Below are 144,179 nucleotides of genomic sequence, written 5' to 3' on the forward strand. Positions count from 1 at the left end.
TAAAATGCAAAATGAAGAATAGTTGGGTCAGCAAATGCTATACAAAGGATCAATTCAATAAACAAAAGAAAACACAAATAGGAAAGAACAAATTTTCCAGAGAAAGTCACATTTAATAACGATGTTAATTAGTTATTTTCTGTCGTATATACATGATGTACGTATGTCTGATTTTAATGCCCCCGTAATCGAAGATTCCGGTTTTTTTTTAATTAGGAGTGCAAGGAAACACTACTGATAGAAAATTAAAATTCTTAATTCTTTTGACGTTAAAAATGTCACATAAATTCAAAAATAATTTGGGACATTTATTATTTTGACTCACATATTTGACAAATTTTAAAAGTATACATATTTAGGTCATGAAAGGTAATTCTCAGTATATTCTAGGTAAAATTACATTAAAATTGAATTGAATTGAAAAAAAAAACTTTCAAAAAAGCCTCTTAGTCAATTCAACATCAATATTTAAATATCATTGTTTTAAAAAAATTTCTGAATGACTCAACAACTTTCGTGGCTCGGTGAATGATCTTTAGGGATATAATAAAATTTCTTAACCATAGGATAGTACATTAACAGATTATTTTATTCAAGTAAACACAAATAGTTTCAGATTAAAGTCACATACTTAGTATAAAATAAATTTTATAGTTAAATACGTTCATTACTATTATTTTCAAGTATAGTTATTTATTTATTTATTACGAAATGATGTGCATGCTTGAGCATGCATGGATACTACGCCACAAAAAAAAAATTAATGAGAATGCAAATCTTAAATTCTCTATAACTAAAAGGCTTTAGAGGGGAACTATAATTCAGAGTTGTATACTTTGTTCGACTACAAGAAATATTCCCTTTTATTCCATCTTTCCCACAAGTGATTGTGCTTTACCTATAGAATGTTGTACATGTACTCGTATTACCTGTGCTTAATGTATTTACAATAATATATAATGTATACTATTGAAGTCAATAGACTTCATTTATATCAGTTTTTTAATCTGTAGAGCTACATATCAGTAACTGCACTCCCTTGGATCTTGTATCTCTTCATTCAATGACGTTTTTATCGCATTACAAAATTACACATATCAATAGGGACTTAAAACTTGACACAACCATTAAAATGAAAATTGAAGAAAAGTATCAAATAATATCTGGATATAACGAATTCAAAAAATGCATCAATATTATCATGTTAATAAAAGACAAGAGTCCGACTCAAATTGTGTTTTATTTCTTATAGTTGTAAATAAAAGAAGCTTCTCTAATACAAGTTTTTTTATACATCGAGGAACTTATTGCCAAAATAGAAAAAAATAAAGATTTATGTAACATGGCAAGATTATGTTGAATACCTGACATTCTGTCTCTTATATATTTATTAATATAAATCTCAAGTACTGGGTAACAATATTGTTTTATATGATTACATGGATAACTTTGGCTCCTGGTCTGGCTTGGATTTCACTGTGATTTGAAGATCTCTTCATTAACAGACTATTTACAGAAAAACCTGTACAAGTATCACTCAAAAAAATCATCTCATCATTTTACAAAATAAAATCATTCCAATGAAACAAATACAGACATGATTCAAACCAAACAACAGAGTAGCACTAGTTAATTATAGTCACTTATAAAATGTGTTGTAAAGATCACTATTGGTATTTAAATATTTAGTCAAGGTCTGTTTGTATTATGATTACGAGTAAAACAGAGTAAAAACAATTGTAAAAGAACGACAATGTCAAAATAATGCACTAAACTGTTGATCTGCCAAGCGACAGTGGCAGTCCATAAAAAACAAAATGTGAAGACATTAGACCAGTTGTCTGCCCTTTACCAAGCCATTGCTCAAGAGTGCAATGAACTCAAAAGCACTCCATTATATAAATTAAATAGCACTACCAAATGAGAAATAAAATGTGCCACAAGGACACACGAAATGCCAGACAACAACTTATGCAAGTACAAAAGATCAGTTCTTTATGTGACCCAAAGACTTAAAAGCTAGGATGTTTTACTTGGTGAAATGTATCTGTGACATGGGAGGAACACAAATAATCAAATGGATTGATGTAATTCACTGTTAATCATGGACTATGACCTAAATTGATACATAAAACATAGAAAATATGTTTATAAAAACAAACGAAATATCAGAAATGCAGGTGTCAGAAGTGAGCGGAAAAATGATTCACACATGAAGGTCTAATAAGCAGATAGGAAACAGGCTACCTTTATAATACTTAACAACAAGTGTAAAAACATAAACACAAACAACACTCAACAAGAAAGTTAAAAAAAATCTCTTTTTTTTCTTAAAAAAAAATATCATATTTTGTAGCAGAAAAAAAAGAAATTAAAATAGCTCTGCCTGGAGTTTGTAGAAAGCATTTGTTCAAATAAGTTTGTAAAATATATGTTATGTATACACAATATATACAAATAATAAATTATACAGGCATAATCTAACAGATGCTCTTAGAATACACTCAATCTTAGTCATCAATACTTAGTACTTGTACATAAAGATACTTGGAAAATACAATCTCATGTGACACTGCTCAGAGTGGATTAAAAGATAATCCCAGGTTGGAGATCAGTATAAATTATTCTTTTAATAAAAAGAAATTTAACATCTTGCATTATGCATATAATATACACACATATATATATATGTGTAAACTTCATAAAGAAGTAATTTTAAAAAAAACCAGCGGTCCATTTTTGTATGTATATTATTGAAGTTTAAAATCGGACAATTGTACTTAGTTCCAAGTCACTGAAACAATCAGCCTGACAGCATATTCCTGTACATATATACATGTATATACCGTACGATATTCTCATCAATACCGTACAATATTCTTTTTATACACATAGTATGTAAGCATATGTTTTAAATACAATTTATATTATACCTTTTAAATAGATATCACATGCCAAATTAAAAGCACTATGACAGATGAAAAAAATCTATACATAAAAAAAATATCAGAAACCAATCATTTCAAAAGCCTTAAAATATAAACTAACAAAGCAAAAAGAAGACTTTCTGTACAAATTAAATCATAAGCTTATTAAGCTTAAAACAAATCTACAAGAATATTGACACTTGATCTGCAGTTTTTGTAGTTCAATGCTTTAAACTACTTAGCTTCAAATTAGGCAGATTAAATACTGTATTTGTCCTATTTAGCAGGACAATTAGATAATTAGAAAGGGGGGGGGGGTGCTTATTATTCTGTTTGTTATATAACTTAGGTTATCATACAAGATGTGAAGTTTTAAACAAATGGAAACATATTTTTGTAAAAGAATCCCCATCTAACATTTATATGTATTTTAAAAAGTAATATGCCCCAACATTCTAAAAATAAAACCCTACACATCATGTACATAACAAAATTGATAAGGCATACTGATAAACAAAATTTCATTGTAAATAAAATATGGGAAATAATCACCTTCAATTTTGACATGCCTGAACAATGTCAGTCCAGGAACAAATTCATTAAATATTATCAATACATTGGAGGAAAATGTCAATGTTGGTGGACTGGAAACACCATGTAGAATCATGAAATGTAATGCAATGCTGGAAATATTAAAATTTTTTAGCAAAAGTTAAGACCTATTTAACGGGGCTCTTATGCTTAGTGGATTGGAAAAGATCACAGAGGGTGCTTTTTGGGGCTGGGTAGCTTATTAGGACTAATACGGTAAAGTAAAACTGCCTTTTTCAAAAAAAACAATGACAATAGGTAAATCCTTCTTAATTCTCACGATTTTTTAAGTAACAGTTACACATATATACAATGTGTATTGTAAGCATTTTATGTGATTCAATGATACATTGCATAATCAGAAGTCTCTGAAAAGACTGCAGCTCTACTGGTTTGTACTAAAGTAAAATATGGCAACACCAATAAACAGTTTGGCTCTCTGTATGACAAATCAAATCGAAATTGGGTCAATCTGAAAGAATTTCACAGGAAATGCCAGGGTTCGAAATTCACTATGTACAACTCGCAAAACGCAAGATAGAATTCCCAAATTGCGAGTTAAAAATTAGGTAACTCGTAAAAACTTGCGAGTTGATTTTTTTTGCATTGAAACTGTAGCAAAATTTTATATTATGACAGAACACAATGCTTTTGATTTAAAGCAGTAATTTAAATAAAAGTCACACTGTAGTTGATTTTTGTGTATTGTACAGTAGTTACTTTTTCCTTAAGTTACATGTATTTAATTTATATAAATTTAACTTTATATGAAAATTGCGAGTACCGGTAGTCTTATAAAATTGCGAGTTCACTTTCTTGGTACTCGCAATTATTTGCGAGTTGTAATTTTAGGGAGTTTCTAACCCTGAATGCTATTATTGATAACCATGGATAACTGTTTCATTGATTTTACAGACATTTGTATTGAAATCGAAACCAATACACAAGTATACATCTTGGTGTAGTCTATTTGTGTACGAAGATTTACTGAAAGGTGATCAAAACTATAGGGATAGTAACATTTAAAAAATATTACAGGTTTTGGAAAATTGCTTACAGAAAGACAGACAATGGACAACTTACTAATGCATAAACTCTCCTCGTCTCTGACCAGTAGAGCTAAAAATCATTAAAGTACATTACAATACACTGTATTACACACTGCTTGATCATTGTCAAGATGTATTGCATTGGAATTGTGAAAAAAAAAAAATAAAAAGATATAGAACACAGTACCCTTACAAGTTTATCACAATTTCATGACTTCACATAAACTTTACCTCAATTCTCATTCAACAACCATGTCAGCTACCCTGATTTCCAGATATTACATCTGTTACAGTTGTGCCTTGTCTTTTTTGGATTATATAACAGTTGTGCTCAATATTGTTAAGTGACTACACCTGTTACAATTGTGCTTGATTTCTTGAGACTACATCTGTTACAGTTGTGCCTTATTATTCTGGGACTAAATATAACAGTTGTGCCCAACTGTTAAGAAACTACATACTGGTATGTTACACTTGTACTTTATTTTTTGGGAATACATGTTACAGTTGAGTCTGAATTTGTGGGACTACATCTGTTACAGTTGTGCCTTATTATTTTGGGACTACATATTACAGTTGTGCCTAATTCTGAGACTTCATCTGTTACAATTGTGCCCCTTTTTTTTTTTGGGGGGGGGGGGGGGGGGTATGTTACAGTTGAGTCTGATATTATGAGACTACATCTATTACAGTTGTACCTTATTATTTTGGGACTACACATTGCACCTGTGCCTGATATTCTGAGACTACATCTGTTACAGTTACGCTTTATTTTTTATTTGGGGGGGGGGGGGGGGGTACATGTTACAGTTGAGTCTGATTATTTGGGACAATACCTGTTAAGGTTGTACTGCTGAACACTGTGTGGTTTTTAGAAGTATAATGATAGACCATATTTTCATTCGTGTGGTCAAATGACTCATCGTCACCACTGGTAAATTGTCTGACTGCAGATATGATAACTATACATACCAAAAGCAATATAAATAGCAATGTTATGATAAACATTAGGCGTGCTCGATTTTTCGGTTTCTCCGAATCTAAGGTCATGTTGCTGTGCAATGCTGGCACAACTTCATCCTGCTTGTCAATGAAAATGGTAATATCTGTTGGCTTGAACTTGTTAAAGGACACATTCTTCTGCAGTTTTCCCTCCAAAGAATTGTCTGATCTATTACTGGATAGTTCAGCAGATATTAACCTGGCGTCCTCTTCTTTGTATTTGTGAGTATAGGGTGACATTTTGGCACTTGTATCGTCCACTTCTTGATTTTGTTTTTGACACAACACCAAATAACTATGGCTGTCAAAATTATCCACTCTTCATGTTGGCATTTTCCTCCATTGGACTTTCATCATGACTTGTACAGAGTCATTTCAATCTGTAACAGAAGAGAACATTTCATTTTTATTACAAATCAGTTAAAACACAGACAAATCTTTATGCATCAAGATCTACCCTTGTAAGAACTTAGTCTTCACTGTAGTCAAAGTATCTGATAAAATAATCTGTGTCAGAGTACACACGTACAGGTACTAGTGTGTACTTAAAACTCGTGTACTCACCACTGATAAATATACACATCATTTTATCATTCACTATGCAGAGGGAAAAAAATGAATATACTTATAGTGTTCTTAATTATTTAATATGACTGCAACTATCACAAGATATCACCAAGATATCATGGATATATCACTGAGATATCAATAACTGACCAATATCTTTGTCAGATATTTGGGTTAAAAAATCAAAACAAAATTCCAAGAGTCCCCTGGCACAATCCTGTTACAACCTGATTGGAATACTCAGCATACAAATTAAATGACACAACTGTCATAGCTAGGGAGACTTCATTTACACGACTGTTGAATCTGTGACACATCAAACATACTCATTAAATCCTCATTGTATCCAATTTTTCCACTGAGAATTGAACCACAATTGATCTTTAAAACCAAAAATTTGTGAAGAAGTTATTTGAAAACTGCAGTGCACACTGAACTACTGAAAAATTCAACATGTTCAGATGTTCTTCTTACACAGACTTAAGTGCTGAAGTGAACTGCAGCCCAGCATAATTACTACACCAGCTTACGTATTGATTCCAGTGCATTGTATTAATGAGAATTCAATGATTCATTATTCTTTGGCAAGAAAACAATACATACTGCATCAGGACTGCATCAGGAAGATGACAGTAAGTCTATACATAATCGGATGATGTATATATATACCAATATATGTGTGTGTTCAATTTGAGTGTAAAAAAATACAAGATGTGTTTGTAAAACAATGATGCCCCTGTATGGCAGCTAATGGCAAAGTTGGAGTTTTTTAAAATGCAAGTCAAACACCTAAGGTCAAGGAAAACAAATCAAAATTGTTAGTACCTAAAGGAAGGTCTTGTCACAAGGAATACACATGTGAAATATGAAAGCCCTAGCACCAACTTTCAAAAGTTATTGCCAGGGTTAAAGTTTTCAATAGTAGGTCAAACTCCAAGGTCAAAGGGTAAAAAATTGTTGAAACCAAAGGGAAGGACATGTCACTAGGAATACACCTGTGAAATATGAAAGCTCTTTCATCAACTGTTGAAAAGTTATGGTCAAGGTTAAAGTGTTTCAAAAGTAGGTCAAACTCAAAGGTCAAGGTAAACAGATCAAAATTGTTGGTACCCAAGGAAAAGTCTTTTTACAAAGAATACACCTGCGAACTGAAATATGAAAGCCCTAATATGAACCATTCTAAAGTTATTGTCAATGTTTTCAAATAAATCAAAATCCAATGTCAAGGTCAAATAGTCAATGTTGGTCCCAAAGGAAGGTCTCGACACAAGGAATACACGTGTAAAATAAAAAAGCCCTAGTACCAACCATTCTAAAGTTACGGCCAAGGTTGAATTTTTTTTGAAAGTAGGTCAAACTCAAAGGTCAAGGTCAAAGGGTAAAAATTGTTGGAACCCATTGGAAGGTCCTGTCACAAGAAATACACACGTAGAATATGAAAGTCCTAGTACCAACCATTTAAATGTTATGGCCAAGGTTAAAGTTTTTGTAAAGTGGGTCAAACTCAAAGGTCAAGGTCAAGAGGTCAAATATTTGTACCCAAATCATACAGCATCCAAGCATCAAAATGTCATGGCCTAAAGAACATTTAACTTCTCAATCAGGTGAAAGTTAACTTATACAAACAACTGTGGCATGACAGAATCATGATTATATATATATATATATATATATATATATATATATATATATATATATATATATATATATATATATATATATATATATATATATATATATATATCTTGATCACAATCACCTACATACCAAATATTATATAAATACACATCCATCCATCTTGGTCACAATCACTTGTATAACCTTCTGATACTCCTCCAATAAAATTGACTTGTCTTTCAGAATTTTCAATTTCTGAGGTCTTCAAAATTTGATGCTTCTCTAAAGTCTGTGATCTTTACCTTGCCTCTATGATGTTTGATGAGGGTCACCTCCAATCATAATTAACCCTTATGTATATATGATCTTAGGAAGTTACTTCATTATAAAATTATGAACAAGATTTTTATGTTTCAAACCCAATGACCATGACCTTGCCAAAGTGATCATGATGCAGGGTTGTTACATCCCCTCTGGTCACAGGCTTGAGTTATGGCTAAGGAAAGAGTTTTATATCTTTAGAATCCATGACAATGACCTTGTTCAAATTACCCAGGTTAGGGTCAGGACATACCCTTGAGACACAAGCAACCTCTATCTCAGGTATATCCGTATAAGCTTCTACCATTTCTCCATTTCAAAGTTGTGACGAATATAAATATATTTTTTGATGACCTTGTCCTGGTTAAAAATGACCTTAGTACAGAGGCACACCTCTGGACACAAGCTAACTTTGCATTAGATATGAGCCTCTAAATTTTTTCACTACAAAGTTACCTCCAGTTCAGAATTTCACTCCTCGTTTTCTTGAAGAAAAAGAAGTTATGTGAACTGAAATCTTTAAAAGGTCATAACATTTTCAACTTTGACAAATCAATCTGAAAAATACCAGGTGCTCTACCACAAGATAAAATGGTATAAATTAATTCTATAAGTTTGAAAAAAAATAGTTTCAGAGGTCATCTCCATACAAAATTGTCCACGAACAGAGGGACATGCCGATTCCAGTATAACTTCCAACTTATTTGCTGAGGGTTAAAAATCCAAGTTTCTCTGAGTCATTATTTTTAAAGCATTGTCGTGGAGTGGAATCCTGTTTAAAAAATTCTCCAATGTTAAATCTCACATCAAAAAATATTACCAAATCCTTTTCAAAAAATATTACCAAATCCTTTTAAATGTTCCATTCACTTTTGTTCTCGCTTCCTAGTACACTATATCTACACAAAACAATTTGTAACTCTGTTGATCTGTAATTGCTTAGGTTTTGTCGATAGTAACCAGTAAAATCTGGGGGTTTATATGCCTTCAAAATAAGACTACATGACGTCAGTGGGCATGGCCAACATTAAACTAGAACATTTGTTTAGAAGGAAATAAAAAGACCAGAACAGACTAGGGACTATAAAAAAGGAAAGTTTTAAAATGTCAACTATGGGAACATATCTACCGGTATTTTCTTTATTTGCATTGCCCATGTTTCATGACATCATTTAAACCAAAAAAAAACAAAACAAAACAAAAAACAATTAACCCCCCCCCCCCCCCCATTCACCTTAAATAATAATAAATAAATAAATTTAAAAAGAAAAAATTAAAAAAAAAAAAAATTATAATGAGCTTTTTATATATTACCTAACACCCCCCCCCCCCCCCCCCAACTTAATTGCCAGCATACATACAGATGCATGCACATTTTAAATTCAAAGAAAATAAAATAGCAAATGCATGTTTTTATAATTGATGTCTAGTATAACTTTACATTTTCTACTCTAATATACATTTGCCACTCTACATTATTTAAGATAAAAATAATATAGAAAATAAAACCATGAAAACAGCTGTACAATTTTATTTTTTTATTTTTTTTTTTTTACTGATAATGTAACATTTCTCCACAGGGGTCACTCATTTTTAAATTTGTCCATGTAAAAGTTTTGTTTATCTGTTTTATTTCAACACGACATAATAGCCCCAATAAATTTGGAATTTTATCTCACATTTATCATGTGAAATTTTTTTTAAAAAATTGTAATATTCATATGTAGGTAGATGATGACCATAAATATGCAAACATTCTAATTTAATCTATTAATTATCATAATTTCACATATTTTCTTTATATTCCCAACATGCATAAGTTTACATTTATTATAAATTGCTTTCAGGTTCCAAAGCTATAAAGACTTGTTTGTAAATTCTTTATCTACTACACATGTATGAAATAAATATGATATGCTTTACACTTGATCCCACAAAAAGATAACAGAGTTCCTTTCAAATAAAAGTCTGGTTTATACATGCACTATTATAGCTAAATATGACACATACTTGAGATCAATGATTAACGTCCAAGTACACTGGATTAAGAAAGCAAAAAAAAAAATTTAAACTTAAATAACTGTGAGGTCAATGAACGGTCAATAAACCTTGTGTTTACAGGTGCAGAAATTAAAATAACTCCCGTTTTTCCAAGGACAGTCTGCTAGTTTAACCAGTTTCATTCAGTTCAGCCAAGTTCACTTTTAATAGACAATACCATGACAAAAAGGTATAAAGTAATATTTATTATGGAAAAATATTAAATCATATACAAATATTACCAAATTAAACAAAATTCAGAGCATTATATTTAGTACACATTTCTTTCAAGTAATGATTTTTAATTTTTATTGTGTAATGCTGATTCCTTCACAGTTTAAACAATCTTTTTATAATTGTTTATTAATTTGCATTTATTTATCCTGTTTATTATTAAATTATCATGAAACAAATATTCTACAGCTAGCTTTTAGGATTAGATCAGATTAAATAAATAAACTTCCGACATTCTTATAAGAATGCCTTTGCTGCTCTTCCAGAAAATTGAATTCCACGATCTTTGAACCTTTTTATTGGACCTCCTCCCTTGATGTGTCATAAGTTGATTCGCACAGAAAGATTAATTTGCACTTCTAACATAAGGTTGCCTTAAGGGCATAGGCTACTAAAAAAAAAGTTCTAGAAAATTATCAAAAAGTTTGTACAGGCTTGTTTATTGCCAAAACACACATATATTTTAAATCACAAAGTTTTCTTTTCAAACTACATATATCTGTATTTTTACATTTTCCAAAAATCTATGCTTTTATATCTTAATTAATTAAAATTATCTACAGTATAAAATTTTAATATCATTATTTTTTCTTGCAGTCTTAACCAAATATTTTAAGGATTTTTAGTGAGTTTACATTTTCTGAATTATCAGGCAGTTTAAGATTTGGGAAAAAAAATCTCCTAGACAAACTGCAATTAAAATGAAACGAACTGAAAACCTCTAGCAGTAGTATGGTATGAGTCACCACAGATGAAAGGAAAATTCATGAATGAACCGCTCCCAAATTAGTACCGACCACGTGTTGAACAAAAAAATGGGCGGGATAAATATAGCACACGTCTAGCCCCCCCCCCCCCTTTCCTCTACATCGTGGAAAAATTCTTGCTCAATGTCTTTTTATTAAATAAATGCAGTAGATTTATTTAAATTAACCAATGCTTAATAACACAGCTTCCTGCAAGTATTTTTGAATTACCGTTGTACACAATGAAGATGAATACTATAAGTAAACATGTTTCTGACATGATGATGCAACACTGAAAAAAATCAGCTGTTTACATGGTTTATGATTGCTAATATTTATAAATAGATTTGCTGAAAGATAACATAAACTTCATTCCTTTTCAGCATCTATTTACGGGATGAGCTTCTGTTCAATGACCTACAGTCTAACTGGCAAAAATGAACACAAATTCTTACCATACGTTTAGTTACTTCAGCTGAACTGATCTGGTTAAAACTGGATGTTAAAAAAGTTCGTCGCAATGGACAAAGACGGTATCCATGTATTTCGTTCCCACAGCTTTACAGTACAAATTAATAAAATCCATACTCTAATTATATTTTTTAATAATGAAAAGCTAGGATGTTCTGATGGATATTTCAGTATAGCACAAAATTTATTCTACCTGTCAGTTAAATATTTTTTAATGGCCAAGTCGATCGGCGACGTATGCAGATATTTCATAGACCCCATGGAGTGATGGACCATCCCAATAATCTTTCTCTAAACTACAAACTAGTAGAGCCTAGTTTTTCTGCTATTTCATTTTTCTTTTGACTGTTCATTCTGATATATATTTTGAACCTAGTTTTGTTTTTAAGGAAAGGATAGCAATTTGGAACTACGGCAAATTTTAAGTGTTAAATATTCGGGAAGTTTCCTTTGTAATGCATACATCCTGATAATGTCAATCGATTACCAACTAATATCCATATAGATAAACAAACATATAATCAGTTAAGTACATATACTTACAATAAGAATATCAGATTTTTCTTTTCTTCAGAATTCTCTTCTACCGACGTTCCCTTTGAACTACACCTCACTACTAACTGAGTGTGAATAGGTATCACTGTGCTGCTCATGTAGCGTCATGCATGGTATAATTGTGTGACGTCATGGCGTCAGACAGAACTAATTAATTTTAGTATAGACTTGTTTGAAAGATCTTTCAGTGGTTTTCCATAGTATGTGATAAATCGTCATTAAAAATTTCATCCGATCTACACTATCTACACTATCACACTGGATAGAATACAGAATGGGAAAAGGTTTCTCAAGATCACTCCCAATCTCTACTTCGAGTTGTCGTTCGTTTTCATTTGATTGTAACTTAGGGCCTACGTTCCTGGTAAAACATATTTTAAGTTTCTCGGGGAAACTTATTCTTATATTTAAATTTATTAATTTCTTTAAATATGTACATTATGTAATCTGAGGTAAAAAACAAATTTATCTGCTGAGAAGTCTGAACAAGTAATTCATTTTTGCGCGCACTATGTTTTCAGCGCAATGTGCATTCTGCTATTTCGGCAATCCGGTTTATGCATGAAACAATGTGGGTAAAAGAATGACAACTCTGAATATAGAATTCTGAAAGGAACGGTAACTATGTGTAGAGACTGAGCCACCCGCCGAGATCCACCCTCACAACGTTAGGGATCTTGAGTCAATTAGTTGACCACGAGTGAACTCAGTACCCCTGACGTAGCTCAGACTTAGATATAGTTGAAAATTAAAGCAACTTATACAATAGTATGATATTCCAGAACAGTTTACTTTGGTAACATAAATACATGTGATGTATTTTTAAAAGAATCCTTTTAATTTTCCATATTAACATGTTTTATGCGACATAGCAAAATATAGCAGGATTCATACTGCAAGTATACATCCTTCTAACATTAACTAAATATCAAAGTTTTTTTCTGTTCCTTTACGCTTTAAATCTGCATATTTTGTATCGACAATTTGCAGGACAAACTGAAGGATCGAGTAGCGAACAGTCCACGAACTATAGTATGGATAGAATAACCATATAGAATTAAAAGATATATTTTTCTTTCAATTGAAATCTAACAAGGAAACTTTTCTTGTGTAAAATGCAAAATTAAATTCCTGAAAATGTTCCCAGAAAGTTTACAGAAACAAAAATCCATATGTATTTACAAAACTTTTTGAAAATTATATTGAAATCTAAAGTAACAATATCTGGTTTGGTCAAACATAATTTTTTTTTAAATAAACAGATATCACTTTAGTGAGAGAGGCACCTATTTAAACAAAATTATTGGAATTTTGGAAGAAACTAACTTGCTTGTGCTATTTTCCTTCAAGTTAATACCTAAAAGAAGAAAAAAAGAAAAAAAAGGAAATCTTATTCAATTCAATAACTGTTAATGTTGTCTTTCAGCACTGTTAGAGAAAATCGTCTTCAACCATTCTGAATTATAATGGACCAAAATTGCACAGGAAATTGAATTCAGTCTTACAGTTTATCTGTAATATAATTTATCAGTAATTTAACATCCAAGGAAGGTAGTCTTTATAGAAATCTTACATTATCTATATATGTTGCAAACATGTATAATTAAATAAAAAGCAAGTTAATATTAAACATTTATTCCTGTATATTGGTAGTAAACTATATATATAACGTTCGTTATCTTCTTGTGTGCAATATCATTCGCAACCGGGGGTAAAAAAAATTACCCCATGACTTATATATATAATCAATATATTGTAAAATTAAAACCATTTGGAAAACTCAAGATTTGCTCAAGTTTCCGTATTTTACCGTTTTATTTCGAGTTTTTGTATTTTTATTTATTTATCTTTTTTTTGCGTTTAACTTGAGAAATCTGGCCCCGTTTTACAAAAGAACTTACGGCTAAGACCAAACTATAATTTTACAAATAACTTTCTTTTTTATGTTAATATGAAAATGGTTTAAATCTTTTTAAAAAGAATTTAGAAAGATATATTTATGCAGGCAATTTGTAATATAATTATTAAATGTGCATGCAAGATTTACAATCATCTAAAGTTTTTGGTCGAAGTCGTAAGTTCTTCTGTAAAACGGGCTCTAGAATCTCTATTCTCTAACACAGGACACCTTTTCGGCGTTTATACATGTGTATCAGATATTTATAAATATATTTCATAAAAAGAGAGACGGCTTCTCTCGATCTATCGATAACATGTGATGCGTAGTTGAATGCATGAATAGGTGAAAAAGTGTAGGAGGGGTGGGAATTCCATATAAAAAATGCCCGTGCATTGTTTGGCATTATGAAAGAGTATGATTTAAAGAGAGCACTGAAAATAAAACCTAGAGATTTTTAAATTAAAGATCTTTAGGAATATTTCTATATATCTCAAATTTATTGAAATTCTTCTTTTTATGTAATTATCAGATTATGCTACACTGAGTCAGATTTGTGTAATTTATTTTAAAATCCAGCTTGGCTTGAAACGATGTTCGGAGAACGTAGAAGTGGGGAAAATTTGAGACTCAATGGGATTTCAATTATTTTAAATTAAAAAATTAAACTAACTTTTTGGGATGGTGTTGGAAAAAAATAACTTGATTTAGGTTGAGTTGACCATAGGACCTTGTCTTCCGAATTGTTACATGTAAAATAATGTCATCATTTATGAATAACGAACTCAATTAATTGTCGATCTCTCCATACACGAGTCCACTGTACACCGTTTTGTTATTTAAATTCAAGCGCCTGTTTGACTGAGAAGTGTAACATCATGGCGTCTGGATCTAGTGGCCCTCAAAATGTGACAGAGGCTCCCGAGGAAGATGCTGCAGAATTACAGTTTCCCAAGGGTAATTAACGTGACTGAATTAAAATATTAGAAAAGACAAGATTACAGAATATCTTGATCTGTAATTAAATCTGGAGACAAAGGAAAATCGGGGGGAAGGTGTGGAGAAAATGTGACACTAAATAGGATTTCAATTATTTTAGATTCAACAAAGTAACTTAACTTCTGGGGACTGCTAATTTCTAAAATCTTTTATATGGGTTAGATCTTAGCCATATATGTATGTAATTTTTTGTGTAATTTATATTAAGATCTCTTTTTACAGTCATTTACAGGTCCAGCACAATCTCTTGAAATAGCTATATAGCTTTGTTAAGCTTTTCAAAATAGCTTGATAAGGCTAGTTATATGCAGTTACATGCAATTTTCAGAAAAAAAGTTTTTTGTAAAAAAAAAAGACAAAAAGTCACATTGGAGACTGTACATGACCTTGTGTGTGATTTCATTAGGCAGGGATAAGTACGATTGCTTGTCATTGTGCTGAATTATTACCAATCATTATCTTGTTGACCATAATTTGCCTCCGGCCTTTATAATTTCATTGAAGAAGTAACTGTATCTATTGCTTTATATAGCTCCAAAACTTTTATAACTTTGAGTACAAAGTCTCTTAAGGAGACACAATTTGATGAGTGATTTTTACATGCATCATTTTCAGAAGAGTTCAAGGTTGAATATTATCACTGCACCAAGGTGCGACTTTGTGTGCATGCTGAGAAAATAACACATTTAAGAAAAAAGTGTAATAAAATACTAAATCAAGCTATTCTCTCTCCTAAGGAGAATAATTCTTTTAAACAACTTGATAGGTAGGAGAATAATTCTTTTAAACAACTGTAATCTAAGGTTGTTGATTCTGTGGAATAGGTGTATTGCCATTGAAAGAAGCATATTGTGTTTCCCTCAAATTAAAGGCATTTTCTGTTTTCAAAAAATTTCATCCCTTTTAAACTGTTCCATATTGATTAAAATCTTCAGCTGTTTAATTATCATTTCTTTGATGCTTAAATACACAATAAAAGATTTACTTTGAACTTGTTTAATAGTGATGAAATACCTGTCAATTTGTAGTTTCATTGGCCATGTCTAAGTCACAGATCCCTATTTTGTAATAATGATAATATTGTACTTTACAGAATTTGAAAATGCAGAGACTCTTTTGATATCAGAAGTACAGATGCTTTTAGAACACAGGTAAGTCAGAGTCTGGAATCTCAGCTGTTTACTATTACAAAAATTCCATATTTATCCTAGATTTAAGCTTCAAAATATGAATTATGGATTGACCTCAGGAAATTATGCTTCTGGGTAATGCTCTGAATTTTAGTTTTCTTTTTAGCTCACCTGAGCCAAAGGCTCAAGTGAGCTTTTCTGATCAAAATTTGTCCGTTGTCTGTCGTCGTTGTTGTAAACTTTTCACATTTTCATCTTCTTCTCAAGAACCACTGGGTCAATTTCAACCAAACTTGCCACAAAGTATCCTTGGGTAAAGGGGATTCAAGTTTGTTCAAATGAAGGGCCACGCCTTCTTCCAAGGGGAGATAATTAAAAAAATTAATGGCATCATTAAAAAATCTTCTTCTCAAGAACCACTGTGCTTGAAAATATGAAACTTATGTGGAAGCATCCTCAGGTAGTGTAGATTCAAGTTTGTTCAAGTTTGTTCAAATCATGACCCCTGGGGGTCGGTTGGGGCCACAATGGGCAATCAAAGTTTTACATAGGAATATATAGGAAAAATCTTTAAAAATCTTCTTCTCAAGAACAGCAAAGCCATGATTGGTCATATTTATGTGGAAGCATCCTCAGGTAGCGTAGATTCAAGTTTGTTCAAATCATGACCCCCGGGGGTCGGGTGGGGCCACAATGGGCGATCAAAGTTTTACATAGGAATATAAAGGAAAAATCTTTAAAAAATCTTCTTCTCAAGAACAGCAAAGCCATGATTGGTCATATTTATGTGGTAGCATCCTCAGATAGTGTAGATTCAAATTTGTTCAATTCATGACCCCCCCCCCCCCCTCCCCGATGTGGCCCCTGGGCCTCTTGTTCTATGTAGAAAGCAAAGATAGGGACACTGATTTAAATTCAATGTGTAATTTATGTGTGATACAAGGTACCAAAATCATAATATGTAATGTAATGTGTCAAGTAAAACAGTTTGAGTATTCTTATAACACATACCTTTGTCTAATGCCTTGTAGAAAAACACAGAATGAGAGTGCAGAAGAGGAGCAGGAATTGTCGGAGGTGTTTATGAAAACCCTGAACTACACAAGTCGATTCTCCAAATTCAAGAACAGAGAAACAATATCAGCCATTAGGAGGTGATAACATTATCGGATTTTATTTTACATTATATATGTACATACATTAATAAGTTGTATTTTTGCCCTGTAAACATCTGAAGAAGTAATGTTGAAAAAGAGAGGTATTAAAAAAATAGGCAGATTGACCTTAGCTGCAATAATGTAGCCCTCTCCGATTTTTTTTTATCTGATATTTTCAGGAGAGGGCTACAATTCCACTACATCTCCGTAATGGTTCAAATATATTTTTTAGATACAGGCGACTGCAGGCAAAGTAAATTGTTTTTGCATTCAACTTACTTCCAATAAGACGGAATTTTTATTCAGTATCAACATCATAGCCCTTTATAAGCGAAAACCAAGTAAAATAAATCTGCGTGTTTACCAGTCGTTCTCTTCAGCAGCCATGACAGTTCTCGCGTGATGTACAGAGACTTGCGCTTGAAATTTAGAATCACTTGATAAAGTAAATGTCGGTGTTGATAAATGTTTATGTTGTATGATATCACTAAACATCGATAAATAAAAGCATCCCATGTGACATTTTTTTCATAAACAGTGATATTTATGCTTAAAATAAGGGAAATCCTAAATGATCCGCTCCCCTAGATCCCGAATTCTCATTGGTTGTCCCAAAATAAAATAGATCAAGGTCAGTAAACATGGCAGATAAATTCAAGTTGTGATGTTGACATACACGAAAAATAACCGATATAGGGATTGTTCTGTATAATTTTTGGATCAATTCATGTCTTGCATAACTACATTTTATGAGTTCTGGTAAGATATGTTAATAAAATACCCACTTACTGATAATTTGAGCCGAAATCTGTGCGGTAGTGAATCACTCCCGCACTTGCACCATTACGGAGATCCTAAGGAGTTGTAGCCCCCCCCCCCCCCCCAAAAAAAAATCGGAGAGGGCTACATTATTGCAGCTAGATTGACCTATATGGTTTTCTTTTTGATAGGGAAGAGCAAGACTGTAAATTTGAAGCTGTTTTAAAAAAATATTAAAAACTGTGAGGGATGACCTGTAGCTTTTCAAATTTTCTAAAAATGTCGCTACAATTTAAAAATAAAGTAGTAGTAGTTTGTACACCAGTATACCTTAAACATATGGGGGGGGGGGGGTAATTCAAATACATATACCAATGCCATATGGAAAACAATCTGTTTAAGAGTTGTCTCCCTTTGTATAGAAGATCAGCAACTGACCACAATTTATTACTTGAATATCACAGACTGGATGTTGACATTTGGTTAATGAGGTAAACATGGTGTTTAGAGCTGTCTATTTTTTACAGTGTGTTGATGCAGAAGAAATTACACAAATTTGAGTTGGCAGCCCTGGCCAATCTCTGTCCAGACAATGCAGAGGAAGCTAAGTCACTGATTCCAAGGTGAGTGACTCTCCCACTAGTATGTGTTTATTGTATAAACATGTTTATATGTTATGTTAGGAAAATATTTTAAGCAGAGCTATGTTTATAGAATGCCAAAATGTGGACAAAACAGTGCAGATTTGAATTTTCAGTGTGATAGGAATTTAGACGTTTAAGTTTCTTACATTTCATAAAACTAATTCATTTTTGGTTCAAAATTCAGCAGATCTTTATGCAAATGTCAAATTGATATCTATCACTAAAATATCTTGATTTGATTATCTATCATTGATACATATATGTATAGCTTTGATATCATTAGTTCATATAACTAGTTTTAAAGATATCTAACATTGATATATCTAGAGCAGATATCTAGCATTGGTATATCTAGATCAGATATCTAGCATTGATATATCTAGAGCAGATATCTAGCATTGATATATCTAGAGCAGATATCTAGCATTTGTATATATCTAAAGCAGATATCTAGTATTGATATATCTAGTGCAGATATCTAGCATTTATATATTCTAGAACAAATATCTACCATTAATATATCTAATGCAGATATCTAGCATTAAAATATCAAGTGTAGATATCTAGCATTGATATATCTAGAGCAGATATCTAGCATTGATATATTTAAAGCAGATATCTAGCATTGATATATCTAGAGCAGATATCTAGCATTTATATATCTAGATCAGATATCTAGCATTGATATATCTAGAGCAGATATCTAGCATTGATATATTTAAAGCAGATATCTAGCATTGATATATCTAGAGCAGATATGTAGTATTGATATATCTAGAGCAGATATCTAGCATTGATATATCTAGAGCAGATATCTAGCATTGATATATCTAGAGCAGATATCTAGCATTGATATATCTAGAGCAGATCTATAATTGATATACACTTATTTAGCTTTGATATCTAGCATTCATTATATCATTTATAGATCTGGCTTTCCTAATAAAGAGATAGGAGAGAATCAAACACTTTAGCACTAGTTAGCCTAGTGTACATGTAAATGTTAATTATCTTAAACACAAGTAATCCAAAATCATTTTAATTTCCCTACGTTTAGCAAGAATAAATGTAACAATTTGTTGTCAGTTTTACATATCTATTGACCTACAGTTTGGAGGGATGGTTTGTTGTCAATTTTACATAACTTTTGACCTACAGTTTGGAGGGATGGTTTGTTGTCAATTTTACATATTTGACCTTTCCTACAGTTTGGAGGGGCCGTTTGTTGTCAGTTTGACATATATGACCTTTCCTAAAGTTTGGAGGGGCCATTTGTTGTAGTTTGACATATTTGACCTTTCCTACAGTTTAGAGGGATGGTTTGTTGTCAATTTTACATACCTTTTGATCTTTTATACAGTTTGGAGGGACGGTTTGAGGATGAAGAATTACAGCAGTTGCTGGAGGATATAAAGACAAAGAGGAGTTTCCAGTACTGAGATCAGAGACCAGTCAGCCCGAGGCTCAAACTCAAGATGGACTTATTAGTACAAGGCAGCTGGAATCTTTAGTGGTTGTGTGTGGGATACTTGAAGTTGTCTGCTGTTTATATCTGTTTAATTCACTGAAAGGGATGTCTTTATTTCAGTCTCGTGTATAATTTTCTATTCTGCTTTTGATTTTTATGTATAGACATGGAAAACATGACATTGATTTGCAGGTGAGGATGTTATGAACACAAATTGGTTTGGAAATGGTAACAATTTTTTTTTTTTTAAATCCTGTTTAAGCTTAATGAGGCAATGTTGAATTGAAGGTTTTTAACTTGTTATTGACCAAAAATATCATCGATATATTGTGAAAAAAAAAATTCATTTTCTACACAAATGTTAGCATTTTCGATCATTAAAATATGTTAGACATTTACTTGTTTTGTTTTGTTTTGTATATATACGTATCATATACAGTAAAACAAGCGTATAGTGAAGTGCCAGGGACCAACAACTTTGATTCATTATAACCATAATTTATTACATAAATTCAGTAAGCAAAATGTTTCAAAATCATGGGGAATGGAAATAACTTCACTGTAAGCATGAATTCATTATAAGCAAATACAAGAAGTATAATTTAAAAAAAAATAAACGAGACCCTAAAGCTACAATGCTCCTCTGAATCACTTCATGAAAAATACATGTACAGATGAATGAATTCCAAAAGTATGACCATCAATTTAAAATTCACAATTTCATCTATATTTAATAATCGAGGCCTGATATCATGTTCACATACTGCGGCATATATCAAAGTCTTTTTTTATACCCCCCGCAAACGAAGTTTAGGGGGGGTATATTGGAATCAGCTTGTCCGTCTGTCTGTAGACGAGATTTTGTCCAGATCATTTCTTGGAAACTGTTGCAAGGATTTGTCTGAAAATTTGTACACTTATTCTTTGCCATATGAAGGTGTGCACCTGGTATTTTCATCATGATTGGATAATTTTTTTGCATTTTACAGGTGTTTTTTTCATTTTTATTATGTGGTTTTGTCCGGATCTGTTCCCAGAGACTATTGCATAGATTTGTATGAAAATTTGTACACTTATTATTTACCATATGAAGATATGCACCTGGTATTTTCAACATTATTTGTTAATTTTTCTGCATTTTACAGGTGTTTTTTTTTTCATTTTTATTGACTTAGTCATTTCGGGTTCATGTCTAAGGTTTGAGACATAGAATCTATATCATCTGTACAAAAATGTGAACTACAGGTTAAAACTACTCATTAGAAGTAAAAAAAAAAAAATCACAAAGTATTAAAAACGGTTTTTACATTACACCGCAGATAGTGTAAATCCATTTGTCCCTTGGGAGTAATGAGTGGACATGCATCCAGTTAAAGATTAATTAATGAGTTCAGTGTGGGAAGCTGTTAGGGCATCTCTGATCAAGCAGGTCTTATCTATATCTCCTGGGAATTGGGCAGAAAGAAATAAAGATCTCTGTTGTCTAAGTCTCTTAATTGTAATTTATGTCTGTCAAAATACATAGTTACTGGAACCAGCCTTTTATTTTTAAAATGAGTTTGATATAAAGGTATTAAGATCAATTTGATTTTGTATAATTAATTACGATATTTTTTTTTTCAACAATCAATTTGCAGAGTGTCATGTCTCACAAAGATGACATATAGTTGCAAACTATTTTTTCAATGTAATAAAAAACACTGTAATTACTAGCATGTGACTAGTATTGATGTTTTATTAGACTGCACCTTATTTTCATTCATTAAAAAAAATATAATGAGTACTTAAATTTTCACTCTAAATGATTAAGCAAATTGTGAACACTTCTCACATCTAGAAAACATTAGTGATTTGGTACCTTCTCTGAAAAACCCAGCGGGGGGTATTTGTCCCTTTTGGACAGTTCTAGTTTTTTTTATGAACTTTGACCATTATTGTGATCAATCATTAGCTGTATAGGCCATTATTTGTGTACTCAACAAGGTTGCTTTCAATTTTTGTCTTTTCTTTCCCACACATTATGATTAAATTTAATGTATAACAGGTGATGGAAAAAAAAATGAAAGGGAAAAAATCTTAATCAAAATATGTGTGAAAATATATTGAGAGAAAGAGAGAAGTGGCTACTAACCTTTCAAAATATTGTTTATAATAATATGTCTACAAATAAAGTTATAAAACAAAAACTGACATTCTTTACTCTAAAACAATTCTACACTAAGTTTCATTGAATCAGACTTGACCTGCTACTCATTAAAGTGCACTTGCAAACCAAAAATCAGCCTAATGTCTGCAAGGGTCTAGAAAAAAAAAAACAAGACAAAAGGAAAGCCTGCAAATATACCATATTTTCGGAGTCAAATTTAAGATAATAATTTTTTTTGTAAAAAAAATTGTTGAAATGGATGCAAACTTTGATTTGTAACCTCATTAAGGTTGACACATTATCTGCGAACCTAGAAAACAAATCTGGTAAACCAAATGAGACTGATAGGGGGACACATAGACATACCAAGAGGAAACTTATAGTTCCCTCAGTTTCACTGGTATGGGACTAAAAATAATTTATGAAGAGTGTTTTATTATTTTTTACTGGAATTCGCTACTTTCCTGAATGAGCTTATACTGGAGGTACCAAAATCAAGGTTGTTCAGTCAAATCCAATTATCTTGAACTCAGTGGTGCCGAGAAGAAAGGTTTGAGATACATATAATTGAGGATTCAAGATATACATGTACTAATATATCCATCCATGCTTTGATATTTGTTTTGCACTGAAATTGTAACTTATATGTTGATAACCTTAACATTGATCATATTTATACCCCCCCCCCTTCCGCTTGAAAAACAAGGGTATTCACATGTAGTGATGCGGGTGTCCCTCCATCTGCAACACTTTGGGGTACCCATCTCTTATCCGCAACTCCTCCTATACCAGTGAACAAAATTTAAGCATACTTCCACAGAATCTTAATTACATAGTGCCGTTATGCACCTCCTATTTTACATTTTAATCAGACAGATATTTGGAGTTTCTGGCAGCAAAATCTGAACACTGCCATTAATATTCTTTCTACCAGGTATAACATTGAGGTACCCTTCTCTTATCCGCAACTCTTACTATACCACTGAATAAAATTTAATGAGACTTTCACAGAATCTTTATTACATAGTGCCATTGTGCACCTCCTATTTTTCGTTTCGATCGGACAGATATTTTGAATTTCCCTTAGCAAAAAACATGGACTTTGTCATTAGGATATGGAAGTAGGAGTATCATTTTGTGAACTTGGTGCTCACAATACACCTCTAGTTTTTATTAAATCATGACAACAAGTCAAATTTTTATTTCATGCAAAATTGTTTAAATAAAATATTTTATTGAAAAAAAAATGTTGGCAATTGTGTGAACTTTATTTTTGCACCGATAAAATATTTTGAATATTGAAACAGTTGCAATTGATAAGGAGTAAGAATTTTTTCTTCAAAAAATGAAATATAAAGATGAGACATGTTTTGTTTGAGATATGGATCAAAACATTCAATTTTCAGGCTAAGACAAAAAGGCTAATAAATGTTGATTTTTTTTCAATACAGGGTTATTTTCTACCTGTGTTAGATTTGCCCTTTCACACTTGACAACTTTGCCCAAACTTAAACTCTCGCAGACACATTAGACTTGCTGCCTTATTAGATTTTGCCCCGTTTCATTATTAGTCCTCATGCAAAGAGGGCGAAAGTTTCCCTGTCTACAGTATATCAGCAATTTTTGGCGAAGTATGTTGGAAAGAATATGTAAAATTTGTTCTAAAAAGATCATCGAAACCACATAGAATATCTAATATATAATAACTTGAGAAATTCTCTGATTAAAACTGTTTTGGACCAAGTTCAACAAGGTGTAGATTTCACTACAATAGTCCTTTATAAATCTTATTTGGGGAGGGGGGTTAATTTTTACAATTTAAATTAATTCAAATAAGATTTTAAAAATCAAATTGTAATTGATAATTTTGATATTTGAGGTCTGTACAAACTTTTCTTAAAAGCTAACGAGTGACATACCTTAATTAAGATCAATAAATTTCTCCCTCTTCTGCTTAATTAACAGTTTTTACTTAGATTATCACAAAGTTAGGGTAGATGATGACATATTGTAGCTTGTATATACAGGATGTTAAAAAATCATCTATTTATATAGTATGTTGATGCAGAAGAAATTGCATGTACAATGTATATGTACACAAATTTGAGCTGGCAGCCTTGGCAAATCGCAGAGGAAGTCACTGATTCCAAGGTGAGTGACACTCATTCCTAGTAGAATGTATTTCTTTATTTTATAGACATGTTTGTTTTGTACATGACAACTGTTTCAAGTATGAGTATATTAATATAGAATGCCAAAATATAGAACAAACAAAACAGATTAAGAATCTTAAGGATATCCGATCCTCAGCCAGGAAGGATAACTCTTAAATTTATTATTTTATTTAAAATGTCTCAAAATGAAGCTTGAAATTGAGATCTTTTCGTGCAACAATTTTCATTTTATGCATCTTAATATGATTCAAGGTTCTTTGAGTCTTAGAAAAGGACATGTAAAAAGTTGACATTTGTACCCCATAAAAGAAAAAAAAATGAATTCATTATTAGAGAAATTGAATTTCCTTTAGTCTAGCATTAGATACCACTGCTTATTAGCATGATATGAAATTAGATGCGATATGTGATGTCAAGCAATGATAGCACAAGCTGTTTACACTATGTATTATATCACAAATAAAGTAAAAAGAACTAAAATACTGTACAAGCATAAATTACACAGTACAGTTAAGGTGCCAAATGGAAATATTGGCAAATTCTTTAGATAAAAAATACTTTCTTTACAAGGATGGGCGTTTCTTTTTAGGACTTTACTATTATCGGACAAAAGCAATGTGGTTGAAAACTACATGTTGAGGAAGATTAGATTTCTTATTTAGACTTATCACGTGATGTGACAGTCACGTGATTTTAGCAAATATACCTGAAGTATTGAGGTCATCTATAAATTCTAATATTGCAAGGGCATAACCAAGTTAAAAATCTAAGTTTAACATATAATTATTTTCAACACTCTTTGTAGTTTGTGAAAAGTGCTGCGAACCTATATAGATTCTACTATCTAATTGCTAAAATTACATTTGTTAGACCGTATGTTGAATATTTTGCTGGTCAAGTACATTAAATATAGATATAATTAATTCATTTGCAAGATTTCAACAGGTTCGCAGCACTTTTCAGATATCTTCATACTTCTTGAGTTTATGTGTAAAAGCTTGTCATAATTCATTGAGGGTATGCCCTTGCAATATATCGATTTATTACGACCCTTCAATGAATCTGCATACAAATATACGACATTATCGCTTGTCTAGGGAATGTATGGGAAGTATATGAATAAAATCATAAAATAGACATCGCATCCAAGTTAATGGCCTCTTATATATCTACAAGTTATATTTTATTTAATTACAAAAATACATTTTTCATTGTATAAATATAACTTGATCCGCCTCTCACTGTATACAAACTGCGTCAAATTTTACGATATGACGTCACATTGACAAGTGCATTGCGATCAGTGAATTGTTTATATATTGCTGTGTGGGATTTAACCTACGACAATAATGTATGCACTAGTTAGTATTGATGTAGTTTAAAGCTATTCAACAGTTTAAAATAGCAAATCATTTCATTTTGTGGTAATTTGAAAACCTTTATATTTTTGTGTGATGTCATAATAAGCATTTCCCGTATAAATTAGGCTCCGCCTCCTTACTGCAGCCTTAACTGTGCTGCGTATCCTAAATTTTATTTGTTGATCAATTTTCAATTAGAAAATGCATAACTGGTGTTTTTATTCGCATTTCCTGAAAATATATTTGAGATTTGATTACTTTCCCTATTCAATATGATTAACTATAATGATGAACTTTGAAGAAATTCCATGGGTAAATTCACGTTACTATGTGAAATCAGAGACATTTTTGTGAGCATTTTCACTTAAAAGCTGATTTTCAGAACCTGAGGATCGGACTACCTTAAGTGTGACATAAAAAATGATTTACTTAAACATCTAAGTTTAATTGTACCTTCAATTTGACGGTTACCATTAGCATTGAAGATATCCAGTAAACACAAGAAATTCCGCAGATTTTTCATGGGACATTGATTTCATAAACATAGTTAAAAGTCATTTATTTCAATTTTGTATTAGTCCCGAATTACATTTTTATGCAGACTGAGTTCACTGGTGCCTCATATAACACTGCTGTACACAAAGTAACTTCCAATGTTTTGACAGATGGCTTCAAACCTCATGGCTGTATTGGCCGCTATCTTTCTGCAAAGGCTAAATAACAAAGTTTATATATGTTACATTGAAAATTATTCAATTTCTGTATTGGCAACAAAAATAAACTGATTTGTACATGTAGTGTTAGTTTTAATTAATTCCCTACATTTTAACCTGAATTATTATTGCAGGTAATTTACTTTATCTAATTTTAATTGAATTGTATAATCATATTTTCCTAATATTATTTTGGGAACATCTTGTGATCTTATGTAATGTAAAGCAACTTTTATTCGCGTGCTAGAAATATCCGCCAGATTCACGACATTCTTTTACCCGCGAATATTTTTCACCACGAACCATTTATTTGTGTATTTATGTAGAATGTTTCCCCAGCCACCAAAAGTAATACTCGCAGAAAAATTGCAAATTGACGAAACGTAAAAAAAAAAAGTTGTTGCAAATAATGTTTGGTTTACAGTATCATATAGTCACCTTAAAACAGAATCAAAGTTCACATTGGTTGTTTTAAACTGATCTTACCATTGTTTGCATTAATAATCTTGTATTGGATTTTTTTTCTGACTTCTCCGTATCAGTCGCTACATCAGTGCTAGAATATATTACACGTGTGAGATGAACACACACATGGGGCATGCATGTTAAACAAGGGAATATATATGCATAAGAGTTTTTCTCTCCCTGTGTTTGTGATTCTATGAGTTGGGGGGGGGGGCACCACCCTGGAACCCCCTTTTAATAATTGCTGGATCCGCCCCGGCTGTTTGACGATATTACAATATTTTTTTCATTCTCTTAAAGTCTAATGGAAGATTTTTTTCTTTTAACTTTTCAATTGCCCTAAATAATCATTGTCATATTGTTAAAAACAATCGTTTTTCAAATCTGAGCAATTTCATTATATTGCATCTCTTTTATCAATTATTCTACATTAAAAAACAAGACACTGATGCCCCCGTATGGCAACTTATAGAGAAGGTTAAACTTTCTCAAATGCAAATCAAATATGCTGGTACCCAAAGTAAGGTCTTGTCCGGAGGAATATACCCGTGGAATATCAAAGTCCTAGAAGCAACCATTGAAAAGATACGGAAAAGTTTAAAGTTTTTGAAAAGTAAGTCAAACATCAAGGTCAAATGGTCAGAATTAGTGGCCTTCTCACAAGAAAATAAATATGTGAAATCTGAATTTAAAGCCCTAGCACCAACCGTTCAAAAGATATGGCCAAGGTTAAAGTTTTTCAAAAATAGGTCAAATTCCAAGGTCAAGGTCAAAGGATCAAAGTTGTTGGTCCAAAGGAACGTCTTGTCACAAGGATTACATATGTGAAGTATGAAATCACTAGCACCAACTGCTCAAAGGTAATGGCAAAGGTTAAAGTTTTCCAAAAGTAGGTCAAACGTCAAGGTCAGTGGGCTATAATTGTTGGTATCTAAAGGAAGGTCTTGTCACAAGTAATACATATGCGAAGTATGAAAGCCCTAGCACCAACTGCTCAAAAGTAATGGCAAAGGTTAAGTTTTCCAAAAGAGGTCAAACGTCAAGGTCAATGGGCTATAATTGTTGGTATCCAAAGAAAGGTTTTGTCACAAGGATTACACATGAAAAGTGTGAAAACACTAGCACCAACTGTTCAAAAGTTATGACCAAGGTTAAAGTTGGGTAAAATTTTGTAAAACTGGTTAAACTCCAAGGTCAAGGTCAAAAGGTCAAATATGATGGTACCCAAAGAAAGGTCTTGTCACAAGGAATATACAAGTGAAATATGGAAGCTATAGCTCCAACCAATCAAAAGTAATGATCAATGTTAAAAGTTTTTGCGGACAAACAGACAGATGGACGAACAGGGCAAAAACTATATACCCCCGAATCTTCGATACGGGGGCATAAAAATCGCAAATAAATTTGCAGTTTTAAACATCATCTTATTTATGACTTCAAAGATCAATTTCAACTCTAAAATTCAACATATACAAATTCATTTTTTATTATTTTAAAGTTAACAAGAATAAAATAATGAGTCAAAACAATGAATCATGTTTAATGCCCCTGTAATCGAAGATTCAGGGGTATTTAGTTTTTGTCCTGTCCGTCTGTTTGTCTGCAAAAACTTTAACATTGCCCATAACTTTTGATTGGTTGGAGCTATGGAAAAATCCATATACAGTTCAGTGTATAAATAATGGTCTAACAATTAGTATGAAAAGCGTCAGTCAGCATTTGACCCAATGATAGGTTGTATGTGCTGACAAGGTCATTGTATCGATCGTAAAACTTGCGAAATGATGACTTCAAACGAGACTGTTGATATCCTTGTTTCATCAACTTGTTTGTCAATAGCTTGCCTCGTTTTAGAAATCGTTCATACGTAGAGCATGCTCTTGCGTATCGAATCAACTGAGAGACATAAACCCCATATGCAGGTGATAAGGGTATATATTTACTTAGGTAAGGGAAGTTGACGATTGAAAAGTTGAAGTCATCACGTTTATCATAAAGCTTTGTTGTTAGGTTACCATTAACGTCTTTTTCTAGTAAAATATCTAAATATGAAACAGATGTGTAAAAATCTGTGGTATCTTTTATTTCAAGCTCACTGGGATATATAAAGTCGAGATATGAATGAAAGTAACTATTGTTAATTGATAATACGTCGTCGATATATCGAAATGTCGAGTTGAAGGCCACAGCAAGTGTTTTCTTCTTCTCGTAGAAGTTTTTGAATAAATTCTGCTTCATATGAATACAAAAATAGGTCTGCTAATAAAGGGGTGTAATTGGTACCCATGGGAATTCCAACAGATTGTTGGAAGACATGATCTCCAAAAACTACATAGATATTGTCAATCAGAAACACAAGCATCTTTTTAATATCAACTTCAGAGTACATGTACTTGTGTGTACAATCAGAATGCTTTTTAACAAAATAATTTTGCAAATGACCAATGCCAAGGTAAGTATATTTACGAGCTCCATTTTTATTGAAAAAGCAGCTGCCTATGATGTCAATAAGCCTGGACTTCAATTTATTGTGGGAAATGGTTGTATAAAGTGTTGAAAAGTCGTACGTTTTGATGTCATTGATTTTAGTAAAATTTGTGATTTCAAATTTTCTAAAAGTTCTTTGGAGTTTTTAAGTATCCACATCTGATCTACACTTCTCGAATATACTGTTGTACAGTACTCCTCAAGTTTCTCCTTCATTACAGTAAATATTTTAGTGAGGAGTAAAGAAAGAGGCTTGGTAGAACATTTGCTGGAACCCGCTATGTATCTTTGTCAGGATTTTTTTTTTCATATACCCCAAATTAGCTATCTTCTGTAAAATGACTGTTATATGCATCCAATGCAATATTTTTTCTTTCCCTCCTCTTTAAAAAGAGGTGTGGCCCTTCAGTTTAAAAAAAATATTACTTGGTGGTTAGATTAACTCAGGTTCTGGAAAAAAAGATTAAGAGGTGAGTTTACAGATAGGTGTCACAGAGAAACATATACAGTCAAACCTGATTATCTCAGACCTGTTTACCCATATTGTCTCTGAGTATTTTTTATTAGATTTGTCAATGAGATTTGGCACTTGCCAGTAAGATTTCACTTTCCATCGATTTTACATATATTATTAGAGAACAACTACATTTCTGATTACCTAAACATGGTTTAATAACAAAGAAAAACATGATTTAATTAACAAAACAATTCAATAAAATATATAAAGATTGCACACCACCGCATTTAGGCAACCCGACATCACTCAAGTGTTTGAAATCTTTCTCCTTTTTTAGTGATTACGTAAAAAGCGTCAAATCCACATGAACAGATTCCATTTTTCGTATTTTCATAACAGAAAAATGTGAGACATATTTTGGACTCAAAATCTGTACAAAATATGGCAAAATCGTAAGAGTAAACAGTTCTGTTATCTTGAAGTTGATGGGACTGAGAAAAAAAAACAACTGATATATCCGTCAGTTCAAAACATTCAGGTTAAAATACATTTAAAAAAAAAGTGGTAGGGACTACGAAATCACTTTGATATAGCCAAGGTATTCGAAATATCAATATTCGAGATACTGAAGTTCACCTGTACATACAGACTGACACAAGACTGACAAAAGACAAAGTTCATCCAAGGCCCACGTCTCCGTACCATGCTTGAGTAGGGAATGACAATTTATAAGTCTAATTGTGGTACAGTGTAATGCATAAACATGTACATCCCTGACAATCTGTTGGAGCTACATTAAGGTTATCTAGGGTACTACTACTCAGAAAAGGTCTCGAGATTTAGATAAGACTACAAGGTAGATTTTTATTAAAACCACAATGAATATAACACTCCAATGTTTTAAATCTATTTATTCATATTTAAGTTTCTCCACCTGAACCACTACTATAAAGTAGGTAATATTGATTCTAAGAATCATATTTTGGGATGAAAATACTTACAATAGAGGAATAGACAGATTAACATGATAAAGTTTACAGATATTGACAAATTTTGAACACATTTTTAAATGAACTCATACATGTAAGTTGCAAGACTCTCTGCAATAATGAAATATCTCCTTTTAAACCATCAAATATTACCAATATTTTTAGAAAATCTGGTTATGCTTGGCACAAACAAATATAATTATATAACAGTTCAGTCACTTTAAACTTAAAGTTCACTGTAATAGCTCTTGATAGGCCCTGTATCCCGCTGTTTGATACTGTATTGCCATAGCAACAGGATCTGTTGACTTGGTGATGCCACGCCCAACTATGATAACATCAGCACCATGTGACTTAACTGCATCCTCTGGAGATGTATATTGCTGTCCCAAGTTGTCTCCCTTTGCATTCAGTTGCACACCTATAAAATAGGAAAGATTGAGGGTGCAAATTTCAGAGGCACTAGCTCCATGGAAACAGAATCAAAACAAGAGGAAATACGTAACATTTAATAAGACCTTATCCTTGTGATAGAACAAGTGACAAACTCCTTCTTGGTTTTTGACTTGAATGTATAATCATGTGTAGCTTTGATCATAAATATCATTTAATTCCAAATTATGGCCCTGGTTACAGTTTTAGATAGGCAAATAGACTGACTAAAAACAATAACCCCCCCCCCCCCCATTTATATAACAATTATCTGTTCTGTGTCTCTTTTTATATAATGTTTTTCACAAATAACTAGTGTTGAAAACTTGTTTACATGAAATAAACAAACAGAAAATGAATACCTAATCTTAAACCATATTAACTGTGCATCATGAAAGGTAAATGAACTTCAATCAAAGGTAGGTATATCTAGGTATAGTGTAGGAATACAAACCTGGCATCATGTGGATGAGGTCAGGGTCAGAGGTCAATTTTGATTGACAGATGAATCCCACAACAAAGTCCTTGTGTCTCTCTGCCATACTGACAACAGCTTTAAAAACAATACAAGTACATGTTATCACTATTCCACTGAAAGAGTATGTGTTTCTTACATCAAATCAGAATTTGTATTATTAATAAGTCATGACCTTGTATTTGAGTGGGGTCATGATCTTTCAGCAAACTTTAAATTTATTTTTTCCTTGCCATAAATGGTTTTTCAATCCAGTACTTTGACATTGTTTCACATCCATCTACAGCAAAACCTAGTTATCTCGAACCTAATGAGACCAAGAACTTCGAGATATCCGAGCATTCGAGATATCAAGGGTAAAATATTTAAAGAATAAGTGGATGGGACTTCCAAATCAGTCAACATATCCATGGTATTCGAGATATCGAAGTTCAACTGTATATGTATGTACATGAATATAGTTTTTTACTATTATTAAAAAGATATATATTCAAAACTTACCTTTCGTGTATTCATCTTTTGCTAAACTACCACTAGAGCTCATTTCTGCTATTAACAAACAACCTCTGTTTAGTGGAAGACCAACCTGAGAGGAAGAAGATCTTTGTATAAAAACCTTGCATAGAAAACCATCAAAATGAAATTCTGTAGGTCACATCAATATTTTACAAATTTAGCTACAAAAGAAGGAATGTTGGTTAACTGTACTGCATGTTCTATCAACACTTCATCATTTTTACATTGTAGTGTACCTAAACAAAAATTAAATTAAAAAATAACACTGTCATCATTTTCATTTCATTATTTCAGACTCTGCATATTCAACTCACTAGACAAGGTTACAAGTTACAGTTCTTAACTTTTCACCTCAGGCCATGTAATAGTTCTTCCATGAAAATTATATGACAATTGAGAATAATTTTTAACCACTCACCTCCTTGAGACCTTGTATGACCCCCTCCCCGGGGACAGGATGACAGTTGACAATGTCTGCCCAGGAACTGATCTTGTATATTCCTCTCTCATACTGATGTTTTACAGTATTCCCAATGTCTGCAAACTTTCTACAGAAAACAAGAGGCCCATGGGCCACATCGCTCACCTAAGTCACTTTAGCCCTACTTTTCTTCATCAGCAGATTATTTCCCTATATATTCCTATTTAAAACTTTGATCACCTATTGTGGCCCCACCCTACCCCCAGGAGTCATAATTTGAAAAAAAAAGACTTGAATCTAAACTACTTAAGGGTGCTTCTACATTAATATGACTAACCATGGCCTTGCTAATGTTGAAAGGATGATTTTTAAAGAAAAAGATTTATACCTATATATTCCTATGTGAAAATTCTGATCACCTATTGTTGTCCCACCCTACCCCTGGTCTGGGCCATGATTAGAACAAACTTGAATCTACACTATCATATAAATATGACTGATCATGCTGTTTGTGAGAAGAAGATTTTTTAAAAAACTTTTCCTATAGGTATATTCCTATGTAAAACTTTGATAGTCCATTGTGACTCCACCCTGCCTTTGGAGGCTGTGATTTGAAGAATTGTTAATCTCTACTACCAGAGGATGCTCTCATATAAATCATGCCTTTGCTTTTCCAGAGAAGTAGATTTTTAAAGGTTTTTCCCTATATATTCCTATGCTCAATGTGATCCCACCCTACCCCCAGGAGTCATGATTTGAATAAACTTTAATCTACACTAGTATGCAATGAAGCTTTCACACAAGTTTTTTTTTAATTCTTCTGACCCAGTGATTATTGAGAAGAGGATTTTAAAAGATATTCTAAAACTTTGAATGCCCATTGTAGCTTCACCCTATCCCTTATGGTCATGATTTTAATAAATTTGAATCTACACTACCAGAGGAAGCTTTCACTTAAGTTTCATATTTTCATGCCCAGTGATTCTTGAGAAGAGGATTTTTAAAATATGACATATTTTCACTAATTCTTAATTATCTCTTCTTCTTGCAAGATGAAGTGGCCCTTCATGTGAACAGACTTAAATCCCATTCAATCAAGGATACCGGTACTTTATGGCAAGTTTGATTGAAATAGGCCCAATGGTTCTTGAGAAGAAGTCAAAAATGTGAAAAGTTTACAAATGGACAGAGAGACAAACAGACAGACAGCAAGATGGACAAAATATGATCAGAAAAGCTCACATGAGTCTTCAGCTCAGGTGAGATAAAAAAAAAACCAACATCAAAGCAAAGTCAATAATGTAAGATACTGAAAGTTTCTGAGGTCATCTAATAGTGCAATAGCTGTGAGGTATCTGTCTTGTAGATAATGGGTTAATTCTAATAATCTGAGGTCAGGGATCAAAGTCATATCATGTTTGTTCAGATATTCTACACATTAACCTATAATGCCTTTGTTGAAAGATTTAAAAAGTTAGGTTCTAATGTGAAATTAATATATATATGAGGTTCAAACAATATGTTATGAGTACTTTTAATGAAAATAAGGTATAAATAAAGAAAATTGAATTAGAACTTCATTATATTACATGTACCTGTCCTCAAACAGAAGGAAATGATGCTTTACGGCCAGATCTGTCAGTGACTTGATGAAATTCTCAGAAAAATCTGTGATGATATCCACATGAGTCTTTGCTATACATATATAAGGTCCAACAGCATCTAACAACTAAAAGATTCAGAAATATTTACATTTCCAAATATTTTTCCTTAAGATTCTTTGCAAATTAGAAAAAGTTCATGTTCTCATGTATCATGGGATGAGTAAGAATATTTCCATTGTGATGTGATTGAAGTCAAAAAATAGTGCAAACTTTTTTTTTCAAAAATGATCATTAAATGACAAAAATATGTGGCAAGTCATCAGAAAAATAATGTAAATATTTTTGAGCTAACGCACTTCATGAAATATGCAGGCGTGAAGCAACGTAGTTCATGTTCTCATGAATTCTCAAAAATTAAATCCATCTCTTAAAACATGACCCTTGTTGTCTTACGCTTTAGACTTAAGGTCAAGATCTAGTAAATAAAAGGAGCCTACAGAATTCTCAAATTTGAGAAATAAATTCCTTTAATGAAGCTTTATAAATATAGCTTGGTCAAATAAGGTGTTTCGGGGCATAATTTGTAGGTAAACAAGACGAAAAATCATATATTAAACTGTCATTTTTATTGAAAAATTAGGAAAATCAGTCATGAATATGGGAGTTTTTTCCATATCAGACAAATTAAATGTATCCAGATTGCCTGCAGTCTCTCAGAAAACGGTAATTTGTATGTTCTTGGCCTCTTCTTTAAAATAATATTAAATTGAATATAGGTTTCGGGATTACTTTTCACATGATTTCAAATTGAATTCCAGGAAAATACTTATTTTCTACATAATTCCATTACAGCCGTAAAGTACGGGAAAAAAGAAAGTTAAATTTGATTATGACGTCATAATGGATCTAGCATCAAAAATGCAGTCTAAAATCATTTACTAGATCTTGACCTTAAATTGAATGTTATCTTCACAGATGTTTTATTACTAGGTACCCGTGTTTTACCTTTAATATTTCCTCTGAGTTAGTAAGGTCAACAGAAATAGCCAGGTTTGTTTTCTTTTTGTCCATTATTTCATACAAACCACGGACAACAGCATTTTTGCAAATCTTCATTTTGTCTGCGTAACTAAAGACCTGAAATATTTACTAAAAATTGCATATTTTTGTGCAGATGAAAACTTCTGAAAAGTTTAAAGTTTTACATATTGCTTAATATTAAATGATATTCAGACTAGAGTCAGCAAATATCCAATGACCTCTTTGATAGGAAATTTATAATGACCACAAAATTTGTAGATGTGTTTGTAAAGTTAAGCTAAAATTGATTAAAAATTGTACATACTGTAAATTTTGTTTTTTTATTTGGATCCAGTACATTTTTCTCTGGGCCATTTGTTGAAGTATCCACATCAAATCTGTTCTCCTGGATAAATTTTCTTGTCCTCTCCACAATGTTTTTATCTAACTTGCTGTGGGATTCCAGCACTTCTAGTACTGTTGTCAAAGTACAAACACTGGCCAAACAGAAAAAATAAACCTGCATGTTAACAGATATCTAACATAATATCCTGGATATTTATCACTTTTCTATATCTTATTTGTACTTAAATCTTTTATAGGAGTTACTAATTAGCCAGGATATCTAATATTAATTAGCTAGGATACCTAATATTAGCTAGGATATCTAATATTTTGTAGGAACATATCTTCAAAATGTCAGTGAGGATACTGATGTCATATTAGTTGTGGTCAAAAATTCAATAGCCACTTTGATTTTTTTTTTTTTTTTTTTTTTTTTTTTTTTTTTTTTGATAATTTTGGATATCTGAAATTTTTTCTTTTCCAAAATTCTGATTAGGATTGCCCCTCCCAATCCTGCCCATTTCTGATAATGTTTGTTTTTTACATCCTGTTTGAGAATTTTTCATTCATATAGAGACGTCACCATGTACCAGTGAAGGGCTTCAAATTTTGACCTTTACTCGGCACTCAGGGCCATTGAGCAATGAGGGATCTTTATCGTGCTAATGCCTACCATGACATTAGACCTCAGTTTTTAAGGTCTCATCCAAAAGACCTCCTATAAGACTTCACTCCTATAGTGCCAGGTGCTTGGCAAAGGAACAGTCCCTACCTATGTTAATGTCTTAGGTCTGACATGGTGTCGTGAATGAGAATCGAACCTGGTACCTCCCAATTATGAAGCGAATAACCTACCACTAGGCTACTGCGACTGGTGTCTTTCTGACATTGTAATTTTGAATATAATATTTTAATCACTGCCGTTTCATCGCTAATTATTTTGTACCTATGAAGTGTAATGCCTTTTTTCCTCAGGGCTGTTTTTCCACCTTGCTCCCTATCCAGCAAAACTATAGCATCAGTGACATTTACTGATATTGACTGAAGCGTCTGAAAGAAAAAAGAAAGCCAGTTGAATTTTACTTTAAATGACACTCTGAAAATGTCAATTCTTACCCAGTAGTTCAATATTCTTAGATTCAACTTGTCCTAATTTTGATCTGAATACAGCATATTGAACTATTATAGCATCTAACCTGAACAGTTTCCATTACAGATCCGCCACTTGTGACCACGTCCTCTACAATCAGACAGTTTTCTCCTTCTTTGTAATGGCCTTCCACCATCTTCTTCGTACCGTAATCTTTTGCCTCCTTTCTGCGAATCAACATTGGCACATTGTGGTGAACAGAGAAGCACTGAAACGTAGTTTTAAAACATAGTGAAAAGAAGCAACATCATTATAATAATTTTTAATTGTTAACTTGCAGCATAAATGTAGTATTAACATTTTACATGATATAAAATCAAAATTCTGATTGTCAATGACATCTTTTTCTACAGAATAGTTTTTCAGTCTCATTCTATCAGGTTTGTAACTCCATACTGTTGCTATTGGAAGCGCTGTGTACGGTACTCCACAAACAGAGTCAAAATGACAGTCAGCTGATCTAGCAATCTCCCATGTCATTTCAGCTACTTCATTCTAAAGGGAGAGAAGAATCAAGTTTATAAATAAATATTTTAAAAATTCTGTTTTTAAAATGTTAATGTTCAGTTTAATTAACTGATTCAGCTGTTTGTGAACTCAGTACTGATATCATGCTAAAATTTGAAAAATTAGATTAATCTTGAATAATCTACACTACCTTTCTAAAGAAATAAACACAAACAAAGAAAACACTGATTAGGTCATCATTAAAAAACATTTTGTTTGATGTACTCCGACCCACATTTTTCAAGGTGGTAAATAGGTAGGCAGTTTTCTTTAAATAATCTTTAACACTTATAATTGTCATAAAAATCCCAGACTTAAAAAAGAATTCATAGATACCTACCGGTAAACAGATTTAATATCTATTGCTGTAAAAATTTTAAGCTAAAAGGCATTATAGAAAAATGACAGACAAAAAAATTAAAATTTAAAGTACTAATAATAATGTTTGGGTAGGGGCGATTTTGGTGGGTCGGTTGGAGTACATCAAACAAATCATTTCTTATTGTTTGCCTGAGTTCCAGCAGGAATTTTTTTTGTTCATAAACAGAAGAATAGATATAGTTTGCCTAAGATTTTTCAGAAATTTTAATCAAACAGAGCAAAGAATAAAAAAAGTTCTAAAACTGGTCGTAAGCTGTACACAAGCCAAATTTAATCGAACATTGGAAAACAATGAATGTATGTGTAATTTACTGTAATGTTCACTTGTTGAGAGACTTACCAAAAGAGTGGGATAAGACACGATGACGCGCAAATCAAAATACACTGGAGAATCAATGCCACTTTTCAACTTAAAATTTCCAAACTTTACAGCCTCTACTTTGTAGAGTTCTAATATTAATGATTCTTTTCTACTATGCAACGATTTCTCATTTGCCGCCATGCTGTTCATAAATTAGTTCGGGTTCGGTATGAAAGTAAAATGGTGTAAAACTAGGAAATGTATCGGAAATAAAAATAGAGTTTGTCATGTAAAATGCTCATTATTTAATGATATAAATTAAGAAGTGTTTGCTGTATTTGAATTTGGGTATTTAATGTTTCGTTTTCTCTGAAATTACTGAATAAACTAGAGATGACCAAAAACACAATTTCACTAGCATTCGTGTAAACTAAAGATAATCAGCTCCTACTTTCACTTTCACTGATGGGATAATGTCTGTTGTGGTAAAATTTATTCCATTAACCATCCTATTGACAACTGTTTTCAGTGCAATTGGTAAAGTATAATTCCTAGGTTTAAGAATTTATCTCCTATAGAATGCATACATATGTCTTGTATTTTAGATACTGTTAAAATTATTGGACTAGATTTAGTTTACTGGAATACTTCTTCCTAGGTCAAATGTCATTTTCCAGTATTCTTTCTCCATTCTATGATTAATATTTAATGGAATTTGCTTGATTACCTCCTAGATTTCATATAATCAAGTTAGAGGTGTAGCCTACCACATACAGCTGTCAGTGACTCAAGGGAAATAATCTAACCTGATTTCAGTTAGGAAGGATTTTACTCCTCTCAACAATCTGTTTCTCTGTATTAGTATAACATAAAATAAAAGTTGACCAAAAGGGGTGCATTTAAAATAAACATATTTACTATATATGTTGCCATTAATAAGTAAATATTGCCATAATTTATAAATACCAGAAAATATATGATGAATATAGAACCAAACTATATGTAAACAACAGGGAGGTAATCAAACAACCTATTATTATTATCTAAAGATTGATCTGTAGGTAAGCTAGTAAGTGTCTGTGAGTAAAAGTGGTTACAATGTAAAGTCAATAATTTTCCTATTTTTAAACATGTTAAGATACTGGGCAATATATTCAATTTCAATTTATTTATTGATTCACCAAACATGTTGGCATACAACCATGTTACATACAAAATGAAAAATACAGTGTGTTTTCAAGATTACTAAAACACATACTAAAGTACATACATACATGCAAGTGTACAAAATATAAATAAATATAAATAAAAACAATCTTGGTAAAAATAGTTTTCTATAACCATACAGAAATTGTATTTACCTTGTTCGAAAGATGTCATACACCAGGGAAGTATTACAAGTAGAATTCACCACCTGGCATTTTGCTTGACTACTCTCAAGGAAAATGAATGTCCAAAAATCACAACTTCCCACTAATTCAGTGTTATGAATAGCTAATAGGGTTATGTTCTTATATATTCGTTGCATGCAACTTGCATAATAAATTTTCACTTCAGTATTAATATAGATCTTCAAAATGATATTTTTTTTGGGGGGGGGGGGAGGGGGGGGGGAAAGAAACCATGTAGCATACATGTATATGTGAGTGAACTAAAATTCCTGGGTATCCAACATGTACATGTATAATACACGTCATTGTACTTCCTTGATGGTGATAGCTAATCCAAAAAGGGAAAATTTGTCAGAACAAAATCAGCTATTCAGCTTAAAGAATTAATTTTTAGTTTTGATTATCTTAGAAAATCTCTTGCTTGCCCTGACCTCATGGGTTGTTGTCAATAAATCCCAAATACAGATGTCTGCAATTATATTGATTTAATATTGAAGGTTCTTTATCATGTCATTATGATCAGTTGTTAAATTATTATCCAAAAGGATTGTGATTTTGTAATGTATGGTAAGATAGCGACAGGAGGTTTTAAGGGCTGTTTTTGAGGGGTGGTTTTAAGGGGTGATTTTGTAATGTATGGTAAGATAGTGACCGGAGGTTTTAAGGGCTGTTTTTGAGGGGCGGTTTTAAGGGGTGATTTTGTAATTCATGGTAAGATAGTGACAGGTTTTAAGGGCTGTTTTTCAGGGGTGGTTTTAAGGGGTGATTTTGTAATGCATGGTAAGATAGTGACCGGAGGTTTTAAGGGCTGTTTTTGAGGGGTGGTTTTAAGGGGTGATTTTGTAATGTATGGTAAGATAGTGACAGGAGGTTTTAAGGGCTGTTTTTGAGGGGTGGTTTTAAGGGGTGATTTTGTAATGCATGGTAAGATAGTGACCGGAGGTTTTAAAGCTGTTTATTTAGTGGTTCTCATTAATTCCATAATTAAAATTAAAAAAAAAGATAACAGATGCTGGACATTACAGTTCAACATTTAAAGTAAAGACAGAACCAAACTGCTAGAAAGATTCAAATAGCTGAGCAATTGGCCTTTCCGTTACATTTTTAAAAGTCTTCGGTTTGACCTGTCAGAGATGGGGACCCCCGTGTTAGATCTATATTATCAAAACAACCACCCAGACACTGCCACAGTCAACTCACAGAAAAAATTAAAGCACTCTGATATTGATACTGTTTCTTTTAATTCCTGTTTTGATTTTTATTCCAGATGTCAAACTGAATCAACCAGTTTTGGTAAACATTAAAGGACAGAGCAATAATTCTGTAACTTTGGGGAATGTGAGTGCAGACATTAGTTATGTAACATGTCAAGTTCATTCCCAAATCAAAAATGTCACCCTGTCTTCCACTCCTACACCAAGGGTGGGGAAGTCTTTGACTGGGGTAGACATTGGAATTGTCTCTGTTCTGCAACCCACTCAGACAGGAGTGACTTGGTACCTTCTGTCTAACCATAGCGAAGATGTGCAAGTTCTTCTGGCAGTTTTCTTGATGTCAAAAAATGGTAAGGTTTAAAGATCATAAATGATGAATATATACAGTGGAGCCTCATAAGTCTGGGTGTTCCCAAGCAAATTGTCTGAATTAATGAAGCATCCAGATTACTGAAGCAGACCTTTTATAATTTGTAGATAGAAATATTAATTCTGTTTTCCAAAAATTTGTCTGGAAGATGAATTATCCAGATTATTATTTGCATCCAGATTTGCAAGGCTCCACTGTATTCAGTGTTTAAAATGTAATATGTGCTGCATTTTTGAGAATTTTATTTTGCTGTTAAAATGTGCTGTTTTGTTAAATTTGTATGTAATTTAAACGTTTATGATCAATTACACTTAAAAGTTGTTTTAGGAGATTGATTCATTGTATGTTGTTTTATGTCCCATTCAAGAATTTTTCACTCAGTGACATATAGAAACGTCACCATATACCGGTGAAGGGCTTCAAATTTAGACCTTTACTCGACATTCAGGGCCATCGAACAGTGAGGGATCTTTATCGTACCAACGCCTGCCGTGACACGGGGCCTCAGTTTTTAAAGTCTCATCCAAAGACCCGCAACTTTCACTTCAAAGTGCCGAGTGCTTGGCAAAGGAACAGTTGCTACCTATTTTTTATTGACTTAAGTCAGTCATGGCCGAGATTCAAACTCACGACCTTTGGATCACTGTTCTATAAGAAAAACTTCTGTACAATCGCATATATAGTATTATATAAGGAATTAATATTGTGCAGGAGACAATAATGTAATTCTGCTTCAATAAAAGCTTAAAAATAGTTCTTCCATCGCTAATATGAACAGCAGAAGTTTTTAAACCTTCTTTTTCCCTGCCATTGAAATAGTTAATTACATTTTTACAACAAAAAAATTTCCAACATCAAAGATGCAGCTCATATTGCTTTAAAATTGCATCTATGGTATGGTATTCTGTAAGCCATATACCATAAAATTAAACTGTTTCTTATTAAATACTCCATAATGGTAGCTGTAATCTGGATTTCTTCTTATTTTGCAAAGTCCTACGTTGGTAGCTACAATCTGGATTTCTCCCTTATTTTACAGTGCCCTTAATTGTTGATGTTATCTGGATTCTTTCCTATTTTACAGAGCTCCTGGTTGATGGATGTAATCTGGATTTCTCTATTTTACAGAGTACCTAGTTGCTGATGTTATCTGGATTTTTCCCTATTTTACAGAGCTCCTGGTTTATGGATGTAATCGGGATTTCTCTATTTTACAGAGCACCTAGTTGTTGATGTTATCTAGATTCTTCCCTGTTTTACAGAGCCCCTGGTTGATGGATGTAATCTGGATTTCTCTATTTTACAGAGTGCTGAGTTGTTGACGTTATCTAGATTCTTCCCTGTTTTACAGAGCCCCTGGTTGATGGATGTAATCTGGATTTCTCTATTTTACAGAGCACCTAGTTGTTGATGTTATCTAGATTCTTCCCTATTTTACAGAGCCCCTGGTTGATGGATGTAATCTGGATTTCTCTATTTTACACAGAGCCCCTAGTTGGTGGTTGTAATCTAGAGTTTTCCTTGGAGGTTGATGCCAATCTTCATGTCTCTTACACCACCACCAAGAATCTAGTAGAATTCCAGTGGTCCAACATCCCTCTGAGGAATAGATCTGCCCAGCCTGATTGTGAAGATAGATCTTTCCAGGATATGTTAGAATACAACATCTATGTCAAATACCTATCTGAGAATGATTTTACGACAGGGGAGTACTTTTCAACATTGAAACAAATGATGACAGCTGAAGATGTTTTGGCTAATGGTGTCCTGGTAAAGAAGATTTTCATGTGTTTTATACACTGCACACTAAACAGTTCCGAATCTGTGATATTTTTTTACTCAATTAGAGTAATCTGCCCTTCGATAAAAAAATATACCAAATTGAAATCTACAGGGTATTACTCAATATGAAATAAATTCAAACAATCTTAGAATATTAATTGAATAGGCCAAAACAAATTAATGGAACACTTTATTTACATGTATTTTCTCCACTTTGGTAAGCAACAGTGATTTCTGTTCACTAATACTTCATTGCCTTGGAACATTTTTCCTAGGGGTAATTACCTGGTACCTCATGTTGAAAATGAAACATATAAGCACAAGCTCAATATTAACACCTTTATACTATGTATTTTTCTCATTGAATGTCAAAAACCATTTCCCTTTAGTGTATAGAGAGTCTTCAGTGAATGTCAAAAACCATTTCCCTTTAGTGTATAGAGAGTCTTCAGTATTCACTTCTAGTTGCTGATTTTTACCCAGTTCTAATTAGAGGTGGATCAAATTAAGGGTTAGATTTATTGATTCAGGAAGATAGAGGTTATTAGTACTTTTATATATATGTATTTTTTTAAGCTGATTTTGTGCCTGGCCTGATAATTTTCAATGACAAATATCTTCTGCAAAGCCCAGATCCTGTTGTAAATTTGTTTTTTGGTTTGTTAGACAACTTATACTGTACGTGTACATAAATTGACGTATTCAAAATTTAGTGCAATCACTGGGTATGGAGTGGTTGGCATAATCAGGAATTAGCGTTACACACGTCTAAGCCATGTGTTGTATTTATTTATGATTTATTAATGGTATTCATGAATTAACGCATTGTTGTCTGCGCCAAAGCCGCTAAAATATGAAGCCCACTTTTTAAGTACACATCTCGTACAGTATTTAACAATCAAGAAGAGAAGAATTGGACCTCTTGTGGCAGAAACTATATGCTTCCTTTCTTAAGGCAGCATATATACACTTCCCTTTTTTAAGGCAGCATTTATAAACTTCCCTTTTTTAAGGCAGCATTTATATGCTTCCCTTTCTTAAGGCAGCATTTATATGCTTCCCTACAGATTCTGATATTTTTTTTCTGGCTCACACTTACACAAAAAGAAATTGTATTAAAATGATGATTTTCTGTGTAAATTTTCGGATTTTATAAAGTACATGAAAAATCTTATTATGATGTTACAATGGATCTAAAACAACCATTCTAAATCAATTTCTAGATCTATATGAATCTTTAATTACAAATGTTTAATTTCAGCTTGCTAAAACAAAAAATAAAGCCACTGTACAAAAACCAGAATTTCTGGCCTCATCATACACAGGAACAGGGGCAGTGTATAATATGATTGTCAAGGCAACGACCCCATCAGGTGTTACCATGGCAGCATATTTCCCTAAGGTCACATACAGCTGTAATTTACAACAAAGGGATGGCTGTAAAATGTATGGTCAGTAAATGGTACCCCAAAAAATCTAACATTTACAGAAGCCTTGTTAATTATAATTAGGCATTCAAAAAGCATTATTAGCACTTTGTAGTTCATAAGCTGTCAATAATTGTTAAATCTCCACATTTCTGTGGTTACCTTTCTCAATTTCCTATACAGGTGTATTCTGGATGATAACTGCAGTTCTACTGGGGATAGCTGGAGTCTTCCTAACTTTTCTGGGACACAGATTATTTAGAACCGGTAAGATTTATGTGTAAACATAGGTAGATTTTTAGAACCAGTAAGACTTACTTGTAAAGATAGGTAGATTTTTAGAACCGGTAAGATTTACGTGTAAAGCTAGGTAGATTTTTTAGAGGTCTTGAGGAGGTATAATGCACTTGTTAAAAGTATAATGAGTTTTAAAGTAACATATTCATAAACGTTTGGAAGATGAGACTCCAAAATACCAAATTTATCCAAAATTACCTCTTCAGTGGAATCACTCTATAACAAATTTATATACCTGTATATGTAACATTTATACTGGTACCAAACTCCTGATCAGTTATTTCAATGGTTTAATTATTAAGTTAATGTTATATATTAAAGCTATTGGATTGTTTAGACAGGGAGCTAAAAAAATATGAAATTAACATTCAGTTGTCTATTATATGCTGTAGATCATCTAATTTTTGTGACTACACCTTATTTTTGAGAGATGGTTACTTTGTATTTATAAGCAAGAGAAAATTTTGACTATTATGCTAGCTTTAATTATAATCTTTAAAAATACAAATGTAAGCAAGAGTGAAATTTTCCCAAGCAGAATGTCTTACATAATTATGGGAAAATAAAGTTCTCCCCAAAACAATTGATTTATAGTACATGTTTTTGTACACTAAATTCAAATGATATTGGTTAACTCTATGTATAAAAGGCTTATACAGAAGATGTTTAGTTCTCGTGATTGTTGTTATGTATAATGAATAATGATTATTGTTATATATCTAGGTATTAATGTTGTAAATTATATAGAATAGATGTAGAGGGGAGATGACTCTTCTGTATCCAAAATGTAAATAACCTGAATATTGGATCATTAGTGATCCAATTTTAGTGTTGTAAATTATATAGAATAGATGAAAAGGACCAGAAATTGTCAAGTAAAGGGGAGATGACTCTTCTGTATCCAAAATGTAAATAACCTGAATATTGGATCATTAGTGATCAATTTTGGCCAAGGAATGTGTTGATCACGAGGCAGAATAGTTCTGTCATAGGTAACTTTATAAGGCAGAATATTTTTGATACATAGATAACTTTTATAGTTGTTTAACATACCTTGTAAGGTAGGAATGTTCCAAGTTAACTCACTATTAGTGGAAGCCTTATAAGTTTGGATTGTTATTTTTACCTGTAAGAATAATTTAGTGGACCATTTAGTTGAAGGTAGCTTTATAGAGTAGTTATGTTCTATAACAGGTAACTTTCTGTTTGAGGAAGCTTTATAAAAGTATGTTACTAGTATTAGGTAATACTGTAAAATCATATTTTCGTGGGGTCAAATTTTAGAAGCTTGAGGAAAAACTATTGGTTTGAGGGGATTTGATTTTGTGGTTTGAGAAGTGTTGGGTAGTTTTGTATATGATATTTTACATTTGGTGATGGACATGAATTCATGGGTCTCTTCATACCTCAAATACCGTGAAAATTAAACCCCACAAAAATTAGAGATGTTACAGTAATTGAGGACTGTTTTGTTTAAAGTAACTTTATAAGGCAGATATGTTCTGTTACAGGTAACTTTTTATTAGAGGTAGCTTTATAAAGGTATGATACCTGTAAGGTAATAATTTAGGACTGTTCTGTTTATGGTCACTTATAAGATAGATATTTTCTATTACAGGTAACTTTTTTTGTGCCTTCCTGGGATTTTGCATCATTTTCTACAGTGTACAGTGTCTATATTCCAGCCAAAGTGATACAGGTACAAATCATTAAATGCAATCTTAATTAATGTAAACATTTCAAATTATTATGCACATGATATTCAGACACATTAAAACATCTTTTTTCAAAGATTTTGCTTATGAACATCCCCAATATTTGATTTCAATAAAATGGTGACAAATTCATAAAATATTTTATTTCAGCCTCTTATATTATTGAATGTTTGATTATTTTCCAGTTGTGCTTGTCGTTATGGTCATTCTGAGTGTAGTATGTGCTGTCTTCTGGGTGGGGATGTACGAGCTTGTGGGGGCACCTGCTCTCTCGGTTCTATTTTCTGGACTGGTAGCAGGATACATCATCTCCAGCATTGTCTTCTACACAAAGTTTGGTGAGAGTTAACTTTGAACAGTAGAGGCATTTACTTCAATGGTACGTATGTATTTGTACAGATCTTGTCTACTTTTAACAGGTAATCTGTCGTACTGGGACAGTTCCTTTAATTATGGTATGGCTTTCACCTGCGGAGTCCTGGCTATTCCTGTCTTTATTCTGGCTTACACTAAAGTGGTAATTATATTTTTACAAAAACACTTTTTAAGGCCAAAAGTAATGTATTTGAACTCTCTCTCTCTCCTAAATCAACTGTCAGAAGGATTTTTAATACATTTATTAATTGATATATTTGTAATATATGTATTTGTAATACATGTATTTCACAGGTACTTGTGGACAGGAACATCCCCCCCCCCCCCCCCCCCCCCCCCCGTTATTCAACCCCAAGGTTTGATGGACATTTTTTTCACAAATTATATTTATTACACTTATTCGTCATGTGTACCATAGGAAAAAATCGTGAAAAACCCAAAATAATCGTTCCACACAAAAATACCCCACTATACATTATAAGAGAGATCTCTCTATAGTGGGGTATTTTTGTATGGAACGATTATTTTGGGGTTTTCACAATTTTTTCCTATGGTACACATGATGAATAAGTGTAATAAATATAATTTGTGAAAAAAATGTCCAACAAACCTCGGGGTTGAATATCGGGGGGTGGGGGGTGGGGTGGGGCATGTCCACAAGTACCTGTGATGTATTTTTATTTTTTTTTTCAGCTGAACATTTTATCGTGTGCATTCATTGGATCCTATCTAATTATTTTGGTTCCCGATATCTTCCTCCACACTGGAATGAAGTACATCGTTGTCAACTCTATCAGACACTCCACAGATTTTGATTACATTAATGTCATTAACACTGGACCCTTTCTCTTGCCAGGTATACTATATATCATCATTTACAGCATATTGTGTTGTCCCTATGTTTATGTTAGAAACTTTTTTTGAGATTTGTTTTTTGAGATGCACATGTTCTTTATCAAGAAAATGTTTTGCAAAAAGTAGATAAGATTTTTATCTGGTGTTTTAAATGGAGTATTATTATGAAGCAGTTTCATTTCTTTGGGTATACTGCATGGTCTTGTTTCAGAGATAATCCTAAGCTGTGCCTGGTTTTTGTTCTGTGTCTTTGGAGCGTTCGTGCAGTTTTATCGTGACTGGAACAAGCCAGACTTTCCACAAAGTTCCAGAAGATGTGGGAAAAAAGTCCAACCAGAATATAACCAGGTACCAGCCCGGTACAATGTGGATTCGGAGGGGGATTCTGACAGGGAACCTGATGAGCGGTCACCCCTCCTCAGACAGACAAGGAATATCCGACACCACAGAGAGAGGGTTTTAGCAGCCCCCACATAAGTGTACTGGCATGATGAAGGGAGACAACTCCTCACTATTCCTATTTTTGTCTCAATCGACATGTTGTTTGTCAGTCTGCATTTGCTATAGTAATGCATTAACATGTACTGATGTAAGCTTCTTATATAAATGTTAATATTATGCTCTGCTATAATCAAAAAGAAAACTGATCTGAGAGACAATACAATCAAAAATACGTGTAAATTAATTTGATTTGATAATTACAAGTATTCTCTAAAATCTTGTCAAAATAGGAAATTTGTTATTTTAAAGCACATACATGTACAAGAGAAAAAGGAAAATAAGAGTTTCCTGAAAAAAAAAAAATGGGCTCAACGTCACCTCTCAGCGTCTTCTAGATATAATTTTTGTAAATAATCTAATATATATAATATTTATTATCAAATGAAGAGTTAAGGAGGCTGGGGGTCAACAAATTAACCATCAGATATAACTTAATTTTTTAGATATGATATCTTAAGCTGTCAACTGTCATTTGGCAAAGAAAAATTTCATACATTTAAGTTTTAAAATTTCATCATTTTTGTATATTTTTATATGGAGCTCTTCTTCTAAAGGAGATCAATATAGTCTGAAAATGACCACAACCACCCAGCCCTCTAACAAACATTCTTAGAGTTTTGCATAAGCAATACAAGTGTAAATTAAATTAAAACTTGAAAATTAAAAAGGCCACAATTCCATTAAAAAGTCATTGAAGCTAAATGAAATGCTAATTGGGTCTTCAACTCATCAAGGGACACTCACATACCAAAAATCAGCTCGATATTTGCAAGAAAAAAAGTTTTGAAAACCAAGGGAAACAGACATGGATGGACAGACAGACGGACAGACGAGGAGGAAACCTATAGCCCCCTCCAATTTCACCAGTAGGGGGACTAATAAGGAGATTACTAGTACACAAAAATGAGAGTTGAGTCACTATGATAAAACACATTCACATGTTGTAGACAGGCAAGGAGTGATTCTTAGTCACTGTTAGAAATGCTCAAACATACTTAATATACACAATCATGACACTAGGGACTTATGTTCCTTCATTTCTGTGATATGTACCAGTAGGTTTGCTGTCAACCAATACTCAGTACAATAGAAAGAATATTTATTGTATTTGTTTATTTTTTTAACATGATTGTAATATTGAATTTAATGGAATGTGAGGGGGGGGGGGGGGGTGGAGAGAGAGATTCTGATAAATCAGTATTACTAATCAAAACTTATTGGACTATGTTTCATATTTCTCCATGTTGCAATATATTCTATTAATTTTTTAAATTATTAGAAAGGGGATGTAATTTGTAATTAACAATTGTCTCACACTATCTGCATTGTAAATGAATTTTTATATTTGTGCATTTTTTATTTCACATTGATTTTGTTTATAATTTATTTAATAAATCATGAATAATCTTTTTTTTCTCCTTTTATTGAACATGCATGATTAAGATTAAGACAATATCAGAAACGCCGTAAAATTATTGCGTTGTTTAAAACAGGATTTTCTGTAAGTGAATATAAATATGTACAAATTCATCTCTGCATAATTTTATTGCATCCAGTTATTCTGAAACACCCATTTAGAAATAAAGATGTGAAAAAGGTCACTACATAAAAAAATTCTTCTAGATTCATTAAATGTGGAGATGGGAGCGATAAAACAGTTGAAGTGTAAACACAGTGAATTCAGTCATTTTAATGAATGGTTCAAGGCGGCTGTCAATATAATAAATTTGAAAAACATAGGACAAATTAAGGAAAAAATAAATTGTATTAAAAATCTGCATTATAATGGGTTTTTTTTTCGTTGGGTGTTTTAATTTATGACAAGGGATGTTTTTTGTAATTAAACGAGTAATTGTTGTCGTTTACAAAATTTAGGCATCGAGATTAAAGATAATTTATGCGTTCAGAAAGAAGTATAATACAATTAACCATATAAACTTTTATTTATTGACAAATTGAGTGAGATTTTTTCTTTCAAATGAATGTCAAACTAAGACTCGATTTTTATTCACGAAACAGAATTAAAAAAAAAAAAAGAAAGAAAGAAAGAAAAAAAAACGCTTATTATATACTCCAATGAACCTATGTATTTTCCCCGTGTGAATTTCTTTTATTTGATAGTTTACATTTGAATTTGTTATAAAATTCCTAATTTGTCATTGTTTTCTTAATTGGTTAACGGTAACCTATTAAACACGCCACCATGGATTGAGCAATGTTGACCAGTACGTTATCGTGTATGTTGACACGGGTCGTTGCGGCGCACGTGAGATTTGAGCTCACGATGTCAACTAAAACTCAGTCTACGGAGCAAACAAACTGACATTCTTATCTTATAGTTTTGAGAAATTCAAATTCGGACCAAAAGAAACTTTTACTTTGACACGAGAAGACGAATGAATTCTGCCAAAGTCTGAGGCTTTGAGTGAACTTTTTGAGACGATGATGAAGAGAAAACGAGAGAATTCCGAGAACTTCGAGGAACCGGCGGCAAAACATGCGAACACTCTGCGAGGTATTCTTTGCGTATTAACGATTATAATTATGAAAAAGCAGTAGAAAAAAGTTTCAATATGCAGTTGTAAAGGGAAATTTTATCCCAATACCATTATTTAATTTATACATAATTCAGTCTACAAACTTAGAAAAACGGCATATTTTGTACTTTTTTTAACCATTGAGGCTGTCTGAAATTCAGTTCACGTTTAACATCTTAAAATTCAGAACCTACGATGAAGGGAGACGAAATACAAAAAAAAAAAAAAAAAAAAAAAAAAAAAAAAAAAAAAAAAAAAATTGTCGAAATGAGTAAAGCATAGGCGTATTTAGTCTTATTGTTTAGTAAATTTGTTAAATTGAAACACATCGTTTTATCCAATATTGTAAATATACTTTGGGAATAAACTTTTATCACAAAAACAAGTGTCAGTGACATATCACCTAAAAACTACTGAAATAAGATATTTATTTATATATATATAGAGATATATTTTTTTACAGTTTCAATAATGTCGGAACAAATTATAATATCGCAGAAGACTGATGCAACTTCATACATGAAATGTTAGTCGCAACCAAAGTTTAAGGCATTGAAAATAATAACCTTTTATGGGCATCATGCAGTTATTACAAGAGAAATAGCTGTAGGATTTCTTAGTATTATGTACCAGGTCTCTAATTCAATTTCATATATTCCATAGACGTTTCATAAAAATCTTAAACTTAAGGACATACGCAACGTAGTTTGAACTTTATTGTCTTTTTCTCTGGAGTTGAAGAGTTCCGATACTTAAAGGAACTGTGTGCTACATTTAAATGTCTATATATGCGGTTGTACACTTCTTCTAAAACAAGTTTGGATAAACAAAACATCTAGAACATATGTTTAGTAATTTTTGTATATTTTTCTTTGAATTGTACAAGAATTTTCATCAATTGATATCTTTTCAAAACCCCTGGTAATGCATGCTGCTTTTTTGTCTACGAACATCTGATGGCACTATAATCTTAAATTAAAAATATCTTGAAAAATTATCAGTAGGTAAGGTACGTTGCGTATGTCCTTAAACACTGACATAAAGTTTTTAGATTTTTTTAAATTAAAGAATTTGTATATTTCAAGCTAAAGTAAAACCCCCATGTCTATTAAGTGCTGCAAATGTATCTATATTTCATAACTACTCCATTTGAAACTAAACTCGTGCCAACTGTGTTGCTTTCATTTATTATGTACACTGCACATGTACATATATATATATATATATATATATATATATATATATATATATATATATATATATATATATATATATATATATATATATATATATATATATATATATATTTAAAACTCTCAAGTAATGAGAAAAGTTCCGACCGAATTTCATTATAATCTGACAATGGAGGAAAAAAAATACTGAAAAATATAAGATGAAGCTATGCACCAGCAAGAAAATCTGATTTGTGCTTATACCCTTTTTTTTGGGGGGGGGGGTCGTTTTTTTGTTTTGGAACTGAGAGGAGGGTGCGTTTCATTTGGACGGAGTTCTTTCATTTGGGCGGAATTTTGTTACAATTTCATTTGGGCAGAATTTTGTTATTTCATTTTGGCGAATTATTTTGCATGCAATAAATTATTGGATAGTAACAGAAGGTAAACACCAGTCGCGATAACATGAAAGGAATTCATGAATGTTATTGTCTACAAATAGCCAGCCAAAACTGATTTCTGAATTTAAGTGGTCAGTTTATATCTTTTAGATATACAAATAACAAAGAGTATTTTAAAATTAACCATAGTTGGTTTTAACATGAAATTGCCACCTTTTCGCTCTCATGAAAAAAAAATCCGTCCAAAGGAAATATTTTTTTTCCACCTGTACCTGTACCAGGGAGGAGGGGGGTATATAAAGGTGCTACTGGACGGGGTCTATATTTTCTGATCATTTAAAAATGTCACATGACTGGATTGCATCTTAAATTTCTGACTCTATTCCATATCCAAGACTGTTCAAAATTACATTTTAGCACATTTATCTTCCTCATAAAGGTTTCATTTATTCTCTTTACAGATGAGGAAGAAGCAGAAAAAGAGACCTACTCGGCTGCAGAGCTCCAGCTTCGGCAAGTGATGAACGACTTTGTGCGCCTATACGAGCGCCTAAACCCAGAGGACGATCCCTCTACCAAGCCTAGTTATTCTTACAGCGAACTGGTGTTTCTGGCTATCCTACGATCGCCGAACTTCTGCCTACCTATTGGAGAAATCTACAAATATATCCAGGCTCGTTTCGCGTTCTTCCGGACGTCAAGTAGTCAACATTGGAAGAATGCCGTCAGACACAGTTTATCCAAGACTAAATGTTTCTCCAAAATCTCTGTAGGGCGAGGTGTCGCTGTGACTAAGAAGCTCCAAAAAGCAACATATCTGTGGTGCCTTGTACCTTCCAGTATTATCAGTTTCGCTCGAGGTGACTATCGTCCATCATCCGACAGAAAAATGGAGTTTGGCTACTACAGCCTCAATGCAGGGCAGTTTTGGGGACAGGTGGCTATCTACTTGGAGAGAAAGTTGACGGCATTTAGGAGAATACTTTCCCGCAGCAGTCGACCAGGGGAAATATTTGAGGAACAGCTTTGTAAAATACCCAGCAGAGAGGAAATATTTCAGAGGGGGAGCTATTTTGAGAGACGAAATTTGGAACAGGACCGAAACGTCATGTCGACAGACAAACAAGCTGTCGTCTCAGAAGAAAATGTTCACGTCAGTCAAGCGATAATGGGAGAGTCAAAAACCACAGAGGAAGATGCATCAACGACAAAGGTTCTTAATTTGACCGATACCAACCGCAGTGCCAACACCAGTGCCAAGGATGACAGTGGTATTGTTTCTGATGTTTTCCTTTCCAACACCAGCGCCGACATCTCTCTGACAGACGCAAATATAATCGAACACTCCCTCAATCTCCTGTTGAAAAAAGAAAGTGACTTGACACAGACGTCATCACCTGTCACCAATAATATAACGTATTTGGGACAAAGCAGTAATCAAGACGACAGAAAAACGCCCGAGTTACCCGACTTACGGAACGTCAGTCCTCTGAATTTATCTCCAATATTAGCAACCGATCCGCAAGAAATGCCAGACGAATCTTCCAAAATCTCCATGCACGTTGCGTATTCGACACCGCATGGATACAGACCACCGCCTCCATACAATCCTGTTATGACGTCACAGCCACTTGCATACCATCACAATTCACTTTATCCATACCCAGCGTTTGGAGAAGAGAATGGGTTCAATTTTGGATTACCTCCCTTGTATCAATACAGCTATCATTACGATTCTGGCGGAAACCAGGAATTTTGCTTTTAGTGCTAATTACAAGATGTTTTTAACTGGGGAAAAGAGTGCTTGAATTTTTATATCTTTTACTGAAATATTGTATAGAAATTGTACATTAATTCACCTTCAATTTTTTAATTTCTTGATACATATACGCTTTTTAAAAGACAATGTTTCATTTATTGTGTAAATATTTTAAATGTGTCAGATTGTTTTGTACTTTTTAATGATCTATATGAGATTTCCAAGAGTAATAAAGTAGTATTTTTGCATGATTTGTTTTTGTAAAGAAATATTCCATTCATTGCATGAAAAGGATCTAATAGCAGGCCTGAATGCCTGTAATCATTCTCTTCACAATTAAGGTACATTAAGTGAATTACATTTCACAATAAAATAGCAGTATTCAGAATAAATCATAAATTCATATAGAATAAATCGGGGGAGAAAAAGAAATTTTGTTCACTCTTTGGTGGACAGCTTTTTAGATATTTTTTTAAGGTATTAAAAATAGGAAATAATTTCAACAAGAGGCCCATGGGCCACATCACTCACCTGAGCACATTGGTCAGGAGAAAAGCAGAAATCGGTTCAGTAATCAAGTGATCACAAATATCCTCCCAACCCCACTTGAGGGAAAGTGGGCATGATCTGTTCACACTTGAATCTACACTAATTGAGGATGCTTCCATATTTCTTTGACTAATCATGGTTTTAGATTATTTTTTTCTATGTGTGATCTTCTATTGTGGCTCCCCCCCCCCCCCCCCCCCCAAATGATTTGAACAAACTTGAATCTACACTACCTGAGGATGCTTCTAAATTATATGACTAATCATGGATTTGCTGTTCTTAGGAAGAAGCTCTTTAAAGATATTTCCTATATATTCCAATGTAAAACTCTGATCACCCATTGTGGCCCCACCCTACCCAGGAGGAGGGGGTCATGATTTGAAAAATTTGAATCAATATTACCTGAGGATGTTTCTATATGTATATAACTAATCATGGCTTTGCTATCCTTGAGAAGATTTTTCCTATAAATTCCCATGTAAAACTTTGATCAACCATTGTGATCCCTCCCTAACCCTGAAAGTAGTGATTTGAACAAACATTAATGTAAACTACCTGAGGATGCTTCCATATGATATGACTAACCATGGCTTTGCTGTTCTTTAGAGAAAGATTTTTTAAGATTTATCCTATGTATTCCCATCTAAAATTTTGATCACAGGTAACTATGGTATTAAACTATTCTACAGTTGTTGTGCATCACTTTTCTTTGAACCTGAAATATTGTGGATTCTTAGAAAGACGAGGTACAGTCCTCTAGAATTAAGTTTCTGATACTAATGATAAAATTATTCATACGACACTTTATACTCCAAGTTAAAAGGATTGCACATCACTTTATATATATTATCTCTAAGTAATTCATAAATTTTAACAAGACCACCAACTTCACAGTTTACAGAACAAAAAATATCACAAAGTCACTGAATTTAAATTTCAAACAAATTAAATCCACTTCTTTAATGGAATATGAATACAAATTGGATGATGCAAACAATTAAAAAAAACTTTCATATCTTGGTACACATATATTTATTTTTGATAACATTAAAAAAAAAAACAATTAAAATCCATGAACAGTAATGAAAAATTATTAAACATAATTCTTTACCTGTAAATATAGCATGGCAGTATATCAACATATATACTGAGATGATGCACTGACCCAGACCAAAATATTCTTACTTGAAAGCCAGAACATTTATATAACCAAGCATATGTCAAAAGTATGCCAATAAATATACATGTACAGTTGTTAAACAAACAGCACTTGTTTACATATAAAACTCCTAAGACACAGTAACATTTATCCCACAACTTGTCATAATGAGATTCGCATCATCCAGTTTTGTGTGTGCCGAGGTTCCACTTACATTGTCTACTGAGTTGTCTCCCTTAAAATTCATAAGCACTAATGTAAATTCTTAAAATTTCCTAGAACGTCAACAAAGGGTCTGCTATAATAGCATGGTCTCTGGTTTCTCCATAAATTTCTTGAATTCTGCTAACCACTGAGCTCCCACCGCACCATCTACTACTCTGTGGTCACAGCTTAGCGTTACCGACATCATGTTAGCAGCTCGGTATCTGTTATGTATTAAAATACTGTATGACATGTAATACATGTACCCACTTTTGTGCATTGTTGGTCATCTCAATTAAATCAACTAGTTATTTTTTCAAAATAATTGTTAACAGTTTGCCAAAATTTCCAGTTCTTATGGAATCTACAATATATACAGTTAATTAGGATACAAGGATAGCGATGAGTGTTACACGTCCTGACTTACCCAGAATTGCTATCTTCATCTACTACGAGTCTTTTCTCTGCTCCCCCAACAGCCAAAATACAGGCCTGTAAAAAGAACAAACTCAAACTAACTAAATAAATGACTGCATGCCAAGAGCCCCCCTTCCATCCCAAAAATCTTTTTACTGGATATAATTTCAATCTATTTAAAAATATCAATCAGAATAGTGAAATACAGCTTGTGCATACGTAATCATCCTAATGCATGTACAATATTCACCAGTCAGTAAAAGTAAATCTCATTATCTGATGGTGTACATTCTAGTAATTTCTACCATGTATCGGGTAATTTTGGCATAGGGAATATATAAAACGACAGGCCCAAGGGCCACAATGTTCACCTGAGTAACTAAATCCTGCTGTTCTTAAGAAGATTTTAAAAAGGATTTTTACATTCCCATGAAAAAAATTGTGACTCCATATTATGGCCCCACTGTAAGTCTAGATGGTCTCTCACAACATGAGGATGCTTCATCATCAATATGACTAACTTGGCCCTGCAATTATGGAGAAGAAAATTCTTTTCTCTGTACACATGCTTCAGGTAAAATTTGATCCTGATTATTACCAACTTAAACTCAATTCAAACCATAATTTGAAAAAAAATAAATCCATACAACTTGAGAATGTTTGCAAATAATAGTTCTATTGTGGTTCTTGAGAAGATTTTAGAATGTTTTTTCTTATACAGTCCAATGCAAGACTTTGATCTCCTATTGTGGCCCCATCCTACACCAGGGGACCATGATTTAAGCAATTTAGAATCTACATTATGTTATAAAGTTTTCACCCTTTGATCCCTTACTGTGGCCAAATACCTCTGGGGGCCATGATCTGAACAATTAAGAATCTACACTACCTCAGAAGATTCCAGATAAGTTTCATCTCTTTTGGCCAAGTGGTTTTTGAATAGATTTTTTAATTACCCTATCCTATTTTTGCCTTTTCTTGATTATCTCCCCTTGAAAAGAGGTTTGGCCCTTCATTTGAACAACTAACAATCCCCTTTACCCAAGGATGCTTTTTGCCAACTTTGTTCGAAATTGGCCCAGTGGTTCTTGAGAAGAAGTTGAAAATGTGAAAAGTTTTCATATGGAGGGATGGCGGAGAGCTCATTTGAGCTTTCAACTTAGTGAGCTAAAAAATAAAAAGTTAAGGCCAACTTTAAAATAATGTTTGTTTGCCTTGACTTAGGATGAAAATTTTGGGTCTGTAGGTAGGTGGAAATTTTTTATATACAGAAAAATTTCAACATCAATTCTGAATTTCAAAATTTATTTTCTGGAATGCATAAAATGATTATTTCCTGGAGTTTAAAAAAAAATTTTGCGACTGGCCATTTTGGAAAGGGCAACCAAAGAATTTTTCAAAGATGGCCTAAGATAATAATGTTTTATTTTCTAACAGATTTTTATTTTATTTTATCCCATGTTTACCCCTTTATCCCATGGATATGACTCATTGGATAATTTTTTCATAATCCACAGTTAAGTGCAGTTGTGACGTCACAATGGTTTTTGCGTTAGAGTGATGAAGTAAAATAAAGTGGAGTCCTATATAAAACAGTGTAAAACATTGGTTGTGAAGTATTAAACATGGGATAAAAAGAATCTCTCATGATTTGTAGTTGGATATGACTTTTATCCAGTTATCCTCGTCAAGGCTCGGGGATAAAAAACACACAACTCGTTGGATAAAAATCATATTCAACTACAAATCATGGGAGATACTATATTTATTTTATAATAATCTGTACAATAACTGTACAAACTTAATGGAAATGTTGGTGCTTTATATTTCGGTGAATTTTTTTGATCTGCTAAAAAAAATCAACTTTGCAGCGTGCAAATACCCAATACAGTAAAAAAATGCTTATAGTGAATATGCTTCTAATGGTTTGATGCTTACAGCTAAGTGATTTGCATTCCCGGTGACTTTAAAATATATTGTTAACTTGAGGGATATAATAAATAATGTTTAAAACAAAGTAAAATTGTTTGTCCCTGGCACTTCATTATAAGCGTGTTTTTACTGTGTACGGTATGTACTGTGGGTATCTTACCTGAGGCGGATTTATTACTGCTGAAAAGGATTTAATTCCAAACATCCCTAAATTGGAGATGGTGAATGTTCCTCCCTAAACAATGTAAATATCACAATTTATAATGTGCAGTACATGTATTTACACATTTATACACAAAATGAATTGTGTAGAAAAGTTCAGATTTTTGGAATTGTGGGGGAAAAAAAAATCTTGATATCACATAGATAATATTCAGCCATTCATTTTAATATGTTTCAATTTGCACAAAAATATTCTTTCAAGTAAAGTAAGAATTTTAAAATTCTCCAATGTATAGCGGTTAATGATTTGAGCAATTCCATATTCTCAGATGATCTATTCAGTTTTTAAACATTTGTGCCATGAAAAACTATTTTGCTCATGGATATTTTTTTCAACTCAGCTTAAAAGTTGTACTAAATTTGGATATTTGTCCAATCAATTGATAGACATGATTCGTAAGTACCAAGACTGCTAGGAAGTAATCCCTCAAATCTTACAGTTGTAATCCAGCAACTTTAGCAAAACTTGCCTTTCTTATTAAATTCTGAGTACCGGTATATATATTTGACATAGTTCAAATAAATGAAACTTAGAAAGTAAATATTCTTCTTAATGTAGGAGGGATAATTTATCATTTGTAAAATTCTAAACACATCATATCATTTGAATTAAACATTTGCAAATGACTTACCTGAAATTCATGTGGTTGTAATCTTCCTTCTTTTGCTTTGGCAGCTAGTAATTGTACATCTTGATTGATATTTGAAAGTCCCTTAAAAAAGAAAGATACATAAAAAGGTCTTTCTTCCCTCTATCTTAAAGATAAAAATAAATACATGAAAATCTTTCAATTAAAAGTACAGTCAAGGCCCGTTATCTCGAACTTGATAGGACTGAGAAAAAACTTCTGAGATATCCGAGGGTTCAAGATATCGAGGGTAAAATACTTAAGAAATATGTGGTTAGGACTTCCCAATCACTTCCACATATCAATGGTATTTGAGATATCAATGTTCGAGATACTGAAGTTCAACTGTATTTGTTCATGATAGTGCAACAGTACACACTATGAAAGTTCTCAGATACTGATTAACATATCAATTTCAATCGAATGATCCCGGGGGTATATTGTTTTTGTCCTGTCTGTCTGTTTGTCTGTTGTCAACTTTAACAGAGCCAATAACTATTGTGCTGTCAAGGGTAAGGCTTTAATATTTGACATGAGTGTTTATTACGACAAGACCTTTCCATTGGTACAGAAATTTTTGATCATGTGACCTCAACTGTGACCTTTGACCTACATTTGAAAAACTTTAACATTGGCCATAACTATTGCACTGTAGTCTACCTCCCACTCCAGAATTGTGTTACCATCGGGGGCATAGTGTTTCACAAACACATCTTGTTTATTTATTTTTTTTGGCTAACCTGTGCCTGAAATAATAGACATACCTTGATATCAGCTCTGCTAACTATTGGAGTAATTAACCCTGCATCTGTAGCCACAGCAACATTAACATCAACAGAATTGTATCTGAAATGAAATTACTAAGAATATCACTTTTGCCAAAGAATTCACCTTAAAATACTTAAAATTTGAAGATGATACGTGTGGTAAAATATACTTAAATTCTATAAGAAAAAGTGACTTCATTCTTATGGTATACCAAAAAATTACATAAAGTACTGGGTAAAACAAGCATATAACAATAATTCTGATTTATTATAAACCAGATAAGTTCATAAAATGATTTTAACTATAGGGATTTAAAATCATGTCACTATAAGCATGACTCTATCGTTGTATCCATGTTTTACTGTATTCCAGCTAAAGTTATATCCCAGCTCATTCTCAGTTTACGTTTTACAAATATAATGCATGCACTTAATGACAACAGGGATTTAAAATTCTGTGAAATGCTTACTGCCTGATGAAGTCTCCCTGCCATGATGAATTAGCCTCTGGAACTCTCTTACAAGCTAATGCTGAGGCTTTGATAATAAAGTCATTTACTGACAACTTAATTTTATCCTTGGAGAGAATATCATTCAGCTCCTTTCTAAGCCTGTAAAAAAATAAATAGATAGTAAGTTATTGTAAATTTTGCTAAAAAAAAAAAGAAACCTGATCAAATTAGTGAGACGAACAGAAACAGTATAAAATATAGATAAGTTTATTTCAATTCTGGGCCAGAAGGTTAAAAACCATTTCATGAAAGTTCATAAACATTACACTTGTACAAATAATATGTTATAACAAAATAGTTTTATTACAAGAGAACATTTTCCTTTCACTAATCATATTGACTTACTGTAAAATTCCATCCATGTTGACATCTATGGTCAGATAGTAATGTGGAACAGTCTGTTTGGACTCCAGCAATCGTTTAGCAATTGTCTACCAATAGAAAAGAATTTGTTTATGACTGGTTTCTAATTACAGTGTATCTAAGGGATGGATCTATGTATCTATACCAAAGCATTTGCATTTTGCTTTCAAATTACTCACAAAGAGTGCCTGAGACATAATGTCAGGCCTCTATGTGACTTCTAAAATTTAGGCGCCAACTGGCTCCAAATCAAAAACATTTAGTCGCCAATGCAAATTTTAGTCGCCAGGTAAATTTTAAAACTGATATTAGTCAACATATAGAGATATGTCCATTGCTAACTTTTTAACTTCTTTTCTGCTCTTTATGAAATAAAAATTGAAAATGGTTATAGTTCAGTAATTTGACAAACACCAAAATGGTCACCAATTTGGCGACTTATAGAAAAGTTTTAGGTGCCATGGCGACTAAATTAGTCGCCAATTAGAACCCTGAATGTGCATACCTTTCTCATGCCTGATAGCTCAATGTCTGTGTACTCCGCCCCTGGTGCCATGACAGGTGAGGGTACTGCTGGGGCCTGGAATCTTAGGACGTCCTCCGCCTGAATGACCCCTCCCTGTCCTGACCCGGTCACCATCTACAGCAGTTAAACCCAAATTATCCCCAAATTCTGTTTAACAAAACATGTTCTACTTACCCAGTATACAATACATTCTTCAAGAGGAATACTATGACACAGCATCTTATACAAAGAGAATACTTAAAAGAAATTCTGTCATTAAATATACAGATTTTGTTGATAACTTTGTATCTTAACCTGTAACATGGAAATGGGTACATAGGATATTATTAATTTCCTCTGCCTCTCTATAAACACGTATCTTAACAAAAAAACCAACAAAATAATCTTAAAAAATAAATTCTTACAGAAAGATCCACTCCACGCTCTGCTGCAAGTTTCTTTGCATAAGGTGTGGCTGGGACTCCACCACCTGCTACAGGTTGTGGCGCTGCTGCCACAGGTGGTGGTGGTGTCACTGGAGCTGCTGCCACAGGTGGCGGGGGTGGTGCTGTCACCTTGGGAGGAGGAGGTGGTGGAGCTGCCTTTGGAGGTGGTGGAGGGGGTGGTGGGGGTGTAGAAGCTGGCTTTGACCCACCCGGTGGTTGGTCATCCTCCGGTTTGGGAACATAATCCTTAAATGCTGCAATATCTCCCTCCTCTTCCACGATTATACACAACAGCTGAAAAAATAGCAATACACACATGTTGACTGGTATAATTCTTACATGCATCTTATCTCTGCAACAAAAATGTATCTGACAAGGAAAATTCTGTGTTTTGTTACGTACAACAATCATCAGAAAAGACTTTGTCTGTGTTGTTCATTAGCCTACTGTTACGTACAACAATCATCAGAAAAGACTTTGTCTGTGTTGTTCATTAGCCTACTGTTACGTACAACAATCATCAGAAAAGACTTTGTCTGTGTTGTTCATTAGCCTACTGTTACGTACAACAATCATCAGAAAAGACTTTGTCTGTGTTGTTCATTAGCCTACTGTTACGTACAACAATCATCAGAAAAGACTTTGTCTGTGTTGTTCATTAGCCTACTGTTACGTACAACAATCATCAGAAAAGACTTTGTCTGTGTTGTTCATTAGCCTACTGTTACGTACAACAATCATCAGAAAAGACTTTGTCTGTGTTGTTCATTAGCCTACTGTTACGTACAACAATCATCAGAAAAGACTTTGTCTGTGTTGTTCATTAGACTACTGTTACGTACAACAATCATCAGAAAAGACTTTGTCTGTGTTGTTCATTAGCCTACTGTTACATACAACAATCATCAGAAAAGACTTTGTCTGTGTTGTTCATTAGACTACTGTTACGTACAACAATCATCAGAAAAGACTTTGTCTGTGTTGTTCATTAGCCTACTGTTACGTACAACAATCATCAGAAAAGACTTTGTCTGTGTTGTTCATTAGACTACTGTTACGTACAACAATCATCAGAAAAGACTTTGTCTGTGTTGTTCATTAGCCTACTGTTACGTACAACAATCATCAGAAAAGACTTTGTCTGTGTTGTTCATTAGCCTACTGTTACGTACAACAATCATCAGAAAAGACTTTGTCTGTGTTGTTCATTAGCCTACTGTTACGTACAACAATCATCAGAAAAGACTTTGTCTGTGTTGTTCATTAGCCTACTGTTACGTACAACAATCATCAGAAAAGACTTTGTCTGTGTTGTTCATTAGCCTACTGTTACGTACAACAATCATCAGAAAAGACTTTGTCTGTGTTGTTCATTAGCCTACCGTTACGTACAACAATCATCAGAAAAGACTTTGTCTGTGTTGTTCATTAGACTACTGTTACGTACAACAATCATCAGAAAAGACTTTGTCTGTGTTGTTCATTAGCCTACTGTTACGTACAACAATCATCAGAAAAGACTTTGTCTGTGTTGTTCATTAGCCTACTGTTACGTACAACAATCATCAGAAAAGACTTTGTCTGTGTTGTTCATTAGCCTACTGTTACGTACAACAATCATCAGAAAAGACTTTGTCTGTGTTGTTCATTAGCCTACTGTTACGTACAACAATCATCAGAAAAGACTTTGTCTGTGTTGTTCATTAGCCTACTGTTACGTACAACAATCATCAGAAAAGACTTTGTCTGTGTTGTTCATTAGCCTACTGTTACGTACAACAATCATCAGAAAAGACTTTGTCTGTGTTGTTCATTAGCCTACTGTTACGTACAACAATCATCAGAAAAGACTTTGTCTGTGTTGTTCATTAGCCTACTGTTACGTACAACAATCATCAGAAAAGACTTTGTCTGTGTTGTTCATTAGCCTACTGTTACGTACAACAATCATCAGAAAAGACTTTGTCTGTGTTGTTCATTAACCTACTGTTACGTACAACAATCATCAGAAAAGACTTTGTCTGTGTTGTTCATTAGCCTACTGTTACGTACAACAATCATCAGACTTTGTCTGTGTTGTTCATTAGCCTACTGTTACGTACAACAATCATCAGAAAAGACTTTGTCTGTGTTGTTCATTAGCCTACTGTTACGTACAACAATCATCAGAAAAGACTTTGTCTGTGTTGTTCATTAGCCTACTGTTACGTACAACAATCATCAGAAAAGACTTTGTCTGTGTTGTTCATTAGCCTACTGTTACGTACAACAATCATCAGAAAAGACTTTGTCTGTGTTGTTCATTAGCCTACTGTTACGTACAACAATCATCAGAAAAGACTTTGTCTGTGTTGTTCATTAGCATGCTTCACAACATAAAGACTAAGTTAATTATTTCTGGGAGGAGTTTTTTCCCTTGGTGATTAGCATAATTATTCCTAAATGTGAATGTATGTAGCAAAGTTATAATTAGTGAAAGATTTTTTTTTCTTAATAATAAAACCTTTATAAATGAATACCTTTCCTATGGGAATATCTTTGGTACCCTCCTCCACAAATATCCTGGCAATGTACCCCTCCTCTGAGGCTTCAAATCCCATGGTGGCTTTATCTGTCTCAATGTCAGCTAACAGGTCCCCCTCGGAGACCTTATCCCCCTCCTTCTTCTGCCATTTACTGATAGTTCCTGTCTCCATTGTAGGAGACAAAGCAGGAAGGACAACTTTTGAATGGGTGGGCAAGTCTGTTTATAATCAGAGTTTTATTTAAATGTTAGTAAATGAAAATAATTCTGTACATTTCTCATGTTTAATTTAATAATACACAAAGTATAAGATATCAAATAAAAAATGAATTTAAAGAGAGTTGACAACATTCAAATGAAAGTTAATTATTACAAATTCAGTCAACATTTTATATAAATTATTCATAAATATCATTTGACAAAAGAAAAAAAAATAGTATCAAAGCTTGTTATCTTGAACTCAAAAAAAAAAATGAGAAAAAACTTTGAGATATCCAATGGATTTGAGATATTGAAGATACAATACATAGAGAAAAGGTGATTGTGACTTAAAAACTCACTTTGACATACCCATGGTACATGTATTCGAGATACTGAAGTTCAACTGTACTTTACCTGCAGAACTGTAATATCTGTTGAATACATTGCTCTCTGACACTCTTAAAAGATTACTTCCTTTTGAAACTTGAGGATATCCTTTGAATCTGCTGAAATGTATAACAGTACCTGTTATTATGAGTTTATAAGGTCCTTTACTAGGGGGAGAGCATTATACACGACATGTATGAGCAGCATTACGAGATTCACTACAGAAATGCACAGATATTACAAACATTGTAAAAATCTGACTAACTTTATTTGATAGAGTTATTACTTTACGACAATAATGTGTCTGACGATTGAAAAAAAGCTTGACTATACCAAGAATATTTGATAATATCTACCATGGAGATAAGCTTCATGCTTTGTACTTTTTTTTAGAAGATACAGCTAAACTTCGAAATCTCGAACACAGATATCTTGAATACCCTGGATATGTCGAAGTAAGGCCGCGGTCCCGACGAAATTTGCTTTATAAATGATTAAAATAAACCCCTCTATGTCGAACACGGTAATGTCGAATACCCCGGTTATCTCGAAGTAAAATTGTGTACCTATTCATTAAAATCACATGTGTTATCTCGAAGTCAGGATAATTTTCCGCTCTGATGATCAAGTCCGTTAGGTAAACTGAATGCTCTATTGATAACACCCACCTGTCTGTCACGCTCGGGTTACCTGTGTTCCTGTGATCAACAGATAATTAATAGCGCGATAATCATACGAAGTGTATGTATGGCTTACCTTGATTGTAATTATGCAAGCAAAAGTTTGTGTGTATAAGTCTAATGCATAGGTGTGGATGACACGTTGTTTTGTGGCTTGGGTACGTTTATCTTGATAATCACTATTTAATGCTGTGAAATATGCGCGCATACAAAGTTTATGGATATGAAAGTGAAAATCATAAACATCGCAGTGAAACAAAATTCTGTAATTTGATGCAATTAGAATTTATTTTCCCTAAATGAGCGTGCAGAATTTATAATCGTCCGTACACACCAACATGTGAGCGTGTGTCGCAGTGAAAAACTTGTGCTGTAGTGCCCTGTGATTCAGTGTTGTTCTGTTGTTAGACAAAAGTGAGTGATTCTTCTTTTGCATTTGATTTTATTATCATGGTAAAATAATCTTCTTTTAACTGATTATACATATATGAACATGTTTTTCCAATAAAAGAAAATGTATACTTCGTTTTTTATTCTGACAGCGATCGGTTTCAAATTTACAATGCATAGACGATATCCGGTTATGTACACATAGGAAACGATGCTAGCGGTTGACCTGCCACGTTGGTAGAAGGATTATACTTCTGTGCATATTATACAAGCCTTTTATTTTGTGAATTATGAAGAAGATGTAATTTTTTTTTTTTTTGATCGCTAAATACATGTACATGCATATTAAAGAAATCGTATACAGAATTTCAAACAAGAAGGAATTTAACATGTTTTTACTATTAAGTACATGTTCACTGCACTAAGTTTATTTGAAGTTCATTTGAATTATAACCCTCGATATGTCGAACCCCCGGATATCTCGAAGTTCATCAACGGTCCCGTCAACTTTGAGATAACGAAGTTTAACTGTATATATTTTCATTTTATGATTTTATTTTATTTGGCGCACCTATGAAAGGAGGTTATTTGTCACCATTTTAAAACTTCACAATAAAATCTGTCACATTTATTTACCAGGGTCCCATAAATTTCAAGGCTTGACTTTTAATTTTTATGAGTATGTAACAGGAAAGGAGAAAATGCAGACCAGACCCAGATTTGAACCCAGGCTCCCTGAATCTCCAGTCAGGTGCCCTTGCAACTGAGCTATCTGGTCACCTGCAATCGACCCATCTGACTGCAACATTCTATCCTCCTTAAAGGTCTTCATCCCCTGAAGACATCAACCCAGGCTCTCCCCTGGCAGATCTTTCACCTGTCACTTCCAGGGCATGGCAACAAATTAACAGAGAGGAGAAAAATGTGATGGACCAGACTGAGATTTGAACCCATGATGGCTGAATCTTTTGTCAGGTTCTTTACCAGTTGAGCTTCTGATCACTGGTGATCTAATTCCAGTTTGGTCCCTTGCATTTCTTTCCTTTCCTGTTACAAGTACTAGACCAGTTGGGCTCCTTCCCAAAATTTCTACTAGACCTCATCAAAAATCCACTAGCCCAGTCCTAACAGGAACTTGTAGATTTACTTCTTATAACCGTTTTTAAATACAGACATCATTTCCTGCATGTGTCAAGATCAACTATAAAAAACTATACCATGTCTTTTTGATAAATTGCAGCCAACTAAATCGGGCAAGAAAATTCGTACTGTGCTTTACTCCCAGGTTTCCATATGTAGTTTTCCTTTTTGTCCTCGACAACAGCCCTAATGGGTGTTATTGGGATTATTAATCATTTGAAGTGGGTAGTTTGGAGGTTCTTAAGGGAATGTTTATTCCTCTCATGGAAGTGTCTTAGGAAAAGGACTATTTTAAAGAACAGAGGTGATGAATCGGTCTCCATAATACGGGGAATTAAAACGAAAACAAGGGTTGAAGCGGGAAAAGGGGTCAAAGACAGCGTCTTTCCTGGTATATTTAGTAGTTTGTATATGATTTTTTATTTCATGATTTTTTTTTTTTACACACCAGGAGCAAGCCCCTGTAATTAACAGGTCCGGCACAATCTCTTGATTTAGCTATATAGCTTGATTTAGCTATATAGCTTTATTAAGCTATTCAGAATAGCTTGATTTAGCTATTTTATCACACCTTTTTCTTGAATGTGTTATTTTCTCAGCATGCACAAAAAGTCGCACCTTGGTGCAGTGATAATATTCAACCTTGAACTCTTCTGAAAATAATGTATGTAAAAATCAGTCATCAAATTGCGTCTCCTTAAAAGACTTTGTACTCAAAGTTCTTAAAGTTTTGGGGCTATATAAAGCAATTGATACAGTTACTTCTTCAATGAAATTATAAAGGAGGCCAATTATGGTCAACAAGATAATTGATTGGTAATAATTCAGTACAATGAGAAGCAATCATACTTATCCACGCCTCAACGCACACAGGGTAGTGTACAGTTACTCAAACAATGGAAATTCATCTTTTGCTTAAAAGTATTCATATGCTGCAATGTTAGAACTATCTTTGATTTTGCTTGTTGTCTTGATACCCCATAGTAAATATATGAATAGTCAAATACATTCAACTTTTTGTCTATTTCTTACAAAAAACATTTTTCTGAAAAACTGTATATAAACAGCTTTATCAAGCTATTTTGAATAGCTTAATAGAGCTATATAGCTATTTCAAGCTATATAGCTAAATCAAGAGATTGTGCTGGACCTGATTAACAGTATTGAGATTGGGTGCATGATGTCACGTTTACCTGAATGCCCTAGCCGCACTGGCAGATTTTGTGGAGGCTACTCTCAAAGATACCGAACCTGACTTTTTGCACTTGGATAACACCCTCGCCAGACTCTGTGGACGCAGCATAACGAGTTTGTTCTGCCGATCGTCCAAAATACAAGTCCCAATGTCACCGGAAGTTGTCTGGAGTCAACGTTCTGTCTATTTTCGTATTCATCGTTTTTTTTTATCTATTAATAAATAACGTCATCCGATTTGCTTAACACTTAGTTTTCATTATTATCAACGATAATATTTTTCAAGATTTAGTATAGGCCTAGCTGAAGTTGAAATACGAAAATACAGACAGAGGTGTATCCATGGTCACGAATAAATTAATGGCGGCCTCCATGCATTGAGAGAAGAATTTGTAAACACTACAGAATGCCAGCTGGTATGTATATACTATATATTTAACATTATTCATTGAATGGATTTTTGCTGCTTATGTTTTTAAACATATTTAATAATGGTTTAAAGCTAAAAAAAACTCATCGTAACAAGGATTATTGTGACCTATTTTGACACACATATTTCATAGTAAAGCTTCTTAAAATCATATTGTATTACAGAAAATTTAACTGGTAAGATTGCATTATTCAAATACACTGTGGGGTCATTTTTATACTTTATCGTGGTTGCTGGGGCTTATTTAAATGTTAACAGCAATTTCTTTTATAAAGCATTATTGCAACATTTTAACAGCATATTTGGAAAGAAGATATAATCGAATATAACTCTATTTAGCACTGTGAAAGGCCTGTAAAATTTATCTTATTTCGCTTTATAATATGTGAGTATGTCGGTCATTTTGATTATCATGTTTTAGAGATATATTCTCACGTACAGTTTCCTTGTGATTGTTTTCGGTATATACTAATTAATTAATCAGTTCATCAATTTTATCTGTGAAGGTTTCAAAGGGGTATCATTATATATGTATGTGACGTTAAATCTGAAGCGAGGATGAGCTTTAAGTCTGTCGTATTCAAAATAAGCAATTATTTTTGTCAACATTTATTTCTTACAAGATTCCTGGTGATTTTAAGTTTACTCTTGCTTACGGTTTATGAGTGATTCATGTTATTGCTATTTTTTGGGTGGTGTACAAGGTATAACAGGAGAGATTAATTTTTGCAGCAGATGAAACCCATTCAAAACAAGGAACTAAGGCTGTGACTTTTGACCTAAACCCACGACCTGGTATTGTTATATACATTGTTGATATGGTGTATTTTCGGTGTTGCTAATTTCTGGTGATTGTCCATGTGGTCAGGCCCACCTGCATTTCTAAGAACCTATTCTCCATCACAAGCTTTATCGCTTTATAATCACAATGATAAATAAATTAAACACATTGCACCAATTGATGATTGCACATTTACAGATATGTTTATATGTATCTGTACCTGAATCCACGAAAGCAGGGGATAAATATTGAGTACCATGATTATTTAGTTGAAAAACAATTTATCAAAGTTGTTTTTTTTTTTTTTTTTTTACTTTTCCTAATTTTTATCATGTACTGGTAATCTAAATGCTTAATGTAGAATTTGCTTTCTGCCCAGAATTTAAATAATTGAATTGGTATTTGTCTACTTTTTTAAGCTTTCGCACAACTTGATACTAGTGTCTATAATTTCTTACAGAGACTGTAGGCAGCGATCAGAATGGTAAGGGGTTTGGTTTTCGTTGTGAGGGAAATTACGAAAAATTTAGCACTAGTGATTAGAACATTAAGGGGCCCTTGGATATAACTGATTGCTTTCTAGTTATAGTACTGCAACTAATAAAACGAACACACATGTTTGATGTTGACTTTTTTGTCCCTGCTTTATTATTACAGTACATTAAATCATTAATTACATGACATAAAACTTACTGGGAAAATCATTAATATTTATAAGTAAAATTATGAAGAGCTCCGCGCTCATGTTGGAGAAGAGTTGATGCAAAGCTTCTGTTTGGTTCCTGCCATAGCTTTATATCATGCAATAAGTGGAAAGGCTTTATGTTGTGGGTGTGTTGTACATATATGACTTAAGTATAAAGCAAACCAATGAGGGAAGTCGGGTAATAAATAATATAAATTCTGATTTACACCTTTTCTTTAAAACTGGAAACCAAACGAATTCAATAACTGATTAACCCACTTAAAGTTTCTGATTTTCTTTTTTGCACAACAATAAATATTTTTTCCAGGTGCAGATATACCAAAACTTTATCTTTCAGTGAAAAGACAAAATTGTATCGAGCTGCACAAAAATAATATTTTATTATTTATCCCAATGTTACAGATAAAAAAGATAAAAAGAAGGAAGAAGTGCCTGCTCCACCTACAAATGGCGTCTACATCTTCCCTAACGGAGACAAATATGGTAAGTAGATCTGTATGTCCAACATCTTCCCAAACGGATAAGTGTTCCATATAGTTTACATCCTCCCTAACGAATATGAATACAGAAATAGAGCTCATTTCTAACTGACACAGTAACGATAAGTTTACTAGCGTCTTCTCCAATGGATACAAATAAGGCTGGTACTAATCTCGACGAGATTAGTCGAGACTAAAAATTTTGTACTGACGTCTCTTTCCTAACGGATACAAATGCAGTAAGTATAAAGCTCAATAGCTTACACCTTCTCTAACAGATACACGTAGAGATCCATTGTTTACATCTTTCCTAACTCATTATCTAGAAGGGCTCTATAGTACGGAAGCGTATTACGGCCACAGAAGTATCTTTTATAAATTTGTCAGCATCTCCCATAACACATATCATTGTAAGTAGTAATCTACAAGAGGATTTTCATTTTCCTCAACGAAGACTGATACTTAAATACTAGAAAGATTCATTCACCATAGGTTTCTACCCCCTCCCACATCCAATACCCAGACAAAAGCGGAAGCCTTTCCATGAATGTAAAGTGTATACTTCTTCCCTAACATAGACAGAAACAATAAGAAGGGCTACACTAACTCGGATGACATTCAATAGGATGCAGAGAAAATGACCCTTCGTCGCAGGTTCAAATACCACTGCGAAGTGACACAAAGCAAGTAACCAAGCAAGGGTGTTCTTGACTCAATCTCGTGTTCTTGTCTCAGTCTTAAAACTACTGAGGCCTCACGGAAGCAATATATACTTTTCCTTACTTATGCAGACAGAATAAGGAAGGGTCTGTTTTAAAAGTAATTAATCCTCCGTACCAATCCAAATAAACTGCGGTTCTTGTACCATTTTATCGAATCGAATTTCTCAGAACTCTTAAGAGAAATAGCTGAATTTTATACACAAACAGAGGAGACAGTTTTTGACTCGGTCAGAACATTATTTGTTGTGTATTACATATGAAATTTAGCTAGTGATACCCCACCCTTACTGACAGCTGTTATATAGTTTTCAAGAATGTACTGATGCCTATGCTTTTTAAATTAAACATTTGTCTTTTCGCAATTAGATGGAGAATATCAACATGGTAGTGACGGTTCACTAGAGCGGAACGGTCACGGTGTCCACACGACAACAGACGGGGCAGTGTATGAAGGAGAGTGGAAGGGAGATAAAATGAACGGAAAGGGAAAACTGACTCACCCCTCCGGGGCGGTGTATGAGGGGGACTTTGTTAATAATCAATTTCATGGTCAAGGAAAATATACCTGGAAAAATAACTCATTTTATGAAGGACAGTTCAACGAGAATAAGTAAGTTAGTTAGCAGGCGTAGAACTACATGTAAATAATCATACACGATTTTGTGTTCTTAACAGAGGAGGGAAACCTATTTCTCCCCGAAAGTCATTTACATGTATTTTAAACTAAGCGAAATAATTCAAGACTTTTGCTGATTAATATATGTACATTTGTATTAATAACATGTGGTTAACACATCTATCCAAGAAAATAAATAAAAAAAAAATAAAATTAAAAAAACAGGTAATTAAAATTTCTGTCTTGAATAAAGATTTTTAATGATCCATTTTGCACTAAATAATTTTTCGTAAAATATACATCAGATTTGCATGCTTCGCCAATTATTCGAAATTCTTATCTAAATTAGCCTTACTTTACTTAAAAAGTGAATTCCATTTAATGCAGGATGGAGGGCACCGGACAATTTACTGATACTGAGGGGCAAATGTGGACGGGGACTTTCCGATATAAAGCTGCCCCAGGGCTAAGGTTTGAACTCAAGATGGATTAAGAAAAGATAAAAAAAAAAAACGAGGCTGTGCTGGAGTTACAAACTTAGTAAAAGTAAAGACACACATTTTCATTATGATCACATGTAAATATCTCATGAACGGTTGCAAGTACTATGTATTGTATATTTGTATTTATGTGAAATAATAAATGCTATTCATAAAAAGCATGAATTTGATAAACCTGAAGAATTTTAGGAAAAGAACAAATCTGAGTTCCAAAAGAAAAACTTGACACAACGAAACAGTGACTTTTTGTTTTATTACAACTGGACCCTACGTTTGCAATGATGTGATCTTATGACTGACATAATGATTTCACTAAGTTATTGTGTGTAATGTTAGAATGATTGTCATTTGAGTGGAGACCAACACATGAATGGATTCTGGGATGAGTGGAACAATTCCTATGGTGACCAGATCTATCATAGTATGTCACTCAGGCTGTGGGTAGATCCTCTATGGCGTCCTCTGTCAATCCACACAATCTCCGAAAAACCTGGCCCTCTTGTCGAATCCACTTATTACTCACTATAAAATACAATATCACAATCTATATCTGTGATAAAATACAATATCACAATCTATATCTGTGATAAAATATGATATCACAATCTATATATCTGTGATAAAATACGATACCACAATCTATATATCTGTGATAAAATACGATATCTCAATCTATATCTGTGATAAAAAACAATATACATGTAAGTTTAATAAATACAAGTTCTGGTATTTTAATGGTCCTTATTTTATTATTTTTTAATTATCTCACTTTGTCTTGGATCGTGATATCCGCCTTTGCTATGATGGACTAAAATAGGAACCTCAATAAGTTTCCCCCCTTATTTCCATAGATATATAATTATATAAACATGTATATAATTTAAGACTGTTTAGCATCCCAGAATCCGGAATGTTTTATTCATACAGTCTAGTTGAGGCTCTATATGTGCAATGTACTTGCTAATATTAGCTGTGGGGTAGGGGTAAGCTGGTTGTTGAAGACATCTCTCTCTTTTTTTAAGGTTTGTTTACCTATGCATAAAGTTATTTTGTTTATTGTTGACGTATGTGAGCGCTGTTAAATTGTAAGGAAGAGCATACCATTACAAAGTTAAGCGTTTTTAATTTGTAAGAAATAGCGGAAAGTTTAATAATTTGGACACAGTGGTCCTTCAATCTCCTTCCTTGCATGTTAATTGTTTCCTGCTTATTTATATAAATATTTTCATATCATTCTAGAAGTGTTAGAATAATACCCCATTTAGATCCGATTAAGACGGGACAACCCGCGTGTAGTGTTCGGGAATCCTCCTCTCCGCTCAGTTTTAAATTATACCAAAATGCAGCGCCTCCCTGTAGCAAAATAAAGTTTGAGACAATCAAAGGTTTACTACTTTCATTGGGTATAAACAATTTAAAAGTTTGATTTTTCACAAACTGTCTATGCGTAGTAATTTATGGTACCTTAGCGACCGGTATTCTAGCCTTGACTTTCGGGAACACTGTAGCACCACCAGCTTTTACGTCATTTAGCTGTTATAACAAGAAAATCTAGTAAAAAGAGTGTTCTAACTAAAGTCTCCTAAATCGCTACCTAACAATATCTATATTACTGTAATATCCATTGATACGTTAATACCACAATAATCAGTGTGCCTGATACGCACAATCCATTTTTGGTTTCTTTTCTTAGTAGAAAATTAAGGTAGTGAAATTGATTGGCTCGTGGTTTAAAAAAGAAAAAAAAATAACTGCCGGGCACCGACCTCTACTGATGAAATCAACAACTACAGCTGTGTTTGGTGCTTACGTAAAACATCCACGTCGCTATTCGATCCCCCGAACTCCGAAGGTCCTCCGAATCCAGAATATTGACGGGTGCCCCAAGTGGATACCTCTATAACAAATAATACATTTTATCTTTTTTCATAGCTTTAATTCTATTTTTCTATATTGTTCTATCCGAATAAACTGATTTGAATTATACTAAGACTCAATATGCTTTCCTCGATCTATTTACAGAAAGTTTTATAACTATCTCTTCAAACATCTTGCTTGAAACACTAATGTAACTTTGTTTTAATAACCTCATTTGTTGCAAAATATTGTCCCATCCACATAAACTATTTGGTACATGTATAATTAAGATCGACATATTTTCCTTATGGCAATTTTATACAGTTTTAACATATTTCGTTAAACATTTTGCTTTAACCCCCCTCCCCCTGGGGGATTCAAGATCGTTTAATCATAATAGTCCATACTTATACACATCTACCTGTAAGTCTTCAAATACATGTCGTCATGACTTTTTTGTAAGTGTGAAACTCACCATTTATATGAATGGTGGATCTTGTACATTAAATTCAAGTACTTGTAATACTGATATTATAATAGAAGAAATTAAACTTACCATGTAATCATGATGGACTGTATACATGCCACCAACTCCGTAGTTCAGCACCTACAAATTGTTAATATGCTTTACATTCTTTTTACAAGAACTCTCTAATCTTGGATTGACTTGAATTTTCCCAAACATTCAAACAAATTATAGAAACTATTTTCTAAGGAAGACCTGGAATTTTTCCGAGTGACTTAAGACTTGTTTATACGTTGCACTCAGCCCTGTTGTAAGTTTGATCCTATTCTCCAATCTAACGAGCTCTCTATGTTCATCTGTACCAATCCAACATCTAGAAGAAAACGTGTTACTTGAACAGGAAAAAATAAGGGAAAAAGAAAACGATAGAAACATAGGAAATGAAACGGAAGAAAAACCTGACAAATTCCATCCTCATAAGATCGGGGGTCATGAGTCCACTAGTGACCGTGTGAGTTCAGGGGTCATGAGTCCACTAGTGACCATGTGACCTTGTAAGGATGGACAAATTCGGTTCAACACAGCACTTCTAGAAAAATGAGACTTACGTTTGACTAACCCTAACATCATCCATTTGACCGTAGCGTGTCTCCCCGTTAGGTCCACTTCCCTCTAAGAACACTGTGGATCTAGAGAACTTAAAAGAAGGTACATTGTTACATTATTCACTGTACTAAAGCAATACCTGCATTGTCTATAAAATATGGGAGACATAAAATTCAAAATATAATGTAGCTGATATATATATTCCAATAACTCATCTTAGAAACAGCGTTAAGTAGTCTAGTCAATAACTTTATAGGGAACGAAACATTAAAGGTACCGTATCTATCAACAGAGACATTTTATGTGTGTCTCTGCTATACATCTGAAACAAAAGCAAAACATACCCCTTTTAGGGCAATGGATTTTAGAAGATTTATGTAGTCAGGTGAGATAACGTCATGAAAGAGGGAAATTCTTGGTTCATAATTCACAACTTCTTCTTTTCCCCTGTAATATGGCACCAGTGTTTTTCGCCAGAAGCAACGGAGTTTGGACAGTTCCTGTGCTGTCTACAAAACGTTCTGATATTTCAATTTATCATATGTTTATCTGTATCATACAGAAAAAAAGTTATAGAAACCGTGGATTTTGTTAAATGTTTGAAACAGATGTGGGTTAACTTTACTTTTTGATCTTCCCGACAGAGGGCCTCGTACATAGGGTCACGTGGTTCTGGCTCTGTAACTGTTCCATTGTTGCTTGTTATACTGGATTGGTAAAATGCCGTGTCCCTCAAAATACCACGGTTACCTAGACATATCAAAGGTTACCTAAACACATCAAAGGTTACCTAGACATATCAAAGGTTACCTAAACACATCAAAGGTTACCTAGACATATCAAAGGTTACCTAAACATATCAAAGGTTACCTAGACATATCAAAAGTTACCTAAACATATCAATGGTTACCTTAACATATCAATGGTTACCTTGACATATCAATGGTTACCTTGACATATCAAAGGTTACCTTAACATATCAAAGGGTACCTAGACATATCAAAGGTTACCTAAACATATCAATTGTTACCTTAACATATCAATGGTTACCTTGACATATCAAAGGTTACCTTAACATATCAAAGGTTACCTAGACATATCAAAGGTTACCTAATCATATCAATGGTTACCTTAACATATCAATGGTTACCTTAACATACCAATGGTAACCTTGACATATCAATGGTTACCTTGACATATCAATGGTTACCTAGACATATCAATGGTTACCTTAACATATCAATGGTTACCTTGACATATCAATGGTTACCTTGACATATCAAAGGTTACCTAAACATATCAATGGTTACCTTAACATATCAATGGTTACCTTGACATACCAATGGTTACCTAGACATATCAATGGTTACCTTGACATATCAATGGTTACCTAGACATATCAAAGGTTACCTAAACATATCAATGTATACCTTAACATATCAATGGTTACCTTGACATATCAATGGTTACCTTGACATATAATTGGTTACCTTAACATATCAATGGTTACCTTGACACATCAATGGTTACCTTGACATATCAATGGTTACCTTGACATATCAAAGGTTACCTAAACATATCAATGGTTACCTTAACATATCAATGGTTACCTTGACATATCAATGGTTACCTAGACATATCAATGGTTACCTTGACATATCAATGGTTACCTAGACATATCAAAGGTTACCTAAACATATCAATGGTTACCTTAACATATCAATGGTTACCAAGACATATCAATGGTTAATTTAACATATCAATGGTTACCTTAACATATCAATGGTTATCTAGACATATCAATGGTTACCTAAACAAGTCAATGGTTACCTAAACATATCAATGGCTACCTAGACATATTAATGGTTACCTAAACATATCAATGGTTACCTTAACATATCAATGGTTACCTAGACATGTCAATGGTTTTCTAGACATACTAATGGTTACCTAGACATATCAATGGTTACCTAGACATATCAAAGGTTACCTAGACATATCAATGGTTACTTAGACATATTAATGGTTACCTAAACATATCAATGGTTACCTTAACATATCAATGGTTACCTAAACATATCAATGGTTAACTTAACATATCAATGGTTACCTTAACATATCAATGGTTAACTAGACATATCAATGGTTACCTAGACATATCAATGGTTACCTTAACATATCAATGGTTACCTTAACATATCAATGGTTACCTAAACATATCAATGGTTACCTTAACATATCAATGGTTACCTTAACATATCAATGGTTACCTAAACATATCAATGGTTACCTAGACATATCAATGGTTACCTTAACATATCAATGGTTACCTAGACATATCAATGGTTACCTTAACATATCAATGGTTACCTTAACATATCAATGGTTACCTAGACATATAAATGGTTACCTTAACATATCAATGGTTATCTTAACATATCAATGGTTACCTAGACATATCAATGGTTACCTTAACATATCAATGGTTACCTTAACATATCAATGGTTACCTAAACATATCAATGGTTACCTTAACATATCAATGGTTACCTAGACATATCAATGGTTACCTAAACATATCAATGGTTACCTAGACATATCAATGGTTACCTTAACATATCAATGGTTACCTTAACGTATCAATGGTTACCTAAACATATCAATGGTTACCTAGACATATCAATGGTTACCTAAACATATCATTGGTTACCTTAACATATCAATGGTTACCTAAACATAACAATGGTTACCTAGACATATCAATGGTTACCTTAACATATCAATGGTTACCTAGACATATCAATGGTTACCTTAACATATCAATGGTTACCTCAACATATCAATGGTTACCTAGACATATCAATGGTTACCTTAACATATCAATGGTTATCTTAACATATCAATGGTTACCTAGACATATCAATGGTTACCTTAAAATATCAATGGTTACCTTAACATATCAATGGTTACCTAGACATATCAATGTTTATTCAAGGACAAAGATTGAAAATCATCGTAAATATTTATGTTATAACAAAATACATACTGGAGCACATTTATCTTGTAACTTGTAACACAACGATGAGAGAGAGAGAGAGAGAGAGAGAGAGAGAGAGAGAGAGAACTATAGGGGTAATGATTTAACTGTGTAATTTGAAAACCTTTGCTAATCGGGAAAATGAATAATATTGTAGAAGAAAAGTAAAACACATCTGAGAATATTTACAATTATTATATAACGTTTCATAAATAAAGATATTCTCAATTGCAGAAATCATAACGTGAACTTATAGTCCAAATGATTTCGATAAAAAGCAAAATTTCACAGTTACCAATTGAAAGAAGTAGTTGTCCTTATTTTGAGAGCAAATTAACATAATTTTTAAGAACGAGACAATATTGCAAACCCTGAACTTTCTTACCCAAACTTTGAAAAGGCTCCAACACAAGTGTTGCATTCTTGGACAGACCGAGCTGTAAGAGAAGGTATTTGTCATATTATGGATTTCGAAATTCTTTTCGAAAAAAAATTGTTAGATTTTAAAGATTTAATACGGAGATAACAAGAGTATTTAAGCTCAAAGTCCATTAAAACAACACAAATTGGGAGCAAAGCAAACACAAACTTCCAAAAACATCAGAGGTGGGATCAGGTGGCATGGAGGAGTGAGCATCCCCTGCCGACCGGTCACACCCGCCGTGTGCTCCATACATCGTGATACATCGCAAACATACTTAAAAAAATTTCGCAACACCCTATCTTCTTGGGAAGATATTTGGTATTTAAAAGCGAGACAACATTTTCACGAATTCTTGTTATTGTTATTGTTATATTAAAGTTCTGAGCATCGTTATATAGATTATCACGTTTAATACTACTAATATACGCGGGAATGAAATCTTCGCGAGCAGGCGGTCTGGTGTAATAAAATAGATATTTTGCGAATAAAAAGTGTTTTACTACGAAAGCCGGATAGGCTCATTTTTGACAAGACAAAAAAAATATTTAACTCGTTATAACGAGATAATTATCTCGTTATAACGAGTTAGTTATCTCGTTATAACGAATTAGTTATCTCGTTATAACGAGTTAGTATCTCGTTATAACGAGTTAGTATCTCGTTATAACGAGATAATTATCCCGTTCTCACGAGTAAGTTATCTCGTTATAGTTAGTATCTCGTTATAACGAGATAATTATCTCGTTATAACGAGTTAGTTATCTCGTTATAACGAGTTAGTTATCTCGTTATAACGAGTTAGTTATCTCGTTATAACGAGATAATTATCTCCTTATAACGAGTTAGTTATCTCGTTATAACGAGTTAGTTATCTCGTTATAACGAGATAATTATCTCGTTATAAAGAGATAAAAATTGATCTTAAGAGTTTATATTTCTGAGTAAAGAATAGACCATTATTTATAGGAAATATACAGAAGCGAGTAGATCAAATTTGTTTGAAGTGTGCGTGATAAAGATTTAATGGAACAACAGCATTCTAGTTTTTTGTGTTATTCCTTTGATTAGTGTTGTTTATTGAAAAGACCGAAGACAAATATACGGAAACTTATGACCGCCTCATGTGTTGTGTTATACCTTAAAATTGCAAAATAGAATTAGTGTCATCTTCAAATGGAATGTATATAACGTCAAAATTTTTTCAACTTGTACAAGGAGATCAGAATAAAATATATATATACTCTGGCTGATTAACTGCCCTGATCAAGTTTTCTTGACTTTGTTAAAATTATGATAATTTTTGCGTAATATTTTGTCGCAATAAAAAATGCATAGAAATAATCCCATTTAACGTCCATATTTTGATAATTTCTTGTCTGTTAACAAGGAATACCAGTTCAATTTTATCGTCTTAAAGGGGCAAGATCAAAATTCAATGTCAGACAAAAAAACTAAATTCACGTTGTTTTTATCACCAATCCCTCCTTCCCCTCAATAATAAATATGATGAATTTCAAGAACAATACTGTACTTATCACTTAATAATTTATATATTTCTTTTGTTTATTAAAAGAAAGAAACATTTTAATTTACCAAAATGGCATGAAATCTCATGTACAATATGTATTTTTGCGTTATTATCAATGTGGTAGAATAAAAAACTTTTGGGGCTCTTTATTCTACGGAAGCCACAATAAAAAGGTGAAGGTCAGCAGGCTGAAATGTAGTGCATGTAGGAAATTCACATGCCTCACTTTGACAATAGTAAAAACAGTTGACATTTTTGTGATCCTTTTTGGGTATAGAATGAAAGTTTATTATCTAAAGTTTACAATATGATATGCATTAATTAAGGTGTATTTCAAGCATAAATTATGCCTAAAAATATGTATTGTATAGTGAGACAGGATTTTTGATATTTTCACTCGTGCTTCGCACTCATGAAAATATTAAAAAAAATCCTGTCCCACTCGTGAAATGAATTCCATATCAGCTACAAAACATTGAATATCCTCCATTTATTAACCCCCCTCCCCCCCCCCCCCCAAAAAAAAATCATCAATCTCTTTTTGAATTTAAAATTATATGCTTGCAAAGTATGCATAACAAATATTGTGATGAGGAAAATAATTAATGATATTGCTTCAATGTTGTATTAATAATATACATGACTGTAGTATTAGCCCTATTCGTTGATCAATCCTAAGTAAAAAAAACTGAACTGGCTTTGTAAACTCTGTAAACTTTTTTGTTTTGTTTTGTAAACTCTGGTTTGATGTTTTGTCACCATGTGGTAAACATAAGATCCACCAAATAGACTTGGATCTCAAATAGGTCTACGTGAATCTCCACAGCTTGGACCCCCCCCCCCCCCCGGAAAAAAATATAAATAGTGAGTCATGACAGAATATTAGATAAAATGTCAATTAATATCAGCAGATCAGAAGATCAGATCTAACGTCTTATTACTTAGAAGGATGTAATATCATTTTTGCTTTATCATTCCTAATCATCGTGGACAATCTGCATAAGCTTAGTCACAAAGTTCAAGGCGAGGAAGGGGTGGGGGAGGGGGGGGGGGTAAACCAAGTAAAATATTTGACAAGCAAAAAAAAAAAAAAAAAAAAACAACAAAAAAAAAAAAAAAACAAAAACAAAAACAAAAAACAAAAGAGATTTGATATTCCAACTACGAGTATTCGCCATTATTTTCGAGAGATATTTACTCAGGTAAAAAAAAAATCTGGAGAAAGGGGCACAAAGATACTCTTGACCGCCCCCTTTTCAGAAAAGGTGGTGGGGACATTAGCCCCCTATTACTACGCCTATAATCTAACTGCTGATGTCTCACCATCCACCTTCATCAAAACATTTCTGAATCTCAAAAATAACATATGTATCACACTGTAATCGTATATATTATATGTTGCATAAACGCGTGCGATATGTTGCACTTATATTGTCTCTGATATTTAATTTTAGCGGTATAGGAATTGATACATGAAAGTGTATAAGTCGTCGAAAACATGTCGAAATAGTGTCATTCATCAGAAATGGTTGTCATAAATAAATTGCTAAAGTTTAAAGCAAGTATATTTGGCAATATTTTTTAAAGAAAAATATGGCGTCCTAATGCAACAATTTGAGGAGGCGTTCACGAATTAATGTGTAAATGTGTTCGCTTAGAGTTGCTATACTTATCAAAATATGATTATTGACAGCGAGATAGTTCAAGATTTAATCATAAGTAAACCCCAGAGCAAATTAAATTTTCAACCATTAATCAGTTGTTCAAGTCAAATTTGACCGATAGTTACTAGCTAAAAATTCAGTGGCATTAAAACTATACAGCTATTTTTATTTCTATATTGCTATTAAATCTTAAAATAAAGAGAAAACTATGTCGTTATAACGAGATAACTAACTCGTTATAACGAGATAATTATCTCGTCATAACGAGATAATTATCTCGTTATAACGAGATAACTAACTCGTTATAACGAGATACTAACTCGTTATAACGAGTTAGCTATCTCGTTATAACGAGATAATTATCTCGTTATAACGAGATACTAAATCGTTATAACGAGATACTAACTCGTTATAACGAGATAACTAATTCGTTATAACGAGATAACTAACTCGTTATAACGAGATAATTATCTTGTTATAACGAGATACTAACTCGTTATAACGAGATACTAACTCGTTATAACGAGATAACTATCTCGTTATAACGAGTTAATTTTTTTTTATCTTGTCAAAAATGAGCCTATCCGGCTTTCGTATTTTACAATACTCTAATAAACAACAAAAAATTGACAAGCGAGGATGATGATAAGATTCAATGCATCTATTAACCCATTAACAGTAGTGCATTGCCTGTCTTGCAGAGCTATGCTTTCTAAGAATCCAGTCACAAACTGTACACATAATTGGATTTACTTTATAAAAAGAGGCAGCTAATGCTCGAGCAACACGAATGACCCTTGATTCATTTTTTGAGAAACCGTCCTGCCCCTGTAACCTTCTGTACAAAGCTTCTAGCCACTTCATCTCAGAGTAGTCGTCCTTGGCGTGGTCAGCATACTGGGTCACTGTCAATACCTCGTCATCTGACATAGGTTGGTCAGCAGTATAGTTTAACACATTGCCATTGATCAAGTCATCTAGACTGAGTTTGTACACTTTCCATAAACGAAGAAGTGCGTGCGAGGCGCCATCAAGGTCGTACTTAGAAGGCCACAGACCAAGGCGCTTACTTACTAGTTGAACAGTAAAATTAAAATCTGAAACAAAAGCGTAAATATTAAATTTCATTTTTGTCAATGCCTTAACAACTATTTTTTTCAAACATTATTAATTTTTCATCAGAAAATGAATAAATAATTTCCCTGAATTTCTCATGTGAGTACCTTTGGCAGCGTCAGTGACTTCACAATTCTCACACCAAATGTCATCGAATACGGACTGCCAGTCCACCACAAATCGATATAAAAGGTGGAAGTCATTGACAGGATGTTCGATATAATGGGTACCATCTCTAATATTCTGTCGTTTGATTTTAAGAGACTCCGAAAATCTGAAGAAAAAAATTAAGTCTGCAACAGATGTCCCGATTATGGACTGTTGAATGAGAGTATATTATACTCCAAAATTAATGTGACTTTATCAATGGAAGAACAGCTGAAGGTGATATGAGGCTAATTTAATGACTCTATAAATCATATCTGAGTCTGAAAACAGCCTATTTGACATTCAATCAGCTAAAACAATGTAATATTACCATCGACGATCGCCACGTCAATATTTAACGGTATGCTGAAAACAAAACAGCTTTAATATAAATCCTAATGTATCACATTCTATATGAGCCCGGGGTTTGTTTTGTTTACTAGAGAAATACCGACATCTTACGAACGAACGTAACCAAAAAGGGGGATCGTTCATTGTATTCACAGTTGCATAATTGAATTCTTCAATGTTATTGAGATTTCAAAAGATAAAATTCCCGCAAGATACCTCAAAACTACTTCTTGTCGTAGTCGCTACCGTGACGCTACAATACATTTCAATGGACATTTAAACGAGCAAAGGGGTTCCGAAAAGGGAAATGAAGGGAAAATAAAAAATATCTTATTGTGAAGCATGGTCAAAGATTCTTTCTTACGGAAAAGAGGGCTAGGGAGAGGTAAAAAAATAAACAGAAAACAATGACCTTTTTGTTCATGCTACTGGCTAAACTTTGAACATGTAATTATAAAATTTACAGTAAAGTTGTTTTTTTTTTATCTGACTTTTTTATCTGAGTATATAGGGATGAGTAATGTAACTTCAACCAGCTGGGCAATTTCGATCTATCACGAGTACCAGATAAAGTTGTGTTTAATAACTTATATTGTGTATGTACGTACATCTATTTTCTGCAGAAAAAATTGACAATAATTATAGTTCTATGAGCGTAAGTTGCTCATTGGCATATGAAGATATCTAAGAAGAAGTTCTATGAACCTAAAAATTACGAACGGGCACCCCCCCCCCCCCCCCCCCCCGGCCGGATTCATGATTGGCTATGATCCATGTATACTGTAGCCAGGTTTAATTTTTCGCAGAATATAGTATTTCGAACAAGTATTTCTAAGCCATTACGAGGAATTATCACCTCTGACAATATCGAATAGAAAATTAATCAATAGCCATCCCTCACGTGACATATATGAGAATGTTTTTGCAACTAAAACTCATGCACATTTAATTCAAAATATTTATTTTTTACAAATCAAAATGCAATGCAAGTCAGCTGAATAGAAATTGACCTAAGTTACCCCTGGGCACATGAATGCTGCGTCGGTGAGTAAATTTCAGACACGTAGTGTCAGCCAAATTTTGTTACATGTACAATGTAATATGATAATGTATGAAGAAAATATTATTCTGAAAAAATGTTGGACCCCCCCCCCACACACACACATACACATGAAAAAGGACTTTAGAGTTTGAACAATTCCTCCCCCGTTTTTCCTTGTCAGATTGTTCAGGTAAGTTGAATTTTTCTTTTCTGCCCCCTCTCCCCCCCGTCCTACTTTTAAAAACGAAAATAATATATGTTTCTGGTTTGACTAATGAAAAATGACGCAATAAATCTGCAGCATTCACGATTTTTACCAGAGAGAATTTATGACTGTATTAAAAAATGAAAAAGTATCAGTAGAAACTAACATATCAATGAAAACTCGTCTGTTCGGTTCATATGCCTGTGTGTGTAGGCACATTTGAAGCAGGCCTTGACAACTCAGTGAATCAGCGTAGTAGTCGTGCACTTGATGTCTTCAAATTATTAACATTGTGAAAACTGCTGTATCTTTTTGTCAGTATACTTGAATCACTCTTTTCTTGTTTTACAACAGGATAATATGATTTTTTTCCCCTTACAGATGACGCAAAATATAATTTCGATTATAGTTTTTTTTGGGGGGGTGGGGTGGGGGGGGGTGGTTTTTGTTTTTTGTTGTTTTTTTTTATATTGTAGCTTCGGTTGAAATTACTCTGTGTGCGGTCAAGGCTACCCTTCACATATAGAGTGTGTCTTGTAATTTTATATTCTGACGAATAATGTATGCTTAACAAACAATGACATAATGGAACATAACTTGAGTACAAAGAAAATTTAATAAAAAGAAACCCCTACCCTACCTAAATGCATAAATTGCAGCTTTTTTTATAATCCACATATTATCTATATAGATACTACAAATACAATAAAAAGCAGTCGCAAGATAAATTAAGTGAAGATCGTTTTGATACATTTGATACATCATCCAAAAAGATAACGTCTACCATATGAATGCTCGTTTATTTCTTTATAGTGATATTATATATAAAAGGACCTACCCTTCCTACTTTATGAATTAGTTACTTTTTCTTTCACTAAATACAATGGGGGGGGGTGTTTCCCGCCCTATTGCACATGCAAGTATTGCCTCATTTCACTTTTTTAAGGAATGTAGTATATGGAAATTTGTATTTCATGTATTTAGTCAAATGAAATGAAAACGGACATCTTATTCGATGAATTGAACTTAGACCCCCTCTACCTCTCCAACTCAAACATCTACTTTCAAAATAATACATTTTCCGAAGTAGTGACACCCATTTTCTGTTTTTTAATAGTTGATTTCTGTAACGTTGGAAAACAATGCTTATTTATTGTCATTTGTTCTCTCTCTCTCTCTCTCTCTTACAGACACATAAATGTACACTTTTAATACAAGGCACTATATATATGCGCATCACCTACTAACTTGTTGTCTTTGCACGGATTTATACAGGTATGAGGTTAGATTTTTTCATGCTATAAAACGTAACTTTTCCCCCAAGTGAACACATCGCGCACTAGTATATACGTATAATCACTGACGCATGACAAACGTTTTTCCTAATCCGTCTAATGTATTATATAGTATTTTCTTCTATTGTCCGCTTTTAATTCCATTGTAAGTGATTACAGAAAATTAGACAGGAGAAATTATCATTTACAAAGTAGTTAAAACACTATCCGTTTTATTATACACATATACTTAATTGTTCCGATTTTTAACTATATATATAGGTGCAATAACTGGTCCCGGGAAAACTACCGAGATACGGGAAGTTAGGGCGAGTTACGTTCGTTCGTAAGATGTCGGTGTTTCTCTACTAGAGAAATACCGACATCTTACGAACGAACGTAACCAAAAAAAGGGGATCGTTCATTGTATTCACAGTTGCATTATTAAATTCTTCAATGTTATTGAGATTTCAAAAGATAAAATCCCCGCAGGATACCTCAAAACTACTTCTTGTCGTAGTCGCTACCGTGACGCTACAATACATTTCAATGGACATTTATACGAGCAAAGGGGTTCCGAAAAGGGAAATACACATGTAAAAGGAAAATGAAAAATGTCTCATTTTGAAGCATGAAGTCAAAGATTCTGTCTTAAGAAAAAGAGGACGAGGGAGAGTTAAAAAAATAAACATAAAACAATGGCTTTTTTGTTCATGCTACTGGCTAAACTTTGTACATGTACATGTAAATCATATACGGTGCCAATTTTGATGCACCAGATGCGCATTTTAAGTTGCATAGTGAGTCAATATCATGTGTTTCTTTTAAGTTTTCTTTTTCCTGTTGGGGCAAACTAAAATTATTTTTACTTTTATTTTTCTCCACAAAAGTAGATTTTTTAGGTTCTGAAACCTTTAATTTTCTGAAACTTAATACTTTCAAGAGTTGAATAAAATTTGCATGTGTCTTGCAAAAATTTTACTTCTGTCAATTTTCCCGTTTGTCCGTCAGTGTCTCTTTAAACAAATTATGTCTCTTCAGTAGATTCCTTATTTTACGTTAGTACTTAATATCGCGAAATGGCCGAAGGGCGTCAAATCGCGAGAACAATAATTCGCGAATGGGTGATTTATCTAGAGATTTTACATACAGTAAAGTACCATAAAAATAAAAGCGAGTAATTTTATTTCGCGAGTGGTGCTTCTCGCGTAATTACGCGATAATTTATTCCTCGCGTTTATTTAGTAATCTACAGTAATGCTCATGCCGAATCGTTGGAAATCCGAAATATTTAATTTAAAAAATCAAAGAGCTGAAAAAGGGGGGGGGCAAAGACTGGAGCAAAATTACATCGAAGGATCGTATGTATCTAAGAAGAAGCCTCATCAACCGAAAAATTACGAACGGGTTTTTTTTCCCACGGATTCATGATATGGCTATAATACATGTACATGTATACTGAAGCCGGGTTTCAATTTATTTTGATAGTTTTCTTAGCCGTTACAAGGAATTATCACCTCTGAGAATATCTGTGTAGAAAATTAATCAATAGCCATTCCTGACGTGACATATATGAAAATGTTTTTGCAACTGAAACTCATGCACATTTCATTCAAAATATTTGGTAATGCAAATCAGCTGAACAGAAATTGGCCTTAGTAACTCCTGTCCACATGAATGCTGCTTCGGTGATTAATTTTCAGACACGTGGTATCAGCCAAATTAGGTTAGACCATCTTTAAAAAATGTTTCTTTGTCCTCACCGACTGGCTAAAAATGACCCACTCAAAACTTGTTAAACCTAAGGAAACGATAATTTTTTCTCCTGAATTTTCTTTCTCCATCAATAAGAATGTTGAGATTATCTGGAATGATGTATGAAGAAAATTTTCTTTCGAAAAAAGTTGGAACCACCCCCCCCCCCCCACGCGTGAAAAAAAAGTTTTTGAGTTTAAACCCCCACCCCCTTTTTTGTTTTTGTTTTGTTTTGTTTTGTTTTTTTTGCTTGTCAGATTTTTTTTCTCTGGCTCCCCCAACCCCCCCCCCCCCCACTTTTAAAAACGAAAATTGTATGTTTCTAATTCGACTAATGCATAAAAAATAAATCTGCAGCAATATTACTTTTACCAGAAAGAATTCATGACTGTTTTAAAATATGAAAAAAAAAATCAGTAGAAATTACTTCCACACATCAGTGAAAACTCGTCTGTTCTGTTTATTTGCCTGTGTGTGCAGGTACATTTGAAGCATGCCTTGACAACTCAGTGAATCAGCGTCATGCACTTTATGTCATCAAATTATTCACATTTTGAGAACAACAGTATTATAATATTTTTGTCAGTATACTTAAATCAATCTATGATTTTTTTCTTAGAGATGACGCGAGTTATAATTTCCACTATAGTTTTTTTTCTCTGTATATTAGAGTTTCGGTCGAAATTACTCTGAGTGCGGGGTCAAAGTTACTCTTCAGGTATAAAGTGTATCTTGTAATTTTATATTCTGACGAATAATGCATGCTTAACAAACAACGACATAATTGTACATAGCTTGTGTACAAAGAAAATTTAATAAATATACACCACCCACAGACATATAGCATCAGAGGGGCCTGTCCCCACCTTTTCCACACATTACTTTTTACTGTTGGAAATGTTCATTGAAAGGCTTGTTGCCCCCCCCCCCCCACTTGTTGCAGTACAGTCAAATAAGGCTAATGTAGTAATGTATGTAAAGAAAAATTGGTACTGAAAGAAGGTTGTTTTTTTTTTTTTCTGGCTGCCCCCCCCCTCCCCCACTTAAAAAATGATGCTACATGTACGTCTGTGACCCTGCCCAAATGCATAATTTGCAGCTTTTATAATCCACATATCTATACAGATATAACATATATCATGAAAGGCAGCCGAAAGATAAATTAAGTGTAGATTGCAACATAATACATCATCCAAGAAGATACTGTCTATCATATGAATGCTCATTTATTTCTTTGAAGTGATATTTCACATAAAAAAAACCCTAACCCTTCTTTCTTTATGAAGTTACTTTTTCTTTTACTCGATACGATATGGAAAAAAATTACTGCATATGCATACATTGCCCCATTCCACTTTTATAAGGATTGTAGTACATGTATATGGATCGTAGTATTCCATGTATTTACTTAAATGTAATGAAAATGGACATTTAATTCGATTAGTTGAGCTTTGACCCCCTCTCCCTCCCCAAGTACACAAACATACATGTATACGCGCGACCACTTTAAAATTATTACGTTTTCCGGAGAAGTGCCAACTATTTTCTGATTTTTAATGGTTGATTTCTGAAACGTTAGAAAACAATTGTATAATTCATTACAACAATTATTGTCCATTGTGCTCTCTCTCTCTCTCTCTCTCTTACAAACACATAAATGTACACTTTTAAATACAAGACACTATATAGGCGCATCACACCTAGTAACTTGTTGCCTTTGCATGGATTTATACAGGGTATATGAGTTTAGATTTCATCCATGCTATGAAACGTAACTTTCCTCAAAAGAACACAGCGCACACTAGTATATATACGTTTAACCACTGATGCATAACAAATGTATTTCCTAACCCCATGAACCCGCCATAGGTATTTTGGCGTATTTTCTTCTATTTGTCCGCTTTTAATTACATTGTAAGTGATTATAGAAAATTAGACAGGAGAAATTATCATTTACAAAGTGATTAAAATACTGTCCGTTCTAGTATACACAAATACTTAATTTTTCCGATTTATCAATTTTAAACTAGATGCAATAACTGGTCCCGGGAAAACTACTGAGATACGGGAAGTTAGGGCGAGTTACGTTCGTTCGTAAGATGTCGGTATTTCTCTACTAAGAGTTTTCTTATGTAAAGTTCACGATAAAGCGTACGATCCTGTAAATCATATCTGAATTTAGCAAATTCTTGACCATGATGTGTGGATTTTCATCAAAAAACTTTGAGAAAATTTAAAATCCTAAAATTTTTCCAAAATCACAGCATCAAAACATATGATTTTTCAACACTTTATAAACCATTCCTCACGATAAATTAAAGTCAGGCTTTTTGACGTCATAGAAAATGCTTCGATATAAAACGGAACTCTTAATTTTTCATATCTTGTGATTAGTCATCTATAAAATTATTTTGTTAAGAACCAATCTGCTTCTACATACAAGTACTCTCAAGTTGATATTAAAATAATATGCTGGAGTTCCTCATTGACAATAACTTTGTAGTCTTTGGAGACTAGGTCTACGAGCAATCTGTTGGAATTTCTCTGGGAACAAAATATGCCCCTTTATAAACCAACCTGTTTTTGTATTTTTATGAAGCAGAATGTACTAAAACACTTCTACAATTGAAGAAAAAAAATCTTTATTATCTTTAACATTTTCGTATTTTTACGCCTTTTTATAAGTTAATAATACACTTTCACGAATTGCAAGATTTAGATTTTTTAAAATTGTCAAAGAGACCCTGGAGCTATTTTCTCCCATTTTGACAGAAGAAATATAACCAAATTATTTGGACAATATATAGAGTGCAACATAATTTAGCTCCAATAAATTTGGAGAAATCATTTTCTAAATACACAACTTAATTTATTAAACCATATTACAAATAGACCTATTTTACAGAATTACTGCATAAAAATGCAAATGACAGTTGATTCGAGGACTCTGGTACAAGTTACTACTTATTAATAATTACAACTGATCCGACTAACTTCTTTGTTTGTTATTAGTATTCACTTTCTCCTGTACTTTTTTCATATACTTTAAGTGTTTGCTGTAATTAATAGAGTAATAGAGCCTTAGCCTAAGGTAAAAAATTATAATCAAGTTTTATTAAAGTTGATAAAACTCCGTAGATCATATCTAAATAGAACTAGATGAAAATAATGCAATAAAACAGGGTATTAAATTATTATAATAACATTTAACATTTCAGTGCTCTCTCTCTCTCTCTCTATCTCTCTCTCTCTCTCTCCAAATAAGAAGCTCGATATTCAGATCTTTGGCAAACTCCGAAACATATATCCTCTGTTAATGACGTATAATTTTCTGTCTAACAACTACAGGTGTGGTAGAAGTAAGCTTTTCAAGACCGAATTTTTTCTTTAACCATAAACAAATCAGAATTATATTTAATAAGAAAATTTCCAGCCAAACACATGGAGATATATCAATAAAAACCGTTACCTTTACCGATCAATTTTTCTTATAAAAGAAATTAATAGCCTCCAAGCACGGCATATTTTCCTTTATTGATGTTTACTTATGTAAAACAATTCACAAAAGATACTGGGGAGACAGATGTCCATCAGTAGTGTGACGAGACAGCCATGTTTGACATCTTTTAAAAATGAAAAAAGCATCTCAGTAAGATTGAGTCATGTTTTCATTTAAATGTAGGAAAATATTTCGGGGGGGGGGGAATAAAACAGTCTGTGGAAATGTCTTTTGGTTATAAAAACTAAGAGGTGTGCTAAAAGCTAAAGACATAAAGGCTTTAGCAGATGATAATACTAGTAATTTAAAAACGATGGTGAGTTTTTAACATATTGAACTGGAGGAGCTTTGTTCTCCGTTTACACCCCCCCCCCCCCTTATCGGCTTAAAGTATAAATCATAAATCTCTATAGAAAAAACACAGCACGGACGGCACCGCCCCCTCTATCCCTTTTTTTTTGTTGCAATATGGTTGAACCCTTGTATCGAAGAAGTAAACGGTAAAGATGATATAAAATAAAACTTGGTCGAATCAGGGATCATTTTCAGAGGTATTTTGGTTGAAGAAAGGTTTGCTCTGCAAACTGTTTGGTACCTAGAGAACGGTTTTTAAAAAAAAGATACTATCAGCAAAGTTTGACCTTAGAGCACCGAAGAGAAACTGACACCCCCCCTCCCCCCCCCCCCATGCTTATGTCTTTCTCTAATATTTTCATTTTTAGTGCTTATTCACCGTTCTTTACTTTTTATAGAGTAATGTCTTGTTAGTAGTATTATACTTTTTCTTTCACATTCCTGAATAGAACATTGGAAAATTAGATAATTATTACGATAAAAATCTACATGTATACGTAACTTGCTGAACTTAAAAATATTAGTATATCTACTAAAGAAAAAGTCTAAAAGAAAAACACAAGGTATTAAATAACACAAAAACACAAGGTAAATTTATAGAGAAAAGAGGCACTCTTCCGAAAGAAATGAGCATCTTTGGTTATAGGTAAGTGATCATTTGTTTCTTAATTCAAGTGCTACGTAACATGCAAAACTGTTCGTTGTGGCTTTTTGAAACTGCTTCAATAATATTAACTATTACAACTTATTTTGTTGTTTTATTAAGTATGTAGTATCTTTGACTGTAGCACAGTTGTTGGAAAATGGGAAAAATAATAATAATAATAATAAAAACTTGTTATGATTAACCTCTACCAGTGGTACTCCATTGGGCTAAGGTAATTCTGGGGAACTTGGACACTGGTAAAGAATATAAATTTGCTAGGAACTTTAAAACTATCTGAAGAGTAGAGAAATGTTGTTTTTATTGCAATTGAAACTCTTTCATTAAAGTATCACAATTTTCCTTTTCCACAAATAAACAACTACGTTTTACACAGACTTGTCAGACATTACACATTGCGATTGTACCCCCTCCTTTCTTCGCGAATTTTAGCGCCCCCTTCTTTATTCCGATTTCGGTGAGGAGATTAGCGACAAGTGTATGGGTTGATATAGGATAAAACTCCTCTTAACAGGTAATCAAATATACAGAGGACAGGTGTAAATAGAACATCATACCTGGTGATCCCCGGGGGAAGGGCCTGTCCAGTTTCCTCAATACTGCTGATGTACCTATTTAAACTTATCTGTAATTTTTCCTCCTCTCGCAGTAATTCCTGTAGTTTACAGATAGCACTAAAGAGATCGGTCTGTGCAATGGTCCACAGGCTGACTACTAAAATAGCTCTAAACACCATAGCGATTCCTTTTCTATATCACAGTCCACGTAAGAGGGCTGGCATAGATACAGGGACAGAACACATGCTGCAGATTATAGCATTCAATAGATGAAGTCGATTAAATACAGTCCACCGACTCTAAGTGTATTCTGAATCAAATGAATTTGTATATGTGTTGCTTTTCTTTCCGTTTATATACTACACTTTTTTAAGTAATGTACATGTACTCTGTCCCCAATCAACTCGTGTTTCCTTTCATTGATATTGAGGGACGTTGTGAGGTGTGATGCGAAGTGTACCATGATGAAACATCGTTGTTGAAAATGTTTGCAATAAAGATAGTGTGTCGTTTCCCTTCATCAGACATAATTTTCCAGTAGAGTTTTTCAATGGAACCCTCTCCCTGAAACTCGCCTGAAAAAGTTTGTTTCGCCTATAGAATAATATATATCCAAAGTCTCTTCTTTGTAATAGAATCAAAACACTTTAAAACACTTTTTGAAATATTTCAACCGTGTTACCGGCCTTCATCAGTCGTGTTTATTTCATAGTAACTAACGTTGAACAACGTATTATGACGTCACAATATACATACAATAGAAAGACAACGTCATGAATCAAAATTGCGCGAAAAACATCTGAAAAGATTGCGAGAGTTGCAACATGGTTTATGAACAGTTTTGCGTGTATACATTGTATATATAAATATGTTTATTTATATGGAATAATTTATTTTACATTATTTAGGGTCCAAATATATGTATCATTTGATTACTTTTGCAACTCTCGCAATCTTTTCAGATGTTTTCGCGCAATTTTGATTCATGACGTTGTCTTTCTGTTGTATGTACATTGTGACGTCATAATACGTTGTTCAACGTTAGTTGCTATGCATTTAAATAAACACAACTGATGAAGGCCGGTAACACGGTTGAAACATTTCAAAAAGTGTTTTAAAGTGTTTATATATATATATATATATATATATATATATATATATATATATATATATATATATATATATATATATATATATATATATATATATATATATATATATTAGTGTTATCCTAATATTACATGTATAAATTTACAAGTGAGTAGTAAATTAAATTTACATATTAATTGAAGTCAGATTCTAGTTCTGAGATTAGCTCTCTTCCTGACTACAATCTAAAGACTGAGAAAAACATCCTGATTCATAAAACTTTTCATGAAGTTTCGTTTGCATGCATTTCCAAGAAAACTAATAAAACATCATGTTAGTTCTCCGTGTTACTCAAAGCGTGTTTTGTTTTGTTTCTCACGCTTGGTGGCGTGGTAAAAAATTATATTATGGAAAAGAAGTATTGTAGTTGCAAATAACATGTACATGTATATCCGCACATGCAGACTCGAACATTTCATTTAGACAATAATTTATTGTTGTTGTCATATTATAAAAACAAAAATACCTTTAACACTCTTTGTCGACTAGGAAACTCGTGTATACTTAGCCAAACCATGCAGGTTGGTATAGGGGTGGGGTAGGGAGTGATTATACAGTACTTTTTTCCCCTGGAAATTTCACAATATAAGCTAATCTACTCATCAGGATGTGGGAGGCTTTAGCCTAGATTCTCCCGGCAGATATAGCCAATTTATCGGGGAAAGGTGGTCTTGCTAGGCGGGGACTCCCGCTATGACACAGGATCAATATCACCTGTTGACTAAGAGCAAATCAATGATCATAGTTTAGATATTGTATAGATACTGTAATATACTTATTTAATCACTGATATCCATGTGAAAAAAAATGTACCTAGAAATAAAGTTGGGGTCTGTTAATTGATAATGGTGGGGGGAGGGGGTGTTCAAGCATGTGGCTTAACTGTAATACCTTAATGTCATCGACTCATACTCATACTTTTATGATATTATCTACACTCAAAAATAATTAAATCCCTGCTTTTGCCGACACATGCGACTGTTTATATAATGTGTGTGTGTGTGTGTGTGTGTAAAAGCCTTCCGTTTTAATGATTAGTGGCACTGATCATTTGTATTACACTCATTTGATCCTAACATCATACCCCTCCGAAAACGAGAATTCATTTTTAAATGTATCATTTTCAAAAGTGGCAAGCTAATATGCACAATTTAAGTTCAGAGAATTAAAAACAATTTCTGAGTGAGTAGTTATAGTTAGAATGAACACTGGAATGCTCAATACACCTCACTTTTTTATAACTGCGGTGAAGAAATTTCGGACAGACTATGCTACAATATATTGAAGATGAAGTGTAAATCAAATGTGGATTCTCAAAAGCTCTAAAGAACTTTTACAAAATTTGAAATCAACCCCACCCCCCTAAAAAAAATTCAAAAGCATAAAAACATATGACTTTCAACACTTTAAGTTTAAACAATCATTCTTCGCACGATAAATTAAAGTTTATGCCTTTTGACATCACACACAATTGCTTCTTCAATGAATATGGAACTCACATATATTCATGTTTTGTGGTTGATTTTACACGAGAGTATTCTTCCTCACCGATATTATCTAAGTAGTCCAGAGACCAAGTCTTCAAACAATTTGTTGCAACTGCGATGGGCACTAATTGTGCTCCTTTGTCAGTTGCATATTTTAGAATACCTTTATGAAGCAGAATTTATTCAAAAAACTTCTACATGAAGAAAACTCTTGCTGTAGCTTTCAGTTCGACATTTAAATATATCAAGGGTGTTTTATCAATAAACAGTAGTTATTTTCACACATACTCGACTCGATATACCCAAGTGAACTCAAAATAAAAGACACCACAGAGTCTGCCATATGGGTTTCATATCTGAGTGTTTTACTGACTATAGACACTAATGGTAACTAACAACTAAACTATTTGCCAAACGAGAAAACGTTCAGCTTTTTAAGCGACAACTTCCCCTGTTTATGCACTAATATTCCAATATCACATGCATATGGCATTAATGTCTCTCATCTGATTCAGTACACAAAATCAAGTTCACAGTATGCTAAATTTTAAACAGAGGCAGGCTATTGACAAATACGTTGATGTTGCAGAGCTTTCACCAATCTTGTTTTTAACATTTTTCAAATTCTGTGGTCGTTTGTTTAATGTCGAGATTTTTTCACACATACGGAGAAGCCACCACTTATCAGTGGAGGGCTGCAAATTTAGACCTGTACTCGGCACTTGCGGCCTTTGAGCAGTGAAGGATCTTTTTCTTGCCAGCACCTACGGTGACACAGGACCTTGGTTTATATGGTCTCATCAGAAGGACTGGTCCCCACATCCCGCAGTAGGGTTCGAATTCGCGACATAATGATCAATTTCTTACTCCGCGACTCTAGAGTAAACGCTCTAGCCTCTGCACCACGTGGGCTACTCTACGGCTGTTACAATGATCTTGTTTGCAAAACAACCTATCGCTTGGTCTGATTTTGACCGATATGTTAGGTTATCATTCTTATAATAACACTAATAACTGAATACTCCATTTACACAATACAGATGACTGACGGCCGGCTCATGGTGATGCTCCCCCGTTTCCAGGGGGTTTGTTTTGTTTTTTTTTACCCTGGTCATGATTCTACACAGAGATTTTTTTTTTGCCTTGACTTTTGACCTAGAAAATTTTAACTACAGGTTCTTTATGTGTGAAATTTGAGCCAGACTGGGGAAAGGGGAGAGAAAATACATACCGGACAAGTAGAACAGACTGAGCACTATAGAGAAACTTAAGAACAACTAAACAGGGCTATAAACCAAAATGAGATTAGATCTTGTCAAAGACATATTGATAATCTTTTATAAAAATAATCTGGGTAGAGAGGCATCACTTTGCTGGAGAATTAAAAAATACTAACAAGTAAATTCTAGTACTTTATTTTATATATGTACATTCAATCAAACAATTCACTGGAAACAGCCTGTACAATACAGTTTTCCTTCTGAACTATGTTACTACACAATACATGTAGTTTATTCAAAGTCAATTTCATGCCGATCATGATCATAACAAACAACAGAACAACATTTTAGTTCAGATTCAAACTTTACAGAGGTCCAGTCTTTCTCAGTCAAATTTTACTGAGGTCCTCGGTCTTTCTCCACACAGTTCTGTCAAACTCAGTGGTCTATGAAAGCCCAACAGTATCCATTTCCCTTTGTGTGTATCAAGATTTTCCTACTTTTTTCTTCTGGAAAATTTTTCAAAGGAAATTCAAATCTATTAAATATCTCCTATTATTTGCATTGGTGGAACATAGCATGAAAAAAAGAACACGGCAGATATTTCACTTGAGGTATGGTGTACTGATTACTTTATGCAATAAAGACTTACCTGTGATTTTTTAATTTTCTTTTTTAATTCTTCCACATTAACATCCTCTGAAAACAAGAAACAATCTGTCATTAAAAACAGATATTCTTTTAACAATTTAAATAAACACTTGTGAAGGTAAGCATGAGTTTACTTCTTATAACCTCTAATAACATATAAACAAAAAGCTCAGAAGAATTTTTCTGTTGTGGATTCTGTGTAACTATCTTGTATATTTTTTTTTAAACTGATAAACCCATTTTGAATACAAATATTCACAACAAAGTACATACCTGTGACTTTCTGCTTTTTCTTGGGTGGAGCTGTGTCTTCTTTGGGAGCTACAAAGGCCTTGGCTCGCTTTTCCTGACTTTTCTGCACAGCTTTCAGCTGTTTCTCCTTGAGATAATAAAAATGCCTCATCATTATTACATTTTCCAACAAAGACTATTCTGACTCAGACAATTTCAAAATAATTTACCTCTGTATTTTAGCAACAACTAACCTTTTTCTCCTGTTGTACCTTGGCCTTCTTTTGTTGAGGTTTTAAGAAATATTCTCCTGAAGCCAGTTCTTTGTCAACCTACAAAGCAGGACCAAGATAAATGCTTGACTTAGAAGTAATCTTTATTGTATTAAAGAGAGATCAGTTACAATCCTATCCATCATAAATTTACAGGTCTTTTTTGTCAACTTTTATCTAAACTACAAATACTGTTAAAAGCATTAGAAAGATAGGTAATTTTTGTAACTATTTTATATACGATAAGACATTATTTTAAGACTTATGATGATAAAAATATTAAGGATAGGATGTTAAGATTTGATCAGTGTTTACCATACTATTTTTAAAACAAAAATATGCTCATTTTTATAATTTAATTTTGATTTTTTTAACCTTGCTCTCCGGTTGAGGAGGAGGAAATGGTGTATATGGCTTCTTCACCCTCTTCTTCTTTGGCTGCTTACGTTTACTGATATTCTTTGACTTAAATTTCGGTAAAAATCTTTCCCAATTTTCATTTCTGAGTTCTGGATCCTTTGCTAGTTCTCTCTTAATCATTAATGTCTACAAAAAAAAAAATACTTATAGTATTTTTGATATCAAGGTTCAATAGAAAATGTAGAGAAAAAAAAAGTTGATTTGGAAATTAATGACTTTTTTTGTGTTAAAAATATATTGGACTTAACATCATATGACTTCATCAATCATGTATATATGTAATAATTTCTAATAAGAATATAAAGAAGACAACAGCTCAATTAAACCAACATTATTTGTTGAGAAATGAAAGGATATTTAAACTGGAATTCACAGGAACAATAATTTGAATTTCCACTTTTCTCAGCAGTATGAAATTATTTACCAGTCATTACTGTCTGAAACTTGCTGGCTGACTTTTTGTGTTATAAAATGGAGTGAGGCTTACATCAAGGCCCATATAACTCTATGCCCTTCATATATTTAGCATATTATTCTTTTTTTCAGTATTACCTACCTTTATGTTGTAGATGGGGTGAATATTCTTCATGGTGTCCTCAACTATCTTTCTGACCTTCAAACAATAATTAAATTGTAAAAAGTTAGACATATCCTCATAAACAGACATAAACTGATCTCACAGTCTCATTTAGATGCTCAAGTTTACCAAGTTTCATTAAATACAAGAATTACATTTTAAGCAAGTTGATACACTCGTAATTACAAACACATCAATGATTTACAATGAAAATAACTATCAAATGTGTGAAAAAATATGAAAAAATCCTGCAAAATATACTTCTTCATAAAACATGTAGAATTACAGTGTTTTTATATTTGCTATGATCAGTAAGGAAAATCTTCACCTCTCTGAGTCCTTTGTATGGACCTAGGGCAGACACAGTGTTTCCCTGTACCAGAACATAACAATCAGTTAGAATTTCAATCGCTTTGAGAGTTGATCCATTTGGTCCAATCAGACGCTGTCGTCTTTTGACAAATCTTTCCTTGTTTCTTGTCAGAGAACCAATTTTGATAATATCACATGCAACATCATCCTCTAACACTCGAATAGCCTGAAATAACAATGAAATCAATTTTTTAAAATTCTCAAAAATTACTTTTCTATTGTATATTGGTTTTACACTTATATTTATGTTTTACTTCCAGATCACTCAGTCAACAGAACAAAATCCATATTACGTGATTTGCTCTACATAAAAGATAACAGGAGCACCTGTTCATAGGGTACACTTCTGGCTAACAGTTTGAGGATATCTCGGGCTTTAATGATGATGTATGGATCCCAGGTTTTTCTGGTTGTTTGTACAGTCATGCTTCCTTCCACAACATCCAACTCAGCCTTGATATTCTACAAATAAACAAAAAAAAAAAAATGCGAGAATGTGTGTTTTATATCTTATGAGTTTCCATGTGAGGCTCTAAATAAATTAGCAGGTAAAATCTGATCCATTTTTGAATTACTATTAAAAAAGGTCTGGTGACAATAATAATATAAATTGATTACATGTTCTCCTAATGTTTTCTTGACAAGCGGCCAGCACTCATTAATGTAGGCTTCTCTGTACTTGGGAAAGAGTGTGGCAAATGAGCTCTCGCTGACCATGCCATGTGGGTTCTGATCCTTAGTGATTCCCGGTTCCTTCCATCCCTCTGGAACTTCGAGTAACTCTTCCTCATTTACAGGCTTCTTACCTTTCTGTTTACCTGAAAGTAAAATAAGCATGAACTATAAATGGCGTAAGCCTCAGATTTAAAAACCAAGTAGTTATATATATATATATATATCACCTATTCTCACATAATCCGTTCACATGCAACCTAACTTTCAAAAAAAAAAAATAAAGTCGTTATTTGGGGGAGAAGTCAATGTTTTTAAGCAAACAACACATGGGAGAATTATTTTTCAAAATATCAGAACTCAACCATGCATGATGACAAAAATATTCAATAAACAATACAGGTAGTGTATTTACCTTCGTAATTTACGTTATTGTCTTAGGTCGAAATGACCCCATCAAAAAATTGTTTTATTGCCAAAATGAATATTCAGTTTCACTTGTTTTTTTTAGCACTGTGTCTGTACTCAAAAAAAATATTTCGAAAATTTTGTTTTTGTGCCAGTATTTTTCTCTTAATTTGTAATTAACAAATTTTGTTTGCTTTAATCTTAATTTTAAACTGAAATAATTCTGTTCCTTTTTGCTAGAAATGTTTAAACTGAATTCCTGTGCGACTTAATTTTATGTTTATGAATCCTGAAGAGAAGAGGATTTTTAAAATTTAATTTGGGAAGAGACAGTGAAAATTCTAAATCGATTTTCTTAGTGAAAGATATTGATAACGTAAATTACAATTTTATTGCTATTCAAACCAAAAATTAATATTTTCTTGAACTTATTTTCACCCATCTAAATGACATGCAGTATTTTCAATGACCCATAAAATGTCACAAACACTGATTATTTTTCATCCTTTTGAGAGATTCACAGTTAAATATGATGACAATGTAAGAGCTGCTGTTGGTATGTATTTTTTCCTATCTTTCTCTATGTATGCCTCTCCCTACTTTATCTTCTTTTATTCCCCATATGCTTTTTTAATTTCTGCTTTTGACTTTACCATCTCTGTTAAATGAAATCTATGAAATATAATTACAGTGAAAGGCAATTAAAATATATTTAATTTATGTTATTTTTACTGTAATTTACGTTATGAATGTTTTGCTTCATTAAGTAATCAATGAAGAGAGATTTATGCGTGAAATATTGCTACAAATAAATAGAAGTACACCTTGTTTGTAAAATCAATTGAAATTCACGCCAAAAATACATCTTTGACAAATCATTTGAAAGTTGTTAAAGGTAACACGTAATTTATGTTATCTGATGGTGCTTCCTGCATGAGATCTACATCGGAAGTTAAGTGATGTTAAGATGCTTTCGAGAAAAAAACCAATAACGTTTCCTGCATGGTTCTGTATTGTCCCGACATCTTATTTGCAAGATATATACCATATGTGTATTATACTGAAAACATAAATTTACATAACGTAAATTACTTTCTATCAGATTAATTGGTGTAAAATGTGTGCTCGCACAGATCAATGTTCGTTTTAATATTTTACGTGTTTGGTAGGTCAGGAAAAAGAAATAAATTAATATGCAGAGACAATTTTACTTGTATCCTTTAAGTATCGTTGATAATGTAAAATACATCCTTAAAATGAACCACTCACCTTTGGTGTTTCTGTGATTATTTTGTCATGCAACTTTTCTTTGTTTCTGGTTGCATTTTATGGACTTTGTTGGATATTCTACTAGATGTTTTATGTTTTTAGATACCCTTTTATGCTGTTTACACAAATACTAAGATTTTGATAATGTAAATTACAGAAATTTAGCGACAAAGTTATTTTATATAATTTAAAAATTTCACTTTAGACAAATATCTAAAAGTGTGAAAATTCAATATATTCATGCATTGTTATATGTAAAAGTTGTAACTTTTAGCATAAAATGTAATTGCTTTGTTTTATTCAATGGTCCAAACTTTGCCTTTTGCCTAAGCGACAGATCGAAAAGCCATTTATTAGACAATATACTTGGATCCAAGGGAAGTTTTAACCTGTGTATTAACACTTAACAATGTTGGTTTTGGTAACTACAGGGTTGTGGATAACCACTCGCCCACTCGCAAATGCGAGTAAAATTTGCGGTGGGCGACTAGATATTAAAAATCTGGTCGCCCACATGGCGAACGATTTTTTTACCGGAACATAATCACATTTCAGTTTTATTTTATGTACTTTCAGTTTTTTAAGAAAACGCTCTACTAACTTAGATTATTTGTGTTGCGTACAAGCATATTACTCAAACATCTATGTGACTGAGATAAAAAATGGCAATTTATCGAAGCGGTTAAATCTCCGTTAAATCTGATGATACGAGAGCAAATGTTTGAGATTGTTCTTATAGAAATATTGTAACAATCGGCTATGGTTGTCACACTCGCCATTCGACTAGTTATTCACAGATAGAATTTGAATTACCATGTCAAATGCACACAATAAAAGATCGGGATCAAACTTAATCACAGGTTGTAATTTATTATTTAATATGCCCCTTGTTAAACCATAGACGCTTCAGTTGTATAAGTTAAGGTTAAATACTACAAAATGTAATGAACATATTATCGGATCAAAGTTTTTAGAAAAGAGAAAACGTGACAAAAATCCATATTCTGCGAACATATAGATACTACGGAAAAAAAATTAGGATTTTTGTGTTCTTATTTTTAATTTACATATAATGTGGGCCCGTGGATCACATTGTGGGCCCGTAAAATTTGAAAAGTTAGGAGCCCACATGTCCCCTAAGGTTTCAAAAGTTAACCACAACCCTGAACTAGATGTATCACAAACAAAATACTACAAAATTTACCAATTATTTTAATAATAATGTAATTTAAATTGCTTGCGACATCCAAATAGCACATATGGACGGATTATGTGAGAATATATGTGATATATATTTAAAAACATGCATTCTTTTCTTCTAGGAAAATTCATTTTTGTGTGTATATTTCATCAAGAAAATTTTGCTAACATCTCATATAAAAAATTTCTAAATGTTGGTAAGTAACTTTTGGGACCTAATTTACCTTTATTAACTGGGAAATCCATGTTCACAACATTCGCTATCTTTTCCCTTCCATGCACTTCCAGCTGGAAATCCTAATTGCACGCTAAATACAGAAACCGATGTAGCTGAATTCCGAAATGGCACCGATTTCGGCACGAATAGGGCATACCTTTGGAAGATGGGCGTAAGTAATTTTTATGCATGAAATATTCCATGTAAAATCATTCAATCTAGTCTTCGTCGTTGGATAAGCTTTCATATATGCGTAAAAAGACTAGGATATCATTTAGGTCAATTTTTAGCACAGTTACGGCAGAGACATAAAAAACGGGTACATGTAGGTCAGTGTAACTGCATGCCAAAAGGTCAAAAACCCTATCATCACTGCGAAGTAAAGAAGAAATGCCTGCAGGGAGACTTCTTAGATCTTGGTCATCGTAAGGCATAAAATGTTATTTTCATAAACTACATACTTTTATTTTATGCATAAAAAAATGCAGAAGATAGGTGCAGTGCCAGCCCATTGGCAGTGCCAGTCTTGTTTCAGTTTTGTGAGGTTGAGTGTGGCTAGTGGCTTCCCTTCTCCCTCATCAATGCTCATTTCACTCTGCTGACTCCCTCTTCAAGCTCTCTCTTCTCGACATTTAAACCTCCCCGCTCCTCTCATCCTCGGCTCCATTCTCTCATCCCCGCTTTCCAGTACCCCCCTCTTTGCCCTGTCTGCCCAACATCTTTGAGGGGTGCAAATCTGCAGTATTTAAGATTTGTCTTTTCCAAATGACCTTGCCAAAATGGAGAACACTCTGTAGTAACTGTTGTGCTTATTTATTGAAAATAGGTCTGTACTTTGTCTTGAATCAGTGACATAAATATAAATAGCATCTATGTCTCTACTTGAATCTATTAAGTATGTTGGAAAGTTTGGGAATCTGGGCACCTTTATTCCTCTTGCACCCTCTTTCTCTATCCTCAAACCCCCTTCTCCCTGTTTTTACCTCCTTTTTCTGCCCTTTGTTTCCTTCTTAAATAGATATTTTCTTCCTCCTCCCTCTTCTTCCTAAACCTCATATATTTTTCTTCTGTCTGTCATCTTACCTGGACTGAACTCCCCATTTCCATCACCCTCTATCTCTCATCTCCTCTTTACACCCTAGTACCCTTTTTTGAAATTAAATCAATCTAAACATTTATTTTTTCCTCTGAAATCGTAGATCAAAGATTGGAGTCATATTGTTTTTAGTCTTTTTCTTTTTCTAAGCTTCTTTTCTAAAGCATTTTAAGACCCTGAATATAACAACTTTCAGTCCTGCTCTCAATAAAAGAAAAGTAATAAAGTGCTTAGATTTTGTCCCTTCCCCCAAGTTTGTAGAAAGATATGTTGCAAATAGATACTCATAGATCAATAAGTGTGTGATATGGTAACAAATAGAAATGTATTAATAAACAAACATTAAAAGTAGCTATAGTTTAACTTTGAATTGTTTCGACAAGAAATTTATAAAATTATTAAATTTGTGCTTTAAAAACCTTGTGTTTTCTTTGTAATTATTGTTTTTGTTATGTTGTTCTTCCCTTTTGGACATAATCTTGTCACAAGATGCTGTTATATCTTTAAACCTTTTGTAAAAGTGTGAAACAAGATAAAAACAACCTGTTCTGGATTGTATTTCAGAAATTAAATTAACACTTAATGCCATTAGGAATAAAACAATTTGTCTCAACAAATATTTAGTGAGTATACATGTATTTAATATCAAGAAAAATGAAAATGTTTCAAAACTACGATGAACAGGGGGAGAAAACATGTTCAGTAATACTACCATATAATTAGTTACTGTATACAGGTAAATTTTTACCCCCATTTTAATTTTCGCCCCTTTAGCCCTACTTACAGGTGGGCGAATTTAAAATGGGGCGAATTCAAAGAAAACAGCATAATTTCTTAAACAAAACTGTGACTGAGCGAATTTAAAATGGGGTTAAATTGTTTGCAAGTTTGAAAGGGTGAAAATAATACAGGGCAAAAATAACCCTGCATACAGTATTTTATTTTTAGCAACCAACAAAATTAACAATTTTATCCCAAAAGTTACTTACCAATTATTCTACCTTGTAATTTATATTAAGTGTAGTAAAATTTTGCAATTTTAGGGATAATTCTTTTATATTTTCTTATACAATATTTATGATTGAATTATTAGTAACATACAAAAACCTAATACATGTAATGTCAAAAATAGATGATTGCTAAATATTCCTGCTATACAATATTTACTATTTATATGTGTGTACTCTGAAAATTGCTAGAATATGATTCCCTGCTTAAAGAGATTACCTGTCATATGTAACCATTTTACAATGTAGAAAATTCCTTGATAGGTTACTAAATTATGTTATACAGGTTTGACTGTATAAGTAAATCTTTGCATGCGTACTATATAAAAATTGATTTAAGAAGTATGTACCAATTTGTTATTTGGCTTCTGATTTTAAAATATGCATTTCCAGAATTGCGAAGCAGCTCTGCTATACAAAGACCAACATAAGCCCAGTCCAAGTGAGGATAGACATTCCAGGGGGTCTGTCATACGAAGCTTTTAGTTCTGTGGGTAAGTGTGAAATAGAGGCACCATCACTGAGCATTGAAAGAAAATGATAGAATCATAGTTTAATTGATATCATCAGAGTTTTAGTTAAAAATAAAGTTGTCTAAAAAGGAAGACTGATGTAAAATCAGATATTTTATTAAGTACACTTGTTGATATATATTGCAATAAAAAAATCGTGTTTTTTTAATGAATATTGTACATTTATTGACTGGGTTCGAGGGCAACATGCGTTTTGTCGGACCCAAGAACCAAACTGTTTGGTTCGAGGGGTCGACAAAACTCATTTTGCCTGAGAACACAGTCAATAAATGTTTTGTTATACCTTTTATTTATTTATTTTATTATTTTTTTTTTGACATACCTGTATGTCGAACACCAACGAATGCAAATGAGATTTAGCTGACCCCACCCATTATGTGACGTAAGCGGTCCAACATCTCATCGTCAGGACCAATATCTCACTCCGCGGTCAAACATTGATTTTTTTATGCCCGCTCAGTAAAACATTGGAAATGTTAGACTTTTATTAGTATTGATTTAAATAGGGACAAAGTTTTAAAGGTATAACAAATACATATATCAGCACATCCACAACTACATCAAAGTGGTTTAATTTATTGGTATACATATATAAGAATATCTTATAGTAAATATTAATGACACAAGCCTACTGTTAAAATGCTGTACAAGATAAAAGATTTTATTCTTCTGGAGGAGCAACAAAGATTTACAAAAAAAAGAGGAGGATCCAAAAGATAGAACAAACATGATCTTATATAATAATGAGAGCAATGTATATGTTCATTGATTACTTAAAATAAGTTGGAACTATAATGGCAGAATTAAAATATGTTTCAGATGGTAGACCTCTGGTGAGAAGCTTATTCCTGCTATTTGAATCGGCCCGGGCTTACTCATTTTGGCCCGTCAAAAATCCTAATGAGACATTTTTGGACAGTCATTTGTTACTGAAAAACAACCTCTATTTCATAGCTTCTACCAGCATTGACATTGATAGCAGATTCTACGAAGAATTTTCTCCAAAATATCCTCTTGTAATTACAAAAACACTTGATTATATTGGAAAATCTTCCTCGGCATTAACCAGTGTTTTGGAATGTCCTTCACAGACCTTTCCGTATGCCACTTGTAGAATTCAAACAGTTTTAGTCAACGGTAAAACAAGGAGACCAATGCCTTATCCTGATTGGTGGAGAGAGAAATACACTCCTTATGTACCTACAGGACAACCAATCATAATGCCGCATTTAGAAAAGTCTGGTGTAATACAAACATACAATACAAAGGTATCTTATTCGGACATTGATGCCTACCTTCACACAAACTGGCAGAGTTATGTCAGTTTTTGTATGGAGGCTTTTTATGACAGTGTGTTTAAAAACAAATATACAAGGGTGGACAAAGGAATGGTTGGAAAGTGTTTGAAATCATTTGAGGCAGGATTTAGGAAGGAATCCTCAATGGGAGATGAACTTAGTGTTCATTCCTGGGAGTCAAGTCATGAGAAAGGAGAAATTCAGTTTGAAATTAATCATAATGATGATGTGTGTTTACATGCCAAAATGATATTTCATGAAGTGTAATCTTTCTACATGAAAAAAATATGACAATTTAGTTACATTAGAACTTCTGTGTTGTGTTATGTATTGAACTGTAATGCCAACATCATGATTTTTCTATGTTCAAGAGGGATAACTCTGTCAAAAATCTTTGGACCATGACCAAATTTTAACTTGACCTGTATTTTCTGGTAAATACCTGCACAAGGAATTTCAAACTTAAAGATACATCCCTACACAAGTTAGAAGGCGGAAACTGGAAATTTCTTGTTTTTTTTAAGTCCAAGAGGGATATCTCTGTCAAAAATCATAGGACCATGACCAAATTCAAACTTGACCTGTATTTCTTGGAAAGTACCTGCATATGCAATTTCAACCTTATAAATAGATCCCAACAAAAGTTAGAGAGCGGAAACTGAATGTTTCTTATTTTTTCTAAGTTCAGGAGGGATAACTCAGTCAAAAAATCATCGGACCACGACCAATTTCAAATCTGATCCGCGTATTCCTATGACGTATCCATATTTCAAATTTGAGTTGAATGTGTACAACTGTTGCAGAGATAATAAACGGAAAGTGATTGATGACGGAATGACAGAATGACGGAACAGGATAACACTATATGCCACGGCGATTTTATGGCGAAGGCATAAAAATGATAGTTAATTGGAATCAGACCTTTGGTACTGATTCATCCAAACGCATGTAAAAGTATATCCCACCCAATTCTATATAAAAGTTCAAAACTAATAACGCGTGTTGGTTTTATGACTGGGTTCAACAATAAGAGGAAAACTCAGACTAACCCAGAGTCAGTGTTTGACTGACAAATACACCCCGTCAGTTATATTTGCCTCCTAGATGCTCTGAAGTGGAGATGTTAGTTCATTTAATTAATTCATTTTCCTTATACATGTTTAATTAACTTAGCCCCATCTGAAGACAAAATGTTGCATAATGGTGAAGGACCCGTAGCTTACTGCTATCATAAGCTTATTGCTTACAGTAAATTTCGAGGTTAAATCAAGATTTAAAAGGTATAATGAATTTTAATCTATATATGACCAACTTAACCCTACCCTTCGGTATACACCGTAGCAAAGATAATTTCATAATTTTGTTAGAACTTTGAACATTCATTAAAATTATGTTTTCTAGGTTGACAAAGGTAAATGTAAAATGTAACTTTAAGGTAATGCATTCCTAATATACGACGAGCTGAAAATAAACCCAATCCCGAGATAATTAGAGCGTGAATTTTACAGTATATTGCTCTTTATAATACCTTGTACCGAATTCACAGTCTGCAGCTAAATGTCCAGGTAAAAAAAAAGAATTTACCCACTTTCTACTTTAAATTCATTTTTTACTTTCAAATGAAAGTACAATAAACAACAACACACTATTTGGACATAGCAACGACACGTAGCAGCTTTATTGTATAATGTACATATAACATGTAAAATTTGAAAATCCATAATTATATACATGTATTTCGTAATGTTGGATTGAATAAATATAGATAAAATTTAAACTTTTATCGTTCTCTACATGTCGTCCTAAACTGGCATTTAAACAACTGTTCACCTCTTATATATAGCCTTGCTAACGAGACAGGTTCTAAAGAACCACGTGATATTAACCAGGTATTCGAATAAAAACCTTGTAATTCATTAAAACACCAAGTAGAAAACTAGAGCAGAGCTCGTTGCAAAGCAACGAGTAGGTCTTCCGTTGGAGCTGCGAACAGGAAGAAGTGACCTTGAGTCAAGGTCATGCCACATTCTAAGGTTATAAGCAATCTTGTAAGGGGTATCAACTTGCAATGTCTCACCAGTAGAAAGACAGTTAAGGAATGTTGTTTCTTCGTTGATGACCTTGAACTCGTTCAAATGACCTTGCATCAAACCATGACACACTCTGGTTATAAGAAAACCCCATCTATGTGTTACCGAATCGACAAGTTAACACATGTTCTTTCAGACCATTCATCCAGTCAAAACATTCTTTCCTTAGTGACCCTAAATTTAATCAACATGGCCGTAGGAACCGAGGGGGGCGTGCCCCCCAATAATTTTGCCGATGTATAGATTACTATAGTAGACATACATACTATAGCTTGTGCCACCTCAATAAAAACGTCTGATAACCTTCTTTTTTTTTTTTTTTGCTTGTCAAGGAATTTTTGGTAGTTGGTGACCTTTTTTTTTTTTTTGCTTGTCAGGAAATTTATGGTAGTAGTGCCCCCTCAACTGTCAACTGAAAATGTGTGGCTCCCCCCCCCCAAAAAAAAAACAAGAGGCCCATGGGCCACAGCGCTCACCTGAGTAACTTTGGCCTTGCTGTTTTTCACCTGATTTCTCTTCCCCCCCCCCGTAGTACTTATTGTGGCCCCACCCTACCCCCGGGGATCATGATTTGAAAAATTGGAATCTACACTACCCCAGGATGCTTCCAAGTAAGTTTCAGCTTATCTGGCCCAATGGTTCTTGAGAAGAAGATTTTTAAAGATTTTTCCTATATATTTCAATGTAAAACTTGGATTCCCTATTGTGGCCCCGCCTTACCCCCGGGGGTCATGATTTAAACAATTGGAATCGACACTACTCCAGGATGCTTCCAAGTAAGTTTCAGCTTATCTGGCCCAGTGGTTCTTGAGAAGAAGATTTTTAAAGATTTTTCCTATATATTTCAATGTAAAACTTGGATTCCCTATTGTGGCCCCACCCTACCCCCGGGGGTCATGATTTGAACAATTTAAAATCTACACTACCCCAGCATGCTTCAACATAAGTTTCACCTTTTCTGGCCCAGTGGTTCTTGAGAAGAAGATTTTTAAAGATTTTTCCTATATATTTCAATGTAAAACTTGGATTCCCTATTGTGGCCCCGCCCTACCCCCGGGGGTCATGATTTGAACAATTTAGAATCTACACTACCCCAGCATGCTTCCACATAAGTTTCAGCTTTTCTGGCCCAGTGGTTCTTGAGAAGAAGATTTTTAAAGATTTTTCCTATATATTTCAATGTAAAACTTGGATTCCCTATTGTGGCCCCGCCCTACCCCCGGGGGTCATGATTTGAACAATTTAGAATCTACACTACCCCAGCATGCTTCAACATAAGTTTCAGCTTTTCAGGTCCAGTGGTTCTTGAGAAGAAGAATTTTAAAAGATTTTTCTTATTAATTTCAATGTACAACTTGGACTCCCTATTATGGCCCCGCCCTACCCCCGGGGGTCATGATTTGAACAATTTAAAATCTACACTACCCCAGGATGCTTCCACATACGTTTCAGCTTTTCTGGCCCAGTGGTTCTTGAGAAGAAGATTTTTAAAGATTTTTCCTATATATTTCTATGTAAAACATTGATTCCACAATGTGGCCCCGCCCTACCCCCGGGGGTCATGATTTGAACAATTTAGAATCTACACTACCCCAGGATGCTTCCATATAAGTTTCAGCTTTACTGGTCCTGTGGTTCTTGAGAAGAAGATTTTTTAATGACCCCACCCTATTTTTGTCTTCTCTTGATTATCTCCCCTTGTGAGGGGACTTGGCCCTTCATTTTAACAATTTAAATTCCCCTTCACCCAAGGATGCTTTGTATCAAGTTTGGTCAAAATTGGCCCAGTGGTTCTTGAGAAGAAGTCAAAAATGTGAAAAGTTTACAGACGGACGGACAGACAGACAGACAGACGGACGGACGGACGACGGACAAAATGTGATCAGAAAAGCTCACTTGAGCCTTCGGCTCAGGTGAGCTAAAAACTGAATTTGCTTCCTATGGGCCTGATCAAGGCAATGATACACTCTGTATGATATCAGCGATACCCTTTTGTGTGTTTCGGACTTGACAAGTTCACAGTTTGCATTTATTGCATGATAGTGAGGGAGACATGAAGATTTCTTCGCCCATAAAAAATCATATTCCGCGAGGGCAACATGAAGATTTCTTCGCCCATGAAAAATCATACTCCCCGAAGGCAACGCCCGAGGGAAATATGATTTTTCATTTGCGAAGAAATCTTTATGTCTCTATTATGCAATAAATTGTTTATAATACCGAATTAACCAAAATGCAGGAATTACAAAGGAGATCCAATGAATAAAGCAAACATGCATTTGATGAGAACGATATGAAAGAGATGTAAGTTACAGGTACACCAACAGCCTCGTTTCATTAAAAAAAATCCTACGTGACAAGTTTGTGTGATCACACCAGTAACATTCAAACACCATTACATTTTTACACATTTAAATCGACACAATCAATCAACGATAATATGTTGACGGTGCGACCGTTGGGCGAGTGCATTGTTCACTTAATTTTAAGATCCGCCTCTTCAAACAGCATTCTTCAGACATTTGGAACGTCTAGACTGTGACGTCTCATGACGTATGTTAGCTGTACTTCCATAAACGAATTTTGAAAAGTGCAAACATTTTAACAAAGAATGTTTAATGTACTATCTGTATGCAATTCCATTAATTAAGGTGATTTTTTGGGGTGAATTTTTAGTTGTTGTTACCGCGCGAACGAAGTTAGCAGCGTCGCTATAAACAATCTAACTCCTCACTCGTTTAATTGTGACGTCACAATCGTGAAACACGACGTTTTGTTGTAGGGCAAACATGATGGACACGTGACTTTCTCGGCCAATCAAATTCTATTTTACTAGTGATTTTTCACTTGTAAGCTAGTTTTCACAGAGGTATAATAAACGTTTTTTTAGACCATACATCGAAATAAATTATCATAATTTCTATAGTCGTAATTTATTAGGTTCAACTCACTGCTTTAAAGGATCATTGTAAATGTTTTATGCCCGATTTGGATACTGAACAACGTGTGATTTTTGAAACACTGATGCCCCCATATGGCATCTTATGGCAAAAGTTAAAGTTTCTCAAATGCAAGTCAAACTCCATGGTCAAGATCAAAAGATAAAAAAAATGTTATTACCCAAATAAAGGTCTTGAACAAAGAATATACTGTGAAAAATATACTAGTATGAAAGCCACAGCAGCAACAGTTTAAAAGTTATGGCCAAGGTTAATTTCTTTAAAAGGTCAAACTCCAAGGTCAAGGGATCATAATTGTTTGTACTTGAGGGAAGGTCTTAATTGTTACAAGGAATACACATATGGTTTTAAAAAAGCCTTAGCACCAACTGTTCAAAAGTTAAAACCAAGGTTAAAGTTTTTCAAAAGTAGGACATACTCAAAGGTCAAGGTAAAATGGTCAAAATTAAAGGTATACAATGACAGGCCTTGTCACAAGAAAATTACCTATGTAATATAAAAGCCCTAGTACTAGTCATTCAAAAGTTATTGTCAAGGCTAAAGTTGTTTAAAAGTTGGTCAAACTCCAAGATCAAGGTCAAATGGTCAAACATATTTATACCCAAGGAGGAGACTTACCACAAGGGATACAGATGTGAAGTATAAAAGCCATAGCACCAACTGTTCAAAAGTTTTGGCCAAGGTTATAGTTTGGTAAAATTTTACGAAACAGGATCAAACTCCAAGTTCAAGGTCAAGAGGTCAAATATGTTGGTACCTGAAGGAAGTCCTTGTTACTAGGAATACACATAAGAAATATGAAAGCAGTAGTTCCAACCAATCAAATTTTATGGGCATAGTTTTTTGCGGACAAAGAGGCTAACACAGTCTTAGACTAACAGACAAATAGACAGGTGGACAGGACAAAAACTGTATGCCCCCCGGATCTTCGATTACAGTAGCATAAAAAAATGTCGGCGTCTTTGGGTTTTCGCATTGGCCTTAAATCTGAAAATCCAAAGGATTACAAGGTGCATTACGATACGCTTCCACATCATGTTCTATAACCCGGAGCATATTGTCTGCAAAGATAAATATTTAATTCAGTATTTAATTAGCTATGCATAATTATCTATGTTGTTTTAAAAAGAAAATATAAAAAAATATTTGTTTTATATTTTTCGATGTAGAGATATGCAGAAAATGTTTTCCTATTTTAAGTCCTATCGCAATACATATTTAAAAGAAAGTGTGTGTTGGAGGGGGGGGGGGTCATTACATTTTTGCTGGGATTCGCCTATGTATGACCGTAGAGAAACAAAGAGTGGGGAGGGTGCAAGCAGCAACTAAATCAAAATTTACATATTAAAACTACAGCAAAAGACTATTTTCAGAAGGTCTGCCCCCCCCCCCCCCGCGTACAATCCGTACAACGGACCTGTGAAAAAAAATACTGATCCTACATTCAGAGTCCCAGGGCACCATGAAAGAGTGGCAAAAAGAGAATATCGGTTTATTTCAGTCTATAAGTCGAATCAAAATATCTTTTCCTCAAGAGTCTTCTTTCTTTGAGTTCATCCCAGTGATCGTGTGATTTATTTCATTTATTTTACGTTCTGTACTGGACTTGGAAAATGAGGACATCTTTAGGTTCCTGAGCTGGCCTTGAAGCCCGCAGAACAGATTTTCTGCTTTATGATAAATTCAAGTGATATGTAATCCGGTATTAATTTTGTGTTGCTTTTTTTCATGTTAATTTCATCAAGAAATATGAAAAATTAATGTTTTAACTATACACAGTGAGGCATTTTTTGTGTGGAACGATTATCAAATGGGGTTTTCACGATTTGTTCATATGGTACACATGATGAGTAAGTGTAATAAATATAATTTGTGGAAAAAATGTCCAACAAGCCCCGGGGTTGAATATCGGGGGGGGGGGGGGTCTGTCCACAAGTACCTTTTGTCAAGCCCGTAGAAAGCAATTTCAGTTTTTTTGGAGGGAGGGGGGGGGGCAAATAGAAATTTCCACAGGTACTTGTACTCGATTTTTTCCTATGGTACACATGATGAATAAGTGAAATAAATATAATTTGTGGAAAAAAATGTCCAACAAACATCGGGGTTGAATTTGGGGGGGGGGGGGGTCCTGTCCACAAGTACCTGTGGAAATTTCTTGATACATAAACAGAATTTAAAAGCATGTATAAGACATCAATTGAAGGGGAGAGGGCACGGCCGTAATTAAAAGTTATATAGAGACTAGGAAGGAATGAACTGTCATTAAATTTTGGTTAAGAACTATTACCTAAACTCTTCACTTTCACATTTTCAATTACAGATTCTTTTTTTAAAAAGCTACACATGTACATTGATATGTATCTATTAGATGCATAAATTATGTTATTAATCATTTTATCTTAAAGGAAAATTAAAAATCTCAATCAAACTTGTTCCGCATATTATGCTCTCTGATTCATTACTCAACAGATGCTTCATATACATAGACTGCAGACTGCAGGTGTGATAAATTCACAGCATGCAGCTCCAGCCTTAATTCCAACTTTGTTCCAAAATATTATTATTCAACGCGAAAAATTAGAATTAGCCGATAGAATATTTTGAATCACTTCGGAAATGCTGCCGTAACACCAGACTGAGTTCACAATATCGAGTGATTTTGATTGACAGGTGTAGCGCCGTTGTGCATGGATTTCGTGTAACTGCAGATTGTGGTTGAAAATAATAAACAAACAGATCTAAAGAAAAGATATTGTATACTGTACATATATTTGTTAAGAACCAGTTCATTCATGAAACGAATTTAGTCGTATTATGTGGGCCCATGTTAGATCATTTAGGGTATTCCGAATCACCCCGCATATCGCGACTCTCGGTAATTTACCTTAACCGCTGTACCTCGCACGACACATGCACAGGTGTGACAACCAAACAGTCATTATTAGTAAGGTCTATACTTATTGCACACAACAAATAAAGAGGTAAACATAATGCGTTAACTAAAAGAATTAATTATTTTAATTCATTAACTTCCTACCCTTTTCGAAGAAAATGCCCGTGTAGAAACGTTGCATGGTATTTCTCATCGATGTCGTGGCGTTGTTGGTGGATGAAACATGGCATATAATGTATCGATAGAACGGCAATTTTATAAGCTTTTGTGAGTATTATTTGTTTTTTATAACACCTCAAAAATATACTAGTTATGGCCGCATTTGTAGCCCCCTATAGTTTCGAACCACGTGTGTACATGCCCCTAACCAAATAAATTGCACACGCTACATGTATACTTGTTATATGTCAGATTATTATTTTTTTTGTAACATTGTTTTTCTTAAATGCAAGGGGTATGAAAGTAATGATTTGACAAAGCAAGAGCTATAATAAGACTATCCCGGGTCCCGGTATACACTTGATCAGTGTTGATCAATGTTGATATGTACGAGTACACGTATGCAGTGATATACGTCATTCTTGATAATCATGAAATCTAAACATGAGTTGGTTTAATTCCTTTTCACAATTTTTTTTATCATCATTATATCATTATTTGGTAGTCTACTCGTAGAATTATGACAGTTCAATGTTAATTATTTGCATTAAAAAAATCACATAGGTAAAAAAAAAAATTACATAATTATCATGATTATATTTACAGGACAACAATTTACAATCAGGTAATTTCAGAAAGTAAATATTCTGTTGGTATTTGCTTTTCTGCATGATCCGCCTCTGAGAACGCTGTTTTATAGTGTGTCTACAGAAGGGGGGGGGGGGGCTTTAATAACTTAATAAAAAACCAACAACATTCAACAAGAAAATAATTCTTTTTATTTTTTGATACTTTTGGTAAACAATACCAACTAATTCATTAATTATAATGTTGTTATCTGACTGTTTTTAGCCATTTACCTGGTGATTCGAAATACCCGGAAGTGACCTGCAATACACTAAAAAGGTGATGTAAATATAACCCCTGTCAAGGCCGCTGTATCGTAGATAGACTCGCCGTGTAATGTAGATTTGATTTTTCATTGAATTGGCTTTCCTTTAATACCAACCAACCATTTATAAACTTGTTAATAAAATCGTTTACCGTCAAATGTAAAAAGTGATTCGGAATACTCTAAATGTACTCGTTATAAAAACAACTCATTATCAACTCAGTGGACCGATAATTTACTTCAAAATAAGCTATAGATCAATAAAATTGATTTCAGATTAACCAATATTTTGTTGCAAAGATAATGTAAAACAGAGACCGGGGATTTTGTATTTCTCTGTATTTTAAACACTCGATATGCGTACATTTGGGGCGCTCTTGCATATACATGTACACTTGTACATTCGAATTCATGATCGTGCTTATAAAAAGAGCATGTTCTGTACTTGCATGTATGTATGTATGTATCCGTAAAACTTTTCGATTTTCCCGAGAATTCATCCTCACAATGTCAATTAAGGTTCCGAAATCACATGTGAGGATGCCGAGAATTGAAAAAGTTACCTCCACTTACAATTATCATGCATGTGTACATGCAGTTTAAAACACGAGACAGAAAAATAAATTGTTGCAAACTTAAGGGTTAAGTCGGCAATTAAAATGCGTAAAACTTGAAATGAATAAATGCACGGGCGGTAAGGATTGATAAAAATAAGCGTGAGATAGAGTAAAATAAAATAATATGTAAGATTCGAAATGATTTCAAACCCAATTTTCCATTAATCGCTATGAGTACACGATGTATTTTAATACCGATATGACCCCGGCTCTCTGCGGCCACGTGTGCACGAAGACTGGGTTACAAAGCGACAGAGCAGAATGTAAACTGTGCTGTAAGAAGGCGTGAATTATTGTATGTTTAAAAGTATTATTTGATGTATATAGTTTAATATTTAATGAAAAATTAAATGAAGAAACAATTAAGAGACTGATTGTAAAAATTATACTTTACACAAGTATTAATACTTAATACTTCCATCACTATAATTGCAATTATTTGCCTTAGCACCTTTTCAATTACAATTGAAATAGAAGATTCAATATAAATTTAAAAAACACAATGTTTCATTAGTTGTTGTTTCTACACGATGGATTTAAAACGTGATCACAGTCTTCACAGATATTTGTTTTGTTTACATGGTTTATGACCGCAGGTGGCTGGTCGATGGTGACCTCGGCAACGTGGGATCGCGGGTTGTGTTACATAACTAAAAACATTTAGGTGAACATGGAGAAATGCGTACTGTTAATGATCATTAATTATTCGATGCTTAAAGTTTAATATTACTTATATAGTTATATAGATACATTTAATTCCTTCCTTTATTTGAAGACGTGTTCCCTTTAAATCTAAATTAAAAAAGAAAAGAAAGTTGTAAAGAATAATTTATGAGTGAACCACAGAACACGTTTAAAACCTTATTTAGAAGAAAATTAGCATTAAATACAGTAGGGTATATAATTTATTGCAAGTTTGTTAAAGTTATACACATGAAGCGTTCCGATTTACTTGCCGAATGAAAACGCTTACCTGTTTACGGGACCTGCTTTTTACCTACATATTACAACATATTACGCAATACTCGAACAAAACAACATTTGTATGAGATCAATAAGGTGTTAAAGAACAACTTTAATTCCGAAAGCCATATCGAAATATTTACCGTTTTTGAGTTATAAAGCGAAAACTTTCAAGGGCTCTAGATCCCTAACTTTAGGGGCCAGCCCCTTTTAAATGATATCAAATGAAAGCTCTTGCTATTATGCACAACTTTTATTCTACATGTTTTAACAAAATATTTTTAGTTTTAAAGATATAAAGGAAAATATGTCAAAATTTTTGCTCTTTTCCGCGTTCTAACTTTTGACCTCTCTCTAGCGCCATTTTTAATGCAAAAATCAAAAAACAAAAACCGATGTGCACAACTTCAATGCTTCTTCTTTTCAATTTCAAAGGGTTTTGTGCTCCAATTATTACAGTCTCAGAGCCTTTGTCTGGAAACCAGAGGCATAAAAATTTCAATCAAAGGGGAATAACTCGTGAACAGAAGGTAATTTCCGAATTGTATTACAGTATTCTGAGAGTGTTTTGCAAAGTCTAAAAGCTCTGAAAATTTGAACAAAATCCGTTCAGAAATGAGGAAGATATGAAGCTTCAAAGTTGGCGTCTAGGAAAAAAAAAAAAAAGAATAATAAGAACTAGAGCCCAGCTCGTTGCAGAGCAACGAATAGGTCTTCCGTTGGAGCAGTGACCTTGAGTCAAGGTCATGCCATATTCTAAGATGATTAATAATCTTTTAAGGGACTATCAACTTGCAATGCTTCGCCAGTAGAAAGACAATAAAATAATGTACACTTTCTCTTTCGTGACCTTGAACTTGTCCAGATGACCTTGCATCAAGCCATGACACACTCTGGCTATGACGCAAACCTATCTGTGTTACCGACTTGACAAGTTAACACATGTTCTTTCAGACCACACATCCAGTAAAAGCATCTTGTTCTTAGTGACCTTAAACTTGAGTCAAGGCCATGACACAGTCTGTATGATACCAACAATACCCATTCAGAGTGTTTCCAACTTGACAAGTTTACACATGTTTTTTTTTCATTTCGTTTCCATATAATTGTAATTTATTACTTTTAACTCGCTGGCTTCAAATTTTATTGTAAATATGTTTTATGTCCAATTTCGATATTGAAAAACGTCGGTGTCCTTGAGTACGTGTACAAGGTGCATTACGTTACCCTATCACATCATGTTTTATAACGCAGACCATACATGTTAAAAAAACCATTTTATTCATCAAAAATCTCTGCTTAATTATCTTTGCCGATTTCTTACAGAACTAGAGTGTTCCCAGGAACGCATGGTTTTAGCTTCAATAAAGATGTAACTAAGTCTAAAAGTTATCAGCAATTTATTTGCTACGGCATTGAATATAGTTCATGCCAAAAAAAAAATCCAGGGACAGTAAGACTGTGATAGAATCTAACAATCAAATAGAAATGCAAATCCTTAACCCCTGAAAGCTAAAATGGATATTAATGAAATTTGAATAAAGGAGATGGGTGAATATGACGAGCGATAAGCCTATAGTGTGACAAACATGAAGATGAAAAATTAAATTTCAATTATATCAAAATTTTCCTTGATATTTCGTCTAACATTAAAATATACTTTATATAAAATCTCTATAATTTGCAAAAATCCCTAAAAGATTGAAATTATTTGCCTGGGAAATATTAGACACACACTAAAGCGGGCAAAAAGAGTCATTTTCTCATACTATAATGCTATTTTTCGATATGAGTGGGTCTTCGCTCCACCTTTTTGAAAGTTAATCCTCAAAGTTTGCATAAAAATATATTTTTTTTGGTTACCAAAAATATGGAGCAATGACCCACTATACCTTAAAAATATACTTTTATGACATAACATTCGCATCTTTTCGAGAAATACTTGAAGTCCATTAAGTCAAGGGTCATATCACAAACATGATTTAAATGCCACTCTTCATCAGGACTTGTGTAGTCTAGTGGTTAGCGTGCTAGTCTCGAAAGAAAATAATACTCAGGATTTTTATTGCCAGGGTTCGAACCCCATGAATACCACATATTTATTTTTTTAATAAAAGAATAAATTTTGCCGAGAAATTTTTCCTCAGAAAAGTTTTGTTTATCGTAATTTCATAAATTTCAATAATGAGAACTTTACTCTAAATACTAAATTCACAAACTGAACATGATTTTTTATATATCTGAAGCTATAGGCTTTTTGCACGCTATGTTCACCCATCTCCTTTATTATAAATAATTATATATAAATTATTTAAGTATGTGATTTCAACAATCCTTCGAAAGAGGCTTCAGTCTATCATATCAGCAATTGTCAGTCTACACCATCCATTTTGGAATACCGATCCCGTTGTATTTTCATAGTACTTAAATTTCAGTTTTTGTGGTTTCCTTTATTTCATACAGTGTCAAAATACATTGTCATGAGCTCATAAACATGTATAACTGTTAATTATCAAACCCTGCCTCTGTAATTTCAAAAGACATAAGTTAAATTTAACCTTCCGCAGTATATTTTACAAAATAGGTCAAAGGTCAAGGTCAAGTGGACTGTAACGCTAGTATTATGACAAACAGTGCACATTCTAAATGGCAAAGACTTACCTCATAAATATCAAAATGAAGTTGTATATCGGCATTATTGGTTATTTTGAAAAGTAGGTCAAAGGTCAAGTTCAAGGATATCTAGATCGGAAGCCATGGAAAAATACAAAAGCCATAGTGTCAAGCTATATGTGCAAATTATCAAATCCATACCTCTTACAATTCTCGAGATATAAGGTGTGACAGACGGACGGACAGCAAGACAGACGCCAGGTAAATTGATCGCTAAGTGCTGCTCTACTCTGCAGGCGACACAAAAATGTTTGTTTGATTGTCTCTTTGTTGTTTAACGTCCCTTGAGCTGCCAGCATTTGCCAGTGGAGGGCTGCAAATTCAGACCTATACTCGACACTCAAGGCCATTGAGCAGTGGGGGATTTTTTTCATGTCGGCACCTACTGCTACACGGGACCTCGGTTTATACGGCCTCATCCGAAGGACCACACTCCACGTTCTGTAGTGAAATTGTTTGTTTGTTTGTGTGTTAACGTTCCCGTCGAGTTTTTCACTCATATACATGTATGGAAACGCCACCACTTGCCGGTGGAGGGCTGCAAATTCAGACCTATACTCGACACTCAAGGCCATTGAGCAGTGAGGGATCTCTTTCGTGCCAGCATCTACTGCTACACGGGATCTCGGTTTATACGGTCTCATGCAAAGGACCGGTCTCCATGTCCCGCACAGGGAGTCGAACCCGCGACGTAAAGATTAACTCCTTACTCCGCGACTCTAGAGCAAACGCTCAAACCACTGCGCCAGGCGGGCGACGTGGTGGTATTCGAAACCACGACTACGAATCGTAGGGGTAGAAATATTTTGATAAAGGTACTATCATTATGAAATCATGTTCTGACTTAAGCCTGTAGAAAGCAATTTCATTTTTTCTGGGACGGGGCACAATCAATCAATTTTTTATATATCTTAGCAAAAAATAAAAAATAAAAAATAAAAAATAAAACCATAATTGCGGGGAGGGGGGGGGGCACGACCATATAGCTCTAAGCTATATAGTGACTAAGAAGGAATAACTTGTCATTTGTCAAAGTCTTTTACCTAAACTCTTCACTTTTAATTGTCAATAACAGATTCTTGTTACAAAGTGAAAAGTATACATTTATATGTACATATTGTAGTACAGGTATCCATCTCATATGCATAATCTATTTAATCAATCGTTTTATCCTGAAGGGAAAGTGAAATCTCAATCAAAATTTTTCACAAATACTGGACTCTCTGATTGATTATAATATACATGTAAGAACGAATCGTCAGTTAGGACTGCAGGTTTGATAAATTCACAGCATGCATCTTCAGCCTTAATTAAAACGTTGTTTCGAAATATTACACTGTATCTATAAAAGCGTAAAATTAGAATTGACCTAAAGAATATTTTACACCACATGGGAAATGTTTCTGTGGAATCCGGAGTTTACAATTCTGATTGACAGGTGTAGCGCCGTGCATGGATTTCATGTAACTATGTGCAAATAAGAAATAAAGGGATCTAAAGAAAAGAGTTATTGTGATTGACATTGTAATCAAAACAGAGACAATTAAGAGTATTTTGGCTGTGCTGGCCTTTCTGACATTTGAAGTAAAGTTTAAGAATAACTTATCATTGAAATAAAGTTGTAAAAGTGTATTATCAATTATTTTCATTTTCATCATTAGATGTGCTAATAAATTTGTTATATTCAAGTCCATGTATATGTACTCCTTGTACATTTTTTTTTCTTTTGAACCGCGCGTGCAAGTGGAATTAAATTATAAAAAGTTAACATACTTCTTAAATGCATGGATTTTAGGTTACACAGTTCTGGACATTAGAAATAATTAAGCTTATAGTTTTGCCGATATTTTATCGTATGCTAAAAAATATGTATTACATAAAACATGTATTTTAAAAAATTCAGCACAATATAGCCTTTCAGATACTTATACATACAAATCAAATTACATATAAAATGAAATATTTTATTGAATATTATGATCTCTTCTCTGTAAACAGGCATGTTTTGAAGAGGACATTGAAGGCGAAAAGGGGCTCGAATAGACGCCAATTTTTTTTTTCTTCGGAAAGCTGTACAGTTATCTTGGGCGACATATCGCGTACAAGTACAATGTACAAAACAGCAGTGAAAATAAAAAATAATGAACTCAAAATTTAATTCTCTTCTCTCAATTATTTTGTGAAATATAATTACCAACAAATATATAAGTTTTTACCAGAGTGTATACAAAGCGACTTTTCAAGCGGTACATGAAAGCGTTTGACGCGTGACCAGGTACGTGTAATTGCTTTCTAAGCATGCAAACTCTGACTACAGTATCAGGTAGCACAGATTGCTGGCCTGTCAATCAAATCAGCAGCTATTGTTTTATTTTGGTATGATTGTCGGGCGGTATATTATCGATCTTAAGCTATAGGTAGATTTTGTGGGCATTAATGGAAAATTGGGAGTTTAATAAAAGCACATGTACTTGTCATATGCTGGAGTTACCAAACTATAGACGACAGAGTTTTTCACATAGCATGTTCAGAGTTGGTGTAATCATAAAGATAGCCATTTTAAAAAGAAAATAATGTAAAAGTGTTATAAGCAATGCGTCTTATTGTTTTCAAAATATATCTCTTTTGAATTCTTGTGTGCAAACCTTGTGTGTCAAGTTAGAATTATCTGCAGAATTAACTACACGCAATGAATCTCCGAAATTAAACATATAATAACACATACATGTAATTGAGAAATAAATCGTTTATTAAATACATGTACATGTATGCAGTTTAAAGATTAGGATTCATGAAATCGGGGACCTTTATACGTCCTTAATAGAATGTTTTGGATTTAAATTAAATCAAATTAAGATAAGAATAAATAATTTAATTGAATGACCCGGTATGATTTAAAAAATAATTTTCCGTAAATCATTGTGTCAGCAAAATGAATATAGAACGACAATGTTTTGTGTATGAGCACTCATAGCTGCTTCCTCGGCTACATAATTAGGTTACATAATTGTAAACAAACACAAAACCCGGGTATATGTGAAACGCAGTTAAATGCAGTTAAAGACTGATTTATATTTTGCTAACTTTTTTTTAAAATTTAATATAGTGTATGTTTCAACATTAAACGACGAAAAGATGTTTAGTTTACGAACGCAGGTCGCTGGTTCACACGCAATGGATCTCTTGTAATTTCGGCCACAATAATTTAAAAAGTATATCACCAACATGACCAACATAGATAAGATGAAATAATTTGAAAGATCCGATATGACTAAAAAAACAACTAGAATGAAAATCAGAGACAAAAAATGTTTACCCAGAAAATGAAAGATTTCTTTCTTCACGCAAGCTAGTTAAACATTTCAAAATAAGAATAATAGCTGAAGTTTTCCTATTGCAGAATTATTCTTATGGCTTTATATGATTACCGCACGTCTGGCATGTCCCACCCTAATTTTCTACGCTTAATTCATTCATCATGTTCATTTGACCATTTCTGATTTTAAAAAAATGTCGCATGCAGATAAATTGTGAATCGGAAATCAATTTCTTTAGAACCAAATCAATATTTGTTGCGAGAAGTAAATAATTCGATAGCTTTTGAAGATTTCAACATACATTTTTGTAACACGCATATTTGTAATAACCACTTTATATACAAAACAAAATTTCATTCTCTTATATGGTAATATGGATGTCGTAATAGATCTGACTGAATGCTTGACATGCCTGTTTCAAAAACGTTTCCTAAGTTATCTTAAGATATGCCTAAGTTATAACTTTAGAAGTTCCTAAGATTTATCACAGCTTTATCACGAAACAATCTTATCTAAAAAAAAATTATAAGTCATTTCTTAAGTTGTGCCTTTAAGGACTAATAAAATAACATTCCCGCTCTATATACAACTCTCAGTATGGTATATATTTTTAGATTCAAAAAGGAAGGGTGCGAGGATTGGGGATTTCCCCCACTTTTAAAGGATTTGGACACAAGTATGCTTAACTTTGCGAAGTGTGTTGCTAGATCTAAGCATTCACAGACACACCCTTTTAAGCCATCTTCCCTTCCGAGCACACGCTATTTGTATTTTAATTTTTAAACATTGTTCTAGGTGTTATACATTTACTTTATTTTGTTCTTATAAGGTATCTACATATAAATAAAATTTTAAAATGAATGCTTCGTAGCGAACACATGCGAGTTTATATTTTTCAAACAATCTTTGCCAATTACTTCACTGCATGTACACGTTAGTTGTTTGTGCTGTGTAGAGCAACTATCAGAGTACACAATGTATTTCAACATCGAGGTGCCCGCGGCTCTCTGTGGCCACGTGTATGTAAACGAGGACTGGACTACAACACCTAAGACACAAAGCGGCAGAGATGGATGAAACTGTTTGCTATATTACAAATACATGACTTGTATATTTGAAGGAATTTTCATTTATGTTAATGTTTATTTAATTCTATAAATAATAAATGGACATTCACAAGAGTGATGGTAAAAATAATATGTGCGTAGCATGCGTAGTAATTACAATTATTTACCGAAGTCCCCATTCAATTACAATTGCAGATGAATTAAAATACAACACGGGATAGAGCAATACTTTTTTAAATGTATTGTTGCGTGAACAGACAAAAACAGCGATTAAAATTTAAAATGATTTTTATGCACCAGTGTTTGGAATTAAGATTATAAAAGATCGGTAAAGTAATCTTACTGATTCGATATAATTAAAAACATAACTTTCCATTAATTAATAGCTCTTTGTACAAAATTGACATTATACGCGATCACAAATACTAGCTTTGTTTATGGCCACAGGTGGCTAGTACACTGGTGACCTCGATCAACAGCGTGGGATTCGCGCGTTGGGTTACATAACTAAATATCGAGCTGAACATGGAGACCGTAATATGCATACAGCTAATGATCGTGAATTATTCAATGCATACAGTTTAAAATCACTTACAAAGTTTGTTGTAATAATAAACGTAGAAAGATAGATTTAATATTCTCCGCTTTTGAACACTATTAATCTAATTTAAGAAGAAAAAGAAGAAAAGAAAGACAAGTTGTAATAAATAATTTAATAGTGAACCATAAACCACGTTTTAAACCTTATTAAAAAGAAAATTAACATTAAATACCGCAGGGTATATTATTGATAGCAAGTCTGTTTAAGTTATACACATGAAGAGGTCTGATTTCCTTGCCGAATGAAAAACGTTACCTGGCCTGCTTTCTAATACGTATTACGCAATACCCATGGTATACTCGAACAAAACAACATTTTCATTAGATCAAAAAGGTGTAAAAGAACAATTTTGTTCCCAAGATCCAGATCGAAATATTTACCGTTTTTGAGTTATAAAGCAAAAACTTTTAAGGGCCCAGGATCCCGAATTATAGGGGCCAGCCCCTTTTAAATAGTATAATATGAAAGCCCTTGCAATTATGCACAACTTTTATTCTACATGTTTTAACAAATTATTTTTAGTTTTAAAGATATAAAGGAAAATATGTCAAAATTTTTGCTCTTTTTCGCGTTCTAAATTTTGACCCCTCTCTAGCGCATTTTTAATGCAAAAATCAAGAAAGAAAAACCGATGTGCACAACTTCAATGCTTCTTCTTTTCAATTTCAAATGGTATTGTGCTCCAATTATTACAGTTTCCGAGCCTTTGTCTGGAAACCAGAGGCATAAAAATTTCAATCAAAGGGGAATAACTCGTGAACAGAAGGTAATTTCCGAATTGTATTACAGTATTCTGAAAGTGTTTTGTAAAGTCTAAAAGCTCTGAAAATTTGAACAAAATCTGTTCAGAAATTAGGAAGATATGAAGCTTCAAAGTTGGCGTCTAGGAAAAAAAAAAAAAGAATAATCTTAATCAGTACAATCAGTAGAAGGTCTTCCGTTGGAAACGGAAGACCTTAATAATCTTAACCATCAGAATCAGTAGAAGGTCTTCCGTTGGAAACGGAAGACCTTAATGATTTATGTCTAATTCGTTCCTCAAACGAAAGAAATCATATTTCTATTTTAAATACATTCATTACTTTCAAATGAAAGTACAACTAGAGCGAGCTCGTTGCAAAGCAACGAATAGGTCTTCCGTTGGAGCTGCGGAAGGAAGAAGTGACCTTGAGTCAAGGTCATGCCACATTCTAAAGTTATACATGTAAGCAATCTTGTAAGGGGAAGCAACTTACAATATTTTGCTAGGAAAAACTGTAAAGGAATGTACGTGACCTTGAACATTCCAAATGCCTTGCGTCAAACCATGACACACTCTCGTCATAAAACCCAATCTGTGTGTTACCGACTTGAAAAGTTCACAGTGACACGTCATGTTCTTTTAGTCCATACATACAGTCAAAACATCTTATCCTTAGTGACCTTGAACTTGAGTCAAGGCCATGTCACACTCTGCATGATACCAGCAATGTTTCACTAGTACAAATACGGTAGCGAAATTACAGTTTCTCTGTCAGTGACCTTGACTCGACCAAATGACCTTGCATCAAGGCCATAACACACACTGGTTAAAAGCAATCCCAGTCTGTGAGTTTCTGAATGGATAAGTTCAGCCATGTTTTTTCAGATCATACAGCGAGTCGGAATAATTTGTTAGGTTCAACATAATGATTAAAAAATTCATTGAGAATGTTTTATGCCCAGTTTGGATAAGTAGTAAAACGTGGAGATCGGTCCTTTGGATGAGACCGTATAAGGTCTCGTGTCGGGGTAAGTGCTAGCGTGAAAAGGATCTCTCATGCTATAAATTTTGAATTTACCGGGTGGCAGTAAATACTGACAACCGGTAAGTTCAAAATTTACAACATGACAGATCCATGGCACTTGATTCTACCTCTGATTTCAAAAGATTTGCACTGTTCCTGATTTATATTGTTTGAATGGTCTTTTAAGCTTGAATGCTGCACAGGTGCTTGTGGACAGGACCCCCCCCCCTCCCCAATATACACCCCGGGGTCCAAGAATATTTTTGTTCGTCTTTTTCCATATATTAATCTTCTAGTACACATTTACAATGTACTCCATATGAAAAATCCATAAAAATAACGTAGAATTAATATTTTATTAAAAAATCATACCCGCGGTATTATGAAATAGAGAAGGTAACTCACTTCCATTTGTTAACACTGGACCCCTCTTGGATATCAGGCCTAAAATATCATATACATGTACCTACCACATGTCACTAAAATATGTTATTATATCTTGTTTCATCGTCGCAAGCCACGGGTTTTGTGTCCATTCTATTTCCACAAACCCGTGGCTGCCTCCTTCAAATTTCTCTCGTTCTCATGAATATTAATAACATACATTCAACCAATGGAATAACATCTGACGCTTCAAGTCAGAACCAATGAAAATGATCAGTCTATCTTGTATTTGGATGTAACCATAACCACGAGCTGTACATCAACTTCGGTTCGAATTTCCTTTCTTAACGAGTAACGCTATTCAGCGTTCTCACACAACGTCTACATTCGAAACCCTGTATTTTAATGTAAAACCTTGTAAGTATTTTAGAATATACGTTACTCACATCTGTTCTTCAGGATCTATCGTATTTTTTTTTTCAATAAATCTGCCACGCTTTGCAAACATGATTTCATTATGGGCACCGCCATTTAAGCGTACCAAAAATTGCTACAGAGTGATTTCATTGGTCAGGGTAAATCTGGCGTCACTTAATAAATATTCAATGTTTCAGTCGCGAGAACGAGAGAATTTGGTAGGAGGCAGCCACGGGTTTGTGGAAATAGAATGGACACAAAACCCGTGGCTTGCGACGATGATCTTGTTTCGGTAGATATTTTTTGTCTTTAATCGTGCTATTTAAACGGAAGACCTTAAATAGTGTCTGTAGCTGTCACTATTTCGGTGTTTTTCAGAAACTTGATCGTAGAATTAGTCAAAGTCCACAACTGGACAATAAACTGATAAATCGGCTACAGTATATTATCTGTTCACAGAAACGACATATTGAAACTTGAAAAAAATAATCCAGAAGCAATTCATTTCATTGAAATTCTATCATGAATATTTTGTTTTAATCGATGGACTCGATAAATCAATAAACTGACCGAAGGAAAAACGTTGCACGTGCCGTAACATTCTGTACGTTTTTTTTTTTTTTTACATTCTACTTGCATAATATATGCACATGTACATGTACATATATATTAAACAGAAACATAAATACCAAGCCCGTCGGCATTTAAAAAAAAGTAATAAAACATAATTTGATTTGATCTATTTTATTTCATTTAAACTCTATTAATTTGTTTTAAAAGTATGATTGATCTTTTTCCTTTTAACATACACTCAGGGTAAAAAAAAAAGAGTATATATTGACTCGCGTAACTTTCATGGTTGTAGTTACATTTGAAAATGAAGAAATAATGAAATAATGAAACGTTGAAGGGACTGGTGTGTTGTATGGCTAGACAACGCCTTGCACATGCAGAGAAATTTACCACAGGTACTCTAGGACAGGTGTGAAACCCCTAGGGCATGCCGTTTCCTGCTCTTGCTCTGCTAATCCCTATACACAGGAAATGATCGCGACTAATACTTAATACACAAAGAAACAGATAATATTCAAGTAAACTTGGCATTGATTTTTTTTCTTGAGTATTATTGAGAATAATAAGTTTTAGTGATATACCCCCCCCCCCCCCGTTTTAATTGTTTTGTGAAGTTCATCACCATGCACATTCCATCTTCTGTAATTGGAGAAATGTTTAAATTAAAAACCACTGTTTACAAAAGAAGTAAATATCGAGGGAAAAAAATTGTTATATTTTATTGATATCTTTTATAACGTTCACGCGCCTACTCAATGCAAACGCTCACCATCGAATATTACAGCTTTCCGGTCATTCGACAATTTCAGGGAAATGCTTGCACATTAATACAGTAAAGTGAAATTATTTAAATGAATTATATTGTTCTAAATTTGGTAAAAAAAAAAAAACATGAACAGTATATAGATATATTTTCTTCCTCATAGGAATGCTGAAAACTGTTAATCGGAACTCGCACTGACTATTGTTTAGCACGTGTATGTAACATTGCAGTTCGCATATAATTTGAAAAGAGAAGTTATTAGAACTTATATTTCCGACATTAAAATTTGTCACGTTAAACTCTCAAATGACTCAGCTTATAAATAGTTTTCTTGATACTATTTTAAAAAAGATGTCGCTTTAGTATTGATATATAACTTAACAAAATTAATAATAATAAATAAAATTAAAAAAAAAACGATTAAATATATTCTGCTTTACATTTTTTTTTGTTCATTCATTATTTTCACCTTTTTCGAAATACAAGAAAATACTTTCATAAATATACATACACTGCGGGATTTTAATTTTTTTTTTTTTAAAGAGGGAATTTCGCAAAATTCCTGTTCGGGGAGATAACTCCCGTTTGTTTACGATACTAGTTGATCGATGATTTAACCGCGGCGGGGACAGGTAGGTGATGAATTTCCCGCGGAGGGAACGCGGTTTACCAGTCTCACCTGGCCAAATCCAGCGTTGTGTTTATACCGCGACGGGGCGCGGGAAATACGGGATCCGCGTTGCATGTACTGTACATGTATAGTCAATCAGATTAGAAATACAGCGACTATCAGAATTTCGGGCCGTAAAAAAGATCTGATTTTGATTAGATTTCAGGTGTAGGCGAATGTGTGTGTACTGAGGGGTTAGTTAATTCATTCAAGATTTATGATATTGTTCGTTTGGACGAAGGCTTCATAAAAATATACACACTGCTTGTACAGGTACACATCAATGAATGTTCAGATTAATTCAAAAATCGGCGGACATTAATTTATTTTAGTTATCTAAAGGCAATGTTATTTCCAGAGACATTTATATTTTCTGTTTTTTGTCTCGGATTTTTCTTTTTTGTGATTTACCGGTTTACAAAGGCCTGTGATTTAACAGCTGTTCATAAACGCTGTCAATTAATATATGATCAGAGAAAACGAGACATCTCCCGGTAATTCATTTCATATGGAACATCTTAGTATTTACCTGTGTAATTACGATGTTACAAACCGTGACGATGACTGGCCAGAAGGACTACCCGTTATGAAAACAACTCATGATCAACTCAGCGGACCTATAATTGACTTTAATATATGCTGTAAATCAATAAAATCATTTCAGTTTAACTGATATTTTATTGCAAAGATAATGGGAAAAAAAGACTTGGGATTTAGAATTTTTCTGAATTTCAAACGCTCGATATGCATATATTTGGGGCGCTCTTGCATATGCACTTATAAAACGTGCATGTTCTGTACTTGCATGCGTGTACATTGTATGTATCCGTAAAACCTTAAGAGAGCTGATAAATGTGTTCTGATTTTCAGAAAAAATAATGGGAACCTATAAATAATTACATGTTTTTCATTTTGTTCGCATACAATAACAAGTTTAGTAGAAAAAAATAATTTGTTCAAGGTTAGGTGTCTAATAAATTTGTAATATTCAAATACAGTTACACATGTATGTCTCATTCTACATATTTTGGAGGCGCGTGTGAATGTGGGATTTTGTATTTCCATACGCTCGATATGCATATATTTGGGGCGCTTTGTATATATACAGTTGTACATTTTAAGGGCGTTGACAAAAGAACGTATATTAGATTACATACATGTACATTTAAGTTTCAAAAGTTCCATTACTAGTAGGAATTAATTAAGGTTACATATTTTGAATTTTATTATGAATAAAACAGACAATTAACTCGATATCGAGAAATAAATTGTTTATAAAAATAACTATGCAACTTTCCTGTAATTCAGCGAATAAAATATTAAATAAAATACATTAGCGATTTTATCAAAGATATTATGAAATAATTTGAAAAATTCAACATATTTATCCACTCATGACTTAGTTTACAAAATGAATTTGGAATGGCCATTCTATGATTTGTTTTTTGTATGACTAGGTCGCTGGATCACACACGCCGATCGATCCCCGGTGACCTCCTTTGCTACGCGCTATCGAGGGAGGTGTTACATAATTGCAAACACACAAGGTGAATGTAAAAGGCGCACACTTAATGGCTGTAAATAGTCTATGCTTCAAAGTTATGTTTTATTTTCTCAGTATATTGTTTGTTTTTATATGATAAGAAGAAAAGGTTATCTTTTTTCCCCTTTTTTTAGTAGACTGGTTTATTCGACTTTGAAAAAAATGAAATAAAACGAAAAGTTGTCAAAAAATAACTTGGAAATAAAGCACAAAACACTTCAAGAACCTTATTCTAAAGAATATTAGCATCTAATGTAGCCAGATTTATTATTTATAGTAAGTTTATTTTAGTTACACGCATGAAGAGCTCTCGTTTACTTGCTGAATGAAAACAGTTACCTGTAAATGGGTCAAGCTTCTGGCGCATTTAAAACACAAGACTCGAACAAAATAACATTTTCATGAAATCAATAAGATGTTAAAGAACAACTTTTTTAACGACAGCCATTTCGAAATATTTACCGTTTTTGAGTTATAAAGCAAAAACTTTAAAGGGCTCCAGATCCCTAATTTGAGGGGCCAGCCCCATTTTAGTGGTGTCAAATGAAAGGCCTTGAAATTGTGCACAACTTTTATTCTACATGTCTTATCAAAATATTTTTAGTTTTAAAGATACAAAGGAAAATATGTCTAAATTTTCACTCTTTTAGGCGTTCTAAATTTTGACCCCTAATTAGCGCCATTTTGAATACAGAAATCGAAAAACAAAAACCGATGTGCACAACTTCAATCCTTCTATTATCTAAATTCGGTAGAATTTCTGCTCCAGCTTTTGTAGTCTCGGAGCCTTTGTCTGGAAATGAAGCCTAATAAATTTTCATTTAAAGGGCAATAACTCAAAAGCGGAAGTGACTTTTTGAACTGTTTGACAGCATTCTGATAGAGTTTTGTAACGTCTATAAACTCTGCAAATTTGAGCAAAATCCGTTGAGAAATAAGCGAGATATGAGATCTCAAAGTTGGCGTCTAGGAAAAAGAAGAAAAAAAAAAGAATAATAATCTTAACCATCAGAATCAGTAGAAGGTCTTCCGTTGGAAACGGAAGACCTTAATAAACAACAACACACTATTTGGACATAGCAACGACACGTAGCAGCTCTAAATATAAAGAACGGGAAAGCGACAGTATAAAATCAATGAATTCAATCCAACAAATTCATTAAAATTGTATCAAGACAATGAATATTTTAAACACAGTGGATAGATTAATTCACAGAATTTTACATTGAAATTTTTGGAAACAATCAAACGATCACCAAGGAAATACAAATATAACCTTTTGAACACCATCGTCCGAGTCTTTTGAAAATTTTGTCCGAAATTCACCATGTGACAGCAGATGAATTTGCTCAGCCCATCGCTGTATCTTTGATGTTATGCACAAATCCTGTAAACGCCTCAAAAATGTTTTCTGTAGGTGAGTTTTCAGTATAAGAAATGAATTTGACACAATTACGTAAACCACATATCCATTATCCGATTTCGAAATTGCACAAATTACAAAGGCCTGTGAAGCACATAGAATCCCAACTTGATTCCTTGCATATGTGCCCCCATAAAGCTTTTTCGATATTGGTGGGCAATGAAATACGCTCTTGGTGCTTGAATTTCATACTGCTATGATGGTAACCGATTCATATCTGGAAGAACAAATTTGATTTTAGAAAACTGATAGATATCTTTTTCTTAAAAATGTGTAAGAAAATGTTTATTTGATAAAAATCAACCTTACCAAATGTCATCACCAGTATGGTTTGATAAACATCCATAACATCATTTGATGATAAAATGTATCAAAATTTTTCAAAACCAAACTTTTGAAAAGTAGGGGATTAAATTTAATATGTGGCAAAAATGCTAGAAATCCCAAATCAGTAATGATATCTACATTAAAACAAATTATGCATCCATACTATTCCTCTTTACCAGAACTACCAGCTCTTAGTTTAACAAATATGTAAAACTCTTTTTCTACTGAAATCAATCTTTCTAAATGGCAACACAACAAATGTGGTATGATTCACATCCATAAAATCACTTTATGATAAAATGTATCAAAGTAGTTCAAATTAAATTCAAATTCTTTTTTTTTAATCAGAAATAGCAGCTCTTTGTTTACTATCTATATAGAACTCACTTCTACTGAAATCAATCTCGCCTCATGGCAACACCACAAATGTGGTTGGATAAACATCCATAATATCATTTTATGATAAAATGTATCAAAGTAGTTCAAATTAAATTCAAATTCTATTTTTTAAATCAGAAATACCGACTCTTAGTTTACTATATATGTAGAACTCACTTTCTACTGAAATCAATTTCGCCAAATGGCAACACCACAAATGTGGTTGGATAAATATCCATAAAATCATTTTATGTTAAAATGTACCAAATTCAAATTTTTGATTAGAAATAGCAGCTCTGAGTTTACTGTATATGCAGAACTCACTTCTACTGAAATCAATCTCGCCTAATGGCAACACCACAAATGTAGTTGCATAAATATCCATAAAATCATTTTATGATAAAATGTATCAAATTAATTCAAAATGAAGTCCTTCAGACTACCACGGATGACATTGTGCAAAAGCAGTTATTCAATAAAATTTCAATTGAGTTAACTCATACTAGAAATGAAAATTCAATGAAGAAATTTCCGTTTTAACTTGAATATCAAAAAAAAAAAAAAAAAAAAAAAAAAAAAAAAAAAAAACTCATGTTTTATCCGAAGTAGCAGCTCTTAGTTTACTATATATGTAGAACTCACTTTCTACTAAAATCAATCTCGCCAAGTGGCAACACCACAAATGTGGTTTGATATACATCTATAAAATCATCTTATGATAAAATTAAATATATCAAAGTTATTCAAAATAAAGTCTTCAGACTACCAAGCATGACATTGTGCAAAAGCAGTTATGAAATGATAATTCAATAAAATTTCAATTGTGGTAATTCATTTTAGAAATGAAAAATCAATGAAGAAAACTCATTTAAACTCGAAAATCAAAATAAACAAAAATTCTAAATTCTCTCCTTATCAAAATTATCAGATCAGAGTTATACGAATAACTCCTTTTCTACTGAAATCAATCATGCCAAATGGCAACACCACAAATATTGTAGGATAAACATCCATATATATATTTTTATGATAACATATAATTCAGAATTCTTCAAAATCAGGTCATTTGTCGCCAAAAATATGACACTGCTCAAACGCACTTATTAAATGTAGAGCAATAAAAAAGGGGATAATACTGTTAAAAATAATAATTTAAAGAAGAAATCTACATTAAACTTAAAATCAGAAACATTATGCATTCTTAATTTTTCTCTTATCAAACTTATACCAGATACGAGTTAACCATACATGTGGAACTCTTCTATTGAAATCAATCTCGCCAAATGACACCACCATAAATAAAGTGTTTTAAACTTCCATCAAATCATATGTATTAATGTATCAAAATTGCTTAAAAACAGGCTTAGGCCTAAATTGTAATTTCATAAATTTCAACTCTGGTAAACAGTATTAATCATAATTCAAATGGGACCTAAATAAACTCACAATGAAAAGCAAATGAAGCATTCTACACTTTTAATCCTCTTTCCGCAAGACAGTACCAGTCCTGTGTTTATCACAAGTAAAACTCGTTTTCTTCTATAAAGTCATTATGTTACCTGTACATATCAATATTATAAGGACCCATTTACTGACAAGTATAGGTCAAAAAATTATTTTCAAGACGCCCATGGCCTAAAGGTTAACAATAGTATCGTTTTATTCCTTCATTAATTATTTATTCTTCACAAAAAAGAACAAGAGTCGTGATAAAATCTGGAAAATATTGAAAAATCTATTTTAGAAATTGTAAAACGAAATTTTATATTCGATGTTCAGAATATGAATGGATTCCTCTTTTCCAATCTAAAAGGATAAAATTGTAATAAAATCCACATTGATTTTAATTTTGGCACAAATGGCAAAGAAAAGAATCATTGTAGTTCTCTACAGATCTTTCAAGTACCTACTTCAATATATACTTATCACGATACCAAACCCAACATTGAAATACCTGAATACATAAGGATATTTTGCCTTCTCTACGACATAACTAAAAACTTTTAAGTTTAGTAGCACATTTGACCGAATGGTAAGAAACTGAAATTGAAAAACAAAATGTCCAGTGAATCCTCGATATTTTCTATGCTCAGGAATTATGACTTTATAATGATGCTGATGCACTTGTGACATTAAATGATAAACAAAAAATTTTAATTGGATCTGTAAGTACAAATCTTATATCATCATACTTGTTAAAAATCCCCAAAATCTTATATAAACCTTCTTTCCGACTGAAAGAGAAAAAGGATTATTAAAAACGTATTTTGTTTTGAATTCTAGTAACATCAGCTTAGCTCCTTGGACAAACCCATCTGCAAATTAGTTGTTACTGGAAATAACTACCGATCGAGGCAAAAAATACAATATCAATATTTTACAACAATCAAGAATTAAATCAATAATGTACTGAAGAGAATCAATAAATTTCATAATTCTTGTATGTAAATTTCAAATTCTCTCTTTTACAAACCTCCTTATCTACTTTTTACTTGAAGTATTCAATAAACTGATCAAATGTATTCTCAAATGAATACTTATCTTATAAAAAAAAAGATTTCTAGGAAGACTGCTCTTTGATGACAATGTTTTCCGATTGTTCTCCGTAATTCTCTCTTAAACTGGTCAAATCTCTCTCCAAGACCAACTTCTCTTCATTCCTATCATCTACAATGGCTTTAAAGCATGTCGACGTGAGCCCCATCCGACGTCACTTCGTTCTTCATTCCCAGATTTAAACTTTTATTGTGCTCTACGTGTCGTCCTAAACTGGCATTTAAACAACTTATATAGCCTTGCTAACGAGACAGGTTCTAAAAAACCACATGATATTAACCAGGTTTTCGAATGAAAACCTTGTAATTCATTAAAACACCAAGTAGAAAATGATTTCTGTCTAATTCGTTCCTCAAACGAAAGAAATCATATTTACTCTGAGACTGGAACCCAAGACAAACGGCACAAGAATTTCATATTCTTGATAGACGTTTAACTGGTAATCATAGTCAGAGTTTGTCTGCTTGTTGTTATAAATTTTCAAATGTGAGACCTTCTGGCACGAAAAAGATCCCTCACTGCACAATGGCCCTAAGTGCCGAGTATAGGTCAAAATTTGTAGCTCTCCACCGGCAAGTGGTGGCGTCTTCATATGAGTGAAAAATTCTCGAGAGGGACGTTAAACAATAAACAAACAAAAACATGTAATTTAACAAGTTTTAAAAATATTGTCTGAAAATATCATTAACGCCTGGTTATAGAGAAAGGGAAAAAAGTGGAAGAAGATTGAAAGAAAAGTTTGAAATAGTTTTAAAAAATGGAAAAATCCTGAATTGTATCTCACATTTCTGATGTCAGAATTAAGGAAGAAAATGAAGAAAAGATAGCTGAGGAAAGGTTAGTAGAAAGAAAGTGTGGTGTGAGACGAATTTTCCAATCGGCAAGCAGAGTTTTGATGCTGTTTACGGAGATAAAGGAAATAAAGACAAGTTTGCCGTTTATGGTTTTGTAGATAAATTATCGTACAAGAGAATAGTAAACAGTTTGCGAGAGCTTTTTCTCTCAGGAAGTTGGGGGATGGGGAACTCCATGTAATTCGGAGTTAGATACCTTGTGATATTATAAACATTCATTACAGAAGCAAGTGCCTGTGTATATATTTTCCTGACAATATTGAAAATGTAGTACATTCTGTCTTGTGTAAGCACCAGCATAGAAGCTATTGACAAAATGTAAGGACAATTTCACGTCCTATCAGAGGACCTTTAAATCTAATAATCCTGAAACAATTACGCATAAAATTTACAAGTCTATATTTTGTTGTTTTTTTTTGTTTTTTGTTTTGTTTTTCTGTTTTTTTTTTGTTTTGTTGTTGTTGTGAGAAATGAAGTTTTTAAAATATTTACAACTTAATGTTTCGTTTAATAACTGTTTAAAAACGCACTTTTTTTTATAAATCGTTCTTGTGTTGTTTATACTTGTATATAGAACTCAGTACAATGTTAAAGAAAACGATGCATAGTAAATATACAGATTTAATATTTTTCCCCCTCTCTTTTATTAAAATCATAATAGGTCACAAACATATCATAATATCAATATTAACGTCATATCAGACATTAGTATTAGATAAAAAATATACAAAGATGCATAATAGTTAATATCATTATAACATATATATATATATATATATATATATATATATATATATATATATATATATATATATATATATATATATATATATATATATATATATATATATATATATATATATATATATTACAAGAAATCAGCTAAATCATGATAAACATCACTTCAAATCTGACCAATCATTCCTAAGAACATCAATTTGAATATAAAGCATATATTTCAATCTATGTTGGAGATTCTTCTCAGACAATTTCTGATTTTGTAATCTACATTTCATCTTAAATTTATACATAGTGAAGCTAATAAATGCTAACAAATTATTAAAAAGCAAAGTTTTTTCCACTACTTTCATTATAAAATCCAAGTACAATTAATTTCCAAGTAATATCAAATTTTAGAAAAAAGCTCACTTTTCCCCATATGGGTTTAATGATTTTACAATAAAACAGGAGATGTTTTGTATCATTGTCAATTTCACAATTTTCACACAAAGGAGAAGTATCTTTGTTCCACTTGCTTACAGAAACATTGTTGTTCAAAATACCATGTAATAATTTATAATTAAATTCTGATATTCTCTGCTCGTACATAATCGAAAGCTTGTTTTTATAAATATTTTTCCATATACAACCATCCTGAACATTAAATATTTTTTCATCTGTTTTCAAAAAAAGGCTTTTGAAATTTCATACCAATAAATATAGAATAATAAAAATTACTTCTTAGCTCTCGTATTGATTTTACAACATGTTTTTTAAATTAAAATTTGCATTTGGTTTTACTTTCACGTATTTAGCATAAGAACAGTCAAAATTTTGTTTATACTCTTTAACAGCTTTTTTAAGCATATGATATTCACATAATATATTATTATTTCTATTCAATTTGTTCAAAAAATAATTGATATCATATATTTCCCCTGATTCGTCAAATATATCTTTAATGTACAAAATACCACTTTGTGTCCAATTTTTAAAACACAGGGATTTTGAATTAAATTGAAAAAAATATTATTCCACAAAAATTCACTTAAAAATTCGTCTCTCTTTAAATTATTGGCATTTCTTTGCATTTTACATCTGTTAACGAGTTTCGCTCCTGAGCTTTTGAGCAGATTTTTGTCTTAATCTATATTTTAAAAATTCTGCATAATGTTTCAGTTCTTACAATAAATTTGGATTCTACAATACCAATTAAAATATTCAGTTAAAACTCCATAATTAAATTCCATACCAAAAGCATTAAGTGAGGAACTATATTTTGTGGCGGAATGTTTTTTTAGAAGAAAATGATCATTTTTTTCTCTTTCGAAGTATTTAAAGTATGTTAAGTTTGGATTCCTATTTTTCCATGCAGCCTGCCCACAGAGTTAATCTGTGCCGTGAATTGTTTTATGCTGGTCCTAAATTAAATATCAAATAAACTATCATGAATTCTATCATCGTATTTGAAAAATACAGCAAATATATTGTGAAAATCCAGAAAAAATAGCCCTATTTTAAGCTTAAAATTAGCACTATTTTAGTAATATCTAAAAATTAACATCACAGACCCCCACTTTTAATTTTCTTTTCTGAATATATAAGATACTTTTAACCATTCCTCTAAAATTCAGTAAAATGTCATTACTTTCAAATGATTTTATTGATTGTTAAACTTTTAATGTCAGAAAAATAACATTTTTTAGTGCAAAAAGGTCAAATAATTGAACATGCGAAGTAATTTGAAATTTTTTTGTTGTCACAAATTTTAATGTGTCTATTCAAGATGAAATAAGACTGTGTTTGTTCCCATAACTTATTTGAATAAAAGATATTGGAGGGAAACCTTTAAAAATTGATTTATGTGTAAGACGTATTTACAGTGCAAAAAGGTCAAACTAAATGCTCTGTAGCGCTAAAGGAGCGCACTGACCCCCTTTTTTTGTTTTGATTTTTAATTAAGCTATGTGTGTAGATTCTAAATATATACTTGATAAAAAATCCTCATTACTTTTGATGGCAGGATCCAACCTCCTTAAATGCTGTAAACACATTGCCGTAAAATTTGGCAGATTCAACATTTTAAAAAACGTGGATTCTATAAAGTTACACTCGCTAGTTTTGATAATATCAAATACTGAAATATTGTACTGTTGCAGACTATTATTGGGACTCGATGTGTAACACTTTCTACATTAACTATTCTGCTAATCCACGATGCCTTTGCAGCATGAAATTTGCTTTCAACATCGACGATTCCGATTCCACCGTTTTCAACATTACAGATAAGAGTATTTCTTTTAATCCTATCTCTTTTTTCCATGTAAAGTTATAAAATGACAAAATGAAAAAATCGACATCAAACCAGATTTATTTTGAATGACAGAAACGTATCCTTGAAATGATCTGTTTACTTTGTCCCGACATTTCAAGCAGAAGTCGGATGATTTAGAAAGTATTTAGTTTTACGAAAATTTTTAGTGATTTCGAATTGTACAGTGTCATACTGTAGTGTACTTTTTGCAGTAATATCAGCCTTAGTGGTACCAAATATGATTTTACCCTATTTTACCTTGGTGGGTGAAAAAGTAGTGCTGAAATATATCTAAAACGTAGTGGTAATCACAGTTCTTATTGTGTATGGATTGTAAGCAGGAGAAGAATACTAATGATAAATTTGTCACAAGAGTAAAGTAGTCATATATTCAAATGCGAGTTTCATAGCTTTTATTTCGACCTTAAAGATTTTTGTAACCCCCCTCCCCGATTTTGCGGAAGTGGACATTTTATCTCATTCGTCTCTCATCTGTCAGCATGTCTGTAACAGGAAAAAAAAACCTTGATCATAGCTTTTGAATGAGAAAAGATAGGGCTTACATATTTCACATGTACTTTACCCGTGATAAGTCCTTCCAAATCCACATGTACTATGATTATTGACCCTGTGACCTTGAAATTTGACCTACTTTTGAAATTTGACATTACTTTTACCTTGGGCGTAACTTTTGACTGTGAAGCGATAGGACTTTAAACTTCACATGTACACTACTTGTAAGAGGTTCTTTTTTATACAGTATCCTGATTTTTGACCCCTTGACCTTGAAGTTTGACCTTCTTTTCGAATTTTTGAACATTCATTGTAACTTTTGGATGGAAACATATAGAGCATTCATATTTGACTTGTGCATTACTTTTAGCAAGACTTTTTCCGGATAAGTTATGATTTTTTACCCTTGACCTTGAAGTTTGGCCCAATCATCGAAAAATTTAACATTGGAGATAACTTTAGAATTAGAGAAGATAGGGATTAATATTTGACAAATGCATTATCTGTGACAAGAAGTTTCCGAATTTGCAATGATATTTGATCCCGTGACCTTGACATTTAAGTGTTACCCAATTCCCCTTTGAAGAAGAGAAAATAGGGCATTCAGTTTTGACATGTGCATTAATTATGACTTTTCCAAATTTTCTATGATTTTCAATACCATGATCTTTAAATTTGACCTGATTTAAAAAAAACATTGCTGATTACTTTTGAATGAGAGAAAATAGGGTATTTATATTTGACATGTGCATTAACTGTATGAAGATCTTTCCGAATATATTCTGGTTTTTGACCTCGTGATTTGACCCCAAAGTTAAACCTACAATCTTTTTTCATTTTTTTTTTTACATTATAGGGTTTCATATTTTACATGTACATAACCTATGACAACACCTTTCATAAAGGTGTATCGTTTTTGACTTCATGACCTTGACCTAGAAGTTTAAAGGAAACACAAATAAGTCAGTTACAATATGCTACCAGAAAAAGACGTTAATGGTATTCTAACAACCAAGCTTTATGATAAACGTGATGACTTTAAATTTTTCAATCGTCACCTTCCTTACTTGTACAGCAATATACCTTCATCACCTGCATATGGGGTTTATATCTCTCAATTGATTCGATACGCAAGAGCATGCTCTACGTATGAACGATTTCTAAAACGAGGTAAGTTATTGACAAACAAGTTGATGAAACAAGAATATCAGCAGTCTCATTTAAAGTCGTCATTTCGTAACTGACGGTTTTTCATACTAATTGTTAGGCCATTATTTACACACTGAATTGTCGATAGTTTTTCCGTTATTTCCCGATCATGACAAGGAGCACACGGCGGGTGTGACCGGTCGGCAGGGGATGGTCACTCCTCCCTGGCACCCGATCCCACCTCTGATGTTTTAGAGGTCCGTATTTGCTCTGCTCCAAAATTTGTATTGTTTAATGAACTTCTGAGCTTGAATACTGTTTGTTATCTCCTCTCCATATATTTCATAAATAAATGCAACCCAAACACTAAGACACCGAAAGCGGGGGACCACAATTCTTTGAATTTGCTTCTTTTATTTGGAATTCGTGTACCATTGAGACAGCAGTTATTTTCCTGTTGAACCAAATGTATACATGTTCAGAATGATTTATTTTGGCTATTTTTTTAATTGAAAATATACTCTTAATTTAGAGGAAAATGGTTTAAATGCATTTGTAAGTAAAGCCAAAATTTGTAAATGAATATTCCCTTTAAGAAATCACAGTTGCACGACCTCTTTTGCCGATGTTATTGGATTTTAAGAATTTTCATTTAAGTTCTAACGACACATTGCTCGAATATTTGTTTTGTATAAATTTGTAATATACAACAAATTAATCATAATTATCATTTTGTTGTGATTTTTCTACTATTTTCAAAATGTATAGGTAGATGAAGACACCAACAAATTGTGATATTGGCAATGCTAGTGATTTCCAATAGGATTCAATCCTCTGCATGGTATCTTGCACAAATGCCTGGTAAGGTACCTTAATTTTTTTCTGAGAAAACATGTTACAGTGGCAATATTTCTATGACAAATTCTCGGAAAAAAATTATATATTATTGAGGAACGTGTCGTCTGACCTTAAGGATGAATGACACAAACAAAAATTGGAGAAAAGAAAGTGAAGAAAACAAACAGCAATCATCGTAAAAACGTAAACAATTCAGTTTAAAAATAATGAACTAACAATTTGTATTTGATACATCAGTGAGCATTGGAACTAATAGCAGGTTGTATATGTAAACAAGGACTGTTCCTTAGAATTTGTAAAATGTTGACGAGATTTCTTTTCATTTTATTCAGATTAACATGTATGATATCACATTGTAGTAATGATTCTCAATAGAATAAGTAATGTGAATCATGTCATTACAAGATAATCATAAAGGTTTGCATTCCGAAAGCACAATTGTAAATGCTAATTTAACAAGTTTTGAAAATAATGACGGAAAATATGAATCAGGGTGGAAAATGTTAAAAGACTAGAAATAATAGTCATCTTAAATAGAAATTAACGCTTTATTTTAGAAGGGAAAAAGGTGGAAGCCGGTGATAAAAAGTTTAAAATAGTTTTTTTTTTTTTTTAAAAAAGAAGAAAAATCCTGAATTGTATCTCACAATCGGCAAGCAGAGTTTTGACGCTGTTTACGGAGATAAAAGGAAATAAAGACAAGTTTGCCTTGTATGGTTTTGTAGATAAGTCATCGTACAAGAGTAATAAACAGTTTACGAGAGCATTTTATCACAGGAAGTTGGGGGATGGGGTACTCCATGTAATTCGAAGTTAGATACCTTGTAATATTATAAACATTCATTATAGAAATAAGTGCCTGTGTATATATTTTCCGGACAATATTGAAAATGTAGTACTTTCTGCCTTGTGTAACACCAGCATAGAGGCTACATGTATTGACAAAATGTTAGGACAACTTCACGTCCTATCAGAGGATCTTTAAATCTAATGATCCTTAAACAATTAAAATTTTAAAGTCTGTGAATTTTTAGACAGGAAGTTTTTAAAATATTTACAACTTAATGTAAACGTTTCGTTTAATAACTGTTTAAAAACATTTTTTATAAATCGTTCTTGTGTTGTTTGTACTTGTATATAGAACTCAGTACATTGTAAAAGAATACGATGCATAGTAAACATACACATACCCAGGCTGAATGAATGAATGATTTAATTTTAAATGACGGAAACGTATTCTTGAAATGTTCACTTTGTCCCTACGTTTCGAGCAGAAGTCAAAGTATTTAGAAAGTATTTATTTTTACGAAAAATTTTAGTGTTAGGAATTCCAAGTGTACAATTTCATACTTAAGTGCACTTTTTGCAGTAATAATCAGCCTTAGTGGTACCTGAGATACGAATATGATTTAGAGTGCAGCAAACGTACCCTATTTTACCTTGGTTGGTGAAAAAGTAATGCTGAAATATTCTAAATCGTAGGGGTAATGTAAGCATGAAAAGATTTGTGAAGTATTCATATACTCAAATGCGAGTTTCATAGCTTTTTTTCGGCCTTAAAGATTTCTTTATTTAGAAGCCGTATAGAGAACACTCCATTTCAACCACTGAGACAGCAGGGGTGCGATCAACAACGAAGCTGCTACGTAGCCTCTACGTAAAGCTACGCTCTTGAACGGAGAGCTAGCCTAGCTTCTACGTATGGAGAGCTAGCATAAATATTTGATGCTAAGTACCAAATCAAA

At 33.1% G+C, this 144,179-nt stretch overlaps 8 protein-coding genes and 1 long non-coding RNA gene across 12 annotated transcripts; 5 read left to right on the forward strand and 4 right to left on the reverse strand.

The window, feature by feature from the left end:
- Positions 1–5,445: 5,445 nt before the first annotated feature.
- Positions 5,446–11,598, reverse strand: LOC133187296 (uncharacterized). Its single transcript, XR_009721167.1, has 2 exons — positions 11,550–11,598; positions 5,446–5,949 (listed from the first exon to the last, which is right to left on the reverse strand). It is a non-coding gene; the product is annotated as an uncharacterized LOC133187296 (long non-coding RNA).
- Positions 11,599–14,863: 3,265 nt separating this feature from the next.
- LOC133187297 (DNA-directed RNA polymerase II subunit RPB4-like) lies at positions 14,864–20,572 on the forward strand. Its single transcript, XM_061322659.1, has 5 exons — positions 14,864–14,974; positions 16,110–16,167; positions 17,178–17,300; positions 18,590–18,685; positions 20,067–20,572. Exons 1-5 carry the CDS (start codon positions 14,896–14,898, stop codon positions 20,143–20,145), a joined length of 435 nt encoding a protein of 144 aa, XP_061178643.1. The 5' UTR covers positions 14,864–14,895; the 3' UTR covers positions 20,146–20,572.
- A 10,301-nt stretch (positions 20,573–30,873) lies between these two features.
- Positions 30,874–38,328, reverse strand: LOC133187298 (uridine 5'-monophosphate synthase-like). The gene is made up of 11 exons (XM_061322660.1): positions 38,158–38,328; positions 37,326–37,424; positions 36,976–37,137; positions 36,726–36,829; positions 35,760–35,931; positions 35,420–35,551; positions 34,406–34,539; positions 32,808–32,937; positions 32,375–32,459; positions 31,853–31,951; positions 30,874–31,387 (listed from the first exon to the last, which is right to left on the reverse strand). Exons 1-11 carry the CDS (start codon positions 38,326–38,328, stop codon positions 31,200–31,202), a joined length of 1,476 nt encoding a protein of 491 aa, XP_061178644.1. The 3' UTR covers positions 30,874–31,199.
- A 242-nt stretch (positions 38,329–38,570) lies between these two features.
- LOC133187299 (transmembrane 7 superfamily member 3-like) lies at positions 38,571–49,198 on the forward strand. Its single transcript, XM_061322661.1, has 10 exons — positions 38,571–38,655; positions 40,777–41,073; positions 42,580–42,863; positions 44,137–44,326; positions 44,486–44,569; positions 46,218–46,298; positions 46,500–46,652; positions 46,734–46,831; positions 47,383–47,545; positions 47,756–49,198. Exons 1-10 carry the CDS (start codon positions 38,592–38,594, stop codon positions 48,019–48,021), a joined length of 1,680 nt encoding a protein of 559 aa, XP_061178645.1. The 5' UTR covers positions 38,571–38,591; the 3' UTR covers positions 48,022–49,198.
- Positions 49,199–50,356: 1,158 nt separating this feature from the next.
- LOC133187300 (forkhead box protein N4-like) lies at positions 50,357–54,160 on the forward strand. Its single transcript, XM_061322663.1, has 2 exons — positions 50,357–50,560; positions 52,617–54,160. The coding sequence occupies exons 1-2, from the start codon at positions 50,488–50,490 to the stop codon at positions 53,918–53,920; spliced, it is 1,377 nt and encodes a 458-aa protein (XP_061178647.1). The 5' UTR covers positions 50,357–50,487; the 3' UTR covers positions 53,921–54,160.
- Positions 54,161–55,478: 1,318 nt separating this feature from the next.
- On the reverse strand, positions 55,479–68,300 carry LOC133186846 (dihydrolipoyllysine-residue acetyltransferase component of pyruvate dehydrogenase complex, mitochondrial-like). Of its 2 annotated transcripts, none has more exons than XM_061322200.1 (12): positions 68,135–68,300; positions 64,759–64,847; positions 64,139–64,362; positions 61,599–61,913; positions 61,174–61,308; positions 60,651–60,736; positions 60,264–60,404; positions 59,791–59,872; positions 59,030–59,110; positions 58,336–58,410; positions 56,254–56,318; positions 55,479–56,050 (listed from the first exon to the last, which is right to left on the reverse strand). In XM_061322200.1, exons 1-12 carry the CDS (start codon positions 68,242–68,244, stop codon positions 55,921–55,923), a joined length of 1,533 nt encoding a protein of 510 aa, XP_061178184.1. In that variant the 5' UTR covers positions 68,245–68,300; the 3' UTR covers positions 55,479–55,920. The 2 variants fall into 2 exon arrangements, with proteins under 2 accessions (XP_061178184.1, XP_061178183.1); XM_061322199.1 differs by having other exon boundaries at positions 64,759–64,850.
- Positions 68,301–68,468: 168 nt separating this feature from the next.
- LOC133186847 (MORN repeat-containing protein 2-like) lies at positions 68,469–72,527 on the forward strand. 2 transcript variants are annotated; one of them, XM_061322202.1, is made up of 6 exons: positions 68,469–68,551; positions 69,298–69,360; positions 69,807–69,830; positions 70,455–70,535; positions 71,620–71,863; positions 72,257–72,527. In XM_061322202.1, exons 1-6 carry the CDS (start codon positions 68,542–68,544, stop codon positions 72,360–72,362), a joined length of 528 nt encoding a protein of 175 aa, XP_061178186.1. In that variant the 5' UTR covers positions 68,469–68,541; the 3' UTR covers positions 72,363–72,527. The 2 variants fall into 2 exon arrangements, with proteins under 2 accessions (XP_061178186.1, XP_061178185.1); XM_061322201.1 differs by lacking the exons at positions 69,298–69,360; positions 69,807–69,830.
- Positions 72,528–72,603: 76 nt separating this feature from the next.
- LOC133186849 (prolyl 4-hydroxylase subunit alpha-1-like) lies at positions 72,604–103,118 on the reverse strand. The gene is made up of 22 exons (XM_061322203.1): positions 103,068–103,118; positions 99,913–100,112; positions 99,622–99,756; positions 99,251–99,460; positions 98,902–98,958; positions 98,301–98,471; positions 97,908–97,985; positions 97,696–97,801; positions 97,424–97,470; positions 92,916–93,046; positions 83,175–83,341; positions 82,705–83,048; positions 78,721–78,772; positions 75,924–76,048; positions 75,643–75,807; positions 75,301–75,389; positions 74,948–75,065; positions 74,783–74,833; positions 74,180–74,266; positions 73,834–73,902; positions 73,626–73,722; positions 72,604–72,891 (listed from the first exon to the last, which is right to left on the reverse strand). The coding sequence occupies exons 1-22, from the start codon at positions 103,087–103,089 to the stop codon at positions 72,800–72,802; spliced, it is 2,613 nt and encodes an 870-aa protein (XP_061178187.1). The 5' UTR covers positions 103,090–103,118; the 3' UTR covers positions 72,604–72,799.
- Positions 103,119–103,178: 60 nt separating this feature from the next.
- On the forward strand, positions 103,179–107,304 carry LOC133187302 (uncharacterized). 2 transcript variants are annotated; one of them, XM_061322664.1, is made up of 3 exons: positions 103,179–103,232; positions 105,557–105,657; positions 106,516–107,304. In XM_061322664.1, the coding sequence occupies exons 1-3, from the start codon at positions 103,186–103,188 to the stop codon at positions 107,259–107,261; spliced, it is 894 nt and encodes a 297-aa protein (XP_061178648.1). In that variant the 5' UTR covers positions 103,179–103,185; the 3' UTR covers positions 107,262–107,304. The 2 variants fall into 2 exon arrangements, with proteins under 2 accessions (XP_061178648.1, XP_061178649.1); XM_061322665.1 differs by lacking the exon at positions 103,179–103,232 and adding an exon at positions 103,447–103,485.
- Positions 107,305–144,179: the final 36,875 nt, after the last annotated feature.

This window comes from Saccostrea echinata, unplaced genomic scaffold (genome assembly GCF_033153115.1).
Source record: "Saccostrea echinata isolate AGI-Se365-2 ecotype Australia unplaced genomic scaffold, CSIRO_AGI_Sech_v1 ptg000014l, whole genome shotgun sequence".
Classification (NCBI taxonomy): domain Eukaryota; kingdom Metazoa; phylum Mollusca; class Bivalvia; order Ostreida; family Ostreidae; genus Saccostrea; species Saccostrea echinata.

What these genes read in the sequence shown, in the direction of transcription:
- LOC133187299 (XM_061322661.1), top strand. Translation starts at nt 38,592, where the DNA reads ATGTCTGTTGTGGTAAAATTTATTCCATTAACCATCCTATTGACAACT. An exon ending in TTTCTTGATGTCAAAAAATG is followed by an intron (nt 41,074 to 42,579) that starts GTAAGGTTTAAA and finishes TATTTTACACAG; the next exon opens with AGCCCCTAGTTGGTGGTTGT. An exon ending in TGTCTTCTACACAAAGTTTG is followed by an intron (nt 46,653 to 46,733) that starts GTGAGAGTTAAC and finishes TACTTTTAACAG; the next exon opens with GTAATCTGTCGTACTGGGAC.
- LOC133186846 (XM_061322199.1), bottom strand. Translation starts at nt 68,244, where the DNA reads ATGCTGCGTCCACAGAGTCTGGCGAGGGTGTTATCCAAGTGCAAAAAG. An exon ending in CAGATATTACAGTTCTGCAG is followed by an intron (nt 64,363 to 64,758) that starts GTAAAGTACAGT and finishes GATTATAAACAG; the next exon opens with ACTTGCCCACCCATTCAAAA. An exon ending in TTAGCAGAGCTGATATCAAG is followed by an intron (nt 59,111 to 59,790) that starts GTATGTCTATTA and finishes TTCTTTTTTAAG; the next exon opens with GGACTTTCAAATATCAATCA.
- LOC133187302 (XM_061322664.1), top strand. Translation starts at nt 103,186, where the DNA reads ATGGCACCGATTTCGGCACGAATAGGGCATACCTTTGGAAGATGGGC. An exon ending in CATACCTTTGGAAGATGGGC is followed by an intron (nt 103,233 to 105,556) that starts GTAAGTAATTTT and finishes ATGCATTTCCAG; the next exon opens with AATTGCGAAGCAGCTCTGCT. An exon ending in CGAAGCTTTTAGTTCTGTGG is followed by an intron (nt 105,658 to 106,515) that starts GTAAGTGTGAAA and finishes AATATGTTTCAG; the next exon opens with ATGGTAGACCTCTGGTGAGA.
- LOC133187297 (XM_061322659.1), top strand. Translation starts at nt 14,896, where the DNA reads ATGGCGTCTGGATCTAGTGGCCCTCAAAATGTGACAGAGGCTCCCGAG. An exon ending in AGAATTACAGTTTCCCAAGG is followed by an intron (nt 14,975 to 16,109) that starts GTAATTAACGTG and finishes TGTACTTTACAG; the next exon opens with AATTTGAAAATGCAGAGACT. An exon ending in GCTAAGTCACTGATTCCAAG is followed by an intron (nt 18,686 to 20,066) that starts GTGAGTGACTCT and finishes TCTTTTATACAG; the next exon opens with TTTGGAGGGACGGTTTGAGG.
- LOC133186847 (XM_061322202.1), top strand. An exon ending in CCCTAACGGAGACAAATATG is followed by an intron (nt 70,536 to 71,619) that starts GTAAGTAGATCT and finishes TTTCGCAATTAG; the next exon opens with ATGGAGAATATCAACATGGT. An exon ending in GGACAGTTCAACGAGAATAA is followed by an intron (nt 71,864 to 72,256) that starts GTAAGTTAGTTA and finishes CATTTAATGCAG; the next exon opens with GATGGAGGGCACCGGACAAT.
- LOC133187300 (XM_061322663.1), top strand. Translation starts at nt 50,488, where the DNA reads ATGATGAAGAGAAAACGAGAGAATTCCGAGAACTTCGAGGAACCGGCG. An exon ending in ACATGCGAACACTCTGCGAG is followed by an intron (nt 50,561 to 52,616) that starts GTATTCTTTGCG and finishes TTCTCTTTACAG; the next exon opens with ATGAGGAAGAAGCAGAAAAA.
- LOC133186849 (XM_061322203.1), bottom strand. Translation starts at nt 103,089, where the DNA reads ATGGATTTCCCAGTTAATAAAG. An exon ending in ACCCCATCTACAACATAAAG is followed by an intron (nt 98,472 to 98,901) that starts GTAGGTAATACT and finishes TTTTTTTTGTAG; the next exon opens with ACATTAATGATTAAGAGAGA. An exon ending in CTAGAATACCGGTCGCTAAG is followed by an intron (nt 73,723 to 73,833) that starts GTACCATAAATT and finishes ATTTTGCTACAG; the next exon opens with GGAGGCGCTGCATTTTGGTA.
- LOC133187298 (XM_061322660.1), bottom strand. Translation starts at nt 38,328, where the DNA reads ATGAACAGCATGGCGGCAAATGAGAAATCGTTGCATAGTAGAAAAGAA. An exon ending in CTGTAATGGAAACTGTTCAG is followed by an intron (nt 36,830 to 36,975) that starts GTTAGATGCTAT and finishes TTTTTCTTTCAG; the next exon opens with ACGCTTCAGTCAATATCAGT. An exon ending in TTCCTTCTGTTTGAGGACAG is followed by an intron (nt 32,938 to 34,405) that starts GTACATGTAATA and finishes TGTTTTCTGTAG; the next exon opens with AAAGTTTGCAGACATTGGGA.